A 121,896-nucleotide genomic window follows, 5' to 3' on the forward strand; every position below is an offset into this window, starting at 1 on the left:
CCACAACAACAAGGAGAGAAAAGATAGAGAAGAAAAGGGGGATAGACAGAAAAGCGAGGGAGGCGAAGAGAGTGGGGGAGAGCCCCTATCAGTAGAGGGATATTAGGTTACTGCTGGCCTGGTAGATTGGATTGTCAGATGGCCCGGCGAGGGGAGAAGAAAGGGTCTCTTTCATCGTGGGGCGCTGCGACAGAGGTCTTCTCACATGGTGAAAGAATCAGGAGATGATGTTGGCTGTCGGGCTGGTCGGGGGACCTGATCACCCCCGCGGGAGGTCTAACGCCGGGCTGATCCTAGCCCCTGTCATCCCCTTCCATCCTGGGCAGAGTGGTGGGAGCAGGCCCCTGATGCGGTGATGTCGCAGAGTCTACGAGGATTGTAGAGCCATCAGCGCTGATACGCATCGACAAGGTTGAATGGGAGCTTGTTTCTCAGTTTGGCCCACCCTCCAGACATCACCTTCAGAGTGTCATTTGAATTGTCCGCCACCAATGCCTCAGATACAATGCCTTGATTAATGGGAGTTGATATCGGAGTGGTTGAATGCAGACCATATAGCGTTACAGTATACAATGTGTAACATCGGTTAAAGACAGTACTCACTCGGAACAAGAGTTCACTGTGTATTCTCCCCATTACCTTACCTCATCTATCACAGCACACAATCTGAACCTCTCCCTGGCCCTACTGTATGCTGATAGCCAAAGGTTGAGAGGATCAGCAGCCCTAAATGGGGCCTTTAACAGCCAGCAGACTAAAGAGAGGAAGAGAAGGAGGTGCAGAAGGAGGGAGGTCAGCATGATGCTATCAGTCCATTACAGACCCCAGAGGACAAAAGCAGCTCCTCTCTCTTTCAGTCTGGCCTAGTTGTGGCCAATGCAGGGCCACTTCCCTGCGCTCCACATATGGGCACCTGGACAAAGAGGCCTTGATGCAGGTGTCAGGAGGTGCCAGTCACTTTGACTGGTCTCTGTGCTGAGTTCAACCCCTGTTTTAGACTGCTATTCAGGGAAGGGACAAAGCAACAGAGGCCCCCATAGGCCTTCTTCCCGCATATTTACCTTGGGCAGTCAAAAGAAAGACTGTTTCCAACCAGACCACCTTACACGAAGCTGGTAGGTGGGCTTAAGGAGTATTGGAATTTATTTTCTTTGGATGTTGTGTGGATCCTGATATCCTGTGAAATTCAGCAGTTGCCATGACCTGTGATAAGGAAAATGAACACTACACACAAATAGCTTGGATGACCTGTTTAATTGCCACCAGAAATGTCGTCACGCAACCTTTTGAGCCTGCATCATTCAAATTCCCTTCAACCTCGATTCCGCCCAGCCCCCAAGTCGTTGCCCCTCCCGGTCACACCAGCGCTACTTTGTTGGGACAGTGAGAAATGTTTTTGACATGTGTGGGGGCCTGGGGGACAGCTAAGAAAAAACAACACACACCTGTTTCCCCCTTTCTAATGCCTTCCCCACCCCTTCCCTCCCTTCCGAGCAGCCACCGGGGCATCGAGAGCGGAGTGTACTGGTGCTTAATCCAGACGGGCGAGGACAGTGGTATTGTCACCCATTTAGAGGGTGCCGGGGACACGTGGCTCACCCTTTAGCACGCTTGAGGGGGTATGGGTGAAGGCAGGCTGCGGGCCGCAGTGGCAGGTGCTGTGACGGATGTCCTCCGGAGTGCCAAAGCAAACAAAGGGAGGCGAGGTGGGGTCAGGGCGGGGCAGTCAGAAGGGTAAAGCGGGTATGGGGAGATTAGTGTGCCATGGCCCTGCCCTTTAGATAGAGGAGAAGGGGAGGGAGAGTGAAAGAGAGATATGAGCAGTGAAAAAGAGAGGTGTCAAAACACAGGGTCACATTCTGCTGCATCATGCCTCTATGTTTCCAAGCAAGGTGCCGAATGAATGACCTCAGAACAGAGTTCAGCATGAAATAATACGAGGCAGAAGTCATCTTTAATTTGTTGAAAAAACAAAGAGAGATAGTGTCGGAGTGGTAATCAACTGCTCAGCTACTCATACTTGCAATACATTTTGGACAACTTTGAAGTCCAGCTCCAACTTCCAACAGCAGCAGTGGGAGGAAGTATGAATCAGGTAGAGTTTCACTTGCCCCATGTCCTCTAATGGCCCACCCAATCACCAGGACACGAGCATTACACAGAACATGTGCACAGGAAGCCTGGAGGTATTGCCGTTACACAACAGAAACTGGATACGCCTTGTTCGCTAACCTTGGGTCCCTGTCCCGCCCTCAGCCCCCCTCGCACCATTATGAGGGCGACGAAAGAAGGGCACAGAGAATGTGTGAGCCTCAACCTATTCTTGACCGAACATTGGCGGACGGCTCCGCAGGCGATAAGGGCGTGTTTGTGGATGAGAGGTTGCGTGAAGGTTGTGGGGAGTTCGCATCGCTAGCCAAAGGTCCCAGACACATCTGGAAAAGTCTTCAAGGTTACCATGGCAATGACACGCAGGGGGATGGGGTGTGGGGGTTAGGGATGGCTGGGAGGGGAGCAAGAGCACTAGGCCAGGAGAGAGAGGGGCCAAAGGTTAGCCTGTAGTCTGTGGTTTTGATTAGGCTGTATAGGGGCCTATACAGCCTCTGTCTGTTTGTGTGTGCGGGCGATGGGTCTGCCTGTGCTGGCCAACGGACCTTCTCGCCAGGCATGGGGATGCAAGATGGATGGAAGGCTTAACCCGATCACAATGGAGCAAATGCAGCTGACCCGCTACTGGCCAAGCACTGTTGCCAGGGCTGGCATCACAGGGGGAAACAGGAATGAGAATAGCAGGTGGCGATACAACTTCCTGTTCCCTAGACCTGGCCTCCAGTGGGCCTTGGACCTCTGGGAGCTTCTGGCCAAGCCAACCTCAATAAAACTACTACATTTTTTTTGTTTTGTTCCTTCTTTGTCTGACTATGTCTGACTGTCTTACTGTCTCTCTCTCTCTAGCTGCCTCGCTCCTTTTCTCTCTATCCCTTCCAGAAATTTCTCTCTTTATCTCCTTCACTCTCTCCTCTGTCTTGAGTAAGTACCCATTATATGTGCATCTTGTTCCAAAACCAGGGCTATGATGAGCTGTCCAGTCGGCCAAGCAGTCCATGAGCGGTAAACATGAGCCGTGGCTGTCCGTAGTGGAATGTCTGATAGAAGGTCAGAGGTCAGTGTGAAGCATGCCTTGGCAGGAACAGAGGGACATAGCCACCTGGTCATCTGGGTTAATTATAAATGAGGCAGGCCGCGAGAGGGGAAGATGAGCTGGACAGCTGTCTCTCCGGACACACATATACACACACGCAGGATCACAGCCCATATGCACGGTCCGCTTCGCTGAGCACCGGATCCCAGGGGCCCATCGTGGCTGAAAAGCCCTCCACCGCAGCCAGGTGGAACTGGGGAAAAGTTCACCATTACAGCCGCCAAACTCTTTTTCACTCTCTCTCTGTCTCTCTCTGTTTCTCGCTTAGAGCCTCCCACGGAAATACAAGATGAAGTATGTTCCTTGGATTCATCTACTGTAATTCTCTGGTATTCTCATAACTATCCTGATAGGAAATAGACCTGAGAGGGCCTGCGGAAAAGAGAAATGACTGATTTATCAAGAGTCAGACATCCTTGATTGGGTGATGAAATGAGTAGCGAGGAGATCAATGCTCAAGAGGTGAAATTCCTATTAATCATGTCTTATGAAGTTGAGAAATTCAATCTCTTGTCTTGAGAGGTAATTTCAGCCGGTGTATGGAGGAATCAGACTTTAATGTATTTGAGTGGAAGGCTGTATCTGCTTGTCCCCAGACTACAGTCACGAGTAAACAAACCTCCAAGATGTTCATAATAGGGCCTGTCCTCCATTCAAATAGCAATTTGTCACCGCCTCCCCTGAGCTGTACCCATGGGGCCCTGTGCTAATAGGTAGCGCTCAGTTTAATTGTGAAATAAGTGTTTCTCCCTGCACAGGCAGGAATTTGAAACCCTGTAGGTGGGACAGCAAGATACCCACACGCACACACACACCAACACACACGATGAGCATGATGACGAGCCACACACAGAGATAGATTTTGGCAGACAGGATGCAAATGTAGATGTTCTCCAGACGCATCAGCATAACCGGGACTGGGAGAGGGGCAAAGGGACAGGAGGAAGAGAAGATGAGAAATGATAACGGTGAAAGGATGAAAAAGTGATGGATAGAGATATGTGTTAATGAGACACTGAGAGGGCGAGAAATGTGAAATCGGAAATCAAGCCAGAAACAGAGTAGGGGTGATCGTTTGGCGAAGAGACTGATACCGGCCGTACAGCAGTATATCTTTCTCACAGGTTATGAAATTGGACACACATGGGATAATGAATATTACTCATATTCAGCACCTATGTTTTTACTTGATAATATTTCACTGGCTGAGTGTTGATGGAGGTAAAATGATAAGGCTGATTATTTTTTGCTGAGCCCGTACGTAAAGCCATGCGCTGCTCAAGACATCAATCTGAGACCAGCCATTGAAAAGCTATACTGTGATCCCAGCTGATAGCGAGCTACATGAAATATGTCTTCGTCTTCTGCGCCAGATACAAAAGATCTAGAACGCAGATGAGCGGCAGAGTTTGAGCTTTTCAGGAGGCATTGTCAAGAAGTGCTGACAGCAGAGAAACAGTCCCTTCTAGGAAAGAGCTTTACTCTATGCGAGTGTCCAGTCCCTGGAAAAGCCATTGCAGTAAACTGGAGGAGTAATCCTGGCAGGGCCTGTCTTTTCACTTAGGAAACCCATAAGAATCCAAGCCCTGAGCAGAATGCCTCCCAGGACGCCCATAGCTGAGATAGCAGAGACGGCACTTGGGCCACTGTGTTTGAAATAAACACAAAACCTGCGTCCACTGGGCACAATAAGACTGATGTCGGCTTAATCACTGTCAGGGCGTCAAGAGAATACTCTTAGTGTTGCAAAACGGCTGTGTGTGTGAGTGCTGCGTGTTGTATAACAAGTGCCTGAGCACCCATGCATCAAAGTGCACATTTGGATCTGGAATGCATGGGGGCTTCCTGTTTCAAGGACACACTCATATTAATATGATACTCCTCCTCCAGCCTTCTCATATCATAAATCCCGAAGCATAAAAAGTAAAATCCCCCATTCATTTTATCTTGTCTCTTTTGATCGTCGTACCAATATGCTTGTTTTCAAGTCCAATCCATAAGGATCAGCACACTTCATTCTAATGGGGTTTGTCAGGTCCAAGCAGAGGAACATCCCTACCCTTCAATCCCCCACCACGCAGTGACAGCTGGGGGCAATCTGCTGTGTATCAACCATGCCAACCCACTTCTTCTCACACGCATCTGCCTTTGAGAAACGGCAATGTCACCTGTCATTCAAGACGGCCATTAAGCCAATCAGGCCCCAGGGAGATCTGATTAGGTGGGTCTGCCAGCATTTAGCTCGCTAAGAAAATGAAATGCCCTGCTGTTGTCTCTGCTTATCGTGGTTGAAACCCGCTGTCAACAGCGCACAGAAGTTGGCCAGAGACACAAGATGGATGGGCAGTCTCATGTATAGATATGGTCCCATAGAAATGTAGGTCTCATGAATTAAGGATGAAAGGTATGTGGTTTTGTGCTCTTGACCTCAGTGTAAAAATGAGCAGTAAGTACTCAGAGAGAATCAATAAAGTGATTTAGTGAATGGTAAGGAATTTGTTCTCTGATGACTGTTGACCATCATTCATATTCTCATTTTAAGATTTGAAGGGCATTTTCTCCAGAGTTTTCCAGTTTGAACAATAGTAACAAACCCAAATAGAGCAGCAGGGTGGACTAGTGGTTAAAGAGTCTTTCAACTGGATGTCCTGGACTCAAGCCCCAGCAAACATCCGTCCTGCTGAAGTGTCCTTAAGCAGGTCACTGAATCCCTACCGGCTTCATGGGTGCTGTTCTGTAAGCGACCCTGCACTTTGACCTCGCTGCAGGGGAGCGAGTGAAAACAGACTTTCCCTACAGGGATCCTTAAAGTATCACATTATTCTTATAATCACATTATAAACAGTTTGCTCTTCATATCATAACATGAATTTGAAAATGAACACTTTGTTGGTGTCTCCTCTTCTCTCTCTAGTGTCTCAACTTTTCCTGGGCAGAGCAGTTGGCCTCGGTCCCGTGTCACCCAGCTACAACATCCAGCCGCAGCCAAAACAAAGCAAAAGTGCCGATCAGCTGCAAGTTGAGCCCAGCTGTTGCTGGGGCTGGGAGAAGGGTGGGGCGGCGACCAAATGTCCAGCACAGGGAGAGTGGAGGATAAGGTGGTGGGAGGAGGAGGGGAGTGCAGAAAGGGAATACAGGGGATGGAAGGGATCAGGCTGGAGTGTTGGATCGGGGATCGGGTGGTGTTTGGCCAGGGCCTGAGGAAGTATCATATGCGACACCTTCACGCGAGAAGGTTACTCCGGGCTGAGGCAGCCTGCAGGCCCATGGGCCTCAGGAAACGCTGACGGATACACATACACAGGCCAGCGCACACATACACACAAACACACACACAGACGAACACGCTCACACACACATACTGTACACGCACAATAGTTCAAAGATCGAAGCAGCCGGTGAATCACTCCCTCTCAGCAAAAGTCACACTTAGCGGGCACACACACACACACACACATTGATTAATCCATAAGGGCTAGCACAAACACAGCAGCTGAGTGGTGAAATTGGAGGGCCCCACCCAAACAAAGCTTAGCAGGTCACAATCAGTTCAATAGTGTGCTCTCCCTCGCAGGACCAGGGGACCACAGCAACTCTGCACCACTTGCAAAACTCTGAGCAATCATTCGCAATCTCATCAAAACAGACATTAAAAGAGTGTGATATCAAATATGTTTGGAAAGGAACTGATAAGATAACATATTGCAGAAGTAGAGGACACTGGAAGCATTTGGCATATCATAAGATAGGCTTTCCATATGATGCAGCAAGCAGATCACATTCCCTGATGACGCAAGGATGAAAGGATCCCATTAATCTTGGATAGCAGATCATATGCATGCATTACGCAACATTCCAAAACATCTAAGGGACACGTTCTAATTTATCCATCCATACATTCATCCATACATCCATACATCCATACATCCATCTATCCATCCATCCATCCATCCATCCACGTTGGAACAACTATAACAAACTCATATAGTAGAGAATACCAAGAACAAAGAACTCCTACATTGTACATTGCAGTTGCATTTACAACACATAATCCTGCTGAGCTGACAGAAACTGCTCTGTGTCTTGGTAGGAGTGTCCAATCAGCAGGTGGTGGTCTGGCGATTGACAGCTGAGCGAGATGTGATCACAGATAGCCCTGCCTCTCTATTCCACCTGGAGCTGGCCTGGCCGCCGTGACTGACAGCTCTGCTCTTAATAATTCATCTGGCCCTGGGTGTCTGAAGGTCAGGAGATGATCTGCTTGGGCCTCGGCGCAGAGGAGAGGTGGCACTGTCATCAAATATTTATTGACCGGCTGTACTCCCAATACACTCTCAAAATACACAATCTCCTCCGCTAAACACAGCACAGATTCGCACCCAGCAGCTTCAATGGAGCAGCAATGGCGTTTGGGTATGGTTTGACTGTGATCTGTGTGTAAGGGTTGCTGGTTGTGGAGGGGGGGTGGGGGTGCAAGGGTGTAAAGGTGCATGCATGCACGTGTGTGTGTGTGTGCGCGCGCGTGCGTGTGTGTCAGTGTGCATAAGTGTGTATGTGTGTTGTTTTGTTTAACACATATAAGGATAGTGAATCACTCAGTAGAAGTATCTGATGACGGGCCAAAGTGTTATCCAGCTTTAACTGCATTACCAGATGGCAAAAAGCATTTGCATTGAATGCAATGAACACTTGACGTTACAAAGTCTTTAGTCCAGTATATCAACCTATGGAAAAGTACTGCAAGCAATAATAATAAATTTGCTGATACTGTCTCCCTGATACATAAAGTAGCTATAGGGTGTAACAACACAATGCAAGTACGTCTCTTAGGCCATATAAGTCCATATATTGTAGTCAACAGCCCATACAAGTCAATTTATTAGTCCATTAACATTTATTATTGAGCGTATTACAAACCCCAACAGAGCTCTACCAAAACTATCCGATGCATCTCGACCCAAAGTCACATTTCTGGTTCCAGTTCAAAGCAAAGTGCTGTTCACATGAAATGTTTTGTGAGGAGCAAGAACCTCCATATGTGAACATGTCTCCACCAGTCAAGCCCAGCAGCTGTAGAGACGCCAGCAGAACTGATGACCTAATGCTAGTCCTGCTTCGCCACGATCGCTCCTGAAGAACACACACACACGCACACACACACACTGAAGCCAAGGCATTACACACGCTCATTCCCAGATTTCAGGCAGGTGCTGCTGTTGTTTGCTGCAGTGTTTGGCAGTACATTCTTGGATTGCAGCATTTCTGTGCATCTGTATCAGCTTGATACGAACAATTACGTGCTCCTAGTGGTATGCTGCAGACCTAGCTCGCAGGGCCCAACTGTTTGGTTATAAGGTTTGTGAATGTGAATAATTTTTCCTTTCAAGACTCTGTGAATGTTTTATGGCTCTTAAGGAATGCTTGTTTGCTTGCAACAGCGTGGTTATCTAACTGCATCTAACTTAGTGTGTGTGCATCTTTGTATGCATCTGCATACCTATATGGGCTTATGTGTGTTTGTGCATGTGCTTATGCTACAAACCGAGCATCAGGTGGGTGTCGAGGACAACAATGTGTGTTTCTTCAGGGTTCCAGAGAATGAGCAAAGCAGCTCTGTTTGAAGGATCTGCTGCGGTTTTATTTACTGAACAGAGACGAGGGAGCTTATAAATCTGCATATCACATTTTAACCAACCAGACTGAGGGAGTCAGGGGAGGGAGAGAGGATGTTGATTCACTTGGGTATGTGTATGGAGCAAGTGTGTGTGTGTGTGTGTGTGTGTGTGTGTGTCTGTGCACAGTATGTGTTCTAGTGAAAGCGCTCTCAATCGCTCTCAATTATAAGTTGCTCATAAGAAGTTTCCATTGTAAATTCCAAAGTTGATTATTTATTTTGTGCACGAGGTAAGACAGGAATTGTTCATCACACAGTAGGTGAGTGAATATCTGCCTCAGATTGAGTGTACTCATGCATGAGTGTGCAGTAATTTTCTCCTGCTTGGAGGCTGATGAGCGGCGCATGTTTGATTAGAAACGTGCACAACGGAGGTGGATGTGTTTGTAATGACACAGTTGGTCGAGAGCCAGGGCGCGGAAATGGGCTGAGGGTCAGAGGGAGGAGAGGAGAGGAGAGGAGAGGAGAGGAGAGGAGAGGAGAGGAGAGGAGAGGAGAGGAGAGGAGAGGAGAGGAGAGGCAATGCTTACTCCAGATGTCTTCTGTTCACCAACACAAGGCCCACCTCAGTAAACCTCAGGCATACATCTGTATACCTTTAATGCCTTTGATCAGCTCTCTAAATTGTGTATTTTTCAGTGAGGGATTGCCATCTCACACACTAAGATCAGCCAGTACAGTTCTGTTCACACTTTTTGTTTAGACATTTTGAGGCATAGTTTAGATGTTGTAATCTCGTGCTATATATTGAAGTGCTAGGTCAACGTTTCGTCGCCGTTGGTGCTTGGCAAATTGCTTGTAAAAATGTACAATAAACATAAACCACAGTGTAATTTTGTGTGCTGTGGTTTTATATCCATGCCACATAATTAACGTTACTGTAACCTTGTCACATTAATTGTTGTGAGTGTGAGAGTGAGTGAGTGTGTGTGTGTGTGTGTGTGTGTGTGTGTGTGTGTGTGTCTTTATCGCACCATGCACATGTAGAAAAATGTAACTATGCACTAGCAGCCACTAGCAGACAGCATACATACATTGATTGGCTTGTCAGAGACGTGGGGAAAGATTTCCAGTGAAAATACTACCTCACGTCTCTTCTGGCGCTACACACAACTCATCCGAGATGGACCGCCTGGAAGAGAAGTTAGCGGAGCAAGTTCGCCGGTCTTCTAGCAATTACAAAAGAATGTAACCATGATTTCCTGCCGAGACATTCTGCAACCTGATACCTTAGGGACAGATTTGTTAAATCAAAGAAAAAGCTAGCTGCTACATGCTCCGTGGACCAAGGTGCAATCATACGGCGAGACGCAGACGGGAATGCTGTGGTACTGTAAATCAAGCTTTACTCATAATCGTGTGCTTGTATACATGTGTGCAGTTGTGTACTTCTTTTTCAAAGGTTGCAAGAGAGGGATCAACCACGTAGCGTCCGTCAACCTCACAAAAATGGAACAAATTGTTTCTGGGTCCAGAAGACAAGCCATGACAAACATGTATTGTGTGAGGATGTGTGGACAATATCAGCAGTTGTGTTTGAGCTCAGGGGATGGAGCCACAGGTGTTAAACAGCTAAGCGCTTTAGCTGCTCCAGGGGGAAAGATGTTATTGAACCGGGAAGGCTTCTCAAACACCCGGGCTCCGCAGGGCAACTCAAAGCCCGCGGGGTCAAAGGTCACTCTGAGCTGCGATGGAAGCCATTTGTTTGGTTGTCAGGGCTCAACAGGTGAGCCCTGGGTGGGGAGCTGGGCTTCTCAAAACATCTCACCCGGCAAAAAAAAAAAATAGCACCAGTGGCTCAATGTCAGGAATGCCCACCACACACGGCCACTCACTCACCACACACGTCACAACAAGCCATGTTTACCCTTATTCCACCCGACTTCACACAGTTGTGTTTGCTTTGCAGCTTTGTGGGGGGGGAGGCTGCCCCAAAAAACGCTGAAGCAGAAAGAAGGGGGGGGGGAATGGAAAGAACAACCTTGGCCACCACCGGTGTACGGCTCAATGTTTGTTTTTGTTTGAGTGTCACAGGGTCAAGTTTTTTTTGTTTTGTTTTTTTTGTTGAGGGAGATACCAGAGCTGCACCTGTGCTGCACGGCCCCTAGGGCTGGCAGCTAGCTGCTAGCTGGGTTGTTTTGTATAGGAACAAGCCTCCGGGTATGAGCCACAGAAGACGAGTCACCACATTGAACATGTTCCTGCACACATTCCTCTGCCCTTCGCTCTATTGTGTGGACGGTGTGGCCAATGAAGCATTTTCTATAGACGCTGCACAGCTCATTTGTATAGGTTTTGGGTGGCTTCCATGTCTTGACAATGAGGCCTGATTGCTTGTTAGCCACAACTCTTTTAAAGCTAATTTGAAATCATGTCCTACATTTATGGGTGAAAGGCTTTGAGTAATTTGTTGCAGTGTGAAACTTAAAGCATACAAAACGTGACATGAAGAAAAAAATATTTAGCAAGTGAACTGCATTAAATGTACATTGTGTGTCATTCTGATCTAGTAATCAGCGCGTCTTGTCATCTTACCAGCTGCAAATACCTATGAAAAGACTTCATATTTCAACATAGACTGCTTAATGTGTAACTCAACATGGCCTGTTGTTTTAGATGGCAGATGAATCCACTAACCAGCGTGGAGTTACGGTCCAAAGCTGAACACAACTGCACATTAGGTGAATTACCATACGGGGCTGTGACTATTTCAAAGCTGTGAAAACACGGCAGTACACATGAAAACATCTGTTGTGCGTGTTTGAGAGTGAGAGCGAAAAATATAGCAATTTCAGAGCAAGAAAAAATAGATGGAATATCATCATCTCAATTTTCCAGCACTCCCCAGGCACAACAGCACATGTGCACACACACACACACACACACACACACACATACTCAAACACACACACAGATGTCCTGTGTCGTCCTGTCTTGATGGGCTCTGCAATAGAGATAATTACGTTTAAATGCGGCCGTTTAAAGATAAATGAGCAATAGTAAGTAATGATGGCTTATTTCCCATCTGTCTGTGTATCGCTGCGCAGCTGAGGCCCGTGAATGAGCATCAGTGTTCTGACTGCACAGCACTATTTCAGAGGCACAATTTATCTTACCCATAATAAGGATGTAATATCAAGCATTAAGCAGTTAGCCGACCGTGTAATACTCCTGAAACCATCCCAAATCAGAGAGGAGTTTTTCAAAATGTCTCACCTTGAAGAACACAGATAATTGTTTCACGCTGATTGCGATTACCCGTCGTGGAAGTGGGAGACGGCTTATGGCGAAGTACGCTCCAATGAAAAAACAAAGGATGAACTTGTTGTTCTTTGTTACCACAACAGTCTTCCTGGTTCTGAGTCATGGGCCTGTAAACCAGATAGCGAGAGAAGAGTGTTTCTGGACCAAAGGATAGCACTTAATGCTTTGCAGGTTGATTGAAACCAGGCCATTGACATGCAGGAGTGTGCTGTTGGGTGATTGAAAAAGCAACTGTGCGCAGGGAAAATAAAAGCGGCGAGGGAGGCCTTGAAAAACATCCCGCGCGGACATCGAACAGAAACTTTACAGCTTGACTCCGAAGGACGCGAAGGGAGAAAATGGCCGCCGGGGAGCCTGCGGCAGCTCTGTCAGTGTGTTATTCTGTTTTTGTCTGTCTCAATTTGTCCTCTCTCTCACTGTCTCTCTCATACGTTTCTTCTCAGCCCCTTTTTCCCCCTCCTCTTTCTTTTTCTCTCTCTTTCTCTCCCTCTCTCTCTTTTACTCACACACACACACACACGCACACACAAATATAAACACACACCAAACAGGTCTAGGGCATGCAGGTGTGAAGGTTGTGTAAGCAACTAACCCCAGGTGCGGATCAAATGTTTCTGCTATGACAAACAGCGCACTGCATTTCCACATTCCAATACATTATCATCCTTCGGTTTCATTCTAATTGTTTGAAAGGTCAGGCGCTGAAAGGCAGTTTTTAACATTTGATCCATCTGTTGTTTATGTCATATAATACGGAGACTTCAAAGGTTTCATGAGAAGATTAAACTGCCTGTAAAATCTGTTTGGAAAAGGAATGAAAATGCGGCCTTCAGCCCTAGAAAAGCCCATTCCCGCCCATCAGCTTACCACTGTTTTTGGCAGAGGCTCCACTGATTAAAACCATGTAAGTAAATGGAACCCCTCCCTTGCATGGGGCATGTACAGTTGGCAAGGAATCAAAATATGCTTAAAATAGGTGGAATATGTGCTTAAAGTATTACTCTGGGTAAGAAGGGCAGCTTGACTTTCTGCTAAGTCTGACCTGCATGTAGGAGGGCAGACCTAAGTGTGTTTGATACTCTCCGTTCACCCCCACACACACACACACACACACACACACACACACACACACACACTCTGCCAAGGATGGAGAAACTGGATGGAAAAGTTGGTACAGACACGCAGGCTCCCATTTGACAGTGACTTTTATATGAGCCCATATACATGTCAAAAGAAACAGAGTGTTCATTAAAATCGGTGGAGTTACGATGACAAAATGCCACGATGACATGTAGCTGCCTCACAGTTAATTAGGACATTTAACAGTGTGAAAAGTAATATAAAATATTGTCATATATTGACACGTGAAGCCACGTCTATTTTATATTTTAACTTCTATTCAGCATTAATTACCTAACAGGCAGCAGTTGGTACCAAAGCTTTTTATTCTCTGGAGCCTTTGAAAAATCTAAAAGGAGTCGGGTTGCCCGCACAGTGGGAGAGTGTGTCTCCTCACCTTCTTGCCTCCACACACACACACACACACATACACACACACACTCCTTCGACAGCTGGCAGAAGCTTCACTAATCTTCCCAATTAGGCAGGCATTTCCTGTCCGATCTGCTGTCAGAGCGAGAGAGAGAGAAAGAGAAAGAGAGAGGGAAGAAGAAGATGAAAAGCCACAGATAGAGAGAGAACCTACAGGAGGTTGGTGCCATTGCTCCAGTGCACTGTGCATGTCCGTAGGCACGCACACACATATTCACACCTGCATATGGGTCAGTAACGCTCATACCAAATGTGCGCTCACATGCCTGCATGTATGCATTCATGCATGTTGACATACACACACATAACACACAGGGCAGGAGGAGAAACACAATATGGCAAGCACGCATATCCATAGAAACCTGAGAAACAGCAAAAGTAAACACGCACACATATACATATTTGGGATCATACTCCCATCCAGTATTATATCAGACACAAATGTATGTGCTATAAACAATCAATTAGACATCTATCCAATTCACGCAAGCCGAATATGACAATCCAAGTAGAGGAGGCCCTATTCCAAACAGGTCCAGGATGAAATCTGAGATGAGTGGGTCTTTATCCAAGACAATCAATCCTCTCAGCTCAGTGACTGCCAGACTTCAGCGCTCCGCATCTCACCTCAGCCCCGAGTTTGATTTCCACTGCATATTTCCTGTTATGGTCATGTTTTAATCAACCTTGGTGTGTTTGACTTGGAGGCTCCTCACAGGTGTCAAGAAGCAGATTGTCCAGGGGACGCAGTCTGATTTCTCCCTCCATGATGTGAAACGTCCAAAATGTGCATTTTGATATTTCACAGGACCGCTCTGTTGCATGAATAAACGCAGGTGGACTGAGCCTTGCTGTCGGTGGTTCTCAAAAGTCTAATAATAATTATTATTATTATTATTGTTTTTGTCATTATTATTATTATTATTATTTTAATTATTATTAGAGGATATGCTGATTTTGAATCTGTAGCTCTCCCTTCTAAAAGCTCTACTAGGAATTGTACTGTAGGGATACAGACAGAAAGAGTTGAAGAAAGAGAGAGAGATGGAAAGAGTGGGAGAGAGAGAGAGAGAGATAGAGATAGAGAGAGAGAGAGAGAGAGAGAGAGAGAGAGAGAGAGAGAGAGAGAGAGAGAGAAATTGTGAGTATCTGGTTGGAGTTAGACATGCGGAACTGTGGTGCATCTGCCTTGTCACGCTCCTGGCCTCAAACTGCCTGAGGTGCCCACGCTAAATAAGCACAACAAATCCAGCACAGGAGGAGGTGGCTGTCTGTGCACTCTGTCTGTGTGTGTGTGTATGTGTGTGTGTGTGTGTGAATGTGTGTGTGTGTGAACAGGAATGGGGAACATCAGGCAGGTTTGACACGTAGCAGCACCTTACCGGCAAAACTAATCAGCTCATTATGGCTGGGGTGCAAAAGGTCAAATTGATCTGCAGGAGTTAAGTCAAGAAAAGATGCTGGAAAGGATCCAGCACAGTGCAAACACCAATTAATTTCTGTCCGTGTTTATAATGAGCTAATGAGGAATAAATGCAACTTGTTGAATTTGCAGCGGAGTAAAGTGATGTTTACAATACTGACCTCAGATATGTTCATATCTCATCTTATTAACTTGAATTTAATGCTTCTCTCCTCAACAAATCCAGACATCTGTTGTGTGTTCATACTTCCATATTGTGCAACTCATGTGTAAAATCACCAAGAAACCTCTAATTCACGGGTGCTTTGTGGCTTTTTCATCATGCCAAGTGCTACCAGCCAGTAGAGTATTGTGTTTTCAAATCCGGCATATGGAAGACATTGCCGAGATCTTGAGTAATGCTAGATGTTAAATTATCACATTTGACGGCATGGCAAATTTGATTTTGCAAACTTATTTTGCGTAGCATCTCAAATTTGTCAAGATGCTGAGGAATGTTAATTTAAACCGCATGGTTGATTCTTGTTTTTGGTTTCATAATTCACACTAATGAGATTTTCCTACACTCTGACTTGTTCAAAGGTGTACATACTGTACTTGGAGAGTACTTGGTGCGTGTACATCCGTGCATGTCTTCGTCTACAGTGTGTCTGTGCGCGTGTGTGTAGGATGTGTGTGTGTATGTATTTTGGCTCTCCGCTCCGAAGCTCTCAATGTGAGCTGAGTACACTGTTTGATTTCTTGGTCTCCAGCATTCCTCCTGCGCCAGCTCCAAAGAACAAAGTGGAGGTGCATGCTAAAATGTTATGAGTGTCCATCGAGAACTTTTCCAGCTGGATCCAAAACCCCGACCGAGTTTCTGGCTCTGCTCTCGCTCCACTTTATCTCCAGAGCTCGCTCTTTTATGGAGGAGAAAAATTCATATTAACGGAGGGAAATCTCGCTTTACCTCTCCTGCTTATTCTCTCGCTCCCTCCCTCCTCTGTCTCTTCTCTCTCTCTCTCTCTCTCTCTCTGTCTCTCGCACTCCTGCCTTGCTGTTTCACTTTCACGGTGTTTGAGGGAGGAAGACGCAGAAGTGAGTTTGCAGGCTTCAAAGCTAAGTTGCGTGGCGAGAAGTCTCCTCTGCTGTAAAGGAACTGGGCATACATCACAAGCAGCGAACATCTGCTAGGCAGTTTACACAGCACCTTCAGACTCTGGCTGAAACTCAGCAAAGCCCAAATGGCCTTTTGTGATTGTGTATTCATTTTTCCTACTTTACAAATGCAGAGAAATGCAGTATATTTTCAATACACTATAAATCAGACTATATTTCACCTATTTCATCATTCTGTATATCATATTGAGGATCCAGTCTGTAAAAGTGTCATCATTTTGTCATTGAACTCTACCCTTGTGACATAGGCTGTAATTTTGGGCTGCCTAAGAGTGTCACTTTTTGGTTTTAAACCTCAAGAACATTGGTTCACTTCTATATTTTGCCACAAAATGATATTTAATCACAGGCTTTGAGCAAATCCGAGCTTGAAAAAGCTTAAAGAATCTCCGTTCAGGCAGTTCGTAAACTTGTTGAAAGATTAGGAACCTCCCAATCAAACAGTGTTAGTGCAGGCCCAGGGCCCGGGGGCTGAGGTGGCCATTGTGAATAATAGGGGTGAATGGTGGAAACTGCCATGCTGGGGGACGAGGGCTTTCACTCACTGTTTTCAAGGGCCGTGGCCTGACTCAAGTGTCCTCAGCTGGGCTCCGGGTTAAGCCCAAGCGGAGAGTAGAGAATAGTGAAAACTCTTTCCCTGTGGTAGCCATAATGGGTTTGTGGCCCGTGGAGTCCTGGATGTTAAAGCTAAGTGTGTAGAATCTGTCATTTTCTCTTTTTTACTTTAGAGTAGATGTAGAATTTCACTCCCTGTGCAATCCCTACATAGAGGATAATTTACCTCCTGCATTTCTCTCAGCCCGAGAGAGAGCACGCGCACGCACACACTCACACACACACATACGCACACACACACACATACACACAGCCCCCAGCGCTGCTCTGTGGGTCCTAAGTGTGCATAACATGGCAGCCATTATCCTATTAGCAGCAGCCGAGGCCTGGGGGCAGGCAGGGGAGCAGGAGCGAAGGAGGGAGGGAGGGAAGAAACTGGCATTAAAAAAAAGGAGGTGGAATGGTAGGAGGGAGGTGAGCAGGCAGTCCAGGCCCAAGGAGGGAGGCAGGGAGGACAGGAGGCCGGCAGATATCGATGAGGGAGGCAGGAAGGAAGGAATGAGAGAAGCAGAAGGGGGGAAAACCAAGCAAGCGAGCAGACATAAGCTGAGCAGCTGTGGCTACAGGCGTTCACCACTGGAGAAACCACTAACATCAGAGTGGTGGAACCAGAAGGACCAGGAAACAGATTAGCCAGGGTCAGGCTTTGGGCTAGGGAGAGAAAGAGAAGTGGGGTATAGGAGTATATGAGGAGAAATGGAGGAGAGTAAGAGAAACAGAGTGATGGAGGTTGGCTCTAAAGATGATACCAGTAGTGCTGCAATAAAGATATATCCACAAAACACTGCAGATATCTACTTATATATATATGCAGTTGGAGACCTGTTGCATGCATATCATTGCTGCCGTACTAAGCAAGCATTTGAAAGCTTCTTTTAAGTACTTATTTTCTCTTTCAGGGTCAGCAGAGGCCCTGCCAAGCTTGATTTGGCCAGCGTCCGCAGATCCCAGCTCCAAAGTCAATCTCCCCTTTGAACTGCCCAAATAATGGACTTCTCCGACCGCTTCATTATAACATGCTAATTTCCATTATGATTGATTAAACCAAGCCGCTCTTCTTCTCTGTCACAGGCCAACCCTAGGGGCTCTGCGCTCAGTGGGGGCATAACGATGGGCTTAAGCAGCCTCTGTACCCTCTCCTCCCAATTACCCCCCCCCCCTCCCCCTCCCTTTCCCTCTTTCCTTCCCTCCCTAACTTCCATTCCTCACTCTCTCTCTCTCTCCGCATTCAGCTAGCCTGTCCGGGCTCCTTTCACAAGGTCTCTATTGAGGCCGGGGAAAAAGGCTCAGCGGCAGCAGCTGGCCACTCTTTTCTCCAGGGCAGGTATAGAGGGGCTGGGAGCTCTCTGCATGAGCGAGCCCCGCTCCTCCGGCCCCATTCAGCACTGCCGCTGCCTCCCCTATTCACCAAAGGCCCTACTTTGTCAGGAGCAAGGGAACGCGGAGAAAAAGGAGGGATCACCCTTTTCTCTCTTTGTATTCCCCATAGCTATACAAGTGCTCCCAAAGCCGCCGCTAATGAGTTGGCCTCCATAGTGCGGTGAGTGGAGAGAGAGGCAGGTTTATGAAAGAGGACCGTTTGATTAATTTGGGTTCATTCTCTTCGCTGATGGAACGTCGATCTCGCGTTCATTAGCGTACCGGGTGGCTTCGCTTTTTTTCAGTGTGTTTGTGAGCCTGCTTTCGAATATTTAGAGTGAGAGCTTTAGCACAGCAATCAGAGTCTTTATGAAATGTACAAGTGCAAATTAAGATTGCGGTGAACTGCGTTTTTACTGAATCACAGTAATTGATGTGGTTGAGGGGGAAAAAGATTTGTGTCCAAGTGATTCCAAATAACCATGACTAAACCTGTTTGTTTAATCCTTTCCTCCTGTCCCTATGACTGGAAAACACACACACACACACACACACACTCCACAGCATCAGTTAACACACCATCTAATTGCCATTTCTCCACAGTTAATGATACACTTAAGATAATGTAATGATGTTGAATGAATTGCTCGTAAACATATACGACGCACACCAAGGGAGAGGCCATATGGTCCGCCATGCAGTAAATGGGTATCCAGTTACTTCAAATAAATTGAATTTTCCACCTCTGGCCTGTAGTGCCATTGAGCGTGTTTGAAGACCTAATTGAATTTAGACTGGGGGGTCATTCTGATTTAGCTGGCTAATTAAACCACTCAGTGGATGTCTAAACGCTGTGCTTATGTGTATCCAACCATGAACTGTGGCGGGTCAAGGGTAAGTCTAGTGATTTTATATTCCATGGGTTTAAATAATGTCATTTTAAGAGCTCAGTGTGAAACACTAGCAATGCCGGGGCTGAAAAAACGGCTCTCTAGCGTTAGCTTTTACGATAAAGCACCTGTGGTTGAGTACGGAGAGGGCGCTGGGTTCAATAATTCAATAGGGAACAGCAATAATTATGTTCCATACAACAACAAAAGCTGTGTTTAACCCTTTCTTAACAACGGCAGTTCAGTAGAAAAAGAGAGAGGGAGAAAGGGAGACAGCAAGAGAGAGGAGAAAGAGAGAAAGGAGCGATCGAGATCCCTCCTTGGCACTAATGCATTCACACTAAAAACACAGAAACAAAGAATGCTGGCAGACAAAAAGCTGCTTGGCCGCCGCAGCCGCGCTACACAGAAGTCACCTTTCAAAGAGCCTCAACACTGCACATTCCTCTCCTGGCACCGAACAAAAACTGTTCCAGGCCATCGCTTCTTTTATGAAATATTCTATTGACAAGGCCTATTAAAACAACCATAGCCAAATAAACAAGAGAGTCACCCTTCCCCGCCCTGTCTGTCAAAGGAGCTGAGCAAACCGAGAATCCGCGGCTTCAACTTTTGTCTCGGCGGGGTGAGGATGTGAGCGATGTGGACACAGGTAAACACCTGTTGAAAAGAAATGGAAACGAGCTGCCATCTTGGCCCTATACTTTCAACAATGCGTGCCTTCACTGCGGCTGACACCGCGACTTGAGGCGTGCAGGCATAACAGAGCGGGGCGAGCGCCGATGGCCACGCCTCACCCCCCCCTCCCCCCCCCGTGACCGAACAGGTTAGGGGAGGCGGCGGGGTCGTCTCTCATCGCCAGCCGTTAGGCCGCCGAGCTGCGAGCCTCACCTACTGACAGAAACTTGGCACGGGCCGGCTGGATTCACTCTCCTCATTAAACAAACAGCGGTGAGAAATGTAAATGTTAGTACACACTTTCAATATAGGTGAAAAAAAAGAAGAAGAAAAGCCAGAGCCTCGGTGTTTGGACACCTGCAGTGTGTGGCTGTGTTGAGCACCAACAACCACACACCACACTTAAGCCCTCTTTATTCAGCCGTCTCTTTGTTTTCCCCTCCTCCGTTAACAGGTGTGTAGCTCGCGACCTGGGCCAAACGCCTGTTGTTTCCCCGTAGTCCCTGAACAGGTTTTGGAGGCCAGCGTCTTTCACCCGATTAACGCCGATCAGATCCCCGTGGAGGCTTAAACTCCCTGGAAATCATTTAAGTGTGGTCTCCATGCAGTCAACAGGGAGAGGTAAGACAGAGCCTCCAGTACAGTGTGTTGGCCAGGAGGGTTTGTGTACATGTAGAACCTGGCCTCTTGCCCGTGAGGACATTACTCTATCAGGGTGTGCGTGTTGTCCTCTCATATTTTCCCCCTCTCTCTCTCTCTCTCTCCATATACCTACATCTGTCCTGCTGTGTTTTGTTTTTCTCCCCCCCCCCCCCCCCCCCCGTGTTCTCCCTTGTAGGCCACGCATCACGCCACTTAGCAGGCCGCCTGGTATCGACAGAAATGCCCAAAACTGTCTCTGCTTCCCATTAGCGAGGCATCTCCACGCTCCCGCAACACCCGTTAGCCATCCAGCCCCAGTACGATGAGTTGGCTGCGTTTCACGCCTCTCCTTTTTATTGTTGATGAATGGCTGGAGCAGATGGTTTGTTATCTTTGAAGATTCCAGTAAGACGAGCGTGATGAATCGCTCCGGGGCCTCACAGATCCACCCCACCCCAGCCCCACCCCCCCACCCTCCTCTCACCACCACCAACACATCAGCCTTCCAGCCGTTCAAAAAAAAAAAAATCTTGAATAATGTCAAATGTGAAAAATATGTATTGAACTCGTCGAACACACCTCAGGAACTACCGCTTGGCATTTCTCATACCGGGCCCGGCGTCTTCGTGTGTGACACCTTTCACTTTAACCACGTCTGCGTTGGCGCTTTCATCCCATTCCAGCTGTGTAAACTCCAATATGGTTGGTGTTAAAAACATCCATACAGAAAAAAAAAAAAAAAAAAAAAAAAAAAGACAAGCGCTCATCTGGTGCAGTCATTATCCCCTTTACAACGCACTCTCATGACAGACTCACGTCCACTCGTCTCATCAGTCACGACTTCACACGGCAGCGCGCGGGCGAATGGGGGCCGGCTGAGTGCGAGGAGAGGGCCAGTTATGGTAGCGATGGCAGTTAATGCCTTCCGTACAATGTGAATTCTTTGTAGGGCTCTCTATTTCCCAGATTATAAATCAATCCATGCCCGGGGAGGAATATCCCTGAAGATGGTGCCATGTGAAATGTCTGAGGCCTCGGGGGTGAGGAACCAGTGTCTGGAGAGGGATTGCACACTTGTGCCATAAATTTGTGACAGACACAGCATGACCACAGTCATACTGTAATGCTGCGGTCGCTCAATAAATGTAACACCGCAACCTAACAGTTTGGGCTGGTGTTATTTATTCATTTTCTAAAATTCATTTTTTCTACTGAGCTATTATGAAATAGCCCACTCTAATGCAAAAAAAAAAGATGTGGTTTATTTGACTGCAGCTTTGTGATTTATCAGCTGACAACAGGCTCTTACAGTCAGGTGGGACTGTTTGTCTGGGCCAGAATGCCTCAGCTCTTGGGACACTCTTGTGTTATGTGAACAGTATGTAGATATGAATGCTTTGCTATTTTCTACTACATCTTTAAGACACCCATCAGATAAGAATCATCATGAATAAACTGCACTAAATAGAAGAAATGTGCCCTTTTAAAACACAATGTATCAAATATCAAGTGATATATCGAGTGACATTAAATCAAACTGACAGTATCAAACAATATTTAAATGTTATCATCTTAATTAGGCTGAATTCACGAAGACAAGCCACAAACTTCCACATTAATATCGAGCCGGTTCTTTCCATAACCTGAGCTTGGTGTATTGGTCCAAATTTTAACCTGGTATTTTGTTGGCTGCGTTGGTCACACAAAAGCTATTTGTGTGCCAAGTCATTCACAGCAGGTCATCCACCAGATAAATCACATTAAAAGACGTGTCAACAGTCCTCTCAAAATAGACACCAAAGTACCTGATCCAAATACTGTATCTGTTGAAGGAGCATCAAAATGCAGGGCTGTGCATACTTGGGATAGCTGCGATTGTAGTCCTGTCACCTGCAACTTGTGCTGAAGATATGTAAGGGACACAGAAGGCCTGAAATGAGAATGCAAGAGTAGGCCCGATGGATGAAATTGGCAAAATTGGCTTTTAAACCAAGACTGTTTGAGATTTTTGTGGGGAATGGATAGATACTCAGATACTGTAGGTAGAGTCAGTCTACACTGACACTGTGGCAAATGTTGATGTTTAAAGAAACATTCAGACATTATGCAATGTCATTTTATACCACATCATATACCACATGTTGCAGAAGAATATACTTATACATTATATTCGGTAACACTTTACAATAAGGGTACACTAAGTTAAGGGTTAGTTAATGCTTAATAAGGGTTAGTTAATAAGGGTTAGTTAATGCTTAATAAGGGTTAGTTAATAAGGGTTAGTTAATGCTTAATAAGCATTAACTAACCCTTAATTAACAGTTAACTAATGTGTAATTTATTAATGTGTTCATGTTAACTAAGGTATTAATTTATACATGATTTAATAGTTTATAAAGATGACTATTAAATAATGTATCAATTAATACCTTAGTTAACATAACACCATTAGTAAATGATTACCAGACACATTAGTTAACTGTTAATTAAGGGTTAGTTAATGCTTATTAAGCATTAACTAACCCTTAATTAATGTACCCTTATTGTAAAGTGTTACTGTATATTCAATATACAGACATTGTAAAATCATATCACACCATATCTATATATCAAGGCAAGTGCAAGTTATTTATGCCAATACTTAAACAAGACTACTGGACATAGTCAAAAGGCCCTTATCCTAAATGACCATAACACACTTCCTATATGTTTCAAGTCCATTCTTGTCAAACGAATACACATTTTAATGGGTAGATATGATAATGAAGGTGACATTATCAGGGTATACAAGCACCGTTGATGGATAAACATATTGACAAAGTTAGACTTTATGACTAAGCATGTTTTTTGTTGTTTTCCATAACCAGTAAACATGCTTTCTTCCCTAAGACATCTCACACTTCAGTACAGCTCCCCACAAGTCTCAATTCTCCAAGTAATAGGATTTTGGGACAAATTGCAGATTTTGGTTGTAAAACAACAATGTTTCCACTATAACTCAGTTTTCCATCACCGATGAAGTCATGTTTTAACAGGGTCTCATTTCTCAGATATTTCCCTTGCTCATGGGGGCTGTAGGCCTCACCTGTGGGCTACTGTGCTCACTCACACACGCATGATGCAACGTGAAACCTTCGTCTGTTCATTGGAAAAAGAACGAGGAACTGTGCCACTGAACCGCCTGCAGTGCTGCAGGTGTGAATATCTCTGTCCCCGCTGCTGTGATTAATTGCATTGAATCATGGGACCTATCCCAACACGAAGCCATCACAATAGCTCTGACAAAGTCAATCAATAGGACCTGTCAGTGCCAGGAAAAAAATGTGACGGGAAGAAGTGTTCACGGGGCCAAGTGGCTGACAGGCCCACCAATTTATCACAGATGTGCATTTTTGAGACAACGGGCGGACGTGACTTCACCATTTGGGAAGAATTATGTGCTATCATGAGACCATTATAGGGCACACTCAAATGGTGCAAAGATCAGTCTGGATGCACAGGACACACAGACACACACTCAAGCATGGGTGTGCCCACACACACAAGCATACACACCTTGCTAAGCACACAATCACCCACACACACATGCACGGACACACATGCACAAGCACATATTTGCCCAACTCTCAGATGCACAGATACTCATATGCACAAACATGCACACACACCCACACACTGTCATGTACAAGCATATGCACATGTAATTTAGCTGAAGTGAGTTGAACTAATGTCCCTGGTGGTTGAAATACTCTTTTATTTCATTCAATAGAGAGTTTTGAGTTAGACTGATCAATTTGATAGCACAGCTGTCTATGAGCTGGGGCAGCGCTTGTGGGTTTAACACTAGGGTCAAAATATATAGGCTAGCAATTGCCAGCATTTATGACACACACACACACACACACACACACACACACACACACACACACACACACACACATACACACAAGGGAATAATATAATTTCTTTTCACTGATCAGAATGATTTTTTTTTATTACTCTTGAATTTTTCCTCATTTAAATGTGAATGATGGTAAAAATTCTTGAATATGTGCTAATTTGAGCCTTAAAACAGTTTGTGGGTGCATGAAATATCAGGAAGTTTAAGAGTTTACCAAAGTATTGCTTTTTCATTAGTGATACAAAAGCAAATAGTGGAGGCACACTTATTATTATGATTATCATTATTATGATTATGATGATGATGATGATTAGTAGTAATAGTAGCCTAGTAGTAGTAGCACATATGTTAAGAGGTAAAATACCTAATAAAAAGTAACAAAATATTAACATAGGAAAAGTCTCTGTAAATTTGATTTTTTTTTTTTGCATATATATATTTTGGCTATAATGCTTAAGAAGCAATATGTGTATTTTTTTTGTGTTTTTACCAACAGTTGAAGTTGAAACAAAACTGTGTGATAGGTGTGATAGGCAGACCTAGATTTCTTTCTCTGTAAACACAAAACTCCACACTCTCGATAAAGCATGTGATTAATGTGTTAACATTAGATGAAACTCCAGTGATTCCCTTGGGAAAGTGGCTCCTTGCAGCAGCAGCAGATAACAGAATAATGTATCCCATTAAGGCAAAATATTTAAACATATCCGGAAAAAAACCGTATATACCTAGCGTGACGTGACATCCCGAAAAAACTCTATAATATTCCTACGGGACTTTATAAGGGACTTACAGTGTGTCTGTACTACTTCCCCTAATAGTGAGTTTACTGTGACCTATTGTTATCTTTTTTTTCTACCTCATGGTATCACTATAAAATTCTCGCAATATTCCCATAGTTTCGCTGTGATATGTGTATAGTATCCTACAAATGTACTGTAGCATTACTATAGGCCTAGTTGCTTTTTTGTAAGGGATTGCAGTTTGCTTTCTCCTTGAAATTGTTTGTGAGAATATTTTAGGAAAAACAAATACTGTTACATTATGTATTTATTTTTTATTTTTTACTATCAAAGTAAAATTTTTAACGTTGCATACAAGCACTTTCAATGAAAATTGGTGAAGGAATTCAAACCAATTATGTTATTATGGTTTGTCATTATGCGATTATGGAGCTTCATCCTGGTCGCTGTCCCTTTAAGAAGCAGTGAGAGTGAGAGGAGGTGGTGCGGTTTCACACCCCGGGGTGGGAAACATGGGCGGGGCCAACGACTGCTGAGTGACAGCCGCTCACTGGCTCTCGAGCTCCGCGACGCCTGAAGAACCCGTAACGGCCAATGAGATTAGGACTTGGCCCGTCCGTCAAATCGCAGCAGCCAATCGCAGCGAAGAATGGGAGGACCCTGGAATCGCTGTTGTGCATCCAACGTGGGACTACGGAACGATCACCCTGAAAAAAAGGAAAAGTAACTCAAGAAAGGAAAAAACTCATGGTGGTGGCAGACGGTCGGAACGGGGGTGGACTATATTTTGCTATTAATCGGATCGGCTAGATTTTGTGACCGCAGACTGCACCTGATAAGATGTTGGTTTAGGTCTTCTTGGACGGAGAGAGTGTGTATTTCAAACTTGGGATTATTCGACTAGAGCAAAGTGGTGTTGCGATTTGGACGATATGCAGCGCTCGGCTTGAGAGACCAACGCTGGAGTTTTTCGGCACTGTTCCTGCGGGTGTTAACTTATATGTTGCATTTTTAACCCTGCAGTACAAAAACTATAACATCGTCAGAAGTCACATCGCAACCGTGCTGTTGAGCTTTGAAACAGCCGAGGTAGTTTGGACACTAGTTTTAGTGTAAGTGTTCCGTTGATCAACAGTTATTTTGAGATCTATCCGGCGGCAGTGTGTCCTGTACGTTACCATCTTTCTGCTGCATGTTTTCAAACATGTTCTTCTCAGAAGCAGTCGTCCCACCAAGAAAGGAACATAGTTTTTAGCCTTCTATGGACACTTTCTTGCAACTTACATTTAAGTTTAGGCCGAAAAACAAGTTTACTGTAGCCTAGTTTTTACTGTGAATCACCTTTGATTTTCAGCCCGCGTCGGACACCAAAGGAGAAAGTTGGACTGGGAACTTGTGTCCTAAATGACTGCTGTTTGGAGGGGAAAACATTTGACTGCACCGCTGCTGTTTGTAATAACCTCCTTATTACAAGAAGGCAATTAATGTGCTATAAAAAGCACCCGAGCTCCCCGAAGCTACACTAGTTTTCCTATTTGGATACGAGGAGAGAGCTCGGCGGCCGCGCTATTAAAACTGGATACAAAATGGCGGCGTCCCTGGGACGAATTGGATATGTTTCTCACTATGTTTTTTATTTAGTTTTGTCGGTCGAACTGTTAATCAGTTATGGATTGAGCTCGGACTTGCCGTGTGCCCAGAACTGTACGTGCAGCGGAGATTCAGTGGACTGTAGCAACCTGGAGCTGACAGCTACACCTCTGGACCTTCCAGCCCGGACAGTTTCCTTGTAAGTAAAGCGCCCAGTTGCCCTAGCCTATTTATTGACCAGCCCATAACGGGATAACAATGTTTCCAAACACAAAAGTGTGAAATAACACAGGGGCTCCCAAACTTTTTTTTGTCAAAGACCCTCGTATAAATATATATTAGGCCGTGGACCCCGGTTGATAAGATTTTCCACCCAAGGAAACTCGTCTGAGAAGATTTTTGTGGTTATGGTTTATTTTAGAGTTGCATAATTGCCTATACTGTATGTGGGGAGAGTGGAACAGATAATATCAAAATAGTCAACCTTATTCGTTCTCACATTGGGCTGACTGATAGTGAGTGAATTAAGAGTGAAATTAAACTTACTCATTTTGCTGGGGACCCCCTGTTACCCCATCAAGGACCTCTGGAGGTCCCTGCACCCCACTTTGGAAAACATTGGCATAACACACTGCCAGACAGTATCTTTTTGCTCAGGCAATCGTTACCTATTATAAGATTGTAACATGATTGGGTTTACGCAATCCAGGAGTTTTCACAAAAGTCTTTGACAACAGAAGAATCCAGCTATGATTCAGGGGCAAAATGGGAGTCAAACTTCGTATTACAGAAAGTTTTGTCTGTTGCAAAAATTGTCTTGTCTGCTTGATGACTAACAATACTTTTATTTACAGCAATGGACAGGGGGAATTTGTTCCGCAAGAGGAGGGAGGGTTACACATGCACATAGACAAAGTTGTCATACAGTATTCTGCTGGATGGCACCCACTGGTTGGGGTGAAATGCCTTGCTCAAGGGCAAGTGTAGTTATTATTGAGGATGGGGAGAGCGCTACTCTCTCAGCAGTCTGCCTTCAAATTGTCCACACTGTAGCTTCTTCATCTTCCAGACTTCCACTGTCCACGCAGTCTTAGAGTGATTTAACTGGATTTAGCCTCTCATAATAAGCTTCAATTTAAATTGCTTTTTTTAAAATTTCATTTGTTTAAAAAATGTAAAATATTGCGGGCCAAAGTTTGTTATCAACCATTGCAGTGAGTGAATTATGATATCTTGGATAGTTTGGCAAACTGAAAACTGCCACGGAGATGCTACACATTATTCATTTGTTCATGTTAGGACAAACAAACCATTCCCTCAGGGTGAGTAAATGGATGTCAGTGTCACAGCATCCAAATTGGCTTTATTCAATGAGATTTATGACAGATATTACCCTAATCCTTGATTTGGTTCTGCTAGCCATAGTTCACAAATTAGATTTCTAGTAAATTGAGCATGGGTTCCTCAGGATAAGACCGACAACAATTGAAACCCTGTCTGCAGGTTAATTTAGGAAATGAGCCAATTTGGGAACAGTTTCATGGAACGTCTCCTGATGTTCAAGTAGCCTCCGCATTCATCAAGCTGAATGACACAATTTATTTACAGACAACACACTGCTCTGTCCTCCCAATCAACATTTTGGCTCTCACCGCAGTATATTATAACTGGCACTTCCAACGGCAGTTGTGAATCCTCAAGGACAATTGGGCTTTTTTTGTTGGGAATTTTCACCTAAATCACCAAATGGGCTATTAGTGTGTGTGTGTGTGTGTGTGTGTGTGTGTGTGTGTTGCTGAGAGCATGGGGTTAAAGACCAAAGGCCTGCAGACTCCTCTGGCTCCCAGGTTCCTGTGTTAGGCAGTTTATCTTCCCCTGGGAAGTGAGGAATGCAACTTTTAAAAAGTCCTCTAAAAACATGAATAACGGCGCTTGTGCCCAGGTAGCCTCGTTGCCCCTAAGCACCACTTGGCCAAGTTCAAGTGCAGGCGCTGTTTATCACACATGTACGCACACACACACACACTGCTCCCACTGTCTTCATGGACAACGCACAACTAGGACAAGTGTCCCATTTGAAACAGCTGGCTCTAAACCTTTTGGTGTGTGTGATACTAGGGGCCTGCGTGAGCCGTGTCTCGCTCCAAGTCTACTCGTATTATCTCGGCCAACCTTATCGGTCAAGATTTAAGGACCCGCAATCTTGTTGTTTTCAAAGGGAATGGTTTTATGGCTTTGAATTATCTTTTAAAACACCTAGGTTGCATATTTCCTCACCACTTGAGATAGTCCCATTATGTTGGCAGGTAGCACAAAGGGAGAGAGCTCTTTTCTTCTGGGGTCTGTAAAAGAGCCAGATTAGTAGATGATTACTGTAAACCCAAAGAGACAAGTGGGGAGGGTTTCACTTGTAGCTGAATGTGATCCCATTAAAAGGTACCTCACGCCAAGTCCTGTCCACTTGAGTGGATGAAATTACTTTTTGTGTTGCGGGTTGAAAGTTGTTATTTTAGTTTGTGTGTATTGCCTGTGCACAAAAAGTGTGTGTGTGTATGCAAGCTGTGGGTGTATGAGTTACGGGCAAAAAGGAAACTGCCACTTACACCTACTTACTTATTGGCATGCGCTCTTTTCTGCCCTTGGCACATCAAAAGCCAGTGCCTTAAAAAAATCTAAATGCACCGTAATAAGTGAAGAGATAAGATGACTTGAAGGTGACAGTCACTGTGGACTGCTCACTCCATAGCTGGGGCTAACTTTATTTATAATCCAGTCATTAAGCATTGCTACACACAACGAGTTGATAGAGCAAAGTTTATAATACAGCGCAACAATAATAGGATTATATAATTAATAGGATAAAACTGTGTATTGGGAACTATAATGCCTTTATCCTAATCCCAGCATAATGCAATAAGATGTTCAAAATGAGTCAGATCAGAATTAATTGAAGCCAGAGGATGAAATGAAAAGAAAATGTTAGTCCCACTTGTAGATGTGTGATGCATGCAGACAAGAGGTGCAGTAATGCATGATGTTGGGAGTAATACCTCTCTATCCATCCTCTAACACTTCTTCACTGCAAACGGAGTGAAAAAGAGTGTCCGGTCGCACCACGCTGGGGTTTCACACCAAATGTGTTTGTCCATCCCTACCTCCGGGTCTCTGAGCCAAGTGAAATTAGTGTGGAATCAACTGTCCCTGTTATGTTTAGCCCAGGGAGGGAGCAGCGGTAGCGGTGGGTCAGTGTGGTGGCGGGGTGGACATTATTATTGGGTGTCAATAAAAACAAGCCATCGTCCGCTCCCACAGTCCGCCTCCCTCTCTCTCCCCCTTAGCGCAGTGATGTCCTTTAGATGAGCGCAGGCTCGGAGTAAAATCTCATCAACCTGGAACACATAGGCTATATTTGTCAAATATGGCTCATGCTTAACACTAAGTTGCTCTTATTCAGCAAAGTAAAATCGTAGTAATAAGCTTTTTTTCACACTGTTTCTAAGTTAAAATGAATTAATAACACAGGCTTATAAGACTAGATGATACCGAGCCTCTGGAATCAAGTTCAATTTGTAGCTGTGTTGTACACATAAATGGGTTGAATAGGGCAACACAAATAGGTAGGCATAGATCACAGAGGCGGTTTATGGGCAATAGGCACCTCCTACTGAGCATTTGGCTCACAGACAAATTGCAAAAACATGAGTGGCTGCAACTGTCTAGCAAGTGATCTAGTTAGTCTCATGCATATGTGCGCTTTCTACAACTAGCCTACAGAAGTTAAAAAGTCCAGCATGTTTTGTTGTGCTGTCTGCAAAGATAAGGAAGATCACGCACAGAGTATAAATGCAGCTTAAAGGGAATAGGAATACATTTCTCACCCCTTTGTGTCAGTGAAAGAGGATTACACTCTCACATAGCTGCTGCAGTTATCTTCATACAGACTTAGCCTATATGTTGGGTGCAATTGGTTTGACAACTGCAGTAGTGGCTCAGAGGGGATAGGTGGCTGGAGGTTAGGTGCTGGCCTGCAGTTTATCCATCAGTAGCAGTCCCAGGTCCTCTGAGGAAGGCCTCTGGACACTGTGGCCCTGTGTGAAGAATCAAGCCCTAATGCCTTCCAGTTGTCAAAATAGTCTCCCTTCAGGACCATGTTTTTAATGGTCTCCTGTGAGAATGTGGCCTTGATGGGGATAGTAGGAAACAAGCGTGTGTTTGCATATCCTGGCAGAGCAGATTAAGCTAACAAGGAGAGATGGTGAAGGACTGAGAGAATTAGGGTGGTGGGGAAGATTCACGAGTGACCACACAGGTTATTCAGGGTGAATATTTGTGGTTAAAGGACTGATGTACCCTTTTTAAAGCCTCTGTAAATCATGAATCTCATATATCCATTGCTGGTTTACACAGGATGCTTACAAGACTTAACAAATTGCCCACCAGTCTCAGATGTTTGTCTATTGTTTATGATTGATGAATAGCCTAATAACATTCAAAGCAAGCTTCCTCTCACATATTCCCTCTCAGGAGTGGTGCCTTATCTTATTTGCGGCCATGGTAATGTGTATAAATAGCACTTTTGCCTGCAGTACCATCCGCGTAATGGGGTTTTGCAAGTAAATAAAAGCATGAGCATTACTAATGTTGGCTGTGATTGCTGTGGTCGGATAGAGATAAAGCAGATGCCCGGTGTCTGCTTGCCAACCTCTCTCCCCGTCTTTTGTCATCTGAGGTATTAAAATCTTTTGCTTTTATTCATTGTACAGGGTCCAGAAAGCTACAGTGCTGTATGAGGCTGTCCTGATTTTCATTTGTTAAAGCTGAATCGTTGCGTCACCAACATACACTCTGGTCAAAAGCAAGGAGTATCTTAATCTTGACTGATCCCCTCTACAACCCAGCTTTTCCTCTGTGGTTTCTGAGTGGCTGTCTGTAACTCCCCTTCAGCCCTCCTATAGTCATACAAGAGTGCGTAGAGCGGAGCGGGCCTTCCGTTCCGACTCAAACCCAAGCCTTCGCCTTAAACCCCGCAGAACAGCAGCATTGGTAAACACCACCCCCAACAGTTGGTTTTGGCTTCTGCCCTCAGGAAATGGGTTTGTTTTGGTGGTTTCCTGACAGGGGCTGGTGGCTCGGCTGGTTGGTTGGGGGCTGGCGGACAGAAGGTGGGGCTGAGGATCACCTGGCCTGGGGGGACTATGGGGGGACATTTTCCGCCCGCTGCCTGGGAGTGTTTTGTCAATGTCACGGTCTGCTGCTGCTGCTGCCGCCGCCTTCGGGCTGGTTCCACTAGTGGGTGAAAGTCCTGTCAGTGGTCGAAACCTCAACCACTGTCACCCACATCAAAACACAATGAAGAAACTCAGAGGAAGTGAAATTTTACTTGACTGTCACATATTGTTAGAAACAACTCCTCTGTTTTTAGGGAGCACCGTCTCTTTTTCTAGTCACTTCCATAGCCATGCAAAGTAATTTGCTACAATAATACTATGTGGCGGAGGAAGTTGTCATGGCAATGTTTGCCAATTACTCAGTGTTTATATCACATTTCTATGGTTACTGTTTGTCAGTTATGTGAGTTAAGCTTGATATGAAGGCAGGAATTGATTGACGTATGAAGACTAAACCGCTGAAATGTTTCTTCCCCTTTCTTGACCAAGATGGACATTTCAGCAGTTGAGCAGCAACACAGCAGCAGCAGCAGTACTCAGCAGGGCTTAGCCTCTTGTGGTTTCTAGGGCATTTCTCGCTACGCAGCCTTGTAATCTTGTGGTATTGGGAGTGATTATACCAAGTTTGTTTATTGTGATAGTTTCCCCAGCCTTGTGACTTAGATGTCTTTGGGCAGATATTTTAAACCCACATCTCGAGCGTTTCCAAGGGTTTAAGATGATATTATCGTTTGCACTGATTTTTATCAGCTGCTCTTCACTTTATTCCCCTTTATCAGGCTGTTTGATGGTTAGCCGGATGGTTGAAGTACTGAGCGTTCCTGTATGCAAATTTGAGCCTTAAATGTATTATTTTATGTAAATGATCCTCTTCTAATCCATGAAGTTAAGAGACAGTTCACGTGGGACATTAGATGTGAACAAATTAGTGAGGAACAACCAAGGTTGAGCCCGTACTCTCATAACAACAGATAAAGGCTGACATTAACATGAAGTTATGGAGTGAGCTCATGCCTTGCACTGGCTTTAATGACAATCAAACAGCTGCTGCCACAAGTCATTCCGCAGGAATCCAGTCAGCAGAATAGATGGCCTTTTTGTTAAGACACTTCAGGGCGCCAAGTTTTTTTCCCCCCTTTTCTCCCTCTCCCCCCAAGCCGGTGTCTACAAAGTGGGTTTGATCGATGAATCATCTGTGAATTCTCTACATCTGGTAAGAGTTTGGAAATCTGGAGAAGATGTTAGAAAAAAAGCGTGACTTGGAAAGAGAGAGAGGTACTGTGCAAGTGGAGCAGCTCCCCTCCAAAAAACAGGCAATCTGTCGAGAAGTGAGTGGAGCTGTGAGTGCTAACTTGGGCCAAACATTCTTTCAAACCCCCCCTGCATTAGCCTCCGTATTCTCTGATACTGCAGAAGGGAAAGGAGTATCAGAGAGCCACTATCTGGACAGCCACACGTTCACATGCACTTAGATTGTATAGATAGTATGGGCCACTATTTGGCCCCTTTCTTTCTCCGCTGGCTATAGCCTAATTATTGCAGAATTTTGTCTATGCTAGCATAATAAACAATAAGTAGGGGGAAAATAGACTAACGATCAGTCATTTTCCTCACTTTGAAGTGGAGAGCATAAGGTCAGCAGTCTGCACAGTACTAAAACAATAGCCCCACTAAAGAGACATATTTATGTTATTCTTTCAGATGAATTGGGGACGCTCATTTCCTTTTAGTCATAATGAAGTAGTCTGGCGACGTTTGTAACAAATTAGAATGTTATCATGCTAGAATACATTAGTATTCCATCAGCCAGCATGTGTGAGAGTGTGTGAGGACCGTGTCCGCACATGCATAAGTACGGACTGCACGAGTGCTATTGTCCTCCTCATCTGCGGCGTCCGGGCTGGCGTCGTTGGGCCTGGCCTCGGGTTCACGCAGCGCCTCAGGCTAGTGCAGACCCTTCTCCCAACCTTCTCGCTGTTTGTTTGGAGTGCCCCGCTCCATCCCCTGCTTCAGCCCCAGCCCCGGACCAGCAGCCCAGAGAATGGCGGTGCACATGGCCCCAAGATGTGGCCTGCCTTCCTGCCTGGGAAGACTTCAGAAACTAAGTCACGCTCCTTCTCTGACTGATCTCAAAGGCTGGAGCAATTCCTTTGTTGCCTGGAATGTTGTTGTGGGGTGGGAATCTGCAATGCAAACGGTGAAATATGCATCAGCAACACGTATCTCTGATCTCCCACATGTTCTCCTCACCCTCTCAAGATCCTGTACGATGAAACCTACCGGTATTTTCACTCAGATTCTAGCGCATCATAGTTATCGCTATCATAGCAAATCATGTTGGCCGGCTTAGGCTTTTAACCTCATTGAAGGTTGACGAGATATTGGCTTTCCTCTCTCCTCCCCCTATTTGACTGGTGTGTAAAATGGTGGCCTAGAGCTGGTGTTAGCTTTGTGTACACTCTCACTGCTGTTGCCTGGCTATAAACTGGCCATTTATGACAGGAAGAGAGGTGTGTGTGTGTGTGTGTGTGTGTGTGTGTCTGGCTCTCTGACATGCAGGTTATTATTTGACTAGTTTTATGATGCACTGAAATGGACCACATTAAAGGGCCTTCGTCTCCCAGCTGGACTACAGAGGGCTCATCACTGACATCACTTCACACTTTCAGCGAGCGAAGTTCACACTGCCGTTATCTATGATAGAGATGGGAAAGATAATGATGATCTATCTCTGTATGTGTAAGTCCCTTCTGCCCCTTCTCTCTCTCTCTCTCTCCCTCTCTCTCTTTCTCTCTCCCTCCCTTCCCTCTCCCACAAACATACAGACTGTGCGCTGACTTACGAGCACAGTGTCATATGCTATGACATCACTCCTCTACTCCCACAGCACCCGTAATGCAGCTATTTTTTAAAGCCTTTTAATGAGTTTTATATGTCAAATCAACTACATAGTGTATCAGTGACGGTCTACTGCAGCGGTGGGCGTTGAGCCTTTTTTTTTTCCTTCTGCCGGGACAGTTTGCTTAGTCAGGCAGACCATTTATGGATTTATCACAATGTCTTTTAGTGGGGTTTTTTCTGCCAGACAGGCTATGGCTAAAGCTAATGTTGTTTCAGGTGACCCCCTAGCCTTCCAGCACTGCTGACCTAGGCTGTTGTCGCTTGACCTGGAAAGATGTGGAGAATAAGCGCTGTGCTTCAGGGCAACAGGTGGTTGAGTGTTAGTCTCTGACTGCATTGCCATATGACTAGGCATGTGATTTGTCTTTTTTGTGACTGAAAGGGGAATACCAGTGGATTTCACCAGGTTCTAATGATTCGGTGTCGTTCTGTTGGCGCCTTGTTAGTTTTCAGTTTTTGTTTTGTTCTGAATTTAAATCTGTATTGAATGCGTAGTGAGGAGAGCCATTTCCTCTTGATGTGTGACAGTCTCTCAACTTCTGTGGCTATTGTTTTGTAATGTGTGGGGAAGGGTGGAGGCGGGGGTGGGGTAGCTCTGAAAGCTGGAAGGCCATAGAGGGTCAAGTAGGGTCTCCAGGGGTTGGAGGTGGGAGTGTAACTGTGCCTCTTTATCCCAACCCTGCCCTCACCTCAGCTGCCCTCTTGTTTCGAGCCCCTCCACTTCTGCTCACAGAATAGAGGTTACGCTGACCTTTGTGGTCACTGATGGCTAGCAGTTAGCTTGAACACAGTAGGAGATTATTGTTGAAATGTTGGTGCAGTTCAGAATAGGATTTAAATTTAGTCTGTGCTTTTTACTTGCAAATGTTTTTAGTACCAATTACCATCTACTTGAGTATGAACACTTGAGGGCTTGAACTTCTAAGAACCACTTGTTCTGTTTTTGCGACCTGTGAAAAAGCTTGAGACAGCCCCTCAAGCCAGGAGTGCAGCAGCCAGAATAAAATGAATTCAATGGGGAAAATTGGTATTTGGCTCAACATGCTGCCTTAAATTATCACACTCTTGCTTTTTTGGTCAAGTACCTGGCTGGGAGCGTTGATTTTGATCCCGCTGACTAATGTCAAACAGTCCTGCCCATTTGGATAAACAGAGGCATTCTAGTTGTACCATGCAATGGAATGCACTGTTTGAAACATTCCAGGCTTTGAGCAGCAAAGTGCTTTGTAGTGTTTGCCATGCTTAATCACAGCGTTGACTCTCACCGGTTCGTGTCTTTGAAACGTCTCAACAATAGGACTTTTCCGGCTGGATCAAGGAGATGGAGAAAACTCAGATAAGCTGTGTCGTGCCATTGCCAATTTGCTCTCTGCACCTAGTCTAGAGTTTGACAAGTTACTTGAAAGGTGCATGTTCCTCTCCCTATGTTTCATTCTGCTGTGCTTGGTTCATGTAGCTCTCTCCCCCTGTGAAGCAGTCTAACACTCTCTAATGACTCTCTAAGCTTCTGATCCCAGCACGGCAAATTCTTCCAGAAATGGCATTATGGTAAGGCCGCTTTCTGGAAAGCATTAGCCACAGTTAGCGGTGGCAAACCCCGACCCCCCCCTTCTGCAGGAGAGGGGAGGGAGAGAGAGAAAGGGAGGGAAACAGGCGTTATCAGCACCACCTCATACAGTAGGTGTTAAAACGCTGTGAAACTTATCTCATCTGATAGGCAAGAAAATGAATCTGGCTGAATGAGGCGGAGAGAGAAAAAGGCTCAGTTGTGTAAACACCTTCCTTCCCCTTTGCTTGTCAGAGGTGACTGAGAAAAGGGCACATGCATGCTTGCGTACACACACAAAGGACCAGTTTGTTTGTTGCTGTGCCCTTTAGCACGGGTACGGCAGGTTTTGCTCTCAAACGTGACTTGTTTTTTGTCTTTCTTAGTCATCCCTTTGTTCAATTTTTTTCTCTGTTCTCCATTTCATGCGTGTGGATCTACATATGCCCAATTTCCTTCCTCTATTACATGCAAATCTTATCATACTCTTTTAAAAACTGAAGTGGTCTTTTAGGAGGTGACATCTCAGTATACAGTATATCAGCATTTGTGTGATATGCAAGGTCCACTGGTAAAGTTTCTTTGGCCTGTTTTGTGGTGATAAGCAGCTTGTTAAAACCACTGATTGCTCTACCAGATGACAGCGCTCTCCCGAGTCGATCCTCTCTGTGCCGTGTGTGTGTGTGTGTGTGTGTGTGTGTGTGTGTGTGTGTGTGTGTGTGTGTGTGTCTCGGCTGAATATACATACTTCCAGGCAGAGGCGGCCCGCAGGAAAACCCTGTGATTTTTCACTTAGCTTCACCATAACGAGGTAATTGCCTCCTGTTGCAGGGGACGGCAATTTAGTGATCTAGGCCACAATGGTGGGAGGTGCCCCAGTGAGTAGGGTTGTCAAAAGTACTGATACTTCGATAAGTATCGATACTAAAAATTTGAAATGGATACAATACTCATTTGCAACAGTATCGATACCAGCAGTGCTTTCTCTCAATGAAAAATCAAACATATTATTTCTCTGCCCCCACTAGCCACACACACACACACACACACACACACACACACACCCTGCACCGCTGCCCACAGCCCCTCCTCTCACTAGTAGCAGTCAGCTGGGTCGTTGCCTCAGTCAGACAAACAATGCTACAGAGTGGTGCCGACGAAGGGGGGTAACACGTCAAACTTCGCGAAGCACCTTAAAGGCCTGACAACGCCAGTGCCATTTGCAACTTCTTATCAGACATAAGGTATGGAGAGTTATTTCCCCTCACGCAGGCGCAGAACGTACGTGCTAGTTGGCCGTCGGGTGTAGTCTTTGCGGTGTGTTCAAGTGCAACTTTTTGGACCAGACGCAGGCCACGTGAGGCGACGCAACAGTCGGCCTTCGTCGCCGCTGGTTCTTTGAAGTCAGTTTGGTGTGTCAGGGCCTTAAGGACCGACACGCCAGTCTATATAAAGAATTTCGAGAGGTTAGCGAAAGCTCCCGTTTCAACATCACTGAAGCATTAAACATTTATCATAAACGTTAACGTACCCTGCACATCATCCGTTTTAGTTTAGCTAGCAAACCAAACGTTAGCTACAGAGATAGCTAACGTTATCAAGTAGGTTTGCCAGATGCCCGGTTTTCGACCGAACTGTCCGGTCTGGACGTTGAAATGTCCGATTAAAATCATTCTGTCAATAATAATCCACTAACTCTAGCCCTGCTGATTTTTCCCTATCATTGGTGAGTATCTGTTGCTTCAACAAGCTAAAAGTGTTCTGATAGGCTGATGACTAGAGCAGGGTAATCTGCTGTGTAAGTGCAAAGTTTTGAATGAGTTTTATCGGGCCTACGTTATGGAGAAGCTGTCTGTCTGTCTGTCCGTCCATCTGTCTCGTTTGCACCGGGATTTCCCCCTGCGTTGTCGGATATTAAGGGACTAGTTTGGGTCTCTGTGTCTGTGTTTTTTGCTCAGTTGCTTACAGTCTATGCTGCAGAGGCCAGGAGGCAATATGATGTTTCACATGCTTGTGCAGTATAAACTCACTCCCCTCAATAAAAAAGAGCAAATCATGACGGCAATTGCCACCTGTCAATCAAAAATGTGTTGTTTGATATCAGACAACTTTAAAATATTGTTTTCATGTTAAAATTATATTTTAACATGAAAACAATATTTAAAAAAAAAAGATTGAAAATTCATTTCCCCCCCCCCCCGTGGTATCGAAAATGGTATCGCATATCGATGTTAGAAATTCTAGTATCGTGACAACCCTACCAGTGAGTGATCATAACATTGACAGATATACACACCTCCCTGTCAGGGTTCTGCCTGGAGGGCAGACACTCGCTCTGCTATTATCTCGTCACACACACACACACACGGAGGGAGAAGGAATTAGGAAGGAAGACTGTCATTATCCGCAATCAAGCACACAAGAAGTGAAAGGGAAATCTGTCAAGAGAGATGGAGGGTGAGATTGACAGGTATAAAGTGGTATAAAAACTGTAGTGTCTAGGATGTAAGACAGTAGCAATATTCTGCTGTGGTATGCAGCTTTCCTAAGTTACATTCACTCCCATTTGATCCTATTCTATCCATTAAAGTTCTTAGGGTGGTTTTAAACAGTACTCAAAGGATGCCACAGAGTTCAGCCTCCCACCCCCTTTCTCCCATCCTCATTCCCCCGCGGCGGTCTTCCAAGGCCACGGCGGGACGAGAGGATGAGGAATGTGGTGCGTCAGGTAAATGTGTCCCCAGTCTCTGGGAACAAGCGGCCATCTCTCGGCAGGCCTGTGAAACATTCCTGGGCCGTCTCTCACGTCTGGACGGAGGGGCGGGAGGCAGGCGGCTCGGAGCTGTGGGCTCCCTTTGTCTCGCTGAACCTCAGCCCTCCACACAAACACAAACACCGCTCTCACTGCAGCCTCCTGTCTGCCAACAGGCTGAGGGCCAGGCAGAGAGCGAGGGGGGGGGGTACATATATGGGTGTGTGTGTGTAAGAGAGATAGCATTTGTTTACGTGTGAGATAAATCTGATTCATATTGCGTGGGAGGCGTCATCTGAAATGCAGATGTATGTTATGCACACACATACACACACACTCTCGCTCGCTCTGACAGCGGTAACGCTATATCACTGGACAAATCGCTCTCTAATAAGCCTCTGTACAAGTCAAGTGCCAGCTATTAAATACGCTGTTAGCCTAAAGTGCAAATTGACTGCTGCAGATGAATGGCCTGTGGGCTGTGTTAGGTAAGTGAGCCAGGAGAGAGACACACTCTGTATCGATAGTATTGATCTGGCCCCCTCGAAGGCCAGCTGAATGGATGTACTGCAGTGTTTTCAGGCATACTTAATGTGGACGGATGAGGCAGTTTGTCAAAGAAATAAAGTCTGTGTGTCAAAAGTGGTTGCCATTGATCAGGATCTTTGTTTGAACCGTTGAAAAAGGCCTATGACAAATACAATAAAAGTTACTGTGAAAAATAAAGCATTATTGCGCTGCTGACATTTTGATTGTTAATGTTTCCTCTGCCATCTATGCTGTTAGGCATATATGGTTTTGATTTCATCTCGCTATATCTTAACATCTGCTTTTCCACTCTTTCAGAAATCTTGGCCACAACAAGCTGACCACCATCAATGCAGAAGTCTTCGCCAACCTCCCCAACTTACGAGAGCTGTAAGTAGTCCGACATTATCACTCAGTCACTAACAGGATACATAGCCTATACATACCCAGAGGCTAAGGAAGGACACACACACACACACACACTTGGTCATTGAGGAAATTGCCCACCCAGATAGGACACTTGGAGAAGACTGCCTCGGATATCCCACTTGAGGGAAAACTGTCATGACGCCCTCTGAGTGGCACTCTTCACCAGACACTCAACTAGAGTGTGTGTGTGTGTGTGTTTCTTCGGCATGGTGTGTGTATGCGTTGACTGGGCTGACTTTTTAAAAATCTGGTTCTTTCAGTAGAGCACAGCATCGATTGGCAGGCAGACAGCAAATCTATGGGCACAACTCCTCACAAAGTGCTGCCCCTTCACTTTCTAATGGACTGCCCTCAGAGTGTGTTTGTGTTTGGTCCATGTCTGTTAGCGTGTCTCTTTCCCTCTGTGGTGTGAGAGTGTGTGCCGCTACAATGTTTCAGTGTGAGCATAGTTGTGTGCCTCTTTCCTTCTGAGATCAACAGTCAAACATGCTTTTATTTTAGCCACTTTTTGGCCAGATAGACAATATAATCCACAAGCCTGAGCTGCGATACATTTTTCTTCGGTGGAAAAAGTCCCTCTAACACCCATGATTGCCACTCCACATCCTAGCAGCATCCTCGTATGTATTGCCTTGAACTGAGTCCAATTGAGAATAAAGTGGTGGTTTTCTATATTAAGCCTCCCCTCCACCACCCGATACCGTGGCCAACGCTGGCCTTGTAAATATTTTATACGGTGAGGAGAGGGCTTGGCTCTGTGTCACTCAGCACCGGCACACAAGACACATACACACATATACACAAGCTGACTGGTGATACACACACTGGTGACATCTTTGGCAGGCCAAGCCAGCCAGTCATACGCTCGCCGACATCTGTTTTACTCCCATGTTATTTTTGGTTTTAAAAGGATGACTTGCTACTTGCTTTGTGGCAGACGTGTCAAGTAGTGTTTGAAATCCTTTGAATTACTTAAGGTTTGATTGAATTTACCCTCATGTGTTGAGGCATGTGGAATAGCCCCAGCAATGTTGTGACTTCTTAACTAGCATAGAGTTTGTGTAGAAATTACAAGAATTAATTAAAATGATTTCAAAAACCTTGACTGAGGCTTGCGTTTGATAAAGTCTCACTAGCCTATATTTGTCTGGTATCTCATTGGATTGTCTCGTATCACAAACTCCTTTCAGAAGATATAAGAAAGATAACCTATGGTTCTAATGCAATTTGAGATTCAAATTAAGGATTTGTGTTTTCATTTATTGTCACCAATACATTTGTTTTCTATGCTCCTGAATTGTTCAATTTAGAAGTGCATGTGCTCCTTGGGGAAATAAATGCCTATGTAGATCACAACAACATATCATCCCTATGCATTTTTGTGTCTCCCCCTGGGCACAGTTTTGTTCTCTAACCTACTATTGTGTGTGTTTGTCATTTTCAGGCGGCTGGACCACAATGAGCTGACCTCCATACCAGATTTAGGACAGGCTGCCTCTAAGATCGTATCGCTCTACCTGTGAGTATCGCCCCATTTACTACCTATCTGGTACCATAATCATCTGGCTCTCTCCTGCCATATTCATCTTAGGACAGTAGCCTGTTGGTCCTGCTCTTGAAATAGTCTCTTGACATCTGTCTAGGATGGATCTACTTTTATACCTCGGAGGTAATACTGCATTTATTTGAGAGAGATTGCAGCCATTCAGGGCTGAATGTGAGTTAATTATGTAAAACCAGATCAAAAATCCCCTTTCTACTTGGGCTCTGTTGGCGTCAGTATGGAGGTCTGTCTGGAGCGATTAGTATGTGGTCAAGTAACTGACTAGTCTTGTTAGCTGGCCATGCGGTCTTGTCTATAGCGAGTAGTGCTGGCTGCTTGGAGTGTCAACTCGCATATAGTTCCAGCTTGGTTGCTTCCAGTTGTGAAACTCTGCCTGCGGGGGCTGCCTGCACTGGCATCTCACTAGAGATTTACTGCCCTATTTGGGAAGGGCGTGTGTGTGCGTGCGTGTGTGTGCATGCATTACTGCTTAGCCTATGTGTGTGTGCTTGTGTATGTCACAACTGTGAGCCCAGTGGCCCATCGACAGTCTCTTTCTCACACACACGCACGCACACACACACACACAGATACACACAATTGTGACAGTGTTCCACCCGCCTCATCTGTTGGTGGGGCCTTGTTGTTTTCCAGCCTCCAACAGTTTTTCCCCTCATGTGTGGCCGTGGAACATTCTAGCATCTCACTCAACCTGAAACAAGAAAGTTAAGCCCCCATAGCTAGTCTAATGCTAACCATTACAAACAGTCTGTGTATTTTCTTTCACACCTTGCTAGCATGCTGGCCGACTCCCTGGTAGTAAAGTATGCAGCTGCTGGTTCCTGTAACGTTGCTCATCGTCGTATCACTTTCAGTGGTCAGCTTAGCGGGAGTCACGCCTCAGCCTCTCCCTGTGTGTCATCTGCCTGCTTCTCACAATTTATCATGATGCCGAGCTTTCGTCAGCACACTTTTCTAAGCTGTGTACGGAGATTGAGGTTTGATTGAGCAACTGAGAAAAGTCTTTGTCAAAACTTAACTTATGCCATGTGTCCAAAATGTTTGATGTAGTAAGAGTGTTTTTTCGATTGTTTTTCTATCTGTCTGCATCTGTTGGGCCCAAGACAGCTCCTATTGACTTGGCCCGTGATACAAAACGGATCGGAGCAAGTTCACCTTTACTCGCGCGAACTCTGCAGAGTCGCACCCTGTCATGCAAACGACTGGGGTGTCTTTTTTTGGCCTGACTCTAAGCCTGTTGCTAGGGGAAGGCCTGTAGGCCTGATGGTAGCGGGGGCTAGAGGGAGGGTCATATCTTTACAAAGCCACACAGCTGAAGGCCCGCTGGAACACTTGCAGCTGCAGCTGTCAATCAGATGGCTTACTGTAAAATGGGTGACTGGGAGCGGGGGAGGAAGGATGAGAAGAAGGGAGGGAGGGAGGGGTGGGGGGGATTGCGAATAGGGCCGGATCAGGGTGACATCACCACATATTACTGTAGAAAGAGGAACGCTTAAGAAGAAGTAGTGGAGGAGGTGAAGCGAGCGTTGGGAAAGGCAGAGGAAGGGAAAAGGGGAGGAGAGAGGTGCACTCCAGCTCAGGGTTATGCCCAAGAGTAAACCCAGTACATCCACACTCCCTTGCCAACCACCAAGCCCTCCCCTCAAGTATGTGTGCGTGTCTGTGTGTGTCTGTGTGTGTGTGTGTGTGTGTGTGTGTGTGTGTGCCTTGGCAGAGGTAGCAGTATAGATGGCAGCGCAGTGCGGGCGGAATTCCTGTGCCGTTGGTTGGAGAGTGGCTGGAATGTCGTCTGACTGCAGGCCTGTGTGAGACAGTGGTTTAACACAAGCACACACACACACACACACACACACAGATGGACAGAGAATATCTGTCTACAGCCCCACATCCAGTAGTGAGCTCTCTAAAAGGCTGAGAGCCCATTAAATGTGGAGGCTACTGTCTAACATAATAGCAAAGATAGAAGTTCAGACGCAGTATCTTCTGTTAGAGTAAAGTCAGCTGGTTGCTGACTAGCTTTGGCTCTGACAGATGGACATGAGAATGAATGATGTTTCTAGAATGAAACGGTGAATAGTTAGGCTGAATAAGAAGTTTCTAGAATAAAATGGAAAGGAACAGTTTTGGCTTTCTAAATGTTGATTGGAGCTTATATTTCTGCTTCATGGGACAAAGCAGGTGCGCTCGGAATCAGTTTTATTGGCAAAATGGGCATTTTTTTTTCAGTGGTTTGCTCCCGTAGGTCAAATTAAACATGAAACAAAACAAGATTATAAAGAAGTAGTATATAAAACAATTTAAAAGTAGAATATAGGGAATAGGTGAGTGGTCTGTCTCTACTTTCTTTCTTGCCCGCTTTCTCTTCCTTTTTTTTCTTTCTCATTTCTTTCTCCTTAATCTCTTTCTTGCTTGAGGGGTGACTCACTCTTTCTCTTTCACCTTCTTTTCCGCTCCCCGTAGCTCTCTCGCTTTATTCCTTTCACCTCTGTTCCCTCACTCACTTGTCCGGCAGCTCCTTTTGATGTCTGCCTCTCTCTCGTGGAGTTCATCAGGCAGAGATAAGCCAATGAGCAGCGGCCGTGTGAGTACTTATCCCGTTAATCTGTGTGGTCGGTCGTGTTGCTGCAATTTAAGATGTTCTTTGGACCAATCGCTGCCCTTTGATCAGACATCCATCAACCAATCAGGACAGAGCTTCTGAAAAGCATCTTACCGAGATCATAGTTTTACAATGAAACAGAAATCACCTGAGCACGTAGAAGCTTTTGACGAAACCAACCAAAATAGGACCATATGCCAGGCTCCCGCAGTCCCACAATGCACTTGGCGAGCCCAGTGATATCCCGCAGACTCCCAGAATGCCACAGCAGGATGGCAAAAAAGAAGCAACAAAAAGTTTTAAAAACACAGTGTCAAAGTGACAGCAGAGCAGCACAAACTTCCCTATTGTGCTCAGAGCCTGCCCCGTCAACATCAAAGAGAGCCTTCAAAACAGCTCTGGATAGAAATCATATGGCCCATGGGATGATCTGATTTTGAAATAATTCTCCTTTTGTCCCGACGGCCAGCTTCAAACAATCGCTCCCAAAGATGACATTGGGAATGGGAGAATGGGCACGCTAGTGTAAAACGGCGATGTGCTTTCCATACATCAAAAGAGGTGTCAAAATGAGCCTGCCTCATGATAATCAGATGGTCAATGGGGGGGGATAATGAGATTTGGAATTAAGTGGGACCGGGGCGACTAAGGCCCTCGGACATCAAAGAGCGCGACAGTGAATCAAGCTCCTTTTTAGCAGAAATGTCACTGGCCGTGTGATAATCACAGTTTTTATAAACGCCACTATTGTGTGTGGACTTCAAACACTCTCAGAACCGACTCTTTATCTGCCTCTCTCACACACAGCTGGGCTCTGAGTGTGGGAGGGAGAGAGGGGGATGTGGAAAGAGAGCGAGAGGAAAAGAGGAGAGGGAATTTGGCCTGAGTGGACTGGTCGCAGAGAAAGAGAGGAACAGAGCGAGAGAAAGAGTGAGAGGCCAACCTCTCCCACCAGTTTGAGACTGATCTGTTTTTCCCAGCAAAGGTCACCAGCTGTTGACCTCACCTCACCCCTCTTTCTCCCTCCCTCTCTTTCTCCCTCCCTATTCCTTCCTTCCCTTGCCCATGCTCACTACAGCCTCTGTCTGTCGGTCTTCCCTGTGTGTGTGTGTGTGTGTGTGTGTGTGTGTGTGTGTGTGTGTGTGTGTGTGCGCACGACTCATCCTTAACTATTTCCGCTGCTGTTTATTCAGGTGGGCCACTGTGGTGTGACCCCCCCCTCCTCCCAGACACCAAGTAAATGATCGTGTGTGTGTGTGTGTGTGTGTGTGTGTGTGTGTCCGTCCATCTGCTGGGTGAGGGCTGGAAAGGAAGGAGGGACTGACCTTGTTTTGATGGAGTTTGACTGGTGGAACACCTGCTCTCTCTCTTGCTCTCTCACTCACTCTCTCTCTCTCACACACACACACACACACACACACACACACACACACACACACACACAAAATCCTGGGAAGTTAAGCTGAACTAAGATTGAAGCGGAGTCCTTTGTTGAAGTGTTTTACACCTTGTGCTTTTAGTTTTGCATTCATCTTTTATCTTGCTATCCACAGGCAAAGTGAATTGATTTGAACTGTAAAAAGACGTGCCATTTAGTCAAAATGTCTTGCATCTCATATAGCCTGCAGACCTGTGTTGTTGGCTGTGGGTGTAGCAAGTCTTTGGTGCGTGTGTGTATGTGTGTGTGTGTGAGGTCAGTAACATTAGCCGGAGTGTCAGGAAAGTGCTGCTGGTGCCCAGGCATGTGTCATACGTGTCACCCAACGAACGCTTTCATGTATTCTCGGATAACACTGGCCTTCAGACTCTCTTTCTTACACGCACACACACACACACACACACGCACACGTACACATACACGTGTAAACAGATAATAGACTTGAACTTCTGGATCAGCAAGACGGATCTCAGTCTGTGTATTCTGCTGTTCACATGTATCTATTTGCCTGTCTGTCTGCTTTACATATGTGTGGATATATGCGTGTCTGTGTGTTTAAAAAAGAATAGGGTTGTGTTTGAGACTCTTGTGTGCCCTGTGGGCTCAGCTTGCGTGTTTAGGTTGTGTATGTGTGTGTCCCACTGGCTGACCAGCCATGTCCCACACCATCCCCTGCTCCTCCACAGTATATGTAGGGAAATGACTAAGATTCCATCTCTTTCTCTCTCTCTCTCTCTCTTTCTATTTCTCTTCTTTTTCTCTGTGTGGAATTGGTCCCGGTCCTTAAAATAACCCACCACAGATGTTGAGGAGGACAGGGTAGGAAGGGGGGGACTGTGACCCTCCATTCCACACAAGGCCCCCGAGCAGGGCCAGAATAAAAACTGAAAACTGTTCAGTCTTTTCTCAGGCTTCTGGCTCACCCAAGCTAACAAGGCCTGTCAAAAGAGGGCTGAGGCGTCTTGAAATAACGTTCCCTTGTGTGGAGACTCCTAAAAGGGGGATGGTTGTGTTTTCCCTGGTCAGCTTTGACAACTTTGAATAAGCGATGGGGAGCGCTGTATTGGTTGCTACTCTGGGCTCAAGCTGTCTTAATGTCAATAAGCCATGTTTTTACATTTTCTCGTAATAGGAGTGCTGACCTGAGGCCAGCTTACCTCTTTAAGCCACAGTCAAGTATATACAATCATCTGACCTGACCAGAGATATCTTGATTAGCTCCTCTTCTTCCTCTGAAACAAATGTAGCCCACTATACTAATTTTCATATTTACTCAGTTGGATGGTGATATCGGTAAATGTTTGATGCTACATTTCAAGATGGTTTGAGCTGAGTTTGGCTTTGCTGTAAGCTAGTTAGTAGTCCCCCCTCCTTTGTCCTGGGGAGATTAGGACCTTGATAGTGCCCAGACCTTCTTGAGAATGGTAGCAGCCATCTCCATTCCATCACACACTCAAGTGCTCTGAAATCCCCCTTGAAGTGGCTCTGGGTGATCAGTGAGGCCCTATCCATCTAAAGATTTTGTGACTAAGCCCTGTGGAGAAGCACAGGTGTCCTTGGAATTGTTTGGAGAAGGCCAGCCTCTGTTTGGAAGCTCTTAAAGTACACGTTTGCCGGTGGAACGAAGACCACTTTGTTCTGTGTACTCTTCTCTTAGTTCCTGAGTGGGCTTAGGGAAGCCAGGGGATTTTGAGTGTGTGTCTTCCAAGGCTGGTGGGAAAAGGACGCTGAAGTAGAGCTGGCGAATATTTTTGGAGTTCGTGATTTGGACATTTCTTGGGCTCGGAAATGACAGAGTTGTAGGTCTGAGTGAGATCGTCGAATACAGCTAATGCCTTTTGTGCACATTATTTTCCAGACATCATAACAAGATTCGCAGCATCGATGGCAGGCGGACGAGAGAGCTGGTGTCTGTGGAAACCCTGGACCTGAGCAATAATGACATCACCGAGCTACGAGGCCACTGCTTCCCTGCAGGCCTCCAGATCAAAGACCTGTAAGTACAATCTCAGTGTAACTTTGTGGCAATGACACAGATACAATTCCTTCCTCCAACTACAACATACACAGACATATCAATTTACATACTGTACATTAATTAAACTTTGTTAAATTCTACTCTTCCTTCCCGCCTGCCATCCATCAATCCTTCCTTACATCTGTCATTCCTTTCTTCCTTTTATTCTTTCCCTCCTCCCTTTCCTTTTCCATCTTTCACTGTCAAATAGGTTTTCAAATAAAATAGAAACTTAAATGGTCCCTGTGGGGAAATTAGGTTGTTGCAGCAGCAAATAGTAATAGGATAAAGCAAAGAAAATATAATATATAATATAATAAAAGCAGAAGAATAGAACATACAAGAATATAGGAAATGGGGGTCATATAAACATTTGTAACTAACAATGTCAGCACTAGAACATGTAGAATGTATGAATGAAAAAGTATGTAATGCATTATTAAAGTAAAATAACAGTAGTAGAACCCACTGAGACAAAGAATAGAACAGGGGGCTCGTAACCCATGCAGCTGTAAATCCCTTACGCCACAATGTGCTACGTCTCTGTTCCAGGTACCTGAGCAACAACAAGATCAGTGTGTTGGAGCTCGGAGCTCTGGACCATCTGGGTTCAACTCTGCAGGTCCTCAGACTGAGCCGAAACCGCATCAGCCAGATCCCCGTGAAAGCCTTCCAGCTCCCGAGGCTCACCCAGCTGTGAGTACCACTGGATTTCATCAGTTTAACAATGTAGTCAGTACGCTGACAAGGTTCTGTTGGCTCTGTCGGGACAGTTCTCCCTGCAAAAAAAAAAAATATAGTTGATGTTTGTGTTATAGCTGAAAATAAATTAGATTCTGTCTCCCCTTAGGAGGCATTAGGGCCTTAGAGAGTTGAGGAGAATTGAGAAATTTGAAGGAAGAGGAGTTGTGTCTGTTGATCTAGCTTTGTGTGTTTAACATTTGGAACCCTATTAGTGTGAGCTAGACCTTTGGGGGGTGGGGGTGGGGGGTCGCTTAGGTAAACATCAGAGCCATATTATAGTTGATTTATAGCCTTCTTCCACATCCCCAAAGTGGACTAGCTCATTCCCAGAACCATCCTCCATTATCTTCTTCCATCTTCCCTCCAGCGTAGCGATGAGGTAGGCCCATCCATAGCTCAACACCTCCATTCTGGGGGAGAGAAGGGACTCATGTAATGGGAGTCTCCCCCATTGTGGCTCCAGCGGTTTCCCCAGGTGCCTATTGTTGGACAGGTGGCCCCGGTGACACTGTATCTGCACACGCTAGTGGTGATACACATTAGACACAAAAGAGCCTGTGTGGATGTTTATGCTTGCGGGGCTGGGGGCGATCACACCCCTCACACACACACGCCAGGTGTACAGATCCACCGTTACAGGCAAAGAAGGCTCGGCCTTTTCATAAGGTACAGGAGAGAACGACTGCGGTTTTTCACGTCTCACGCAATGTGTCGTCTTCCCACACCTTTCAGAATCACTCATCGCTGTTTTATTGAAATCACAAGAATCAAATGTGTAGCCAGCCAGCGCTCACATGAAGACATATTTCGCTTAGTTTGAGATTTGTGCTTACATGCTCTTCCAAGTATAGGTAGATGCCTATAGCATGGTGCTATTTTGATGCGTTTGTTAAGTGTTTGCTCCTCCAGTTGACCCTGCTGAGATTTATGAAGCCTTGTGTTGGTGTGGAGGGATGGCCGGGTCAAAGCTTGACCCCTGTTTGTAAGCTGAAGCCTGCGGGTACACAGCGCTGGCCCCATGCCACAGGTGGAAAGGACACCGCTGAGGAATGCCTGTTAAGCTAGGGGTTTGTTAGGGACAAAATGCTCCAACTGAAGCGTGTAAGCTACAGGAATCTTTGGGTTTGACTTAGGTGTGATGGATGCACATGTAGCATGAGGGCATAGCATTCCTCAGTCAAAAGGAAAAAAAATGGCTTCCCTGCTTTGAAACATGGGGGTCAGGCTGTTTTTTTGTTTTTTTATTCTGAGGGACTGAAAGGAAGCTATTGTTGTTCAAAAAAAACAAAGTAGGATTAAATGCCTCACTGGTTTTCTCTCACAATCAATCACTAAATTTGTATCTGTGTGTGTGTGTGTGTGTGTGTGTGTGTGTGTGTGTGTGTGTGTGTGTGTGTGTGTTTGTGCCCGTCCACCCTCTAGTGAGTTGAACAGGAACCGCATCCGTCAGGTGGAGGGTCTGACCTTCCAGGGTCTGTCCAGCCTGGAGGTGCTCAAGCTGCAGAGGAACAACATCAGCAAGCTGACCGACGGGGCCTTCTGGGACCTGGCCAAGATGAAAGTCCTGTATGTAAAAAAGAATCAGTACCAATCAGAGTCTCTTGATACGGCACCTGTGTATATAATAAATTTACACATCAATAATTTCCCTTGGTTGATTAGCAACCGTTTTGTCATGGAATAAATACTTCATTAGTTCCACTCCAAGTCATTTGCGGCTGCTTTGCACAAAACATCTCACAGGCAAACCGTTCTGCAACATTGACATCATCTAACCATACACTGAAATCACAGTTGCCTGCTAACCACTATGTTAAGATCTCCAACTTCTCAGTACATAAAAAAAAATCTATTATAGATCCATAAATCTATTATTATATCCATAATAACAATATCCCTCTATTTTGTCTGGTGCAGTCACTTGGACTACAACAGCCTGACGGAGGTGAACAGTGGCTCCCTGTACGGCCTGACGTCCCTTCAGCAGCTATTCCTCACTAACAACTCCATAGCCCGCATCAATCCTGACGGATGGAAGTTCTGCCAGAAGCTGAGGGAACTGTGAGTACCAGCATTTAAATTAGCCTGAACACCCAAACTGTCCTGCCAGATGTCCCCATTGACATGCAAATAACATTCAGCAGACTGTGGTTAAAACTACTAAACATGGAATGATAACTGCAATGGAAGAGAGTTGAGGTCAGCAAAGGAGGTAGTATCAGATACTCTTTCTAAGCATGTATTTTGTATTTTATGGGTCCTGCTGAACCAAATGGCAAAATTCAATTTTTTTCTAGGTTTCCTAGATGGAGATTGTTTGGTTTCCTAAACCAAACAAATGTAGGTTACATATTTCAAACACCAACTGTACAATCAATTTTAGCTTTTAGTAAACCCCAGGCGGTGCCCTTGTCCTATAGCCTGAGAACCCAACCCTTCGCTTCCCCACCCATATCATCCTTCCACCTTACCCAGGGTTAAATGACATTGTGCTTTAACACTCAATACGCTACGCTATTCTCAGGATAAGCCTGTTTATCCCATAATTAGAGCTGGGCTCGACAGTACTTAAGCCCTTCGACAAGAGTTTTTGTATTCAGGTCTGAGGCGTGGGGGTTTGGCAAACCGGCGTGTAATCCTCTGCCGGTTGTGTTGTGGTAATTACACTGAAGGATCGCCCCCACGGCCTTTGTCTAACAAATGAGGAGTTATTATCCGAGAGTCTTTCATATTCTGTTGACATGACTGTCACTGTATTAAGTGCTGCGCTCAGCTGAGGCGTCGCTAACTGCGCGGTTGCCTGGGGTATCTGTGGCGCCTGTCTTCGTTTATGTGTTACTGTCAGGAGGGACAGAGAGATGGATGGACTTATTGCTTTTCCTCTGCATTCAGGTTAGTTTGCTCTGTGTATCTCGACGCTGTTTCCCGTGCACACGTCTACAAATCAATGACAGATTGCTCCCTGGGCCATACGCGTATCATACTCCCTGTTCTGCACCAGTCAGCGGTTATACGATTTTATTATCTAGGGTCATGATGACTCCCTTGGCTGATGGGAGAGAGAGAGAGGGACTCGTCTTTATGAGCAGCCTGTTATTGCATTCCGAATGGGCCAGGCTGAGCTGGTCATCAGGGGGAATCTCTCCACACATGACTGGTCAAGCAGACCCAAAGCCTGGCCACAGAGACAGGCAGCGAGGGCCACAGAGAGGGCAGTAAAACACACAACACCGCCTTTGACCACTGTCTGAAAGATAGCATTATGGGATTTATCATCATTTATAATCAGAACTTATCAAGAGGTATTATATATTACTTGCTATGACTGGACTGCAAAAACCACTCATCTTAATAAGTCATTTACACATGTATTATTAGTCTTAAATTCTTAGTTTTCTTAAAACAAGTGGAACAAATTTGCCAATGAGATGAGATTTTCACTTGTTTCTCATGCAAGTCAACTTGTATCAACAATTTTTTTGAATCAAATGTCATTATCTTGCTACTAGTGGAGTGATCTGCTTTATCCTGACTGAAATATTTTAAGGCTGGATGTGAGAATAAATTACATTTTTAAGAGGGACCTTTTTGCCGTGTGGCCTATGGGTGCAGTACACATGAGTGACAGCATATTCTCCAAGGGTTTACCACATGCTCAAGTAGGCTTATAAGTCGAGGTTGTAGATGCGTGAGGTTCCAACCAAGAATCGGTTTTCTTCACTGTCAAACAGTTAGGACCTCTGTTGAGCTCAGAGGTCTGCTAAGCCCATTCTCTGTTAACATCTTGTGGCGAAGAAAAAAGCACAATGGAAAAACACATCACAGAGTGGCAAATAGACATTGAATCAGCCATGAAATTTCAGTATAATGATGTCTCGAGTTGCCTCGGTGTTCTGCCAACCTGTCATCTCCTTCCAGACCTCACACAGTACATTTCTCTCTCTTCCCATTTTTTTTTCTCTCTCTCTCTCTGTCTCTGTCTGTGTCTGCCTTCTTTTTCTCTGTCGTTCTCCCTCTCTCACTCTCTCCAGGAATCTGTCGTACAACAACTTGACTCGTCTAGACGAGGGTAGTCTGGCTGTGCTGGGGGACCTCCACACCCTCCGTCTGGGCCACAACTCCATCAGCCACATCACCGAGGGAGCCTTCAGGGGCCTCAAGGCCTTGCGCGTCCTGTAAGTACTCCCCTCCACCCCCAAGCCCCCCCGACTACCCCACAAACACACACATAACGGTTCTGCCCCTGCTGACGATAAGGCCAAGATGTGCCACTCGGGAGCAGTGAAAGCTGAGACATTTAATATTGGTTTTGCTCATGTGATATTTGATATACGGCTTACGTAGACCCAGCGGCCGATTTAAGAAAGCGGGGTTGTTTACTTTCAAGGCAGCTACTTTTTAGAGTTTGATCTCATTTGCATTCATGTTTATTCATGGTCAGAGGGTTTTTTTTCCTTCTTTTACGAGGTGTGCATGCGTCACTATTGTCATGGTTTCTGTGGGAACTTTTTTTTTTTTGCTAGTTTGTTGTGTCTTTTCTCTCTTCACTCCTTTTGTGTGTTTTTGTGTTTTTTGTTTTGGCCATTGGTTCTGAACCAACTTGGACGCACATGTGTTCTGTGTCGCTCACCTCCCTGGAGATTTCCCCCCTTTTTGAAGCAATGAAAAGCAGGATAGGAGGTTTTCTGTTCCCTCTGTTCCACCCTTTGCACAAAAAGCCCAAACAGGCCTAGAGAAAGAAAAGGAGGGAATGAAAGAAAGAAAGTCAGGGGAGAAATCCAGGAGAAAGGCTTGGGGGGGGTTTGGTTCCTAACCAAAGGTCTTCTTGGCTGTGCCTCTTCCCTGTGAGAGAGCCAGAGAAAAGAGTCGTGCCTGAGCTCGCTAGACAAGCTCTCTCTCACAGTGGGGTGACAAGCCAAGACGCATACAGGCCTTTCTCTGCTGGCACACAGGGTGCTAGCTAACTAGCTACAGAGGAGAATAGAGAAAGAGAGGGGGGAAGGGGAGCTCAGCTTATGAGAGGGGCCCTTCGTTTGGCTCCCATTTCTCACCCCTTCTCTCTTTCTCTTCCTTGCACCCTTTATTTCCTTTTTTATTTGCCTGCTTTGTTCCTGTTGTCTTTACCCTTTCAAGCCCCATTTCTGTCCCTCTGTTCTCCTGAGGCCATCCTGCCATCTCCTAAGGCCCTTCAACGCTCACACTATATCTGTCTCTCTAATTCTCTCCCTCTTCTTTCTCCTTCTTTTTCTCTTTCTCTGTCTCTCCTGCTCTCTGTGTCTTTGAGGCAGGCCTAATCTAATCAATGGAGGGGAGGACGGGCACAGGCCGGGCCCTGAAAGGGAGCCGGGGGAGCTTTAATTGGGCCTGCGCTGCTGGTCACGCTGGCGTGGGGCTGGAGCCTGCATTGGGGTGTGAAAGCTCCAAGCCGGCCAGCCTGCCCTCTAATTCGGCCACGGGGGTCGTTGGCTCATCGGGGGCCCCCCTTCCCCGTCCCCGGTCCCCCGCACTACTACCCGCACTACCCCCACCGCTGGCCCTCCTTTAACAAGGCAACGGCCATTCACGTCCACCCAGCCAGAAAGAGTAGGAAATTGGCAGCCCCAGTCCAGTCCAGCTAAGACAGAGGCCAGCGGAGGCTGAAAAGAACCAGAGGGGGACGAGGGAAGGATGGAAAGTGAAGGGAGGAGGAGGGGTAGAGGGTGTTGTTTTGGAGGTGGTGGTGGGGGAGGGGGGGGGGGGTGTGGGTGACCATCAACCTCAAAGGCCTTTCCCAAGTTTGAAAGAAAGTCTTTTAATGGCTCAGAAGACAAAGCGTGCGCTAGAGCGGCAACTCACACTCCTTTGTCTCCGCGCTCCGTTGTTTTTGTTTTTCTTTTCGATTACCATGCGGAGGGGTGGGGCGGTGGTTCCTTTGCAGCGATGACTTCACCCTCGGAGGTAGTGCGCTAGCCGTGCGAGGGGAAGCAAATTAAGCGCATTCAACAAGTGTTTGGAAACCTCCGAGCGCACTCAAAGCAGCCTTTTTTCCTCCTTTATTTCTTTCATCAAGCCTCTATTCTGTCTTTGCTGGCCACGGCTAAGCTCTGTCCCTAACCTCATTAAGGGGACTCTTGGCTTTGCTTTTAGCTTTGCCATACCTGCCACCATCGGACGCATAGACCCAACTGTCTGGCTCTCACAAGGCATTGTGTCCCTGCCAATCCCTCCATGCCGTCATGAATTATACATGTGTTTGCCTGCGCTGGGTTTGCCTTTACACGCAGGCACATACACACACACACACACATATATATTCACATGCACACTCCTCCTCCACCCCTCTAAGGAAAGAATGCGCTTGGTTGGCAGAGCAGAGCAGTGGAGGGGCTCTTAAGGCCAGGTGCAGAGGGGGGAGGACAGGGGGAGAGGGTGAGGGACGGAGGGAGTGTGGGCGAGGGGGTAACCCGTGACTTCCAGACCGGCCTCTGCCAAGGCTATGAAACGCTTCAGCGCTGGCAGACCCTGTCCCTCTTCTCCTCCCTCCCTCCGTCCCTCCCTCCTTCCATCTCTCTTATCCCCCTTTTTTCTCTCATTCTCCACAGGGAGCTGGACCATAACGACATCTCAGGCACAATAGAGGACACCAACGGGGCCTTCTCTGGACTGGACAGCCTCAACAAGCTGTGAGTGTCTCCCCTCTTTTTCTTTTTTTTTCTCTCGCCCCTCTTTCTCTATCACCCCTCTCCTGCTCCTCGTCCTCCTCCTCCTCATCCCCCTTTCCTGGCCTGCCACTGTTTCTGGGATCCTCTCCGCTGTTCTTCAGACACAGACAATCAGAGAAATGGGAGCGGGCTTTCTCATTTCTCTTGCATCCAAAAGTTCCTCTCCAGATCCCGACTCACTTTCTGCTGCCAGCTAAGTTTAGCCAGTCCAGACTTGGGCCATAGAGTCCACCAGTTTGAGATATGTCCCCCCTCAGCACCCCACACCTCACTTGGAAGTGTTTGTGCTGTGCGCTGACTTAAAGAGCCCCTCTTCCTTTTTTTTACAAGGCTTTTTCATGAAACATCTATGGTAATATTTTTACTCCCATTGGCCTGCGGAAGCCCCGGCCAGTTTTTCTCCAGCCTAGTCTGGTTCTCATCTTTTTATTTCATCGTTTCATTAGCTGAGGCCAAGTTGGGTTCGGTTTGCTGCCTGTGGAGAGGGAACAAGATACAGTGAATCATCTTTTTTATGTTTTTCATGATCACTCGTCATTTGACGTCGGCTTGTAAAAAGTTCAATGTCAAAAGTTAGTGAGTTGAGAAACTAGAGCGGACATGGTGTTTCTGGCATTCAGCGGCCCCGTGCAATCATCGACCCGTAGGATGAAAAGATGATGTCCAGCCAAGATGGTTCCCAGTGTGAGCGCTGCTGAAAGAGAAAGAGAGGGAGAAAGAGAGAGAGAAAGGGCTTTTCTTCAGGGCGGCAGGAGATCGTACCCCAATAGGCCCGATTCTATCCCTCCTCCATGCCTCCGCTCCTCTCCTCCCTCCTTCCCAGTCCCCGTTGTTAGGAACTGAGGGAGGGTGAAATTGGGGGGCGCGTTCGGTCATCAACATCAAACGCCGCATATGCCCCGCCCTCTGACCCTGCCCCTTTTGTCTTGGCGTTGGCGGAAGCAGCCCGCTGCATCCCAGCGCTGGCAACACACACATGAAGCAGCCAAGCCATGGGAAAAAGAGATGCAGAAAAGAGAGAGAAGGAGCGAGACATCAAAGTGTCCACCAACACACTCTGTGTTCCCCCAAAAGCGGCTTGTGAATATCGCCACATGGGAGGGAGGTGGGTGTTGCAGCTCTAAGCCAGCCACTGCTTGTGCATTTGGTCATTGCAGTTGTTTTCATCTCTCTTCATATAGAGTCGTTCTAGACTGGTAAGTTGATTTGTAGATTGGAACAGGATAAACCTGAGAGAGAAGTTTCTGGAAACTCATTCATGAATCTTTTCAGACTGAGAGTGATTTTTTTTTTGTGTTTATTTAAGACCAGCAGAAACATCCAGCAAAAATGTGGGGAAGATTGTGTTCCAATGAAAAAAAATCAAAATCATGAATATAATGAAAAATTAATTTTATTTTTGTTGATAAAGTCTGATCTGTCCTTAATAACAGTAGCGAAAATGCAGCAGCCTTGCCGTCCCTGTGACAAGATGTGCATTTGTGTGTGTGTGTGTGTGTGTGTGTGTGAGGGGATTGAAGCGCTTAAACACTGGGGTCTTCACTGTGAACCGGCCGGCCGTGTCTCCTCTTCCTGTGAAGTGAAGGCTAGAAGAGGAAAGGAAGAATGACGGGAGGGGGTGGCGGGAGGTGGGAGGTGGGTGGTGGGTGTAAGGGGTGATGGTGGGATTAGGACCCCCAAATCAGGGGAGTAGCAACTCAAACCGGGCCTTGACAAGCACACACCCGCACACGCACACATGCACGTATGTCCTTACAAGCTGTGCTGTCCCCAGCAGTGAGAAAGAACCTGCCTTTTTTCACCCCCCACACCCCAACCTAACACACACACACACACAGAGCCCCGCCCTGTCATCGCTATTAAATTCTAATAAAGATAAAAGTGGTCTTTGAAGAGCAGCGCAGAGCCCAGCTGCCCCACCCCCCACCCCCGTCCAATCTCCCTCACCCTTCCTCCTAGCTAATCTCCACACAGTTCGGATTTCCAATACCTCAATCCCCTCGCTCTTATCAGATTCAGCCTTGCTAATTGTGCCTCTCTCTCTCTCTCTCTTTCTCTCTCTCGATCCACCTCTACCCGCTCTCCCCCTCCTTCCCCCGTCCCTTCTCTCCCTCTCTCTCTCTCTCTCTCTCTCTCTCTCTCCCCCTCCCTCTATCTATCGGCGCCCTTCATGTTTGGAAACGGCAGGACTCTGTTTGGAAACAAGATCAAGTCGGTGGCCAAGAAAGCCTTCTCCGGCCTGGAGACCCTGGAGCACCTGTGAGTATCCCACAATGCTCGGCAACCCCCCCGCCCCCTCCTCCCCAGCCAGCGAGAGCGAGCGAGAGAGAGTGCTAGGGCCGGGCGACTGCCAAAAGTAGCTGGCGGAGAGGGGGCTGCTAGCAATTTAATAGCGTCTTTGTAAAAGGAGAAGACAGGGGCTTTTGCGAGGGCCCAGCTGCTTCCCTCTCGTTAGCCTAGCACAGTCTCAACTTTGGCCTTTTTTTTCCCTGCCTCTGCGCAGGAACAAAGTTATTGAGCATATGGTCAGTTTCGTAGAAGAAATGGAATTCCTATAAGCTCTTTCACAGGCCCTGGCCGTTTGGGTGGGGGATGGGGGGGGGGGGGGGGGGGGTGATTGAAAAGCTGGCGTGTATCCCCACTCAGTCATACATGCCTGGGATCTTTCCACCTTGTTTAAAAGTGAGATCCTTGCTAATAAAAGGTGTGAGCCCGTGTGTGCGGGCGTGATCGCGATGTATGTGTGCGAGCGTGTCACAGCCGATGACCCGCTGTGTGATGTCCCCAACAGCAACCTGGGAGAGAACGCCATTCGCTCCATCCAGCCGGAGGCCTTCAGTAAGATGAGGAACCTCAAAACCCTGTGAGTTCCTCATGCACTTGCACACACACACACACGCATCCACACGCTCACATATGTAGAGACACACATACACATGCACAGGCCAGGAGCACATAGGCTTTATACACACCCGCACACGCCTTGAAGCAGATTGAAACGCACTCCCTCTGTTCTTTTGGCATCCACACACACACACACACACTCTCTCTCCCTATTCTGAAACACACGTGTATTCAGTTACACTCTCACACTTGCTCAGTGGAAATTGTGATTCCCCAAGATATTGCAAGATGTGATATAAACCACAGTACATGCAATATTGGTGCAGAAATGGAAAAAAATGTCAGAACCTAAATCTCACCTCTCCTCCCTTCCTCTCCGCTCCTCTGTTTCGATTCGGCTCAACAGTCTCATCCAGAGTGACAGTTTCCTGTGTGACTGCCAGCTCCACTGGCTGCCAGAGTGGCTGGTGGCACGTGGTTTGCAGACTGGTGTCGACTCCACCTGCGCCCACCCAGAGAGCCTTAAGGGCACCAGCATCTTCCAGGCTCCCTCCGAGAGCTTTGTGTGTGGTGAGTAGTGTGTGTGTGTGTGTGTGTGTGTGTGTGTGTGTGCATTGCACAAGCGGCATTCAAGGCACAGATGGACCATATTGTCAGCTTGGCGCTATGCGGTTGTTTACATACTTGCGCGTATTTGTTTGTGTGGCGTTTTTTGTTTTGCTTATGTTGCAGCGTGGCTCTGCATTTGCACTCAGACATGCTAATGGCTCTGTATGTGTGTTTTTATTTGCCTCTGTTACATCCAGTTACGCGTAGAGCCGCACAAACAGACACCTATCCAGTAAACATTTGTGTTGTTCGGCATTTGACCACGTGATATGTGATTTCTGCTTCCCTTGCTAAACCCACTTTTTATTTATTTTCTTCCCCTACTTCCCTCAATATCTACCCTCACTCCGCTCCTTTCCTTCCACTTCACACACCATCTCCTGCCGTTCCTTCCTTGCTTCCTCCCTCCCTCCCTCCCTCCCTACTTCCAATCCGTCTTTCCCGCTGCCCATCCCACCTTCCCACATGCCTCCCTCCCTCCTCCATCGCTCCCTTCCCTCTTTTTCCACTTCTCCCTCTTTCCCTCCTTTCCCAGACGACCTCCCCAAGCCCCAGATCACCGTCCAGCCGGAGACCACGGTGACGGTCCTGGGCAGCAACGTGCGTCTCACCTGCACGGCGGCCAGCAGCAGCTCTTCCCCCATGACCTTCGCCTGGCGCAAGGACCAGGAGCTGCTGAGGCACGCCGACACCGAGAACTACGCCCACGTGCGCGCCCACCACCACGGCGGCGCGTCGGAGGCGCCGGGCGCAGGCGTGATGGAGTACACCACCATCCTGCACCTGCGCCACGTCACCTTCGCCCACGAGGGCCGCTACCAGTGCATCATCACCAACCACTTCGGCTCCTCCTACTCCAGCAAGGCCCGCCTCACCGTCAACGGTAGGTTAATGTTCAGTCAGTGACTATTCTTTTCCCAGGAATTTAAGTTGAATCTCCGTTGATATGTGCGTGATTGCATCTCTTCCGCTGAATAAAACGCTTATTTGCGATATACTTATCTGAGTTTCGGTTGTCCCATTTGACAGAGGAGCGATTGAGATTAGTGGCCATGCTGAGCTCTTCTCCTCCACTTGAATAACTCTCTCTCTGTCCCTATCTCTCGGGATGGAATTTGGAACAAATTGATTTAGCTGCATGTCAGCACTGACAGGGGCCATCGCTTCCACGCTCTCACTCCTGCAGATGGAGGGGCATTATCTACAGTTTGGTTCCCTGCCCAACTCTGCATCAGACCTCATATCTAGGCTTCTTCTTTACTCAGTGGAGTAATGACACCAGAGTTTTGTTTTTGTACATGTATGTGTGTTCTTTTGCATCTGAAATCTTTGTGTGCGCACGCATGAAAGTGTGTTGAAACAGCCAGAGGGGGCAGCGGTAGCCTAGAGATTAGAGAAGTGAGCTTGTGACTGGAAGGTCGCTGGTTTGAATCCCAGGACTGATTGGGAATGTGTGGGTGGAGGAAGTGATGGTTCTTGAGCAAGGCTCTTAAACTGCTCCAGAGCTGCTCCAGAGCTGCTGACCAACAGTAGAAGACTGCGGTTGTACCGTGAATGTGTGGAACGGTATGAATATGAAGCAGGACATTGCTGGGGGAAAAAGCATATAGGGCTGCAACTAACGATTATTTTCATTGTCGATTAATCTGTCAATTATTTTCTCGATTAATCGATTAGTTGTTTGGTCTATAAAATGTCAGAAAATGGTGAAAAATGTCGATCAGTGTTTCCCAAAGCCCAAGATGACGTCCTCAAATGTCTTGTTTTGTCCACAACCCAAAGATATTCAGTTTACTGTCATAGAGGAGTAAAGAAACCAGAAAATATTCACATTTAAGAAGCTGGAATCAGATAATTTTGACTTAGTTTTCTTAAAAAATTACACAAACCGATTAATCGATTATCAAAATAGTTGCCGATTAATTTAATAGTTGACAATTAATCGATTAATCGTTACAGCTCTAAAAGCATACGTGCGTGGTCGTCTTTCCCTGCGTCTTATTATCAGGGTCAACCTATTTTGACTAAAGTAGTGTCTCTTCCCCCCCACAGTTCTGCCGTCCTTCGTGAAGACCCCCAGGGACAGCACCATCCGGACGGGCCACATGGCCAGGCTGGAGTGCGCCGCCGAGGGCCACCCGGCGCCGCAGATCGCCTGGCAGAAGGACGGGGGCACGGACTTCCCCGCCGCCCGCGAGCGCCGCATGCACGTCATGCCCGACGACGACATCTTCTTCATCACGGACGTCAAGCCGGAGGACATGGGCGTGTACAGCTGCACCGCCAAGAACACGGCGGGCACCGTCTCCGCCAACGCCACCCTCACCGTGCTGGGTAAGAGCCTGTGCCCAGCTCTTACTCTGCAGTTCATTCAAAACTGCATTTTACACAATAGTTAGTTCCCACTGAGTAATATGGCCAGGCCAGACATATTTGTGATTGTAGTATTTTATAAAGGACTTGAGTGAACATAAATATTTTTACAAGGTGCCAGGGAACTGGTGACGAACATTTCTGACACAACACACAAGATGATGTCCTTCTTGAGTTATTTTGGCTTTCGTAGCTAATATTGGCCTACGTATGACTTAGTGTAGTTTAACACAACATTGATAATTTTCCCACATCTCAAAAAAATGAGCACTTGTAAATAGCTCGGTGCTCAGTTGGGAATTGGTCAGCCCGAGGCCTTAGAATGAAAAGCTTTATATTTTTCTTTTCTCGGCAGCTGTGGCCTTGCTACAGGTCAGAGGCTAAAGGTCACGGCTGGGGTCAAAGGGGGATGGTGGGGGAGGGAGGGGAACTCACAGAGGGGTGTTTGTTAGGCATTCTCACCCCCCTCCTCCTCTCTCTGTAGGAGGGACAGTCATGCCTGCTTCAACTGCAGGCCTCAGTGCTTCTAGTTTATTGGCTGTTTTACACTGTTGAATCAAACAAAACGGCGCTGGACTCGGTCTCTTACAACCATCTCAGCACTAAGATCATCTTTGTCCATTGTCTTTGAACCGAGCAATGAAAATCTTACTACCAGGTTGCTCGTTGGAGAAAAAACAGGCACTAAATTGAGCTGGACTTTGCTAGTTTGGTTACACATTGACCTTAGTTACTGAAATATGTGCTGGGTAAGTCTTGGGAAAGGTATTTGGCTATTAAAAAAAGGAACTGTCTGTGCTTTCATACAATAGTTACAGGCCTACAACAGCCCCTGAAGAGCTTATAAAGTTAAAGTTCAGGTTCTGTATTTTACATGGTCAGACCGGTAGGGTTGGTATTTTAGAGACAGATTTGCATACAGTGGGTAGTGTGAGTTTTTGTACTATCCTACACAGTAGTTCAAGCGAAGTGCTAATCCACTCAACAATGTAAAATATTGAGGCAAGCGACCATGCCTCCGGACTCAGTTGGTGATGTTTGGGTTTGAGAGATGGAGGGGAGGAGGGCAGGGCTTGCAGTTGAGGGGCCCCTGTCTGGAAAAGAGAGGCGGTGGGGGTGGGGAGGGGGCAAAGGAGATGTAGGAATGGTAAAAGAGTGGGGGAAGGTAGGAAAGGGGGATTTAGGCAGAGAAGGAGGGGGAGGGAAGAGGCGGATTGATGGAGAGGGAGAAAGTATTGATAGAAGAGAGGAGCGACTGAAGTGGGTTAAGTGAGATCTCTTAATCTGTGCATGTCCCACTGTGAGGGGAAGTGCTCTGTCTGAGAGGAGAGGCCTACCTCAGCACACACACACACACACACACACACACTCAGTTCAATGCGGTCCATTCACCAGTATCTAAAGTTGCCGGGGAAACACTGAAAACATTGTTTGTTCTGAAGAGGATTCTGTCCTGATTACTTGTGAAAACGGCACAGAAACACAGTGTATCTGTGTTGTAACTGCATGGTTTGGCTATGATAAAGTATCCAAGTAGACATGACCTCTGATGTGAGTGAAATTCCAGGTATTATTTACAGTATACATTGTGTAATCATTGTTAATGTATACATTGCTTGCACTGAACATTACATGAGTCGGTCACCTATTTGACTGGCTTTATCAGACGCACTGTCATAATGTCAAACAGTACAAAGCTAAAGAGGAAACCTGAACTCCATTTCTCTCTTTAAAAAAAATGTTTACATTAAACACAACTCGTACATTATTTGGCTTTTAAGCAAACAAAAAATCTTCTCTAAAACAGCAACTTGTGAATTTTTGTCAACATTGCATTATTATTATTTGTATGGCATTTCTGCTTAATTAGATAGAAGTGAAAGAGGAAATTTGGGTGAGAGGGGACAATGGCACGAGACAAAGTTTCCAGGCTGGATTCTATCTATTCTTTTCTATATTGAATAGTTTAATCAATACTGTGAACAAAAAGAACTGAACTAGAAACCTGAGAACAGAGGCCTAAATCTGTGATGCCACCACAAGTCCAAAACCTGGGAGCTCCTCATTTTACAGTGAATTAAACACTGACCTCATTAAGCTTAAGCTTTTCATTAGAAATCAACCTACGACTCCTCTCCCCGACAGAAACGCCCCACCTAGCCCAGGAGTTGGAGGACCGCAGCGTGGCGGTGGGCGACACGGTGGCCCTGCAGTGCAAGGCCCTGGGCAGCCCGCCGCCCCGCATCACCTGGCTCCGCAACGACCAGCCCCTGCGCCCGTCCGACCGACACCACTTCACCCCGGGGAACCAGCTGCTGGTCATCGGCTCCGCCGCCCTGGAGGACACCGGCCGCTACACCTGCCTGATGTCCAACACCCTGGGCACGGAGCGCGCGCACAGCCAGCTGGTGGTGACCCAGCGCCACAGCCCCTGCGCCCCGCCGCCGGGCCCCAGCACGGTCACTATAGGGATCATAGTCATCGCCGTGGTGACCAGCATCGTGGTGACCTCACTGGTGTGGGTGTGCATCATCTACCAGACCAGGAAAAAGAGCGAGGAGTGCAGTGTCACCAACACAGGTGAGCTTGGTTGTATTCTATGTTGTATGTGAAATTAGAGGTGGTTAGCTATTATTCTGCACTGCATTTTCTCTTTTGGTTACTTTATTTCTGTTTTTTATTTGTTTATTCTTTGTTGTTTAGCTGCTGAAAGCAGGGTTTGTGAAATATTAAAGCTACAATATACAACTTTTCACCTTGAGGCAGGAAGTGTATTGTTAGTCCGACCCCCCTATAGCATATTGTAGCTTGAAACAAGGAAAGTATGCCCAACTGAAATGCCTCTGTCAGGTTGCGTGAATATATTTGAGCTTCACTCATAAACTCCATCAGAAAGAACCGATGTGTTGCAGCATCCACAGCCCTGGTTCTGATCCCCTGTCTTTTCTTCCTCCATCCGTCCCAGACGAGACGATCGTGCCTCCCGACGTGCCCAGCTACCTCTCGTCCCAGGGCACGCTGTCTGAGAGGCAGGATGTGTGTATCCGGGTGGAAGCCAGCGGTGGACCCCAGCCCAACGGACACGTAGACACTACAGGTACCGGACGGCTCGATCTCTGCTCCGTCTTCCAAATGTTTCTCCTGTTTTCCCCTTTAATTGCTGTATTACGTAATGATGAAAAGAGCGCCGGCGTCCATGAAGGCCTGCTCAGCATCAGAAATAATTACAGCAGACACCCTAACCGCACTGTTGACATATTTGTTTTTTCTCTCTCTTTCTAAATCATCCCTTGTTTTCCCTCTCTCCCCCTTTGCTTGCTTTCCCTCCCTCCAGGTTTTGATGGTGCGGTAGTGTGTACGGACTGTATGGAAAACAGCAACAACTACTCCAAAGATCCCGACTACTTGTCCCACGGCTTTGGTCCTGCTGTGGGCTTGGAGTACCAGCAGCACTCCATCCCGGAGCCTCACCCTTACTCTCACCCTGGGGACCACCGTGACGCAGGGCCCCACACGGCCCCCCTCTGCAACGGGACCCCCAATGGGATCCGAAGGGACTTTCAAGGATCTACATTTCCCAACAATCATGACACGTCACAACAGAACCACCACGATAGAAAAGGTAAGATGATGATGATGGACAGTGTGTTGAGTTTAAGTTTACTTTTAAATTGGACTACTTGATGGGATAGCTTAGGTTTTTAAGAAGCCTCTGTGATTCAGCATGAACTGGGTGTTCTTTGTTGTTTAGATTATTGAGATATTTGAGGCAGAAGTTATTAGCATTATGTTGTGAAACATTGAACTGTTTGGAATGTGCTGCTTCCGAGAAAGTTTTCAGCCCTGAAGACTTGTAATAGAATTGCTAACAAATGCCTTTGCCTCCATTTATCTCATAAACAAAAGCACTGAAGCAATAAATCTGATAGGCTTCTTACAACCCCAAACTATTCCTGTAAGAGTTTTCCATGTTATAGAAATACGGTATCAGTTGATACCATGGGAAACTATCGGAGCACTGTTTAAGAAACCTTGTCAGGGTGAGTTGCTTTGTAAGGGGTTGTTGATGGATAGACTCCTACCAATACTTGACAGTGTATCGCAGTTGCAAGCCCAAAGCACCTGAGGATATCTATGACTCTTCTATTCTAAAAACTGAAAAGAAGCATTGAGTTCCCACTGCTGCCAAACTCAACTCATGCTGTTGCATGTCTGGGCTCGCTCTGGGATTCAGCTCCTTTAGCAAGGAATGATCCCAGCGGAATCGCCCTCGAAATACCACTTCTCACCTTCACATGTCAACGCAGCACTGTGTGCGCGCATTCCATTGCTTCTTGTAGCCTAAAGCTGTATGCATATTTGTCTACATACATGTTGTGTCATTGACTTGGCCTGTTTCTTCTTCCCTCCCCTTCCTCACATTCTTTGTGTCTTTGTCTGTCAGGTTTGTCAGTGAACAGAACGGGACAAACGACGGTGTGCTCACCCTCGCAAGAAGAGTCCTTCCACAAGCCGGTGAAGCTGGCTGGGGTGACGCGCCACGGCCTTGACAATGACTGTGAGCCTGAGCTCAGGCAGACTCTGCTGTCCAATGGACACACTCTCAGAGCCTCTCAGAATGAGAGCACCCCCCTAAGGAGAGCCAGTGACTAGCAGGCCCCCCATCCCCAATACAAGCCCAAAATGTGGACTCGCAATGGCTGAGTGGAGTTTCTTTGCACTGGGAAATGAACTGCTACCTCAAATCGAGGCGAACGGCCCTGACCCCCCCCGGATTTGGACTGAAAGGGGGTGCTGGGAGGAGGGGAAAAGGGGCATCCGGAGTTTGAAGGTGGAGCTTGTGTGGGTGGCGTCCCATCTGAGCGTATCAGCTGTACATAGTTAAAACCTTCCCTTGGGAGGTGACCAATCGAAATTCTAGCTCCAAATAATGTGACTTGCATTTGAAGCATGCAAATGTAGGGAATATTGTACAGTACATGTGTGTGCAGGGGGGGAAAAGAAATATACCTTTGGACATTTGACTGTACATAAGAGTTTTCTTATATATTATATATTATATAACTTTTACAAAAGAGTATTTGAATTTATTATGTGCATGACAAAGAAAGGAGTGATGGTATTTTTTTTTTCTTCAAAAAAAATGAGCCTTTTTCAGCTTTTACCAGCTTCAGCTGCGGTGCCTTATTGCATGATCAAAGAAAACTCAAGAAACCCAACTTGTAATAGCCTATATCAAGAGATTTTTTTGTGAGAGATACCGGTACACTCTTTATCATACTACGGAAACACTTAATTGCACTTGAATGTTTTGACAAACGCTGCCGACCATGGCCTTACAGAAACACAATTCACACTCACTGTTATTGTATGAAGGAAGAGCTTTGATGTAAATTATTTTGGTACGTCAGATGGTACAAGATGGGATATTTGGGGGAGTTAAGTTAGGACATTAAAGCACTTTTTGTACTCCTCATAAACAAGCTCTAGAACTGCAGATAATGTACATGATATCTGCCAATAGGAACGCAGGAACCATTGATCCCTCTTTGTGAGGAGACACGCCACATTTCTTGACATTGTCATGTTGCCAGTACGTAACATTAAGGCTCTTCCACTTGTTTCTCAATACTACAAGTTACTGCAAAGCTGCTGTGATTGCCTTTAGTTGGGAGACAAGATTCTCCTTTGTACTTCAACTCCAATTAATTTCTTTATTTGGCCAAGAAACTGACTTTGGCACCTGTTTGTAACCAAATGTGGTCAAACTTTAAGAGTAACTACTCTTATTTTGAGCTGTAGTGGTAACCTATCAAGCTGTAAAAGGCAAGGCAATGAGGATCTTCTCTCAGTATGGATACAGGAAGACAGTTGGCATGCATCCAAGTTCACATTTATAATCCAATCTACAGTTATGTGCACTTGAGCACTGTCATTTAATTGGCCTAATGCTTAATTATACATTTTGTATGCTTTAAGATCCGTTTAAGAAAGATGGAGAATCGGGGAGAATGATGTAATTGTGTTGTCCAGTTGTGTTACTGCTGTAATGTGCCTCAACATCCACCTTTGTGCATTCACAAACAAGAAATGGCCAGTATTAAGGTTTTGTCAGATCACCATGTGGTAACAATACTGTAATAACTTATCGCCATCACTACAGTACAATAATGTTTCATGTGCGAGGGAACTATTGGTGCAGCTTCATCTGTGGACAGTTGGGAAGCTTATGAAATGTACTCTAACCAAACTTAGAGGATAATGCAGTCAGATGCTCCCCAGACTGTCAGGATCCCTGGATACACTGGGCCAAGACACAGTGAATGTTCAAGATAATTACATAGTCTAATGTATGCATGTGTTTTGCCAGTGCGCTCTTGTCTGTATTGTGTACTGTTGCCAGTGGCCTTATCAAGGTTAGTCTGAGGACACGCTCCTCTGGTTACATCTGATTGCACCTATCAGAGAGCTGAATTTACCAGCAAGACCAATCAGACGTCCCCGTTAGGAAAACAATCCCAGTGTATCCAGGTAAAAGGGACAAGCGGGGGTGAGGTGCAGTTCATGTTCTGAGTAATTTATTGAAATAAACTGTCTGAAACCATTGTACCAATGTCAAAGCTAAAACATTGAAGTGTCTAACATGGCATTGAAGTGTCTAATAAAATCACATTTTGCTATTATTTGGAGTGTGTTTGGCCATTATCTGTCCCTTCCCCACGGATTAGCTCGACAGTGTATCAGTTTGGCTACAGTATACTCTGAGTAAAAGGATGTTTTTGTGACAACAGTATCTCAAACAGCTGACTTAGCATTTACCACTGCATACACAGTCACGGTGGATATGGAAAAGCCATCAATTCAAACGGGGCATGCACAAAGACATGAAATCCAAAGACCTTGATCTTCAAAGAATTGAAGTAGCTTCTGCCTGGACCACAAACACACATGAAGCTAATCTTCCAACCAGGGTTGTCTCCTGGCTCCCTAAGCTCCAAAGACAGCAGGCATATTTTTCCAACTGCGGGCTGTTTAAAATATTTGCTATTGAGTCGGGGCTGAGCGAGGGTCAGTGGCTGGCCAGAATGTGCATTCCAGATGAACGTTTGTCACCGGATGATTGACATGCCCCCGGCCCTGGCCTCCACCAATCACACGCCGACCATTGTTGTCCAGCGGCCTAGTGACAGGCGGCGTGACAAACACTCCCACCTGTGAGACCATCCGTCTCTCTCTGCCCCTGACGAGTTGTTTCTAAGTCTTCGGCTTACCTCCAAACCTTGCGCTGAAGGACGCCCACAGGGGGGAACTCACTGAACACTTAAAGGGAAAAACACATTGATATTGTGGCTAACTCACCCGGTTTTAAAATACTATGAAAACACCAGAAATGCCTCACACAATTAGGCAGAACAGTGAGGAAAAAAAGTTGCCATCTTAAGTACAATATCAGGCAACCTTTTCCAGTCGTCTAATAAAGTTATTTCATAATGTTAAAACACAGTAACGTGATATAACCCAACATATGACCCAAAAATAACAAAACTACAGCTTGTGCAGGCCACTTGGGGCTCTTAACAAAACTTAAGCTTTGGTTATTTAGTGAATCTTCTATTCTTGTAGAAATCTGGAGTATAACATGGAAGCTCTTGCAGGTGGATGAGCTCAGAGTTGCTGCTGCAGGACTGTAACAATGGTGAGATATGACTGTGTCTCTCCCCAGTGGGCCTTTAGCACAGGTGGCTTGGCTCACCATACTTCACTATACAGCCAGTGGGAAAAAAAAATATGGGAAGAACACTAAAATGATGTAAGTGTCCTGAAAGCATAGTGGACAGCCCAAGGTAATCACCAAACCTCACACTCGCAAAGTATAAAAAAAAACATCAGCGTTTAATATCATAATTCTTTCATTCACACACAGGCTTTGTATGGTAAAAGATGCTTCACAGCTAGTCTTGTGGGACGGGGTGAGGGTTTCATTGCGGGACACCCATCGGCGCTGTTAAAGAAGTGGAAGCGCGGGCTGTTAAACTCAATCCGCAGGGCACTGATGAGCAGGAATGCAGAGCCCTGGGTAATGCGATCGGAGGGATGGATGACTCTTCCCTCCAGCACCAGGTGTTCCCGCTTCTCGGGGCCCCGGCAGATAGCGCAGGGGCCCTTCTGGGTGGGTGGGTGGGTGGGTGGGTGGGTGGGTGGGTGGGGTGGGGCGGGACCTCCAGGGGACCAGGGTGCTGCTTCCAGAGAGGGTTCCTCTTCTGCTCTGCCCGGCTTCAGGGGCCCGGCTGCTATAGCAGGGTGCGGCGGACTTTCTCGTAGGCTCCCAGGAAGATGAAGCCGCCCAGGCTGATGAAGGTCATCCTCGGTATGCTGCCCGCAAACAGACTGCAGAGGAAGAAAAAGAAAGACGAGACGCGTCAGTCCCTCCGAGAATAATTCATGCGAATTCAACCAAATCCAGCGGTATTTGCGAGAACTTGCAATTTTGCAGAATTACTGTTTTTCCGCATGAAACGGCCAAATCAACAGAATAATCGTAATTCGGACCAATCATCACACTTTTTTCGCATAAAATGGTCCATGGTACTAGTTTCCATTCATTATGTGCCTTTGATTTGCATACTGTTAGAAAGTCTGCCTCAAACAATTGGGCACTTTAATGTAACTAGGCAGTGGTCCTTATTTGATGCTTACTGTGCTGATGAAGAGTTTAAGCTTTATATATTGAGACTGGAATGCAGTAGGCCAATGCTTATTGTCACATTTTTTGTTATTTGTTCAGTGCCACTTTAGTAATATTGTACCTTGACTCTCTATTTTTACCAATTTCAGCAACGTTACTGCAAAAAAAAACAAAAAAAACAGGCTGAGTCATGTTGGAAGCCGTTGTGTAATACCCAGTAAACACACACCTCTCAAATGAATAAATATGAATTTGCGAACCAAAATCGACCACTCACACTGCTGCTCCTGTCACTTCACAACCACTTTCTGTAGCTGTTCAAGAACTAGACTGCTTGGCAAAGCATAACATTTTAGTTAGGGCTGCAACTAATGATTATTTTCATTATCGATTAATCTACTGATTATTTTATTTATTTTTAATATATTTTTAAATATATATTTTTAATGATATGAAATCTTAGCATTTGTGAAGCTGTAACCAGCAAGTATTTGGTATTTTTACTTGATAAAGACTAAAACGATTAATCGATTATCAAAATTATAATCGATTAACTTTTGGTCGATCGACTAATTAACTAATCATTTCAGTACTAATTTTAATTGATTAAAAAATTTTAATTCTTGAACATTTGCGTTCTTTTTTTATTACAATTGTGTAATTTAGTAAAAGCAAACAGCAACCTGAGGCTGAGATTTACAGTGGTTTTAGAGCAGCTAAGTGGGTTTTACTGTCTAAACGACTGTAAAGCACGGCCTCTCGTGGCTTAATGCTCAACTCTCTCCATGAAGAAGTCCTGTGAACTGGCTCCTGGTAGCTCAGCGGCAGACAGTCTCACATATCACGTCGCTGATCAATGAGATCTGTGAGTGATTTAGGACCGGTTCATGGAAGCGGGGCCTCTTCTCGGGGCGCAGAGGGCCTTAGGGAGCGGGTCAGAGACGAGACCCGATCGGAGGAGTCTAGCAGGCACTTTTTTAGAGAGGCCCGACAAGAAGCTGTTGACGTTGCGGGGGTCAGAGGATGTGACGGGCCATGAGAGAGCGCCGGCCTCCCGAGCCCCCCCGCTACACACAGCTGTTTTTGGGATTAGGCTTCTAGCCCCCCCAGGGCCTCCCTGGAGCTCTCACTCTCTCTCTCTCTGTGTATGACTGATGGCCAGATGACATCCACACACGTCCCTCTGCTGTCCATCCATTTCTCTCTCTCTGTCCAGCAACCTCCCGCCCCCCCCCCCCCCCCCCCCCCCCACACCTCCTCAACTGGCTCACCTCTTAGGGGATTTCTCTTCCCTTCTTGCTCTCCGTCTCCTTTTCTTGCTGCGTCATCCGCTAACACTTCTCAAACACATGCTCACTTTGTCCAGTCTGTTCATCTGCCTATTCACCTCCCTCTCTCTTCTTTTCTCCTTCTCTCTCTCTCTCACTATGTCCATTGGATTGTGTTTTTGCCTACTAACACCTTCTGTCTGCCAATAACGCCCCCACACTCATCTGGCCTGGCCCCATCCAAGCCAGATGTAATGGATGAAGAATAGTGTGTGTGCGTGTGTGTGTGTGTGTGTGACTAACTGAGGGAGAGACAGAGAAAAAGTGCACAAAACTGTATATGCCTACAAAATGTCTGTCTGTATCAGCTGTGTGTGTGTGTGTGTGTGTGCTAGTAACTATGTTTCTGTCCAACTGTCAAGCAATTTTGAAGTAAACGTTTGAAATGCTGTACAAACTAAAATGTGAATTGATTGCGTTTCCATCAGCTGAGTTTAAGCAAATAAACAGGCGTCTTGAATGTAAGTATGTCAGAAAAAAAACACCCATGAGAAAATGGAAAGAGTCTTTGAAGAGCTGATAACTATTTGGCAAGTTCGTATTGTTCTTTGGTGTCTAATGTTGGCCATAATTCATGCTGTCTGAATACCAAAACAAAGAAATGGACTTGGCAATATTCAAATGCACCAACTAATGATCATACAACCATGACAGACACCCTTATTTTTTTTTTTTTTAGAATATTGAGCATCTTTGATTGAAATTTGCCATTTCCATTCCTTCTTTTCCAATTCGACACGTCGGTAACTCCCGCATGGAAGCTCGTATGGAGACGCAGCTGAAGCACATTTGTTTCCAACACAGTGAGCCCCAGAAGCCTGCAGCACCTGTGGGGCTGGGACGGGGGTGGGTGGGGGGGGGGGGGGCGCGCAGGGAAGACAGGTTTATGTGCTCTCCATTTAGAAATGGGGTCACAAATGGTCTTACCGCTTATACATCAATTTTGTCAACTGCAAAGCTGTACAAGGTGCCAAGCATGTCAGGGATCTCCCAACCATCCCAGCCATTCGCACAACTCCGCGTTTCAGAATGCCCCGGGCCCGGATCGGGTGTTTGGGAAAGACGGGCAGCGAAGGGTTAGCGGCGCACGGTCGGGGGTTCGGCGTGCGCGTGTGCGACAGAGAAAGTGTGTGCGAGAGAGAAACAGGACGTGTGTGTGAGAGAGAGAGAGAGCGTACGCGAGTGTGTTTGTGTTTGTGTGAGCGCGCACTAGTATAAATGCTTAAGCCGGTCCAAATAAACGCGGAGACATTAGTCAGAGCGCGTCGTCCTGCCCTTCATCGTGCTCTTTCCATCTCAACGCAGCTATCTATCACCATCTGCTGAAACACAAGCCCCAGGCCCGCTCCAGGCAAGAAACGCAACGGCATTACTTACACGACAATGTTAAATATGATCCGAGGAGCGAGGCCAATCAAAATCCAATGAGAGAGAGAGAAGAGAGAGGGGGAAAAAAGTGTCTGCTTGTACGTATACTGAGCAATTAGACAGCTGATGCAGCTCAGGATAATATTTGCCCTAACAAGAAAGCGGATAAAACAAATTCACGGCCGATTCCTATTACTGCATCTTCCCACGTGAAGCCCTGACTGCCGGCAGCGCGAGGGGGGAATGAACTAATTCTAAACCCGATGCTCCCGCTTCGCCTCGTCTCCCCTAGCGGGACGCTTCCTGTCTGGGATCGGGCCCACCTGTGGAGCCCGGGACCGTCAGAGGAGAGCCGGCGCTCACATTTTCCCATCAGCCCCCAGGGCGCCCTGACTCACTTCGACATCGCGGCCCCGGCCAGCCGTACGGATCAGTCATCCCGCTATTGTCGGCCAATCACCTCTCCTGACGAGTCGGGCTAAAAATAGCCCCCGGGCCTGACAGGAGAGAGTGGCTCATCGCTGTCTTCAGTGTGGAGCATTTGAAAGTCGGTACAGACGCCTCATCAACACTTTAATCAACACTCGTTTAAAACACGGTAGTTATTTGAAAAGGCTTAAGCGCTCATGGTCTTCAATTTATTTTCTTCTCCAAGCTTGAAATGAGCTGAAGAACAAATAAAACCTATGCCATAAAAATACAATTCATTTTTCTACCAAACTTCCGCAGCGTCTCTGTTTTGTTGTGTTTATTTGGCACAAGCATTCCATTGTTTTTCTTTGCTTCAGTTTTGGTTTGTATAAAACACTAAGCAGGCCCGGTTTTGAGGACACGCTGCTTGTTAGTCTTTGTTTTGACGCGCCTCCTGGTCTAGGTTTGTTATATTGCGGGTTAGTGTGGCTCGGGGGAGTCCGGTGCGGGCCTGACTACACCGCTCTGCCCTAACCCAGGGTCTCTGGGGCACGGCACACACACATGGAAGCACTTTAGAGCTTCACTACGCTGCAATTGGGCCTATTACCATAATTACAGCTTTAAAGCCCCAGCAATTTGTATCAGGCATGCACCGGTGCAACCACCAGGCCTTTGGCCCTACGGAACAACGGGCCCCCTTTTACTTTCTCTGCACTCTCCTTTGCCTGCGTCTTTCACTCTTTCATCTCATTCTTTTATTCTCTCTCTTTGTCGAAGTGCCTGTGTATATCCATATCAGGGGAGAAAGGGATTTTCGGGATTCCGTCATGTGACGGAGCTTATGGTGCCGTACGTTAAAACAGAGCGGTGCAGCCGGCCCTGTGAGCCCGGGAAGACAGTCAGGTAGAGGAGATGAAGTAGAGGGCGAGAGAGGAAGGGCAGAGAAGAAAAGAGAGAGAGAGAGAGAGAGAGAGAAAATACCCCATCGACTGGCATCAAAGAGCTCTCCTTTACATTTCCATCAGGTTAGTGTTGCAGCTGGGAGACTGGGATTTGTAGCTGGATTTCCATAGAGGCCCGCCGACTCGCACCTCACCCAGATCATAGTTTTAAACATGATCTTTATTAAAAGTGAAGGCATGGCGTATGACTGATGTTTGAGAGCAGATTGCCATAATGCATCCCCCCCCCCCCCAACTCCATCAACCCCTCCCTCTCTCCCCCCCCCCCCCCTCCCTGGGCCGCTATTGAAGGGAATCACCCTGGGCTGGTTATTAAGCACAGAGCCGTAGCTGAAACAGAAATGTAATTACTCTCTGATTAGATTCCAGCACCGCAGCCTACACAAACAACCGCTGATATAGTGGCTGAGTTTGTATATGTGTGTGTGGGTGTGTGAGAGAGAGAGAGAGAGAGAGAGAGAGAAAGAAAGAGAGAGGGAGAGAAAGGCAGACGGAGAGAGTTGTCTCGCGTCCCACTGGCGTTTGGCCCGGTCCCAAACCAAATCTGCTATGAACATCAAGCGGCGGTGCATCTTAACTAAATGACGGCGGCTTGTACACAAGCGGGCCTATTATTCACCGGGGCCGGGGGTTTGTTTTAGCGCTGGCAGCCCTCTGCGGTCCCATTAGACCTGGCCTTTTCTCCGGCGCGCGTCATAAACACATCAAAACGCTCAAATAAACCCTCCGCTTGGCCCCTGTAATACCTTAATCAATACGACAGTACACCAAGTGGGCAAGAAAAGCTTTTACACATCTCATTTTTCAGCTGCGGTTGTAAATTCACGTCCCCCGAGTAGCGGCTCTATCATCAAACTTGATTATGTGAGGGATCAGGGCGAGTTAAATCAAATCATGTAAAATAAGAGCTTTTTAAATGGGCCGGGATGAAACGGTCTGTGTGAAGAGACCGTCCGGTTTCTTTTTAAACAATCGAGATGGCCTTTGAACTTTTTCTCTAAATTGGAGACCAACACACACACACACACACACACACACACACATATACACGCCCATAAACACACACTCACCCTGTAAGCCCCCTGCTCTTCCACACGTCACAAAGCACCAGCGGGATGTTGCCGCTCGCCGTGGTCGTCCCGGCCTGGAGAGAGAGAAGGAGGGGGGGGGGGGGGGGGGGGGAGAATGGAGAGAGAGAGAGAAAGAAAGAGAGAGAGAGAGAGAGAGAGAGCACATAGAGGTGTGATGATGGATGGATCGTCTCCTTCGCTTCCTGCCCCTTGGACAGACGCCCTGTTTAGTCTTCCTCAGGCGAGCTTCCTCCACCCCCCCCCCCCACCCACCCTCCGTCTATCCCTCCCTCTCTCCCTCCATTTCTCCTCAGGGACAGCTGTGTCGGCGCAGGTGACACCTCCCGACACCCATCCAGGCACCCACTCAGCCACCCACCCGGCCATTTGCCCACCCCACACACTCCACCTGTTGCCCCAATACTTCCCCCCCCTTCCCCCCCTTCCCCCCCTTCCCTCACACACAACCTCTCTCTCTCTCTCTCTCCTTCCGGCTTCTCCACGTCTCTCTCTCTCTCTCTCTCTCTCTCTCTCTCTCGTTCTCAGCCAGTGCTTCTATTTACACAATATGGCTTAGCTGGCCCTAAAACCGAGCGGAGAGTTTTTAATCCATCACTCTGGAGTGGTGGAGAGGGATGAAAGTTGCAGGGTAGGGCGAGTCAGGGTTAAGTGAAGGGGGTGGGGTGGGTGGCGGACTGGGGGGGAGAGAGAGAGAGAGAGAGAGAGAGAGAGAGAGAGAGAGAGAGAGGAGGGCAGACTAAAATGAGGAGGAGAGGAGGGAGTGTAGGGTGGGGTGCGGGGTTAGCATAACTGCGGCCCAGACTGTAAATCACCCCCATGCTTGGCAGTAAGAGTATGTGTACATATGCTTGTGTGTGTGTGTGTGTGTGTGTGTGTGTGTGTGTGTGTGTGTGTGTGCGTACGCGCGCGCACACTCCCCGCTACGGCTCGCGCCGCATGTAGGAAACAGTTGCGTCTTCCGCTGTAAATCGTGATACCCAGAACCGGTGAAACAAGAGAGGAAGAGTCCTGCATTTTCTTCATCCGAGGGGAAAAAAAATAAAAAATAAAAAAATAAAAACACGACGGGCGGCTGATAAATGACTCGTCTGACAAGTTTTCTTTTCCTTTGCAGCTATGGAATGGTGGAAGGAGGGAACGGAGGAACGGGGTGTCCAAAACACACACACACACACACACACACACATGGTCCACATGCAACTTATACTGACGTGCAAAAAAATCTCTCCATGCAGCTCGATTTATCACTTTTACTCTGGCTTACGTTCCCTTTTTGAGTCTTGTTACTTGGATTTTACACAACTGTGTCACAGTGTTGTTTTGTTCAAATAAATTCTACCCAACTCCGGTATTCTCACCCTTGTTCTCCAGCATTTAGACTGTTTCACATTACGGGATGAATGACAGTGTTGACTGCGCTGTGTGAGCAGGGTGAGCAAACCATAACAGCCGGAGGCCCGTTACAGCAGGCTCGCAAATCGACAGGGACTGCTGTGTTTGCTACAGTGGGTTCCGGTGGCGGGTAGTGAATGTGGCGTAACGTTGGGATGGCGTGAAGGGCAGCGGTTTGGCGCGCCGGCGGGTAACGTGCCAGCCTTTGGGGGGTAGAAAGAGCGAGAGCAAGTTGTACGGTAGCGGCGTAGGAGGTGTGTCGCGGTAGCGGGTGCCACCCCTGCGCGGTGTGCCGGGGCGGGGTGCCAGCGCTGCAGCCGGGGCGGCGTGGCGGGAGTCCTGCCCCGCGGCGGGTTTTTACAGGCCCGGCTGCCCGCCTCCGCCCGCTCCGTGCCAGGCTGCCTACTGTACAACGCCGCTCTTTCATTCTGCCAACCGCGGAAAAGAAAGAGAACCTCTCCTGCTCCGACCCCTCCGCCGCTCCGGGTCGGAAACTAATGTGACAAGTTCCAGCACCCCTCTTCCCCCCCGCTCCCCCTTCCTCCAATCCCTCCGTACCCATCAACACCTCCCCTGCTCTCTCTCTCTCTCTCTCTCTCTCTCTCTCTCTCTCTCTCTCTCTCTCTCTCTCTCTCTCTCTCTCTCTCTCTCTCTCTCTCTCTCTCTCTCTCTCTCTCTCTCTCTCTCTCTCCCTCTCTCTCTCTCTCCCTCTCTCCCTCTCTCCTGCCTGGGCTTGTCCTTTGCTGCCGTGGGAGAACTACAGCTAACATCAGTCTTACACAGTTTCAAAAATGAAATGAAAATGGTGATTTTGGCTGGATTGGTCAATTTTGAGTCCTAATATTTTGCTTCTGTAACTGTTGTAGTTTCATTAAATATACAAAACAATCATCAAAATCAACGATAAATACTTAATTTAAAGATTTTTATAGCAGCTCTCTAGCACACCAAGAAAAAAAAAATAATATTAAATGGACATTTTCTCAAAATAAATTCCCTGTATGCAACATTTTCTCTCAACTTAACGTGTAGATATGGACACCATGTTTGACATGCTGCTTCTTAACAAAAATAACTAACATTATTTTATATAATATTATAAATTCTAATATTATTATAGCTTTTGTCATTTCTGTTGAGTATTTTTTGAGTATTTTTCATGAAAAAAATATTTGAGATTTTTGCCATATACATTGTATTTTGTAAATAATTCATCAATTAAACGACTGATTGAACCAAGGGATTTTACAAATCCCTCTGTAAATTTCCAACTATTTATTCATTAGAACGCAACAGGAAAATGCACTCTGACTTTATCCACTTATCCATCCACATATAAAAATAAGTGAAATATATTAGCTAATTTTAATAGGTTAATAACAAAATAAATAAAAGTCATGATATAAAAAAAAGTGTCTGTATTCGTTTCCATTTTCAACATCTAAAACGTCATCATGATAGAATGAAAGGATTTTTTTTTGTTGCTATTCACCTGTGGTGCCTTGCCTATAAAATAAAATAAAATTGACCTTATAAAGCTGTAACGCGATCTCATCGAGGCGTCGCGAGCCAAGTTACTCGCCGGTGGTAAATTACGACAGCCGCTCTCCGAATAATGTTTACGGGCAACTTTTGTGTCGTGCTGCGCTGCGCTGCACGGCGCTGCGTACGGCCAGCGGCTTCACACAGGATCCAGGTCTGTCCAAGTGTTTCGCTAATTCCAGTATCTCATTAGTTAGGAGGGGGGGGGGGGGGGGGTGGTGAGGAATGGAACACTGTGTCTTCTCCAAGGACAGTGGGTGGGGGGCTGCAGGGGGTGACGCTGAACTCACTACCCCCTACACACACACGCACACACACATGCACACACACAGGACGTAGTGAGGGAAGCCAGACATACACAGGAGCCGGAGTGAGCCAGAAGTAAAAGAGGAGGCAGAGGGAGGAGAGAGAGGGAGGAAGAGGAGGAGGGACAGCGCTAGGGGGAGAGAGAGAGAGAGAGAGAGAGAGAGAGAGAGGGAGAGATAGAGTATGAAAAACAAGGAGAGAGAGAGAGGCGGACTGGGAGGGAGAGCGAGGACAGACAGAGAACAGCGGTGAGCGGCGGTGACACCGGCCTTCTGGTTCACCTCTCTGAGACGAGAAGCCTTGAGATGGAAATTCCTCTGGAGCGGCAACAAGTCCCCGCGCTAACACTAACCATGCGCACAAACACGTCCGCCCGACACTGTCCATAGTCCGGATCGAATGATAGATGTGTGTGCGTGTGTTAGGTGAGTGTGTGTGTGTGTGTGTGTGTGTGTGTGTACGCCTCACTACTGTCCCCGTGCAACCTTGGCCCGCTCTTTCCCGCATGTTGAGGTTTGTTGAGGCTGTGAGCCCACTCCGCTTTCTGTCTGCGAGGCATCACCTGACAGCAGTGTTTAGAAGTTGCTGGCGGAGTAGCTTGGTGTGCTCTGCGTGTGTGTGTGTGTGTGTGCGTGCGTGCGTGTACCTTTGCAAGCATGATCCTGGTCTTAGCCACGTCCAGAGGAGTGGTAACGAACGCCGCTACCGCACCTAGAGAGAGGGGAGTGCGCACACAAACAGGCACAGACGCACATTTTAGCAAAGTGCAAACATAACAGGCCCTTCTCTATGCTCTCAGCAGAGTCTTTAAATATTAAAAATAAACCAATAAAAAAGGCCAATTTACTTAACCACAGTTACAGTAACATATTAATTCAGCAATAAACAGCGGAACCCTTGGCCCGTCCGCTGCATGAAGTTCGTAAAAATGATAATATTCCCCATCTGAGACGTTCCCCATTATTAGACCACAAAAACCAGACAGACACACTTCTATTCCCACCGCCCCCTTCCGCTGCCTCATCCAGCCCACGGCTTCCTCAGAGCCGCACGCACACACACACACACACACACACACACACACACAAGCGCAAACATGAAGAAAGACACACATATACACTCACACGCACATTTGGACACATATCCGGGGTACACAAACACACACAAAAAGTCACACACAAATCTCTTTCTCACACACGCACTTACACTGACACACATATTCAGGCACGCACACACACACACACACACACACACACACACACACACACACACACTCCCTCCTGTGAGTTTTATGGAGAGTAGTTACACCCCAACTTCCCTCCATCCCTCCTAGGCCAAGTTGGAGGCTTGATGGGCTGTGCGTTCCAGAGGCGTCCCCACTGAGCCACAGTGTGTGTGTGTCTATGTGAGAGTAATTCTGTGTGTGTGTGTGTGTGTCATTCTCCGCCACAAACATAGCAACTGTTCTGGGTAAACATGTCCATATGGGCCACCAAGGAGCAATATGACTGTGAGCAGGAGGAGAGAATGGAGATTTGGACATTAAAATAAGATAGAGGAAAACATTAGGATCGGTACAGTGTAACAATCTTTCTACGTCCTTTGATTTTTACTAGTTAGCGCTGGCTGACAATGAGAACGGACTTTAATGTATGTTCCCCCCTCTTGGGTGGGAGAAAGTCGTCACCATGGATACAGAGACACAGCCTTCTCACCGTAGGCTGTTTTGTAATATTCTTGGATGGATGTAAAAGGCTACAGTATCCATATAAATCTCACAAATGGAGCCCCGTTGGACTTGGGGTGGGGGTGGGGGGGTGGGGGGGATCTAACTTTGGCGGGAAAAACCGCGTGATGCGATCAGCGTAGAGATGAAGGTTAGGTGCAAGTCGGTCGGTGATGTCATTTCGTCTCAGGCTCGACTTTGTTGTTTTCTGGCCCGGGGATCCGGTCAGGTTCGCGGGACGGTTCGAACGAGGTCAAGGCCGCTGCGTGACGCTCATTCGGCGTGTCTGTGCGAGCAGTTTCCAGTGTCAGGCGGATTACGCACGAGCGAAAGTGAGAGTGTGTGAAGCGTACTGTAAGGGGGAAGCGGACTGAAACTCGAAGATCCCTCTTGGACACCTCTGTCGCGGAGGGAGGAGGTGAACTGGATTCTTACCCCGGACCCCCCCCCCATCCCTCACCCCTCGCCCCTCTCCTCCTTTTTGGCTCCGATCGTCCCGTCTTCTCCCACCCCTCCACCCTTCCCTCCTTTCCTGTCTATCCCCCGATCGCCCCTTTTCTCAATATAGCCTCTCTCACTGCTTCTGAACTGAAGAGGTCAGCCGAACACGGACGTTCCATTTTGAAACGTATTATGCGGTCAATTCAGATCATTTGGAGTGTGAATGTGACTCGTATATCACATGAAAGTATACAACGTCCGCTGCACGTATACAAGGTTCAACATGGCCGTCTTTCGCTAATCTGAGAGAAAACATTCCTCATCTGACAACTCGACACAGGCTTTGTGGTTCTTTGCTCGGAAGGCTTCTCTACCTCGTTCCTTACCTCATCATAACTCCCTCCTGTCCTGTCTCTACTGCGTATTCTTCACCTTTGCCCTATAAAGCTGGCTGCATCCCTCCCATCTGCCACCCACTCATCCACATCTCCCTGTTCTCACCAGTCTCCTCTTTCTCATTCCTTCTTATTCTGATTCTGTCTGTCCCTTCCTTTCTTCTCTCTCTCTCTCTCTCTCTCTCTCTCTCTCTCGCTCCTCTCCTCCTCCCAGCGTGGAGCGAGTCCAGGTGGGGTGGCGTCGGGCCACGTACTCTGCTCCTCGGGGTGCCGTGTCCTCATCCCCTCCCCCTCCCTCCCTCCCTCCCTCCGTCTCTCCATCGCCCCCGGAGCAGCCAACATCAATCTGCCTGTCCTGTCTGGCCCGTCGCGGCGTTGCAAGAGTTATGGACTGAAAGCAAGGACCGTCCAACAACTGCTCCATAGATCGGTCTGTGGACCCGTTTTATAAAATTCGACTTTTTCATGAAACGGCACACGGTGGAGAGCGACTGGAAGGATGAGGCAATGCGACAAAGATCACAAGTCTCATTCAAGCCTGAAATATCGCGCCTGGATCTGTATTCATCTCTCTTGTTACATTAATGCTGCAGAGGACAACGCAAATGTCTATGACTGTTTTCCCGTGGTGATGCTTTAGGTCAGTCAGTCGGGGGTGACACACTTCACTCCTCTATACCTGCGCACTATCAAACTTCATAGCGATTTACGGCACTTGAAAAATCTCTAAATCATGCTTGTTGTGTATTGAGCAGTATCTATTTAATAAAAAGGAAGTACAAGTACAAGTTCTATTATATAAATGTAACCTTAAAGCTGCACTAGGCAACTCAACGGCCCCAAATAGCAGCAGAGGTAACTGTTTGAATTTAGCAGACTTCAATCACCAGAGTTCATGCAAGGTGACGTCAGTAAACTGCACATACTACAGACTGAAATTTCTTCTTCTAGCAGCTTCTGATAGTGGAGACGGTGATGAAAATCTTTAAGCAGGAGGTTCCACCATCGTTGGTGAGTCTGGTTTTCTCTCAAAGGAACGCTCGCTCAGTGCTTCTCAGGAGGAAGTTTTGTATTTACTTTAAAGTTTTGATTTGTGACTTCCTGTGTGAGGAGAAGATTTCCCACCAGTGACCATAGCCAACACTTGAAGTTCATTTGGAAAAATTGTTCAAGTCTGCAGTGGAATGGGATAGTCTTCTCTGTTGCGGCACCACCTTGTGATGTAGGCTGATAAGACGGTAGGGCTGGGAGGGAAGACCTCAATCCATATCACGGTATATTGCAACATAAGTATAATTAAAAAATATATATGCATTTTTTAACCCTGGTTCACAAACACTGCATTTTGGTTTCCTGCCCAGGCCTATGAGACGGGTATATTTTTACATTAAAATTTTAACTATGAATTTGTCCACCGTAGCTTCTTCCTACTCATGTTAACATCTGCGGAAATTTTTTGGGGTGTTTTTTGGATGTATGCTATTTAAAATACAGTACAAATTGTACCTACGGTAGGACTTTTTGGTCACAATTCATAACCCCGTCAGACATGGATCATGTCTGATATTTGCACTTTTACAATGTGTTTTGAAATAGTTTTTTTTAGCTCGCTAGCTGTAGCTTGCAAAACCATGAATGCACCGTGAGAATGTACAAAATCAGTATTTGTTTACACTGACATCTCTTCTTGTGTTTCTAACCAGCTCTCTGCCTGTCTCTCACTCTTTCATCTAAGCCGTGGCTCTGTGTCAAACAGCCTGTGAGCATCTCTCTTCTTTTTCCAATCGGTGCCTCTCTTTCACTCGTACTTGTAGCCCCTGTCTATGCATCTCTCTTCTTCCATACACCGATTTGAGTCCGTCGCTCTGGTTGTTGTCTTTTCCTTTCCCTTATTTGTCTTGTTTCTTAGTCCACTCCCTTTCTCTTCCGTTGCTTCCCTCCCTTCTCTGTCTTTCTTTCTCCCTCTCTCTTAAAGCACTTCAGGCCCCAGTGCTCAGGAGGTCGCGCAGCTGCAGGGGCCCAGACCCAGGAACCGGCCCCTCTTATCCCTCCTCTCTTCTCATCCCTCCTCTGATCCCTCCTCTCTCCTCTCCTGGTCATCTGTCTCTCCCCTGATAGTCATCCAGGCGAGGCCAGGGCCGTAAAGTCTGCTATGGTATGATTTTTATTGGCTGGAGGGCTGAGAACTGTGGTGCGATAATGAGACCTTGCTGTCATGATAACAATGAACAGTAACAGAATTACTATATCGAAGATTGTCGAGTGTTATCTATTGTTCTCTCCTCTCTCCTCCTTTCTTCTTCTTCTCTCTTCTCCTGAGTCTGCCGTGCAGGTGAGCGCGCGGCGTGCCAGCTGCGCTAACCTTTGTGGAATCCTACAAGAATGTGGCTTTAGGTAAACTTCTCCTGCCCTCCTGGCCATCTACCCATCCATCCCTCCATCCTTCCATCCCTCCATCCAGCCCCCCCCCTCCTCCCTCCTCCCACCTCCCTCTCCGCCTCTTTCCCAAAGCAGCATATAATCCCCTGCACCTGCAAAAGCTCCGCACACTGCAGCCTGCCAAGAGTAGAGCGTGTGACCTTGCCTCCGCGACCAGAGAGTCTGGGAGAAGGAGAGGGATGACGAGAGAGAGGGAAAAAGAGAGAGAGAGAGAGATGACGAAAGAGGGGGATGATGAAAGAGTGAGAAAGAGGGAGAGAGAGAGAGAGAAGGCTGTGGTTATGGGAGATATCAGACACATTGAAAACACATTGTGAACTCTGGTCAGGGTCTGGGGTCCGGGCCGGCGGCTGGGAACCGGGCTGTCCGGCTATTTTTGTGTTGCCTGCTCTCCCCAGTGATGTCATGCTGCTCGTTTCCCAAGAACTGGGACGGGATGAGAGGGGAGCGGGAGAATAAGCTGCAGCCCGGGAGATGCAGTGTAGCGAAATTTCCACAGAGCTGCTTAGTTCAGCAGAAAATACATTTTCAAAAAACGACCTTCATCGATGTTGTCGATAAAGTTATACGGCACTCATGCGAATAATATCGTGTGCTCATTGGGCTCCGAGTGCATCCAAATCTCATCCCGGGGGAGAAGGAAAATAAAATAGAAAAAGCCGCCTGTAGCCAGCTGAGGACAACAGCCGCGGCGATAAAGCTGCCAAGAACTTGGAAATAAAGCCTGACATTTGAGCATTAACCAGGACGGTAGACCAGCACAAGTTAATGCATTCAACATTTCAATGTTGTCTTTAACATCTCAGTGTTGGTGTGAAGAGTTCAGTTCCGACCACTTGAAAAAAGTGACTCCTCTTACGTAATTGATAGATCAAAATTTAAACACATTTTTTAAGTGATAGTATGTTAAATCCTTGGATTGACGTGAGAAGGCCAGGCTAGGCTGAAGAGAAGTAGAGGAGCTTTAACTGAAAACAAAGCTAGTCAATCAACCAGGACAAATGTATTTGCCAAGAACTTTCTGTCTATGTTTGAAAGTCCTCACATCGTTGGATTGCTTGCTCAGAGGCAATTCGCTACTGAGCAAAACCACCTGATGTTTTTGTTTTGGGAAGGCACACAGGCCGGAAGGCAAGGCTGTCTTTTTATTTTCCCCAAAGTTTCAGCAAAGCAAAGAAGACGCCGACTATGCGAGGTTAGTCCTCTTATAAAAATGCACGCGGACAGTTGAGCTCCCTCGGGCGCTGCAAGGTATGATTGCTTCTCGGGGAGGGCAATTGAGCAACAGCATGGAGCGATTACTAATATTTTCTTAGACCTTTCCCCCCCCCTGCAAGTTTAATCTGTTGCATGCCCTCTCCGCTCTCCTCCTCTCCCGTACGCACATGGACATCACAGCAGCCGTGTGTGTACATGTGCATGCGCAACACACACACAGACACAAACAAACAAACACACACACACAAAAGGACAGAAGAGAGCAGGGAGGGCAGGATATACGGGTCAGGATGCATCATGTGCATTCCATTAGACGGGCAGATTAAAAAGGAGATTTTGTTTTCCACATCAAAGGCCAGCATGCTGGGGGATTCCTCTCTCTCAATCGCTCTCTCTCTCCCTCTCTGTTTCATGAATAAATAAGAAGAGGTAAACCTGGGAAAACAAACTTTATGACCTTTGAACTCTTCCGACTTTGGTGGAAGAGTTAGTTTGAGCACCTGGACAGCCTCCCAAAGTAAAGAGATGGTAGGTCTGTGTGTGTGTGCTGAGTGTGTCAGTGCATCACATGTATGTGCCTGTGTGTTTGTGTGTATAGGTGTGTATTATGTGTGTTTCTGTAGGCATATATGTGTTTGGGAGACTGTGCTTGGAAGTGCATCTGATCAGTTTAATCAGGGTTCCCACTGTGGCTCTGATGTAAACTTTTTCATGACTTCCCATTACATAAAATGTTATTCCTTCCTGGTCCCGTTAGTGTTGTTTTTCAGCTCAGAAAAGATATAAAAGGGTGAACAGCCTGGTTTCTACTACCATTGGGGTTGCTGTGGAGAAAAACAGCTGAAAGCCACCATCTAATGCAATGAATGTGTGAACAAGTTGGAAAATCCATTCTGGTATATGCCTGTAAAGGGAGCCATTTGTAAAATTCTCGGATATTCCCTGACTAAATTCCCATTGGATTTATCAAATTCCCTGACTTTCCTTGTCTGGAATACGCATCTCAAACTTCCATGATATTCCAGACTTTCATGGACTAGTGGGAACCTTGTTCAACGCACTGTAAGATAGGATTCTGCTGTTTACTCCTCTTGCAGCATGTGATGGCGGACTGACAGACATTAGTTGGTTTTCTAGGATAAAATGTAATGGCCTCTTTTCTCTCTTTCTCTCCCTTCCCTCTCTCTCTCTTTCTTACTGACAGCTGTGTTGGCTCTGCGCGAAACAAAAAGAAAAAAGGCCATAACGCAGCACATTACTATCCCGCAGAGCAGATGGGAGATCCCAGGGTGAGAATGCCACACACACACACACACACACATACACACAAACTCTCTTTCACATTCCTTCACTCTGGCATTACTCAATCTAAATCACGTTGTTCTCGTTCCTGTTCTCGTTCATGAAAGCCACTAAACATCCCAACGGTCCGATCACTCTAAAGGAATGGCAATAAAAACCTGTTGGCTCGCTAGTAGCTGATTTTTTTTCTCTCCTCCCTCCATTGTACTGCGTAAACGCCTCGTTAGCTATTCAGGCCACCACGTTCACACAGAGGATGAGGGATTGGACTGTACATCTGGGAGGAGTAGGAGGAGAGAGCCAATGGATGGAGAAGAAGAGGATGAGGAGGAGGAAGAGGAGGAGGAGGAGGGAGGAGTGTGGGAGGAGAGCAGAGGAAGGAGACAGAAAATCAGAAGGATGGGAGAGATGGCGTATGAAAGGAGACGTTTGAGGAGAGGAGAGGAGAGGGAGAGGAGAGGGAGAGGAGAGGAGAGGAGAGGGAGAGGAGAGGGAGAGGAGAGGAGAGGAGAGGGAGAGGAGAGGAGAGGAGAGGAGAGCAGAGGAGAAGAAAGGAGAGGAGAGGAGAGGAGAGGAGAAGCGGTCCAGATTCCAGCAGTTTAGCTCTCCACCAACAGCCGAGTCCAGATGGCCTGGAGAGAGAGGGCCTTTGACTGGGGGACAAAGAGACACTTGTGAACGACAACATCAAACTCTCACAAATACACAGGGACACACACACACACACACACACACACACAGCTGTGCGGCGTATTGTTCGTCCGAGCCGGCCCGTTAGGTCCTAACATTGATGGAATGTTTGACTGTCCGCCTCTCCCGCCCTTGAGACATGATGTCACCCCCACAAAACGCCGCCTTTTCAAAGAGAAACGGCTTTTTATGTGTTCAGGGCCACACAATGAAAAGAAAGAGAGGGCAAGAGGGAGAGAGAGACTAACATTGACTAACACTGAGAGAGAGAGAGAGAGAGAGAGAGAGAGAGAGAGAGAGAGAGAGAGAGAGAGAGAGAGAGAGAGAGAGAGAGAACTGCCTATGCTCAAAGCTCATGACAAATTGCAGGTTGGTTTGATGGTAGCTGTGACGAGCCATTAAAGCAGGGCGTAATTTCACATTTTCTACTGCCGCGGTGATACAAGGGAACTGAGGGGGGGGGGGTAAGCCTTCTGTAAATGTGTCAAGGAATAAGCACACTATTATAAATTTACTACAGGTTTATCACTGAGAATAATTACTGTAAATGACTGTACTGAGCCACGGTGGAGTTGCAGGGGGGAGTGGAGGGACGGGGAGAGAGGAGAAGGGATAAAATAGATGGATAATAAAAACAGACAGAGAAGAAAGTGAGTTAGACAAATAGATATATAGAAAGATCCAATGCATACCTTTAAATATTCCCAAAGTGGAAACTGCACCAGTGAGAAGGGGATCTGGAAGACAAAGCAGAGCGATACATTCACATTATGTTAGTTTACTCCATTTCTTATTCATTTGGGCGTCAGTCAAAGGTGGGAACATTCAGCCTGAAAGCTTTATCATAACCTTCCTTTTAGGCTATGCTTTCATATTCAAACACAAGTAGCCTAGCTATTCATGGCTGGCCAATTCATTCCTTTGCGATCATGAAATGAACGAGCTAACAGTAAACGGGCTACAGCATCACTTCTATTCATCGGCATCATTTTAGCGCTAGTTTCAGCATTTGTTTCTTGAATTTGAAAAATGTTCTGGTTCCCATATCAGCATATTTACATCAGGCAAATGGTTGGCTTACTAAAACATCAGGTGGAGAAATATAAGTAGAATACATATATGGTAGCCGAACAGATAATCCACTGACACCGGGGTTCCCTGCTATCTCTTTAGCATGCTCTATGTTGAGTGATAGTAGGCGACTAGCAGACTATCTCAAAAGGAAAGGAAGACTTGAAGCCGCTCATAGGCTAAGTGACAAAAGTAACGGGCCAATCTCCCAAATGCTCGGTGCATTCCTTTAAGACCTTTACCCACAGAAATGTGACATTTTTTGAGGATGCAATCCTTTGAATTAAAAACCTAAATAAAGGCTAATAAATACATGAACACTAAATAAATGTTTTTCCCAAAACGGATTCGTGGATTGAAACTCTTCATCTATAACCTCCAATCATCCCCTGCACTTGTCACTCCTGCCACATTTCTCTGTTTCCTCTCTCTCTCTTCTGACTGCTCCCTTGTTCCTTCTCACTGCTGATGATTAATGAATGAGAAGGGCTGTGGTCTGCTCACGGATGGATGGATGGATGGATGGAAGGATGGATGGATGAAGCTTGGAAAGAGCGATGGAGGGACGGATGGAGGCTGTGAGTGTGATGGTTGGAGTGTGTGTGTTGCCACTGGAAACACTCGATCAGCTCGGAAGTTACAGCGAGAGGAAATCAATGGCAGTGCCAAGGCAAGGGGCAACTGACACACACACACACAGACCACACACACACACACACACACACAGACATACAAAACCCCACATGTACACAATGACACACACACACACACTCACTCTCACAGACACACACACACACACAAGTGAGGGCCTGGCGTATCCTGTCATCTTGCGCAGCAGGAGCAGGAGTGGGAGAGGAAGGAAGAGAGGGAGAAAAAAAACAAAACCAAAGAGAGAAATAAATAAAGTGACAGTGAGTGGTGTCATCAGCCTTTGATCCCGGCAACAACGGCAGCATTCATCCATCTGCTCTGGCCCTCTCCAAGATATTCCATCAGACTACGTTAGCACATTAGCACAAACTGGACTAATCCAACTGTGAGTCAGCCAGAGCACAAAGACAATACTTAACTGTGTTTATGTTGCTTAATAAGCTTAATAAGCCCTCTCGCCAAATGAACTGACCTCATATAAACACCCCATCTGAACTGGAGTAACCTACAGCGTATCGGCAGTATCTGCTTTCAGAGAGACACATTTAAGACTTTTTAAGACCTTTTTAATGCAGCTTGGAACTGAATTTAAGACTAATCTAAAAACCAAAGTACAGAAACAAAGCTGGCAGAACCAGTCTATTTCCAACTGAACATAGCAAATACAAGTTCTCAAACTATATGTGCCTTATAAGAAGTAGTAAATTAAGTAAAATGAAGTCCATTTTGTGTTTGATGAAGAAGATATGATGAATAAAAAACATGTTTTGCATATTGTACTACTAGCCCTGTTCTGTATTAATCTAATCTCTATCTCCGTCTCTCACACACACACACAAGCACACACAGTCTATTACTCAATTCAATTCAGTTCAATATAAATATTAGTAAATGACTAGTAGTAATTAAACAAAACTTGTACTCTCTTTCCCTCTCAATCACTCAATCTCTCTCTACACCACACAAGTTGTTTTTAATATTCTACTTTTTATAGACTTTTCTTCAAAGGTCTGCTGGATTTATGTTCAGACACACCTGTATGTGCAAGTTTTCATCACTCCACAAATACTGCAAACACAATATAAATTATTTTTATGCTTCGTTTTGAAAAGCGCATGAAATGAGGTGCAATCCTTCCAAACACTTGGCCGTCGCTTGATGAAGCGGGCCTGGTACTTGGAGCTCACACAAGTGTTCCAGTGGAAACTCTGCCCATCTGGCCTATCCAGGCAGACAGAGGCAAACGCTCACAGTCCTTGGAGATGATCTAAAAACTCTATTTGACGTAGATCTGGTATCCAGCTCCCAAAAAGTGGAGTGTTATACGACAAGGAGGGAGTCCAGCTCTGTTTTCCAACTGTGGAGCGAGGAGAGTGAGCTTTCAAAAGGAATAAAAAGACACCTGTCTTTTATTACCACCCTGATGAATTCAGCCTTTTTCCAGACAAGGGAGAGGGAGAGAGAGAGGGAGAGGGGGAGAGAGAGAGAGAGAGAGAGAGGGAGAGAGTGAGGGAGAGAGAGAGAGAGAGAGAGAGAGATGGGTTCTGCAGAGGTTCTGTGGAGACTGATCCTCCAATGATTTATGACTCGCTTCGACACCCCTGGCACACCCCTGTGTGTGTGTGTGTGTGTGTGTGTGTGTGTGTGTGTGTGTGTGTGTTGCCTGGCAGAGATGGAACGTCTGAGCGCCGCATGTGGTCAGATTTAAATTGATAAGCCATTTATAGTTACGGGAGGGCTGAGGGCAAACACACACACACACACACACACACACACACAGTCACATACACAACCACACATAAACTTTATACATGTGTGAACCTGACCAGCTCTGGCATATGTGGCAGATTCCAGCTGTGTGTGTTTTTGTGTGAGAGTCTGTGTGTGTGTGCATGTGTGTCTGTGTGTGCATGTGTGTGTGTGTGTGTGTGTGTGTGTGTGTGTGTGTGTGTGTGTAATATTAAATAGTGAGGGTAGATGGTTAAGTGGGGAATTCACTACACTTTATTTTGTCGAGGTGATGGTAGATACTACTGTATACTTACATGCTTCATACCCCATCAAAAAGCTATAACTTACATACATAATACCCTAACCTGGTGTTAGAACAGGGATGGAAGAAGAAAGCAGGTGTACGAAATTCCGGTGCTAAAAGAGTCATAAAGACAGGGAGAGACAGAGAGAGATTTGGGGAAGAGAGGGGACTAGAAGAGAGAGTGAGAGAGAGAGAGATCAAGCCACATTGATTTGTCATTTGTCTCTCTTTTCATTCTCTACTCTTTGGGGGGCCAGGCCAGTGCATCCATTTCACCTCTGCATTTTACCCTGCACCCACACTGTGAGCAACAAGTCAACAAGTCACCGGAAGCCCATTAATTCCCCACAGAGCTCAGTGACCAGGGAAACTTGGCGGGTGTGTGGACGGTCAATAAACTTGCTGGCTGAGAAAAGTTGGCCACGGCTGAAGTTTTTGCAGTCATTTCATTTCATGAACAATAGTTCCGGCTTGCAAATGCAAAATGGACTAAAGCAGTCCAAAGCTTCCCAGTTCTCTAGAAGTTTTATTTGAAAGATTACAGGAATAAACGTCTCAGAAACAATATTTGGAGAACGATTCCATCCATTGTTGGGATTGATGGTAAGCTCTGAAATAATTGTATTGCATTTTTAGCCCCGCGACAGCAGGGGCTCTATGGATGGTATTGTCGGTCGGTCGCTCTATTCACCACTTTATGGGTCACGTGGGCTGCAGGGAGTTAGACTGACTCTCCAGCGGGAGACCTGAGTTCGATCCCCGGCAGAGACGCTTCCACAAAATTCAAAGTAGCGGGGCTGTGAGACTCTTAGTCCTGTTTCTGTATATTTACAATTAATACTACCAAATTAGTGGTTGCTAGCTAGCTATGTTAAAAACTGATGTTATGTTATAAAAGGCAATAGCAAAGCAGTGAAAATACATGATTTGCCTGTTCAAAACTTTGTAGCTACAAAAGACCACTACATAGATGCAATTGGAGCCTCTTGCACAGCACACAACTGGTCAGAATAGAGCAACCCATCAACCAAGTTGCTCGCAGTGTAAACGCATTGTTACATTCTTATCCAGAGCAGCTTACAATGACTGTGCAAGTAGAGACTCAGTGTCTGCTGACAAAATGTACTTAGTGCAGGTCGCTTTGGACAAAAACGGTCCATTAAATGACATAATGTAATGTAGTGTAATGTCTTGCTCAAGGACACTTGGACAGGTCGGGGCCCTTTTGATCAAGATGGGACACTTTCCGTAACCACTAGGTCAGCGTGCCGACCCCATGGTTCAGATATCCTTGAGTGTCAAAGGGGTCAGTGTGTAGGGCACATGTCGTACTCAACTATGTTATGCTAGACTAGTACACAGCCATGCAGGCAGCCAGGGCCGTGCTACGCTAGGCTAGCATGCAGGCAGCCAGGCAGTATAAAACTCACATAGCTCCACAGTGCTAACTCTGTCTAGCCCCCCCTGCCTCGTATAACGCCACAGCTAGCATGGCCTATTCAGCTCCACAAAGCCTAGCCAACCTTGCTCTGTGTGTGTGTGTGTGTGTGGATGATGGCCAGTCAAGCCAGGCTCTTCATGTTAACCCAGAAAAACAGACAGGCCTTCATAAAACCCAACGAGCATGATGGGAGGGAGAAGTGTTCATTGACTGCAACAAGCCGCCTGCCCACATCATCAGGACATAACGCTGTGCAAACAAACAGGCTCCCACTACTGGAGGAGAGGCTCCAAGGAAAATGGGGAGACAGGGAGGAAAAATAAAGATTTAAACGCAACATGGTTGGTAAAAGGACCCTCTTGGAGGTTTGAGGGGGCCGTCCCGTGTATTTCTCTTGTTTCTTTCTCATACTTCATACAGCCTAAAACTGGGCTTATTATTTTACGGATCAGTGAGAGCTGGAGAAACCTCTGAGAAATTGAGCACACTGCCCCTCGAAGGCAGAGCAGCGATGTTTATGTCCACTGAAAATGACTGAGGTTTTCCACTTCTTGCCAAACGTTTGCTAGCTCGCTCAACTCCAGCCTGAGCAAATCAGCATGCTTCCACGGCCATATGGGCAGCAACCAAATCATAGCGAAGACCGGGGAGACGAACACACCCAACGCATTAACACATTGTTGAGGTTTCCAGACATGGCCCGTCAGTAGATATACTACACAAAAAACAAGAAACAGAGGCATGAGAGATCATTTCCAGAACTGCAGAATGGGGGGTTTAGAATGCAAATGCATGACATAAATTTAAGCATATTGGATTTTTTATTTTCTGCTGTAGTTGTAAAGCGTGGGTGGTTGAATCCCTCTTCATCCCTCAACTACAGTTATTGTGCCCATCACCCCTCCTGTGCCTCTCTCACCAAGGCTACCTTTCAATATATTTCACATCTCGTCCATCCCTAGCTGGAGTATTATCAGGTCCACTCACTTTTTGAGGAAGTAAACAACTCAGTGTCCCATCAGGCCAGGACCACCCTGAAATGCAGGTTCATTTCACCTGAATCATTCTGTCTTTCTGCTCTGGTCCTTGAAGCTTTCCTAAAAACGATTCAGCAGGCCTCAGTCAATAAAAAAAATCAATCTAGGCGCTGGTTATGTGGCTGTCAGACCTCCATCCTCTGCTCATGCTGCTGTCTAGTCCTCTGTTACTGTCTGATTCTAGTTTTTACCCTATAATCTCTAACTTTATGCCTCTACCAATCTATCTCTCCCTCCCTACTGACCCCTCTCTTGCTCCCTCGCTGTGGTTAGAAAGCCACAAAGTCAAAAATTGTTATATCTCCGCCGATGATCACAATTTTTCATCTGTAAGGTTAGGGTTAGGTTTATAATCAACTTTTTTTTTTTTTTTTTTTTTTCGGTGAAAACCATGCCAAGCTACGGCTTTGCAACTTGGCCGCAAAGTAACGACTCTCCGTTCCAGGAGAGCTCAGCAGCATCTGCTCCCAAAGCCCACAAACATCTGTGTCATCCAGCCGGCCTCCAGGGACAGGATTCCACTGCTGGGAAACACATGACCACCGCTCACATGGACCTGCTACCCCGTGTGCGTATGTCTTGCATTTCTGTATGAATTGCATTTCCGTGCGAGTGTGCGCGCGTGCGTGTGTGAAGGCCAGCGTTATTTGTTTGTTGGGTGACACATTTGTGTGTGATCAACAGTGACAGTGCCACTTGCCGTGACTGTCAGGTACTATATCATCCCAATATGGAGATTGCGTCTGCTGTGTCATTCTGCTGACAGTGCTTGAGTGCATCCAGTCTGTGTGTGTGTGTGTGTGCGTCCGTGCCAACTGTATTAGCGCTAACTGTATTAGTATTCGGAGAGGCTTCGGGCTGTCACAGGTCCTTAGGCGCTCAGCGGAGGGCAGGAAAAACACATGTCAAAATATATTCACATTGAGCCTGATTGCAGCGAAGCCAGTTGGCTGCAATTTGACAAATGACTTTTAATAGGTCGTACTGCAGCCTCCGCATACTGATGAGTATTCAGAGAGGAGGAGAGCGAAAGAGGGAGTAAGGAAGAGGAGATTAAGACAGAGACTAATAGACTAATGTATAGATAGCCAATCCCACTAGATGAGAGACATTATTCATCTTTTCCAGTGGATTCTTTTCCAACAGACACCTCATCGCTCCACGTTTTGACTTTTAACGATTGGAAAATTCTACCTACTACTACCATGAAATTACTCCAAAAAACAACTTTTCACTGTTACAGGAATACAGACACTTTCTAGCAAGTAATCTCTTTGATCAAGTTACCATAAGAAGATCAGTAGCAGTTTATCTCAGTTTATATTCAGTATTGAGTGTGCTACGGTGCTTCTGAGATGATGCAAAGCTAGCTTGTACCATCCACTGAACAATCGCAACGTACTACAGACTTGGCATGCACCGGAGTGAACTAAATAAACACTGGACACACAAAGGTAAAACTACCACCAGTGTTCTTGTCACAAAATGCTAATTTGATCAAAGAGCTTGTTTGCCAAGATGTAATTCTTCTGCAATTATTTGAGTGACAACGAAAGAAATCACTTTACACAACAGGTAGTTTCAGCCAAGCAGCCTGATTGGTCAAAGATGCATTGATTTCGGTTGATATCCAAACTGTTATGCAAACCTGAGAGTTACTTAGCAATCTTTCTTATTTCCTCCATGTTTTTTGTGTATATGTATATTACTTTGCTGAAAATATTTGTCAAAACACATTGGTACATGATTGCAATCACAGTAAAGGACACCCTCACAGATTTTATTGCTATATTATGAAATGCCAGACTCAAATCGTTTTTACTACCGCTCGTCACACTCCAATTCAGTTCAGACACTACGGTGCATTCCCAAACCCAAAGTGTCTGCCAACTTCGGCACTTGCAACTCATTCTGCTTCTCCTTGTCACCAGATGTGGAATTCAAAGAGCATCTCAAAGCTATGATGCATGAGGCGGAGCGGCCTGCTGGACCTTCCATCAGCCTTTAATACAAAGTGACAATTATCGCATGTGGTTTTGGAATTTGCCAAATAACCGTTGGAAGTGAGACCGGGCACTCTCTCAAACCTCAATTTAACCAAAACACAAAAACAGCAAGTGATTCTTTCCGGTGTTTCTCGACCCGGTCCTCAAGAACTCTACTCTTTACACACCTGATTCAATTTAGGGCCACACATTTTCATGACACTTGGAGCAAAAAATTGCTGGACAGGGGGTACTTAACGACTGGGTTGAGAAACACTAAGTGGCCATTTTGTTAAATGTTGAGTGGCCAAGGGTTCAGGATGAGATTGGATCCATTTCTTTCCATTAACCTCTGGCTCTTTTTTCAGAGCATTTTAGCTCTGTAACTCACCCTCATACCTTTTTGTTTTTCAAACCATCTGTGTCTCTATTTCTCTCTCTCTCTCTCTCACTCTGATGCTTTCTCTAGAGTGCTAAAGCATGCCCTGGGGACCTGAACCTTGGATGGAAAAGTGGCGGATTAAAGTGCTACGAGACACTGAAAGACAGCGCTGGAATCAGATGGAGACGAAAGGAGAGAAATTCTCCTCAAAAACGCCAGGAGAAGGGAATGAGGCGAAACGAGAGAGGAGGATATTAAGGAGAGGAAGAGGTGGGACAGAGGGGAGGAGGTGGGGGGAGGGGAGGAGGTGGGGGGAGGGGAGGGGATCGCCGGCAGCGTGGTGGCAGCTGTGTTCTTGAGAGGAGGAAGGCTGGCCAAGCTGGTCACCAGAGCCCTGGATGCTGAGGGTCTCTGGGAGAGAAGCAATCAAAAGCAGACAAGAGTTCAACAGTGTCTCACACACTTCCTGGTTAGAAAGAGGATAAGGTGGAATGAAAGCCTTTTGGGAGCGAGAACCTTTTCCTCTGTGTACATTATGCAAGTTGTATGGAGGAGAGGAGAGGAGAGGAGAGGAGAGGAGAAGAGAGGAGAGGAGGGGAGGAGGGGAGAGGAGAGGAGAGGAGGGGAGGAGGGGAGAGGAGAAGAGAGGAGAGGAGAGGAAAGGAGAAGAGAGGAAGGGAGAGGAGAGGAGAGGAGGAGAGGAGAGGAGGGAAGAGGAGAAGAGAGGAGAGGAGAGGAAAGGAGAAGACAGGAGGGGAGAGGAGAGGAGAGGAGGAGAGGAGAGGGGAGGAGGGGAGGAGGGGAGAGGAGAGGAGGGGAGAGGAGAGGAGGAGAGGGGAGGAGGGGAGAGGAGAGGAGAGGAGAGGAGAGGAGAGGAGAGGAGAGGAGGAGAGGAGGGAAGAGGAGAAGAGAGGAGAGGAGAGGAAAGGAGAAGACAGGAGGGGAGAGGAGAGGAGAGGAGGAGAGGAGAGGGGAGGAGGGGAGGAGGGGAGAGGAGAGGAGGGGAGAGGAGAGGAGGAGAGGGGAGGAGGGGAGAGGAGAGGAGAGGAGAGGAGAGGAGAGGAGAGGAGAGGGGAGGAGGGGAGAGGAGGGGAGGGGAGGGGAGAGGAGAGGAGAGGAGAGGAGAGGAGAGGGGAGGAGGGGAGGAGGGGAGAGGAGAGGAGAGAGGAGAGGAGAGGAGAGGAGGAGAGGAGAGGAGAGGAGAGGAGAGGAGAGGAGGAGAGGAGAGGGGAGGAGGGGAGAGGAGAAGAGAGGAGAGGAGAGGAGGAGAGGAGAGGAGAGGAGAGGAGAGGAGGAGAGGAGAGGGGAGGAGGGGAGAGGAGAAGAGAGGAGAGGAGAGGAGAGGAGGGGAGAGGAGAGGAGAGGAGGAGAGGAGAGGGGAGGAGGGGAGAGGAGAAGAGAGGAGAGGAGAGGAGAGGAGAGGAGAGGAGAGGAGAGGAGAGGAGGAGAGGAGAGGGGAGGAGGGGAGAGGAGAAGAGAGGAGAGGAGAGGAGGAGAGGAGAGGAGAGGAGAGGAGAGGAGAGGAGGAGAGGAGAGGGGAGGAGGGGAGAGGAGAAGAGAGGAGAGGAGAGGAGAGGAGAGGAGAGGAGGGGAGAGGAGAGGAGAGGAGGGGAGGGGAGAGGAGAGGAGAGGAGAGGAGAGGAGAGGAGAGGAGAGGAGAGGAGAGGAGAGGAGGGGAGGGGAGAGGAGAGGAGAGGAGAGGAGAGGAGGGGAGAGGAGAAGAGAGGAGAAGAGAGGAGAGGAGAGGAGAGGAGAGGAGCGTTTAAGAGGAAGCAGATGGGAGTCAGATGGTGAAGCGATCAGCAGCAGTCTTATTCAAAATGAGGGATCACTATGGGCCATGTGAAGACCAGGACGGACACACACACACTCACACACACTCACACACACACACACACACACACACACGCACGCACGAGAACCATATGAGAAGGGGACTCAGTGGCCAGGCGGGGCAAAGCCCCGAGTCTAAGTCCACATTTATTACCTGCTAATGCAGTGGGGCTGCAAGCTGGATTCACTCGCCATACAAGTACACACACTCTGTCTCACACACACACATTCAAACACACCCACACTCACATTCCATCTGCTGCGTGTCACTTAAGAATGACAAGGAACTGACTGTGGTGACATGTTCATAACAAACACAGATATAAATCAGATTTCAATTTGTTTCAGGCTGATAAAATCATAAATCATTCCAGCGAGGCAGGTGGTGATGACACTGTGCCAGCTGATGAACCTCAGCCATAAAGTCACTGGGTGAGAAGGAGTCAGACCTGTTTGTCTGTCAGCTGACGGACAATCTGGATAGGCAAGTTGGACACACACACACACAAGAGCACACAGGTACAAAAACACGTACAAAAATCTGTAAACAATGCACTGATTTACACACACACACACACACACAGATATGCACAAACGCAGACAGAGACACACACACACAACGCACACACACACACACGGGCATGTTGCTGGTTAGTGCTATTCTAATGGAGTATGACAGATATGCGATAAGGATGCATGTTGCAGCGCCCTGAGCTGAGTGGGGGTCGACAATGATTTCCCTAAAATAACCCCAGCTGGACTGTTTCTGATTACCGCCAAACAACGGTAACGTGAGGATATGAATTCAAAATAGAAGTGGCCAAATTAGGCTGCGCTAGCCTATTGAGTTTCCCAACGACCATATAGGGGCTGCCGATTATTTTCTTATTATTGATGACTCTTATGTTATGCTACTAAACACTGAGCCTGCATCCTGCGTGCACGCCTGAGCTAATGTCACACCTAGTTACGGCAGTGACACCGGACTGCTGGAACGACCCGCTGCCCAGCCTTGCCCCGCCTGGCTAAACACATGAGCACACTGATCCAGGGGGTATTTGTATGTGTATGTGTACGCGAAGTGTATGCGTGTGAGAAAGTGAGAGAGCGGTGTGTGTGTGTTGCTGCGTGCGTGTGTGTGTGTGTGTGTAGCACAAGTACACCTCAGGGACAGAAGGGTTCAAGGCCTTTTAAATAAATAAACAAACACATAAATAAAGTCAATCGATAGAGGGAGCCTGATCCGGCACTCTGGGCCTGTGTTTGGCCTCACACTTCATAAGAGAGGCCTGGGGGGAGAGAGAGGGGGAGAGAGAGAGAGAGAGAGAGAGAGAGAGAGAGAGAGAGAGAGAGAGAGAGAGAGAGAGAGAGAGAGAGAGAGAGAGAGAGAGAGGCTTAGATTACTTCTCTCTTGGTAGTTGTATAGCGCTGCTTGGTGGAAGCCAAGGCCTGCTCTCCCTCTTACAGAAAACAGAGCCCCATATGCTCTCTCAGTGCAAACACACGCACACACACGCACAAACACACATATGTACACACACACACACACACACACACACACACACACACGCATACATGCACGCACAACTCAAGAGAATTCTCTGTTTGGACAAGTGCAACGTGTGCATGTATACATGAACAGGTTCACACACACACACACACACACACACACACACACACACACACACACACACATACACACAACACACTGCTCCATAGACTCCCCTCAGGCAAACTTCACACAAATCGTATTCCTATTCAAACCTAAACCTGAAACACATACAAAGCACGTCTCCCCCATTGCTCAGTGCAGTCCCTCAAAACCTAAATCTGTCACAGATTAGGGGATGTTGCGGGCTGCGCAGCCTTGTGTCCGTCCGGCAGCTCGGGCACGTGTCCCTTTAAGGCCCATACTGTGGAACTCTGAGGAGCGTTCAGCCTTGAGCGACTAGCAATCACTCATTCCAGCCTCTCCAGCTCCCCGGCGCTGTACAAACCAGAACGAGTGTGAATGCACTTGCTGAAGAATTCCACCTGACAGCTTTTGAATGCCGAGGGCGGCGCGGAGTGTGTGTGTGTGTGTGTGTGTGTGTGTGTGTGTGTATGTTTAAACAAGCCAAACTAGGGAGAGGTTAGAGCGCCGGCACGTCTCCCGCTAGCCAATCGAATGGCAGCTGGCCCCGGTTCCCATAAGCCCCCGCAGCCCGGCGAATGTCAGCACGAGGCAGTAATATTCCCGACAAATTAAGACTTGTTCTGAGGTGTAGGGGAGAGAGGGAGCGAAGGAAGGGAGGGAGGAAAGAGAGAGAGGGGGGGGGGGGGGGGGGGGGGGGGGTTGAGCAGCACGCTGGCAAACATTCAAGAGCGCAATTCCATCGACATGAGAGAAATGCTTCCCAGAAACTCTGGATAATATTTACGTTGTGCCGGTGATTTTTTTTTCTCCCCCCCCCACCGGTGTGCAGCTTTGTGCAGCTTGTTGCTTCAAGATGGACGCTTGATACAACAGAACAGGCAAAGGAACAAAGGAAAAAGACACGCTCCCTTATCGACACACACCTGTGTTTGAGCCTGTTGCTCCCGAGCTGTTAACGAAGTGAGTTGAGGTGTAGCCTGCTGCTAATCAAAGATTCACATGTAACAGAAAAATGTAAATAGTAAAATGTTAGAGTCTGATAGACAAAAAAAGCCAGGATTACTGAGACTTTAAACTCGGTCAAAACAGAGGCTAGAGGCAGATGTAAGCATACATTATAAATGTGAGTAGACCCGATATGCACATTCACTCATGAATATGTCATTGGCTCAAACTTTCTAGTATTTTCATGTGGAAAGAAACAAAATAAAATCATGCCGCGGGGAAGACATAATTCTTAAATTATATCATTCTATTCTTTCACGAGGTTAAAAACATGACAATTTGGGTCCGTCACAGCCGGTGACAGATGACATCAATGGCAGAGTGCACATTAGCCAATGAATGGTGGTGTGGTGTGACACAGGATGCCCCGCGGGTCAACCAATTAGCTGCTGACAGGAAGAGATCTATGGCTGCCTGAGGATGTGGCTGGGGCTGGGAGTCAGACAGGGGGAGCGGACTGGGAGGAAGGCTGGCGTTGAGGGCCTGGGCATGGGAGAGGAAGGCTGTGGGTGCGGGGGGCCAGAGTTAGCCCGGCTACACAGGCGGTCGAGAACAGCTGAGGCCACCGGGCGGCCCTTGGCACCCCGGCGTTTCTCAGTTTCCAGCCAGCACCCGATCACTGCAGTAACAGTAACGTCGCGTATCGATAGCAAGGCCGAGGCTCGAAGTAAAGAGACTCAAAGGCAAGTAAAGGGATCCGGGAGGTTCAGAATAAGGCTGCGTGGGTTAGGTATCTCCAGCCTGGCACATCCCACACACACATGCACGTACGAAAACACACATGCCAGACGTGCACACACTTACGCACGCACACAGTGTTCTCTGGGAGCAGTGCCCAGAGCAATAAAACACAGACCAGAGTGATTCCAGCTTACCAATCACTGCCTGCAGGCCAACTGAAATGTTTCTCTCCCTCTTTCTCCCTCACACACACACACACACATGCAGAAACACACACACACAGACACATCTTATCAGCTGGGAATCAGATAAGCAGAGCAGCAGCACAGCTGGAAATAACAGGATCGTCATAGTGAGCAGAGTGTATATTGGCAGTGACGCAGCCAGCTTGAACACACACACACACACACACACACACAGATGAATCAGTCAACACAGCCATGTATGGACCTGATCAATCCATACAGGCCTCAACAGAAAGCTGCAGAACAATAAGCTGAGCAGTGCTACAATTACTGACTGAACAGGACTACACCAAGCCTGTATAGATACGTTTGCATTGTCTTACTGTGTAATCCATTGATGATCCATTGTTTATATGCTACCACAGTGCCAATCTTATAGACTGGCCTTAAAGTGGTTAAATTAGTAATCTAAAAAAACGTTCCTCACTTTTTTGATATTGGCATCATCTTTGCTGCTAAGCGCTCATCGCTGTGGTGTTTCTGCACTGCACTTCCCAGAGATCACCTGTCAATCAAACAGTGTGTCCGGTACTGTGACGTCTTTTTCCTCGGATTGGAGAGTTTCTGTATGCGGCGCACTTTTCTATCTTACCCAGTTCTTCTTTTTATCCCAAACAAACTGCTCTCGCTGCTTCCCAGAGATTTAAAACACATCACTTCCTGTGTGCGAGAGGATTTTTTTCCTGCAAAGACCTGCCCGACGCTGGGTATAGGCTGAATCACTACTGTGTCATATCAACCAGCGATCGGGAGTAGCGAAACGGACGTTTATTTATATGGAAATGTTGAGGATTATTACTTTAAGTAAGGCGAGGAGACAGCACGAATAATAAATTGTGTGACTCCACAGCTTAAATAAACAAGAGCTTCATACTGGACTGCCCGTGAGTGTAAATGAGTGTGGAATCATGAATTGGTTTGAACTCCTAACCTCCGCGTTGGGGTTGAGTGAGGTGAATGATTGTGGTGGGAGTGACACAATATATTTCTTTTTCCGTCGGACACAAAGCAGTGACATCATACCGTGACCCTTGACATCGGGGTGGTTTGCTCCAGATGTTTTTGGTAGGTAAGCGCCGCTAGTAAGACGATGGCGGTGGCCGGAGGATCGTGGGCAGGCCTAGGGCTGGGTGGGGGTGGGTGCTGTCGGGGGGGCTGGAGCAGGTGCTGCTTCTGGAGAGCCTCATATGACTGTCTGGAAAGGGGGCACTTACGCAACGGAAAGCCTCCCAAACTGCGAAATAATCTGGCAAAGCGTAATGCGTTTGAAAAATGCGATGCAGGGCCTGAGCCAAGAAATTCTTTCAATTTGAAAAGCCGGAGGAATTCAAAAGGGATGCCGCTTTCCAAAAAACAAAAAGGTCATATTTTGCATTGATTCGAGTCTTATTGAAAATCCACAGAAAGGCAATGTGTCATAGTTACTCTGTGTGATGAGAGCGGTGTGAGGAGGGGGAGGGGGGGGGGGGGGGGGGAGAAAGGGAGAAAAAGAGAGGGAGAGGGATATGCGGCGTTTCCTCTCATGAAAGAGCGGTGGTGCTGTAAAAAAAAAAGTGAGGTTAACCTCTAATTACAGGGTGCTTCCCCATGTCTGGCTATGGCGCAACACTGATTTATCCCCTCTCTCTCTCTCTCTCCCTCTCTCTCTCCCTCTCTCACCCATCGCCCCATCATCAGGTGGAAATAGAGTGGATTTGATTGAAGGATAAACTCCTGTGGGGTTGCTCTTCTAATACGGCGACTTTATAATGGGCTTACTGACTGAGATGGGTATTACAGTAATTAGACAGTTGAGGTATTCTGCCACTTTAACGTCTGCTAAACTGAAGTGGCACGGGCGTCCAACTCAAACAGAATTTGCATCTAAGTGTGGCTGTCTGGAGTGTGACGCATCAATCTCAATCTGTTCTGTACTGGCACCGGATTCCAACCTGCAGGAGCGTACTTTTGATATCTTTCCTCATATCCTTCCCCGTCACATCCAACCCACTCTCGCCCCCATATCCCTCCTTTGTAGACCCAGTCTCCCCACCCCTCCCCCTTAAATACCCCACCACCCCGCCACCCCCCCACCCCCGGTCCCTTGCCAGGCCGTCGGGGCGGTGTGTTATTAGAAACACATGTGGAGCGCCGAAGGTTTTCTGCTCGGATTGAGGCAAACATGCAGAAAATTGTGGGAAGCAAACATAGCCCCGGGACCCGGAGAGACACACTCATTAACATGGCCTCCATGTTGGTCACGTCCACAGCATGTTGTGCGCGGGGTAAGCATGCGCGCACACACACAAACACACACACACACACATACACACACACAACTGAGGGAAAAGACAACAAAAAAACACTAAAGCTGTCAAAAACAACTGTGTCTTTTTCCTGGAAAAATGTCTGGCAGTAAATAATGGTAATAAGTCTTTGCACACACACACACACACACGCACACACGGAGAAATCCTGCATTACGAATCACATCCCCAATGATGGATTTTTAAGCATATTGAAGTACGCAACGGGGACACACGTACTCAACATGAGTGTGTGATCCATGGGTCTCAGTGGCACGGCCTTCCAATGCATCATCCTTACTGGGGAAGCGCAACAAGCCCCGCACTGTCCTCCAGCCAAGCCCTGGAGAAGCGCTGAGCGGAAAGCCCACGTGGGGGTCTGCCTGCATGGCAGCTAACTCATCGGGCCCATCCGACTGTATAAGTCATCAATAAGAGCACTTGTTGATCTAAGGGAGGTCGCGGAGTTTTACGCTCAGATCTGCAGCAGAAGCCACCTGCCAACCACCATCCCACTGGGAGTGTGTGTGTGAGGGGAGCGCAGTGCACGAGGTCCTTGGGCCAGCGTGGACGTAGGACAGAAAAGGGGAAAAAACATGAAGATACACAAGTATGCGCACACACACACACACACCTAATGTGAATGACAGGTGCAGCCAGTCATTGTGAACAGAAGCCCATCCATCCGTCATCCAGAGTGGCGGAGGGAGTAAACCATTAATCCCCGGAGTGACGTGTGTGGTAAAGTGATAGAGCCCATCCAGTGACAGAGAGGAATCCTTTTCTGTGGCGAAAGACGGCCATCGCTCTTCTGACAAGGGTCTGCTCGGCCTGTTAACATCCCAAATGGGGTCACCGTTCACAAATGATGTCCCATAACTCAAGCAGGTAGACGGATAGGGAGTTTCATCAAATAAATGAATGCTGTATCTAGCTTCTGTTACAAATCAAAATGAGAATAGACCCATCAGGCTGAGTTCTCCCTGTAACTAATGTTGGCTGTCCTTGAACTGTGCACTCTTATTCATTGTATTTTGATACGTTTTGTTTCTTTCATTGTGTGTCTGGCATCTTTGCACTGTACAGCACTTTGGTCAACTACAGCTGTTTTTAAATGTGCTCTACAAATAAACTTGACTTGACTTGAACTCCTATAGAAGCGTGTCAAAAAGATAATGATTTCTGCCAAAGTGAAAAATAGCTACATATGTGGTAGGCTATAAAATTTGGATTTGATTGATTTACGACAAATGCAAGAGAGAAATTTTGCAAGAGGTTTTGCAACTTGCGAGAGTAGAGTGACACAAGTTGAAGACAATTATCTGAATATGACTCATGTAGTATTTTGGTGTATTGAGCCTTACTTGCTCAGTAACAGTTAGAGACTAAATGTGAGGCTACCGATCCAAGTTGGCTACTGTAACTCAGCCCCAACTAGCCCCACCTGAACGGGGCGGAAGATAAAAAGAATAGAAATCCTAAAAGAAACAGTGAGTTGGTGGTGCAGTGGGTGCTCTCTCAGTAGAAACAGACAGGAATCTTTATGGTCTGTGTATGTATGGGTGCTCTCTGCTTGGTCAGTGCCAGCAATAATAAATATAACAACAAATAACAATAAATATGTTCTGACACCAGACAATCCTCTCAAAACACACAGATGGCTGACACTCTCTAAGTAGGCTATGACCCATCTAGCCTCTCTCTCATTTGTTTCTCCATATCATATATACACACACACAACACACACACATATAGCCTCCTCCACGTGATGTCAGGTCATGTCATGTCAGGGGTCAAATCTACAAAGGTCAACAGGTTTTCTCTGGCCTCTTAGACTACTCATTGATCACAGTGAAAACAGATAAGCCAGCACCAGTAGCACATGTTGTCAACACATTCACTTGCATCTCGGAAGCTAATAATGCCGAACTCCATTTCACAGCCTGATAAAGTGCCTTTTTCTACCCCTCTGCAGCTACAGCTACAAATTGAAAATGACTATTATAAACGGGCCAAAATGATATAAGAAAAGGCACAGTGTAAGTGAAAACAGTCATTTCACTGTTAGATATTACATTCATTTTCAACCCACAGCTTAATATTTTCCTTGGTATAAATTTCTCCTTTTTTCAAGGCGATTTTGCAATTTTTTCCATTTCATTTAATCCATTCTTGTTAAGTTTTTGAAGGTGTTGAAACCATTTAGAAAAGCCCTGGCTGGCCGTCTGGCTCTGAGAGACTAATGGTAGCTCCTCCGCCGAGGTCCGACTCTAAACACAAAGCAGGAGGAAGCCTCTGTTCCTTCACACGTGCCCCACAAATCCTGCCCTTACATATGCGGAGGAAAATAAACACTTTTTATCCCCCCCCTGCCCTGTGTCTCTTCCCTCCCTCTGCTCTGTCTCTCCTCTGCTCTGTCGAAGTCATATGAGGGTGTATAAACATGAGCCTGTGTGGATCAGTGCACACCGAGACAGGATATGAGAGTGATTCCCCCTCACCTCTCCCATCTGAACCTGCGTCACAGACAGTGAAAAGTGGCTCCTTTCCAAACAGGGCCACGGAGGGGTCAGCTCTGCTCTGTTGTGCGCCTGTTGAGAGGTTTTCGACCTTAGCATCGCAGCAGAGGAAACAGAACCCCCTTCTTGCTGTGTATGGACTCTGATAAACATAACTTAACGTACGCACGGCGACTAACGCCTGTGCAAAATCGCTGCACTTACAAGTAAACCGGTCCCAATTGTGCGCACGGTCATGAGATGCGCGGACATGGTCACACACGCGGCCCATACACACAAACACACACACACACCGTGTTCCACCTTCTAGTAGCAGAATCCAGTGTGACTGAGGCTGAGCAGGAAGGTAAACAACAAGGGAATTCAAACAAATTGGGGTGGAGGTTAGACTAGGACCCTGAGGGGCCAAAGGGCCTTGTACAGAGAGAGAGAGAGAGAGAGAGAGAGAGACAGAGAGAGAGAGAGAGAGAGAGAGAGATGATAAATTTGAGGGGTGTCAATCATCTTTCACAAGGCCTTTTTCTGGGACAATAGTCCTCATCCAATAATTAGAATAATTATAAAATACATATAAAAATACACTTTTTAAAAGCGGGTTTACAAAGTGCTTTAATAATCAAATAAAAACATCAAACTAAAAATGAATTAAACAAGCAAAAGAAGGAGGCAGAGAATAGAGGGTAAAAATGAGTGAAAAAAGCAAACCTCCAAAAATACGTTTTAAACAGTGATGTAAAAGATGTTACAGGTTCTGCAGTGTCAACTTGAGCCTTAAACTTAGACTGCGGAAACACCAGAAGAGCCTTGCCTCAGGATCCGAGGCTGCACACCGGCTCACGGGGGATTAAAATGTCCGTGATAGAGCTTGGAGCCAGACCTAGCTGTGCTTTAAAAACTGATCGGTAAATATCCTCAAATCAATTCTAAACCTAACAGGCAACTGGTGCAGAGATGCCAGAGTCGCAGTGATGCGATTTGGTCTGTTAGTACCAGTTAAAACCCTCCTCAGCAAGTCTTTCCTTCCAGCCAAACCCACTGATGGAGGGAGCAGAGAAGGGATCGAACAGGGATTGAAGGAGAGAGGGATAGAGAGGAAGTAGAGGTGTGGTGGGGAGCAGCCTGGACGGAGAGGTGTTTCATAAGCCCTGTCTAGAGTTGCCAGATCCTGTACCTTGGGTTGCCAGGTCCCAGCTGTTGGGGTGGAGAAGCTACAAGGCTGATTCAAAGGCTGGCTTAAAAAAAAAAATGTAAAAAAAAACATTGGTAAAAGGAAGACCAGGAACACATTTATCATCAGACTGTCGGACTGTTCACTCTCACTTAGCTCGCTCACTTACCTTCGTTGTCTGTGCTTCCCTACTTAAATGTGTGAAAGAAAGGGATTTAGATAAAGTGGCTTTAAGAGAGGAGGGAGAGAGAGAGAGAGAGATTGAGGGATTGAGAGCACGAGAATGAGAGACGTATAAAAAGCGAGAGCAGCGAGGCCGTATGCTATGGTCAATCAAAGGATGTTCCAGGTGCTTCACTCCACTGTGTCAGAGACTGTCAGCTTCACTTACACCTATCCCTCCACAACCCCCCGCACCACCATATTACTAAATTGCTATCTAATAACCCGATTCAGGCTCATTACTCAAACTGCAAATTGGCGCAGTCGAGATCAAAACCTAGATCACATCAGACCGTTTTGGAGCAGAAATATATAGGGCACTCCATCAAAAAAAGCTATCATTTTCACTGGGGTGATTGCTACTCATAAATGTCATACAGCTGGTTTGGTGAGATGGGGAAGCGGAGAAGAGAGGGGGGGAGAGAGAAAGAGGAGAAAGTGGGGAGAGGAGTGGAATGAGAGAAAATCAGGCACAATAATCCGAGGTGGGCAGCGCTAATCTTAGCATGCCATCTAGTGGGGGCAGGTGGTACTACCCAAAAGGAACAGGTGGGAGGAGGGGGACCCTACTGCAACCTGAAACTGGGGATCATGCCAAGATGACAAACACCATCAGACGACAAACAGTAAGTGGAGTCCCAGTTAAAAAGATGCTACACTATGTATTCCCATACTACAAATACTTCACTAACTGAATGTTGATCTAGGGCTCTGATCAATGCCCAGACAACATGAACAGCTGGGACTCGCAACCAAAAGTACTCTTTCTGAAATTCCTAAACAAAGTCTTACTGATGTTAATTGTGAGTCCTCTTTTTATTCAGAGGTGAATAAAGTCATTTTTCACAGAGCAGCTTTATTCACCACAATCTGAATGTCATTGATTTCATGCTCTATCCAGCCGGAACCCAGGAGGTGCCTACTCAGCAGACAACTTGGCAGTTTCTTTTAAGGAAAGGGTAGACCACAGTAAAGATTAATGTGGTGCAAAGGCAAAAAGGGTTTAATGCCTATTAGTCTAGAGGGCAGTATTTTGAAGCAAATCTTGGGCCTTGTTGAGGTGTGCTGTGCAAAATCCACCATAGTTGTTCGAAACCTGAGCTGGCAGGGACACCCATCTGGATGTGTGTTGGCGCTACAATGTGAACAGGATCGCCTTCAAGTCCGTTACGCCTTCATTCCGCTTTTGCGAGTCCGGTCCAGCCTCCCCACCCTGGTCTATCCTCTCCCATCCTGCACTAGTGTGATATCAGTCCCATCAGAAATGCCTTCTGAAGGCTGCCTAATGAATATACAGCACAGAGAGGACCCCAATTAGTGGGCCAGCGAGGGGGGGGGGGGGAGGTGCCGCGCCACACCACATAAACAAACTTATCTTGACAGGGTCGCCTGGCCGAGAGAGGGGAGATAGGCGGATAGCAGCGGAGGCCGGGAGAAAATGAATTACCTTCCTGACACACGTCAAAGCCAATCGCCGCAGAGGATCCCAGCCGTTCCTTTGCCGTTCCCGCGCCCCAAAACCCCGCCGCCGACGTTGCGTTTCATCTGCCGGCGTTAGTATGCACACAGGCCGCGCGCCAGCCTCCAAATGTATTCATTTATTCAGAGCCCCTCGGAGAAATCACAGTGTCTTGTTGTCCTTTTTTTCCCCAGCTGTCCAGATGGAATTTGCGTGAATAACATCAGTTTAGTGAGGCAGAAAATAAGTACAGGCTAGCACAGCGGTGGGGACTAGATTACACCCTCACCCACCTCCCCAAAAAGGATGGAAAGACAAGTGTCACCTTCATATACCTCTTTCCCTCTCTTTCTCCCCTTCTCATTTTCTTTTCCAGTTCTACTGAAACTTAGCAGGCAGGGGGCAAGCTAAAACTCAGAGATCTATACAGCTTTGACTAGAATTATTTTGTATTATCATGCACTGCAGGTGCAATTAAACAGAAGATCATGAATCAAAGAACTGGAGCGGCCGTTTCATTACAAAGAGGTGAGCGCCCATCAAGGGAGAGCGGCCCACTGCTCATTTATCCTCGTTTTGTTTTGCATTTATAACGCCACTAATTGCATTAATTAATCAGATGTAGTTCCAATAAGAGGGAGCTGGTCCTGCACAAGTAATTGAATGAGATGAAAGTGAGGGAAAAAAACCTGTACATCAATATTTCCAACCTCTATAGAGCCCGAGAGAAATTAAAATGCCTTCAATCAGAATAGTGGAAAGCCTCAATATTCCTCTAGCCTATCAAAAGAATTCACTACACGGCTTTCCACGAGTCAAGTAATTGTCTTCGGTATCAACTCATGAAATTGAAATTTTACGCATTCTACAGAATGTATAAAATGTGCTTCTAAACCCTTCAGACTTTACCTACTGCCAAAGTATGAAGACAGGCAGCATAGCGTGATTTTTTGACAGGTATTATACATGGTTTGTCGATTTGTTTGTGATCGCTCTTAATAGAGGATGACAGAGAGAAACACACAGAGTGAGAGAGAGCAAGAAAGAGAGAAAAAAAATGAATCCTACCTCTCTGAGGACTGTACTCCTGTATCCTCTATACAAGCCTCTGACACCCTGCTCAGAGAAAAGAGAGAAATTGTAAATTGTGTGTGCTTGTAGGTTAGGTTATAGGTCTCTAAAATTTAGCTGAGGGTTTGATTTGGAAAAATACATGATAAAAAATGTATATATTTGATCTCAGAGGATAACACAAGAAAGTATTACTAAAACACCAAAGATTCTCACAATAACCACTGGACAACTCAACTATGTTTTTTTTTTGTATCGTCCTGTGAGAGCATTATATGGAAAGAGGAAAGGGACTTTGACTGTAGTGTACCTCTTCTCGGAGTGTAGCCAGCAGCATCTGGTAGGTGCTGGAGGAAGGAGAAGCCTGGGTTCTCTGTTTCACCACCTCTGTGGGCACCCGGATCAGACACGCCACCTACAGGACGGAAAGAGCATGGGCAGCCTTTAACATGCCTTGTAAAACAGATAGCCACAAAAGTGTTTTTTTTCTGAATACCTAAAAACCCTCAAAACACCAGGGGAGACACTGACAGGCGTGCACATACATTTGTGCGAACACACAACGCATACACACCTTCACATTACAGACACACATACAAAGACAAACATATAGGGCCCCTTAAAATGGCACTACAAGGACACATACCACACACTTGCTACGTTGTGGATTTGAAACGCCTCAAGACTTTTCTTTCATATCATAACCGCTCTTTCCTTTCATTCTGCACTGTAGACTGCCAAACAATGCATGAATGTCCGGAAAATAATATTTAAAAGTAGCGTTATTCAAGAAAGACCATTTCCAGTGACTCAAAACACCTAAAAGACACCTAAAAAGGCACAGTAGATATATTCTGTACATAATGCTAGATTGCCCTTGTTTGTACACACAAAGTGGCAGGCAGACATGACAAGGCATGGCCTAAGGAGAGCAATTACAGCAAGCTAATGAGCTAACAAATGCTTGAGTTAGTGTACCAGTGGGCCAATTAACAAACCGATATGGCAAGACGCTCACACACCGGACATGACACCTGAGCAACAGGTACAATGGTCGCAGTGCTATCAGTGCATCTGTGTCTAAAGCACATGCACTTCCATCAAACACTGATAGAGTCCGATACACACACCTCAGTAACCCCGCTCCCAGGTACAAGTTCCAGCCCAACCTCCGTATGTCAACAAAAATATGGACTGCCAACAGCTATTCAAGACGGACATGAATATTTATGCTTCATAACTCCCATCGCCCTAAAGGCAGGCGGGCAGGCAGGCACGGCTGCCCACCTGGCGACTTGATTTCCCATTTATCCTGCATCGGAGCGGAAATACCGGCTAATGGCAAGCAATCTTATGGAGCGACTGGTGAGCTGCCCCCCTGCTGCGACTCCCCTCAGTCGTACAGATGCCAGTCTGCCGGTGCCACCCTCGCCACGGTATCATGAAGGAGGGAGAGGGAGAAAGAGAGAGAGTGATGGAGGCACTGTAATAAAGATGAAATGCACCCCTTACCTGTTTCGCCCTCTCTCCATTCAAATATCCATACTGATTTAGCATTTGGTTCCTACCAGAGGTGGCAGAGAAGATGGGCCCCAGAAGATATAGGGCTCTTTTGCCATACTCTGTCTGTGTGAGGGGGGGGGGGGGGCAGCTACTGGAGGGTTGTTTCCTCTGTCAGATAAACACCAAGGGCAGCTCACACAATCTGAATGAATACCAGCCTGAACATGAATATATGGGAAGTACATAAGGGGGAAAGGACAAGTCAACGGTGCTGCAAGTTAATTTAAATCACAAACTGAAGGGTTGATTCTGATGAAGGCTGTGGAGCCAAAACCTGTGACCATGTGAACCTGTGTGGGCTAAGCTCCCACAAGGTGTTATGAAATTTTAGAATTTAGTCGGTTGCATTCATAGCTTCACTGTAGTGTTTCACTTAAATATCTGACTCTTTTTCAATAGACAATGAGCAAATAAATCTCATTCTCTTGTCATCACCTAGATTATAGTATCTAAGAACAAAGAACATAGGACCTAAATACGTGTCTATGGAGAATATGCAGTTCTTGGTATTTCAGGTAAGTATGACCATTTTCAAGCAGTTCTCTATGTAAACCATGGTACAACAGTACCACCAAGTGGCCAAAATGGTACCTGCATGCCATCCTCGTGATAACTAAGCTGGCAGGACCCATCTCAGAGATCTCATTTGCTCTCCCTTTGGCCGAGTTACCATTTATGATACATTGTACATCATGTTTTCCCCAACCCAATTCTCCAAAGGACCAGAATAAGGCGGCTAAATAGAAAGAAAGTGGCTATGACAAGTAATTACTGATGTAATTGGATGGGGGGCCTGGAGTTGAGACGGCCTCTCCTCTCCTGTCACTGCAGAGGAGAGGGCAGAATGAGCCAGAGATTATACCAAATAAATTAGGGACATTGTTTATTTGGAAGTAATTTGCACGCCTAGGGGTGGGGAAAATGATGTTGAGTGGATAGAAGATAAAGCATGCAGCCTCCGAGGCCATTTCAGATCTCTGAAGCCAGTGGTAAATGGGGGAAACGATGGTGATGAATCAGGGCGATCTAAGCTAGGGGTGGGGCCGGAGAAAGACTGAATTAATAGGGCTTTATAGAGTCACATTGTGTCAGGGAATCTAGAGGCAGCATGCTATCATGTCTTTTAAGCAAGAGGAGGGAAGAAACAGAAAAAAGGAGGGCAGGTTTAAGTGTCCCTTGTTACAAGTCAGGCTTGTTACCTCACGTTTCGGAGAGGTCTGCAGGTGGGAGGCTGTCAGGATGACAGACGCCTGTCTCTTCACCTACTCTGTCTTGCCCTTCATTCTCAGCACCTTCCTCCCTCTATCTGGCTTGTAAACCTATTATAAACTCATTGGCGGTCTTTTAAATTCCCGCTGCCATTCATCTTTATTTACATGCTATTTGGAGTCGTCAAGCAGCGTTAATTAGAAGGCTGCCTGCCTGTGATTGGAGCCTGTGAGTTTCCCTTGGCCCGTCGCTGTAAATCCAAATGACAGACCGTGTTTTCAATTTCCAGCACTGGCCGCCAAACAACAAGGTAAGACGCCGGCGTTCAATCATCGGCAAACCGCGGTACGGAATGGGAAATTAACGGAGACTCGCAGCACATTATCGGCATGGCCAGCAAATCAATCCGCAGATTGAGTCGTTACCTCCCTCTGTCCTCCCCTCCCTTGCTCCATCCTTCTTTTCCTGCTCATGGCCATCAGGACACAGTGGTCGGTCAGTCAGGGCCAAGATTACCATTTGGCACCACAGAGAGCCAACAGGTAAGAACAACATACAGGCAAGAACAACAGTTATGGGCCTTTCTCCAGACACCCCATAAAGACTCAACTAATTGGATCATTTGGCATTCAAAGATACTGGCATTGACCACCAAGACAGAGAATCTGCAACAATGCACTTAAATAATTGCTGCAGTCTATCCACAGGATAGAGTACTGAGAAAAATGTCCAATTTTGTGGAAAGGACAACAGAGCATAATGTGCAACCATGTTCTTCTGTGTAAATAGTAGGCTAGAATGTCAGCTCGAGCAATAAACAGTTCAGTTGAGGTCTGTACCAACGGATCAGGTGAACGAGTTCAACTCTTCCATCTTTTTAACATAATACATCAACACACGTCTCTAATTGATCATGACACCATCACAAGAACTCCATACATGCTGAGATCCTGTTACATCTGATGCTTAAGTCTTCCATGATGGCCGTTCTGCGGCTGCCCACTGAAAGTCAAAACCCCATCAGAAAAAAATCCAAATCCAAAATCTCCTATGTCAACACAATAATACCTGCATCTACCACAAAATCTACATCACTCCCTCTGAATGGCAGTATCACATGTTGAAGCTGTTCGCTGTTTATGAGCCATACTAAATATGTGCGGCAAAACCAATTTCCCGACTTGCTGGGTTTTGATCACATGCCTAATCCTGGAGTCCAACGCCTTGAGATACCAAGAAAGAGTGGAGCAAGGGACAACAAAGGAAGAAGGGAGGGAGGGAAGAAAAAAGGTGAGAAAAAGACGGGAACAGACGAGGACACTGTGCGTCTCCCACTTCGAAACAACAGCCAATAAATCACAGAGCGTGGCGCTGCTTGAAGGCGATGCATGGATTATTTCTCTGTGCCAATTTAAGTGGCTGCCAGTTTCTCCCCCAAAAACTCCTCCTTCTCTCTCCCTCATTCCCTCTGTCCCCCTATCTTGTCATGTCACACTGTATTTTCCAGTACATCCTCCCACGGACGTGTGGTGGGGGGTTTATAGATGCGAGAGAAGCCCGCCGCCTGGCCTTGACAAATGAGCTTTCAGGGCAGACGTCGGGCGAATGGGAATGAAGATAAATCTGATCTAATGGCTGGATAACAGCCTGCTAGAGCCTGACAGACGCCATCAGCTTACACATTCTTTATAGGAGCGTCCCACGGCCGCAGTCACACAAGCACCGGGACGCTGCTGGCGGAGGGATTTCTCTCATCGCCTAGTTCCTTCTCCCTGCTGCTTCTGAATGTCTCCTTCCCTGTTCTCGGTTTTTCTCGAGCACTTTGACAAACAGCACTTGGCTGATACATCTGACACATCCTTATCTCAGTGTTATTATACAAATGACATTAGCTCCGAATGACATTTGAAGAGGACTACATTACCCCGGTAAATTTCTGTCTTTCTATGTTTTATGTCTTTCAACCCCTGCGATCACTATTGACGTCTAAGATCTGAATCTAATGAAGTAACTTATTTAGGTTTTTCCTGTAGGTGATGATTCTCGCAAATATTTCACAATACTGCCAATCGCTGTTGTTGTATGTGCTTAACCATTGTGCCTAACCTCTCTGATGACATCTGTTAGACTGAAAGCTTAGTTATAAAGATGAAAATTGCATGGATTCAAGTGTGCAGAAGTGCTCTCTTTTCCTTCTATAAACTCCCATCTCATACCTTGTGCAGAATAAAGCCTGAGCCACAACCCCCTTTGGTATGATCATAATAGACTTTGACTAAAGTCCGCGTCTTGTACGTTAGCGCCAAGTCGAGCGCATTTAGGGAGGCTTGGGGAGGGGATTAGCGAAGCATTAAGCTTCAGACAGCTTTTGTTGTGAATGTTGCGGAGTGGGCACAGTTGGTAAAACACAACTAAATGGACTCCTGGGGAAAGGCGCAGTATGTGTGTGTGTGTGTGTGTGTGTGCGTGTGTGTAGGGGTGTGGGGGGTTGGATGAGGACCACATGACAACTTGCTTCTCCACTTCACAAAGTTCCTGTGTGTCAAAGCATGCCTGCAGCCAGCTGCTCCCAGCAAGAGAGAGACAGGAGGAGAGAGAGCAAAAGAGAAAGAAAATGGGAACAAGTGACCCTGTCTTACGCTGCCAGGCTAGAACAAAAAATGTAGAGTGGAAAATGAAACCCAATGCTAATGAAAATCTGGAGTTTTCATTTATGTTGACGTAAATCTGATTTGTATTCATACATTGCAGGTAGGGACGGAGGTGGGGACGGAGATAGAAGATGGGCAGAAAAGACCTGTCAGTTTGTGTGTGTGTGTGTGTGTGTGTGTGTGTGTGTGTGTGTGTGTGTGTGTATGCCTGGACTCGTGCATCATTTTCATGTGTGCCTAACCAGCATAAGCCCTGAACTGCATAGACTTCATACCACTGAATAAGAGAACTGTACCTGCTAACACTAGGCTGCCATAAATTTACATTCTACGCTGAAATAGGAAGTATAAAAGTCAGCCTGTTTTTCTTAAGAGGCGGAGAAGGACCCAGAGGAGCACCGCAGGCTTAAACCTGGAAGATACACACACTCGGCTTTTGATTCAGCTGGTAATGATGCCTTTGCTGGTCAGGTAGCTTACAGCTCAAGTTTAAACTATCTCCCCTCCATCCTTACTCATAGGCCCATTTTGAAAAGGATGAAAAGGCTGAAATATTACGTGAATGATGTGAGATTCATGCCAGCCCACTTGCGGATGACACAAGGAGAACAGAGAGAAAATGTGCCTCTTAGTTTGTGTCTTTGTGCAATTAACTCTGATTACAAATTATTAGCAGGGAAGAAAGAGAGTCGTATGTGGGAGCAATTGCATCATGGTGTGGACGTTTAGGCCTTGCATCCAACTCGGGGCAGTCCTGGGGTAGGCCTTTCATGGCTAAGCCTGAAGATTACTCGCTTTGAACAAGACGTAACCACTAGCCAGAATGCAGTGGGATACCGCCCCTGCTCTGCTCAGCCCCACTCTGAGGATTTCTGCCTTTGATGTGCTCAAATCCCTGACAGCGGGAAAAGGGTTAAAGGTAGCGTCAACCTCAGCCTCACCTCTCACACTCATCTAGAATATGCCATACATGAAAAGTTGAAAAAGGTCCAGATTGTTAAGTGATACGCTCCTTTTTGCAATAACTGCCACCTTGATTGTGACAATTTGATGACAAAATACAAAGTAAAGTGGGGATAACAAGATAAAATGCGCGTCTTATTCACTTTGTGCCAATCTGGTGTGAGACTCGGCACCCTCACATTCTCAAAAGTCTGACGCACCAAAACGCAGAATACTCAAACACACTGAACACCCACCCATGTGGAAAATCCCATTTCATAAACATGCAAAACCCAGGGAAATTACATCCATCCAAAAGCCATGAATACTGAAAACCTAGTATTTTGCAGCAAGCCAAGGGTGGTTTAGCAGGGGGCATCCCTCTTACTGTCCCCCATCCCTCTCCCCCTTTTCATGCCAATGTGAATACCCATCGCCCCCATAGGGCTCGGATTCCGTGGTTCACTGCGAGTGATTGGGAGAGGACAGGCTGAGGAAATTGCACCGCTCCTCATCGGTTTCAAGCCCGAATTCCCCAGACAAAATTGGCAGAGTCTGGGGGCCTGAGCTGGGAAAGAAGATAAGTCAATAGGCAGTAATGAGATCTTATTTACCCAGCTGGTGGAGGAAATGCTGGGACAGTACTGAGGAAGGCCCCTAAACTCACCCAGCTGGACCCTAGGGCCCTCAGCCAAAACCACATTCTGAAGCCCCACCCCCCACATCCCCACCGCCCCCCTCCCTCCTCTACTGCCCCCTTACATATTTGTCTGTGAAATTTGCAGGGCAATTATATTAACAGCCATGCTGGTGTTGCTCATTTTGGGACTGGGGAATGGTGGGAAAGAAAGAATAGGAACATGATAGAAGAGGGAAATAACGATGAATGCATATAAATGAAAGGCTGTTGGCCTTGTAAGAATGAAATGATTGAGAATGATTAAGGTCTACACAAATAAACTTGACTTGAAAGTCTGCTGGCAGAGTGAAAAAAAAGACTGCAAATCCACAGGAGAGGAGGTAAAAGCAGGCAGACGGAGGGACAGGAAGACGTGGGACTCACTATTTCTCCCAGGGAGGCGGCCAACATGTGAGTGACGGGTGCCACGTGAGGTGCTGCCAGCAGGCCGCCGGCGCTGAGCAGGGACTTTGTGCAGTCGTAGGTGACAAAGAAAGCAGCGGCTGAAACCAAGCAGAACCACAGCCGTTTAAGGCCCATTAGTCAACCTGCATACAGCAATTAATATCCCTCAGTACCACTGACAGGGGAGAAGCAGAGGTGTGTACGCACGTATGTGTGTGTGTGTGTGTGTGTGTGTGTGTGCACACGTGCACAACAGAGATAAAAACTAAGACAGTTATGTGTGTCCCAGACAGAAAGAGTTCAGTCCTGACTCCCACTAGTAAAACAGTCATGCTGCAGCAAGTGTTGAATTCATTAGCAAACTGCAGCAAACGGGTTCCATGCTGATCGAACAGAGAACATTTGACTGTGACATTCAAGCTCACTCTCCCTCGTTCTCCCTCCGATATGCTCACAAAAGTATGGATGTTTGTTCAGTGAAAGAAGCCAAGAGCTCAGCCCTAAGGCGGTATCATATTGACTCATACCAGTCAACACTGACTGCATGGTCTATTGATTCGCAAATACAGATACTTATCAACACATTGAAGCATAACTCTTTTGAGCAGTCTTGTCAGGCAGCAGTCTTGGTATAACAGCTACATTTTAACCTTTTAAAGACAACACAACTTATTAATGTGCCTATACTAACATTACCTCCTTAAAAAAAGTCTATTTTAAATTCACATTTCACATTATTCCTGTAATCTTACATCAGTCCAGATGTATGAACATGAGCAAGTCTCCCCCAAGACTAGAATCAAAAGAGCCAAGATGCTATGGATGATCTCATCAAGAAACAAATCCTGCTCCTGCTCCATTAATAATGAACAGGAAACTGGATTTGTGGACACAGTGTCAGCCCTTGAGATGATATCATGGGGATACTAGCTCAGTTTGGAGTCTGTATCTGATAGCGCCAAACAATGCTATGAAATAAAGCTCATTTGGTTGTAAACTGCAAAGCTGATCCATGCAACCCACAGTCACAGTCCCACAAACCCAGTCAGTCTGAAATTCATTAGAATGTGTTGTGACTGTCAAACAAAACAACTTTAGGATATTAACGCTTCAAACTCTATCCGTGCAAGTCAATTTGTGGACAGACTTTGCGAACAACGTAGCTCCAGGTTTTCTCCACACAAAAAAAGAGCCTTGGTTCTCTGGTATTTCGCTTTGGGAGAGAGTTGCTCTTGTTCACAAGTAATGGCTGAGCTGTCGGAGATCACAGGGACATAAATCCAGCTGTCACAGACAGTGAGCGCCTTACCGTTGGGGAAGGAGCCGACGGCGGCGGATGGGACCCCGGCGTAGATGCCCCTGAAGCCCCCGGCCTTGTAGAAGCCCTGCTGGCTCTGCAGCCTGGTCTTAATGGTGTCCAGGGGGAAGAGGGTCAGGTCCACACACATCCCCGCACAGCCTCCCCCCTGGGACATGGAGACACGACAGTGAGGCACTTTACAAGTCATAAACATACCTCGGTGTTGCAATACATACACTTATTTGTAGCCACCACCAGTACATCATACAAGAACACCACAAACTGATAAAATAAAAGAGTTTTCTTGCACTGCACACACATTTTTTTCCACTACTCAACTCTGTGTTCTGTGCCTTTCCTGGCCTGCCACCTGACCTAGGAACCTGGAGGAAACCCTACACATGCATAATGCAGTTATGCATTGAGGACATTCATTCGCTAACCCCTAAACCCTTACCAAGACAAGCCTTACTGTAGTCCTTACTCTAAACCTAATTCTACCTCTAAGCCTAAGCCATGTCTCTATGATAGCTCATTGTCAATGTAAGGACAGAAAAGGTCCTTACTTTATGAAAGAGTCTACACTTCTCATGTCAAAAACTTAAACTGGTCTTCACAAGTACAGTAATAACAGCAACACAACAATGCTCTCCAAGTCTTTACAATCACATTTTCACTCTAGGTTTATTACTACATGATAATGATACAGAAATTAGTGAGGACATTAACGAGCCCCAATTTCAGATGTGGAATGCCAACATGTAATTGGATGTTTGACAAGCCCCCAACAGTGGTTGTCAGACATTTTTTTTGTATTGGTCATTCAAGCTTGTCTCTAGGGTGTGCTCAGTTTCAAAGGACCTATATTGGATTCAGCTGGGTAGACCTGTAGGTATTAAGTATATTATGAGCCCAACTGTACAGTAGGTTAAACAGGTCCTTGTGGTCGAGAGTTTCTTAGTTTATGTCTGATCGTACTATAATTACTACAGAGCAAACCAGCTATTTGTTTAGGGACTTCAATATGCAACACACGAACATAAACATATCCATGACTTTATATACAGAACTAGTTGTAAAGGCGGTCTGCAAAATCCAAGTAACCGATGAAGGTGGTGGTTAAAAGTAGTAGTTGGTTGGTTGTGAAGATTAAAAGATTATCTAGAGAAAATCGCCAGTTTACCACCAGGGACGCGATGAACTCTCTTCTTTCCATGTTCCGTTTTCAAATCCTTCTCTTGTCAGCTGCTATAGAGCCGTGCTGGTCATGAATTTCCAATGTGGAGCATGTTTGACACTCCACTGAAATCAAAACATGCCTGTCAAGGACGCTGCCATCTTGGCAGAAACACTTCCGCATGACGTCGCGATGCGTATTGATCACATGACCATGACCGCCCTCATTCGCAGATTCACATATCCGTGAATGGTCCACCGGTTCTCTGATTATACAGGATAAAGCCTGTGTGAAGGCTATTATATGAGTGAAAGAAAATAAAAAAAAAGACAAATGATCTCTCTCTCTCTCTCTCTTTCCTCTCTTTCCCCTCTCTCTCTCTCTCTCTCTCTCTGTCTCTCTCTCCAGTATGTATCTATTAATCTATCTGCTTTCCACACATATAACCATTTCCCTGCTTTTATGGCATGTTTCCTATACACAGTATGACACAACATGACAATATTATAAACAGCAGGCTCTACTTAGTGCAGTTTACATAGTAGAGAATGTTTTAGCAACAATGGCATACACACGTCCATGCAGTGGCGTAATTGTGTCTAAAACATTGGGGGGGACCAACTGAAGGTCGGGGGGGGGGGGGGGGGGGGGGGGGGGGGGCTGGGGAAATTTTACTACCAATTTTAAATGCATTTCCTGCAATTCTACAGACTTTGGCATCACTGTTGAGCTTTCTTGGAAACAGTAAGTAGTAGTAGACTAAATCACCTTCACCAAAAAAGGAAAATGCTAAGTGACAAACAAACTACTAAACTATGTAGGCCTAAGTTTTGAACACAATTAAAACTGTTTTTTAATACCATCCTTCACATCTACCAAGTCACACGAGAGCAAGCTAATGTAAAAGCACATTACAATATAATCCAGAAGATAATTAATACTTCAATTAGAAGACTGATACAATTCAAATTATTCAACAGAGTTTATTATTCCCACCCCACCCCACAGGTACCATAACACTGTGTGTGTGTGTGTGTGTGTGTGTGTGTGTGTGTGTGTGCATGTGTGCGCGCGTACTAAATGTTATTGAAGTGATGCATCTATTCTATTAGCAGTCACCATTAGTGTGTGGCTACAGGTGTTCATGGTCCAGCTATTAGACAGCAGAGCTGTTTTAAAGTCTTTGGTGCAAGTCCAAGTCAAGTCTCAAGTCAAGTCTCAAGTCTTTCAGGACAAGTCGCAAGTCAAGTCAAGCCCGAATTAGACTTCTCCGTCGAACTGCCGCCGGAGCAGCGGCATAGTGCCTCCGGTGGTCCAAGCATTATGGTTCTCCGTCGGTGATTGTGCAGTGCACCACCGAAACACTAGTTTTTTAAATTTATTTTCTGAACTTTCTCTAATTTCTCTGAGTTGTTGGCCACGGTCACGGTTGAGGCATGGTTGGCCTCCCGCTGAAGCAAACCCGCCACCCAGTCCAAACTATCAAAATTAACTAAAAAAAGTTAAAAGCTTAAAAAAAAAGCTGGCACGAGAGACGCGAGAGACAGGGAAGCTGGTACTTGCTGCCCCCTTTACACCCAACCGTTTCTCTGAGAAGTTTCGCTCTTCATCAGATTCCTTAAAGCCTGAGAAGTCTTCATCGTGAGAGTCAGATTCAGAAGTCTCAGGATTCATCATCCTCATCCTCAGTAGATGAGTGCTGATTCTCCTTTTTAGAGATGGAACAGCTGAAAAGGAGAAGCTTGCTCCTCTTCCCTCTCACCTCCGATGAAGCCAGAGTGTGAGGGGAGAAGGGCTGGTGAGAGGAACCTGCTGAAGACACAAAACCACACAGAAATGCTAATAAAGTCCAATTTAGTCTAACCAAATTTACTCTATAAATTTAGCCTATATGTTTGACATTTTAATTTGACCACAAATATGAAAAGATTGCTTCATCTGCTGAAGCAATGTCCATTAGTTTGGGTGCAGAATTTTTTTTTTTTTGATATGATAGTGACTATGTTTCATAGTTTGGTGCAGAATGACAAACATTTCAGTGTCCCTTGAGTTCTGGAATGTCACCATGACAACATTCCTTTATGACAGAGTCCTATGTTAAGGTCTTCATTCTGACTTGTGACATTGTTCCATTGTTTCTCTCTGCTATGGTGTTAGTGGCCAGTGGCCATTCACTGGGTGTAGAGGGGTATGGAGGATGCTTCCTCGGCAGATTATTTTTTTTTGCGAAATGCTTAATTTTAATGCATTTCTCTAGAGAATTTTTATTTTATTTTAAGGCTAAACAAACACCCCTAATGGTCTAAAATATCCTTGGCATAATATTACACAGATAGCTAAAACACTGGTATGCTATACTGTTGCTGACAAGGGTGTGAATTTCATTTTAGAAGAAGTAGGGACATTTAGGCAAAAGATTTTTTGCGCACTATGTGCAATTTAATGCATTAATTATATGACATGACTTGTGGCAGTATTGAAGATCTTTTTATGGATCCAAGTAATTTTACTGCATGAACCAAATTTCTGATGGTGTTTTTAGCATTATTGACCCTGAAAAACACATTAGGCCATATGACAAATACTGTGATAACTTGGCAGGTATTGTGAAAGTTTTTCACACAAACACTGCATATATTGCTATACTCTTACTAACTTGAATCTTAAATTTATCAAATTAAAGATCTCATAACACACGTCTGTATCATATTTGAATGTATTTTTTAATATAATTATTATAATTTGATGGAAGATTTCCATCACACTGAGCACTAACAGCTGCATACATAAAATAAACAGAACATGGCTCTAGTGAAGCCATGGGTGGTGCAGAGTCCTGTCTGGATTTGGGGTTTGGTTGGTCTGGCTGCTCTCTTCTGTCTCCCTGACCCTGACTCCCTCAACCTCTTGTTGTTCTTGCTATGATATTGATAGAATGGAAAACATTACCTTTAAAAAAAAAAATACAAAATACAATTCACATATTTCATATTTTAGCTGATATTTCCCTGTTTGAAGATGACCATACCTGGGATTTTCTG

General features: G+C 46.4%; 2 protein-coding genes across 2 annotated transcripts; one reads left to right on the forward strand and one right to left on the reverse strand.

Annotated features, from left to right (window-relative positions):
- Positions 1–25,829: 25,829 nt before the first annotated feature.
- On the forward strand, positions 25,830–67,586 carry lrig1 (leucine-rich repeats and immunoglobulin-like domains 1). The gene is made up of 18 exons (XM_071915614.2): positions 25,830–26,889; positions 39,904–39,975; positions 41,459–41,533; positions 47,474–47,611; positions 48,185–48,328; positions 49,799–49,942; positions 50,294–50,437; positions 52,408–52,551; positions 54,958–55,038; positions 57,265–57,336; positions 57,869–57,940; positions 58,328–58,491; positions 59,066–59,413; positions 60,583–60,864; positions 63,049–63,483; positions 63,869–64,000; positions 64,238–64,525; positions 65,348–67,586. The coding sequence occupies exons 1-18, from the start codon at positions 26,687–26,689 to the stop codon at positions 65,554–65,556; spliced, it is 3,147 nt and encodes a 1,048-aa protein (XP_071771715.2). The 5' UTR covers positions 25,830–26,686; the 3' UTR covers positions 65,557–67,586.
- A 1,189-nt stretch (positions 67,587–68,775) lies between these two features.
- On the reverse strand, positions 68,776–119,007 carry slc25a26 (solute carrier family 25 member 26). The gene is made up of 10 exons (XM_071915620.2): positions 118,862–119,007; positions 117,688–117,844; positions 116,358–116,476; positions 109,240–109,344; positions 108,927–108,974; positions 86,896–86,940; positions 83,086–83,155; positions 78,639–78,703; positions 74,732–74,805; positions 68,776–69,291 (listed from the first exon to the last, which is right to left on the reverse strand). Exons 1-10 carry the CDS (start codon positions 118,892–118,894, stop codon positions 69,195–69,197), a joined length of 813 nt encoding a protein of 270 aa, XP_071771721.1. The 5' UTR covers positions 118,895–119,007; the 3' UTR covers positions 68,776–69,194.
- Positions 119,008–121,896: the final 2,889 nt, after the last annotated feature.

The sequence above is a fragment of the Centroberyx gerrardi genome, chromosome 5 (assembly GCF_048128805.1).
Source record: "Centroberyx gerrardi isolate f3 chromosome 5, fCenGer3.hap1.cur.20231027, whole genome shotgun sequence".
NCBI classification, from domain to species: Eukaryota; Metazoa; Chordata; class Actinopteri; order Beryciformes; family Berycidae; genus Centroberyx; species Centroberyx gerrardi.

What these genes read in the sequence shown, in the direction of transcription:
- lrig1 (XM_071915614.2), top strand. Translation starts at nt 26,687, where the DNA reads ATGGCGGCGTCCCTGGGACGAATTGGATATGTTTCTCACTATGTTTTT. An exon ending in ATGAGGAACCTCAAAACCCT is followed by an intron (nt 57,941 to 58,327) that starts GTGAGTTCCTCA and finishes TCGGCTCAACAG; the next exon opens with TCTCATCCAGAGTGACAGTT. An exon ending in CGCCACCCTCACCGTGCTGG is followed by an intron (nt 60,865 to 63,048) that starts GTAAGAGCCTGT and finishes TCTCCCCGACAG; the next exon opens with AAACGCCCCACCTAGCCCAG.
- slc25a26 (XM_071915620.2), bottom strand. Translation starts at nt 118,894, where the DNA reads ATGGAAAGAAGAGAGTTCATCGCGTCCCTGGTG. An exon ending in TGGCTACACTCCGAGAAGAG is followed by an intron (nt 108,975 to 109,239) that starts GTACACTACAGT and finishes TTCTCTGAGCAG; the next exon opens with GGTGTCAGAGGCTTGTATAG. An exon ending in CCAGGATCATGCTTGCAAAG is followed by an intron (nt 74,806 to 78,638) that starts GTACACGCACGC and finishes CTCTCTCTCCAG; the next exon opens with GCCGGGACGACCACGGCGAG.